Below are 123252 nucleotides of genomic sequence, written 5' to 3'. Positions count from 1 at the left end.
TCTGACATTTGCTCAGAGCCCAACACAGGTTGCACATCGTCACCCCTGCTGTAGCCTGTGGGGAAAACGTGTGGAAAGGAAGAGGGTGAGCATCTGCAGAAGGAGGAGGAAAAAGAAAGGGTTCCAAATGGGGATCCTCTTACAGGTTGCAATCTGTGACTCCTCTTTTCCTGCCTTGGCCCTGCCCTTACAAGAAGAGAGGGTGAAGCTTTACCCAAGATTAGGGAACAGCTGCTGAGTGAAGTAGCCTAAGGGGTGTGAATAAAAATTCCCTAAGGCTTTGTGTCCAGCATGACTTTAGGTCTGACCACACAGCCCATATCTGTACTATCGGGACTTCAGATTAGCAAGCTCTTTATACGTGCTGTTATTCTGGTGCCTTCAGAGGGAAACTACTGGAAGATGAAGCTAGGAATGTATTTCTAGGCCTGTATCTACAGACACCTACGTAACCGATGTTGTGAGATAGATTAAGTCAATATAAAGAGCCCTACCCAACAAGGCTTTCTTTTGTTTTCATCTGGAGATATTTGTTAGAGATGATCAGGGTGCAAACACCACATACACAATAGGACTTTTAACTTGTGAGTTTTTAGGCACAATGGTGATTTATGGCAGAAAAAAGGGGGCATTTTGAGTATTACTTATTGACAGAGGAGATAAGTATTTGACCTGGTGCTCTAAGCTCATTTAGTAAGCATTGTATATCATGGCATTTTAAGAGCACAGCTTAAGCAGGAGACTTGTCTGTTTCCCTTGGCTTGCTTGTTTCTCTCTGGGTCAAACAGTCCCCTTGGAAAGAGAGAGATTGTCTGCTCCTAGAAGAGTAAGCATCATACTTAGCTCTAGCTGTAGAGTGAGGTGGGAGGAAAGGATGGCTGCAGGAAGAGACAAGCCTGCTGCACAGTTCCAAGCTACTATGTGCACCTGAATAGACATTTGGACAGTCATTCTTTACTAACAGAATGGGGCTTGCATGTAGACTGGAAAAATAAAACTATCCAGGTTAATGGCAACACTGGAAGAGGTTGAGAACCAGAGCCAAAGTGTTCACAGGAACGTGGCTCTCACTGGAAAGAAACTTGTGTAGTGCATTTGAGGCAGTGGGGAAGAGGCAAGGGATCTAAATCCAGTTTGACATAGCACGTTTTTTTATTCTTTGCAATAAAAACACTTCTAATGGCCCTGTTTTTCCATATCACGCCAATATTACACCAGTTTCTGGTTGACTAAAGCCCAGTCTTACTCTTTGCAACACAGAAACTGGGAAATTGTCATAAATTTGCTGGCCTACGTGTTCATTCTGCTGCAATGATGTTTTCAGCATGAAATAAGCTCACTATTATTATTAAAGACCACATTTATCATGATTCAGTGGGGCTATTTCAGTATTAGCTACAGCAAAGACAAAGACAAGTGTAACTGAACAGCACTGGACAGCTGCTGAAACAGATACCTCCATCTATCATGTCTTTACATGATACCCTCTTAATTTTGCAAATTAGAATATAATGGAGCAAGTTTATTAACAATACTCTCCAACATGTGCAGGGTCTATATGGAGAAGGTGGAACGTTCATGTGAAGTACCACCAGCCCTCTATACCATTCTTACCCCCCTCCCTACAGCTGCTGTGACTCGCACGACTGTGAGTCATGGCTGGAAAACAAATGTTGCTACCATTGGTGACCTTGTTAATCTAATCCTCACTCTGCCTTCCATTCTGTTTTTTTTTCTCCTAACCTATCCTCTGGTTGGGAAGCTGCAGGTGAGTGGGAGATCCAGTGCACACTCTCTTAACTTGAATGGAGACCTGCTGTGAATACTGTCCCTCTCCCCCTTAGGATCCTGCTGCACAGCTCTTTTTAGATTTGTCTGAAGGTACCCCATACTTCATGCCTTTCTCTCTGTCCATTGAGGATAAAGTACACTGCATAGGACAGCGCTAACTGAGGAGGGACTAACAGAAGGAAAATGAGGAGAAAAAGTTATAGGAGACATTATGATGTTTCCAACCATTTTCTCTCTTGCTCTGCTTCTCAAGGGTCAGAGTGGGTTGGCTTCCTGCTGAGCAATGCGAAGGAGAAACTGGGCTAAGGTAAATGCACTCTCAGAAGGACACTGGTAGTTCTCTTCATTTAGACCAAATCAGAGCCTCACTCCTCTTCCCAGGCCTCTGCCACTAAGTCAGCACCCATCTCCCAATACCTTCCCTGCTAACCAGATGCCTTCACTTTCTCAGACAATTGGTATATAAATGAGGAGCCAAATTTTCTCTTCAGCAGTTCCCAGCCATTAGGCTCTCCACATTACTTACCTGTCTAATCATCCAGCCCTTCACCTCTGGGGAGTTTAAAATAATGCCCAAATAACAACTAATGAAAATTAGTTTCTTCCTAATTTCAAACCTTGCCAGCAATCCCTCACAACAGATGATGCTGCCCTTAGGATCCTGATGAGAGATAAAAGCAGGTCCTAACAACCTTATCTTCCTTCTCTTGGTCATCCCCACATCCAACTGAAAAGACAGAATGAAGGACTGTACAAAAGCACAGCTAAGGAGGGATAAAACTCCACACAAATGAAGCTTGTAAATGTTCTCCATGCTTTCGGTGTATGAGTTATTATGTAATGCAAAAATAAATAGTGCATATTGTGTGTATTGACCTTAATCCTAACCACATTTGTAAAACAATAGTAAGATCAGTGACAAAATATAAAGCCCATGATTACACCAAACCTCAAGCTTCTTTGTATGAGTTGCTGCATATCAACTTTGAGTATCCAGCCTGAAGAGAGGCAATGCCTGCTAGTAATAGGGAAAGCCCTACCAAATCCATTCCTATTTAAGCAACAAAATTAAGGCTGTTTAGCTACAAACCTACATTGAATTTACAAAATTCAAAGCTTAACTAAACAGAAAAATTACAGTTTATACAATATCAATGGAAAATTGTATTCTTAATTTAATTTTACTGACTGAGACCCAGTCTCAGCTGTATTTCCTGATAACTGGCCCAGCACATTATAACCTCTTTATTTCAATATTATAAAGTTTGCCAGATGATAAATGCTGTTTGCAACTGAGCAGAAAATTATATATACACGCTATCATTAGTGTTTTAATGCTCCAAAAGATTATGGAGCTATGGGGGTTGGGCTTCTCATTTGCTGTTCGAAACACGACAGGAGCAGTCACTTCCAGACTGTTGTCACAAGTTCATACTTGGGAATTGCAGCTCCTCTAGCTCAAGACTGAATTTTTTTCCCAGCTGCTCTCCACCCGCCTACTTCTGCAGGGTCCTGTTCACACAACAATTTTGCATGGAAGGACAGGAGGAACCAAGGTAAGGGAAAATGCCAGCAAAATATTATCTCCTTCTACATATACTAGTCCTTTCTGACTGGCAATAAGAAGCCCCATTATACCTTGCTTTTGTCTACTGTGTCATGCCTACTATTCCAATGCGATAAGAATCATAGAATCACAGAATAGTTAGGGTTGGAAAGGACCTTAAGATCATCCAGTTCCAACCCCCCTGCCATGGGCAGGGACACCTCACACTAAACCATGCCACCCAAGGCTTTGTCCAACCTGGCCTTGAACACTGCCAGGGATGGAGCATTCACAGCCTCCCTGGGCAACCCATTCCAGTGCCTCACCACCCTCACGGGAAAGAATTTCTTCCTTATATCCAAACTAAACTTCCCCTGTTTAAGTTTGAATCCATTACCCCTTGTCCTATCACTGCAGTCCCTAATGAATACTCCCTCCCCAGCATCCCTATAGGCCCCCTTGACACCTTTTCATAATTACAAAGTCTTTAAAGTCACTCCTTTCAGATAAACACAGGTAGACAACGGCTAGCATTCACTGAAATTGATGAATACTACATTGAATGCAAAATATATAGAGATCAACAAAGAGAGAAAACTGGTGTCTCACACTGAATCCATCACATTTCTTCAGGGCTTTTGTGTGGCTTTCAGTCTTCCTCACTGAATATACATAACTTTTCAAAGACCTTTTCAAACAGCTGCCAAAGAGGTAATTTGGAAAAAGAAAAGCCGAACAAAATGTTTCATTCTAGTGTTAAATGTATTCCCCCCTGCCCCTAGCACTCACCCTTTTCTTTAAATACATCATCTTTTGCAGAATCTCTGTTTTCATTTGAACTGCCACATTTCGCTTGGTTGGAGTCAAAACTGATTATTGAGGTTGCTAGCCACACCTGAAAACATGGGATGGGGGAAACATCCTACACCTGTTAAGGTTTTGTCTCACTGGGTTTGACAGGAAAGCTCCCTGTAGTCACTATTATTTTTTTCCTTACCCCAGACCAGAGCTTTCATTGCATCCATAACTTCCCTTATCAACACATCTGTATCCAGCCACGCTAACAATTCACTCACCTTCAACTTTTTTTTGTTTGTTTTAGGAACATTTCTTTGTGGCTCTAAACAACATAAATTTAGTTTCCTCATCAAGAAGCTCATTTAGCTGCAGCTTGATTGCAAGTAATTTGCCCTAACTGTCTCCGCCTTTTAATTGTTTGTGTCTTTTTTCTAATCTATAAACTGTAACTTCAGGCAGGTCATTTTTGTCTTACCATTTCCTCTTTGGAAAGGCATATCTAATAACCCACCTCATATCCTGTGGCTTTAGGCATCTGAAATCATATGAACAGAAGGGACAGACCATTGATTCAACTCCAAGTTCATTTGAAAAAAAGCCTCCATAAAATCTCCTTTTTTAAGAAATAGGAAAATAAAACTTCATCCATGAAATTCAGTGTGGTGTAAAATAAATAATGCGTCATCATTGGTACAGAAGTGACTCCCTGCTCTCTTTCTACAGCACTTCCTTATGGCCCCTGAGAGATGTGAAATTCTAAGTGCCAATTTGGGTACTGCTACAATCCTTGAGTTAATCACAGTCCAATGAATTTCATTCCCACAGTTAGGAACTGGCACCATCCACCCTACTGGAGACAGAATACATGATCTCATTAGAGTCTCTGGACTTAGTGAAGCCTACGCATAAGGCAGCCTTTCTTTTTTTAAGTAATCTCATTAGATGTTCTACCAAATATGGTATCCATTTCAAATCTCTTTAATTCCTCCCACCTAATCCCCTTTACCCCCAAAGTGTAACATAAATGTATTAGTCAGATTAGCAGCACATTCAAGAGTAATCCCTTCCAAAACAAGAGAACTATAAGTATTTTTCCTGATCCCCAAATTTTGTTTGTGTTAGTTATTCTAAAGCTGTCAGTGTGAATAATACCCTGCCCCCCCTCCAGTCTGAAGAGCAATTAAGGAATTTGCATTTGCTGCTTCTTTTTCTTACAAAATACTTTCTCTGTATTTTCTGTTTTGAGCAAGTGCCTGCTCTGACTCCTGCTGGAGCCTGTGGCCATGCTTCCAAATTAATGGTTTTAGCTGTGTCTTACTTTAGAGCACTTGCATAAAGCACAAAACACACACAGAAGTACAGCAGCCTTAGGATGGGGAAAGAATGCCAAGCACAGTTGGGTTTTTTCCTCTTAAGTTCCTTAGACAGGGTTCTTCTCGTATGATCTCAAGAAGATGGTTAGCTATTGTACTTGCCTGGTGGGGACCAGGGATTCCACACAGAAGGGTGGTCTTAGCAAAAAGAATGAGAAGTATTTTCTGGCTGTGATGATAAACATTTAGAAAGCTCTATCACCACCTTCAGAATGCTTAAAACCACTGAAAATATGAAGACAACTTCCATTATGAAATGAAGACCACATTCATGCAGGCAAACATCAAACAAATGCCAACAAAAAGCTTTTAACCAATATGTGGCATCTTTCTGTGAGGGAATCAGCAGATGCTTGCACATACTCTCAGTGAAAAGTGCACAGGGCACATGCATGCATGTATTGTCCCTTCAGAGCTCTCGTGTCTATGTAACACATTTTCTTGATAGATAAATAAAAGGAAGCAATTTGACTAGACAGCCTGCAGTTTATTGACATTGCCAATACTCAGCTATTCTGAGAAGACAACACACTGGCAGAGAAGCTCTATTTTGTAAGTTAAGTGGCTGATGGCTTCTTGTATGATCCTGCAATTGACTGAAGTGGTCCTGAAGCTTTTACAGTTTTCTTCAAAACCTTTTCAAATCATACTGGAAGCCTCATGAGTTGATTATACTGCAATACCTCACATGTAAACTACGGGAAGACTTCCATCTGGCAAAGCCAAACTGGCAGGAAAGAATGCCAACACCCTTCAAAACCAGCATAATCAAGTACTTCATTATACCATTAAAAAGGAGGTAAGAAATACTTTTAATTTTGAGAAAGAGGTTAATTTTGTGTGAAAGCGCTGACATCCCCTCCCACACACACATGCACACACACCTGAAACAAGGAAGCAATTTTCACTCGCCTGATTCCAGTTAGGAACAGAAATTCCAGCTGGCTTATGGACAGAAACTGCTTTTCCCTAAAAGACTCAGAATTCCAAGTCCCATTCTCAAATGTGATTAAGTTCTTGGGAGCATAAAGGCCATAGGAGTTAAGAGGACTGAACTGCTAAAAGATTTCTAAATAACTACCATTAGCATAGTAGGATTTCTGAAAGTCCTTTGGGGACAAAGCAGTGCAAGTGCCTTTTGGAGATTTTACAGCAGGCTCCCAGATCTCATTTGCAGAGGGACCTATGCTCTGTCATCCAGTGAAAGTTCTGTATCACTTACAAAAAAGTCCTTCAGGTTCCTTTACCCCCTATTCCCACCACAGCTGTTAATTCTATGAGTAAAGTATTGGGTCTTTCGATTAATGAAGCAGATATGGTTAATAACAAGAAAGACACCAACAGAATGCCACTAGCATGCTGAGTGGGAATAATATAATACACCATGACCATATGGACTCAAGAGAGTAATTACATATGAGTAACTCATCTGATCTTTCATGTTGCCAGGCTTTTATCACAGATAGTCATTTTTCTCTGCTATTACCAGCTTTTTGTTCTAATGAAGAACATCCTTCTCTTTCACGATCCTTATTATGTCCAAGTAATCATTATACATGGATACAGAAGTGGGTGAATTCTTCAAGGTAGATGCATGCCAAGAAACAGTAAGACTTCCTTTCTGCAGGGACAGAATGAGGTATAAAGGCTCATTTGGTACCAGTAGAAATAATTCAGATCTGTCTGTGGTTAGTAGGCACTTCCACAATTTTAACATAATTCACATACTGGAGAGAGTGAAGCACTGTATAACAAAAAGAAGTTTTTCTTTCTTTTAGAATGACATATTTCAAGAAAAAATACAGAAAGAAAGAAAGAAAGAGACATTTGATCATTACTTTGATAGACTCTGGTCAATTCAAGTGAAGGAAAAGCATATTGGACAAAATAGGAACCTCCCTTCTGGAAACACAGAGTATATCCCATAGTGGAGTAATAATATCACACGACTCTCGTCAAGCATGAATTTCCCTCCTGTATTTATACCTACATTAAAACCCAAAGAAACAGCTTTCAGTGTGAAATGAATGCTTAGCCCTTAAACACATAATACACAAAAGGCAGATGCAAGAACAGAATGGTAGAGCTAGGATCTGAAAGGCATAACTGGGACTGAAGATAAGAAGGTAGGCTGTGTTTTCTAGGAGAAAATGGCAGAATTCTACTTTTCCTAGCTTTGTGGAACTTCATAAATTGCCCATATAGAAATACTAGCTAACATTGGCTTCAGGCATTCCTACATTGTTCACTTTGCTTTAAGAAGAGGCAAAGGAGATAGGACCAGGTCAATGCAGAGGGACATTTAAACAAGTGAGCAGATGCACTTGTTCATCTCAAGTGTGGACAAACCTGGAATAATCCCAGTTACATCTGAGTCAGAGGAAATTTCTTTGCTATGGAAATGAGATTAAAACCAGGCATTACTACAGTCAGTAATAGCTTCCTTGTAGCTCCTCTTTTAATGTTCAGGGGAGCTATTCAGACCCCTTTTTTAGTGGGTGCTGTAGAAACATAACAGATTGCGGTTTCATACCACATGCAATATCAAACCATAGCCTCCTGGGAGACTTTACAACCTGTAAGAAAGTGAAGTTGTGTGCAACAAAGAATCTGACACACTTCAGAGTAGCATTTGCTTCTGTCATTTTCTGGTTGTAGGTGTAGAATATAAGAGCTTGTAGGAGTGTCTTTTGTGACTATAAACTGATGATGCCATGCTGGCACCAATATGCTTACAACAATTTCCTTGATTCCTGTAGCGCAATGATTTTACTCACCCATGTTGAACGTTTTCCTAACCTGTACACAGGAACCATTTGGACACAGCAAGTCTGATGGAAAGATGTTCCTAAATACTGGCTAGGGAGTTCAAGCCACACCGGCAGATCTCTGACAAGCTCCCCTCTCTGGCTCTGAGAAGAGCTGCTGCTTACACTGAAGGCAAAGACAAGCAAAACTCCACTCTATGGCCCAAAGCATAAATTTTTTCCCAAATTTGTAAGAGACAAAAGTGATTTTAGGGAAACAAAAATGCTGAACATTTGACTAAAAAATGAGCAGTTTGCAGCAACCACTCATTGTTTGCCTTTTCTGTGCACAGAAAAATTCGCCTCCTCTATACAGAACTAAAGGCATTAAGAAAGTGCATTCTTATTTTCTCCAGAGGTGTGAGCTCTCCACTGAAGACAGCTCTTCCCACATAGCTGTAAGTTTTTGAAAGCTCAGAACCAGATCTTTTTCTCAGTTGGTAGCTCATAGTCACATTAACTCCATTAAAATCTCTTGTTCTGCTCCAGATTGACACTGCATATCTCTGTCAAAGACTAGTGCCTGCACTCGAGGTTTAGTTTTGTTTACCCTCTGCATCAACAAAAGCTCCTATTTTCTTGTGAAGGTTTGAGACAGTCTTCTGACGTGCTATGAAGTTATTAATGTTGCTTCATATTTGCTTTGACAGCTGCTCTGTACCCTCTTTAGTTATCTTCATTGTGGTTCACAGCTCTTTTTTCCCTTCATTTCACTTTCGCTTATGTTTTTGTGGGAGAATGATGCAACACGAGTTGATAAATCTTTCAGCCCTTCGTGTATTTCCCTCTTTTATCTTCACTTCCAAAGTTCCACTGTTTGGCCTTTTTTTTTCCCTACTGTTCAGTAAGAGGACAGAGAAATGCTCCAGATGCAAATGCCACTGGAGTATATTATTCTTAAAATATCCTGACTCTCATAGGAGAAAATTAATTTGCAGCCCATATCCATTAGAAAGGCTCCTTAAATAATTGAGAAAACTAAAAAAAAAATAAATTGTATTATTAACATTTGCTGCCTGTCTTTACTGTATTTGGTAAATTTTTTAGGCCTTTCCTTTGAAGTTATTGCTACCACTTAGAGAAGCAACCTCTGCTACAAGAGATTCCTCCTCTCATGACACTTTTGGAAAGATATCATACTTTTTCACTAGCATCCCATTTCCCAGGAAAATCTGTTTCCTTTGAAGCTGTAGCTGTGCATGCTGTCAGTCAGGCTCCCATTTCTGTCTGACAGGCTGCAATGCAAGGAAACAGGCTCTCTAAGCAATGGCACCGTCATCCACACCTCTCCCAACAGCCTTGCTCCCTCAGTTCCTGCCAGAGCAAGGTTTGGAGCCCCATGCTCTGGGCTTAAGATTTCAGGTCCGATGAGCTCCGCAGGCAGAACTGGCAGACTTTAGGCTGTGGGCTTGCTTCCTCCAATATGACCTAGAGGTCAGCAGTCAGCAGTCAGAGATGCCAGAGCACTGCAGTCCTGCACTGAAGAAGGTGTGATCTTCAACTAAGTGGAGCAATTGCAAAGCTTCCCGAAGGGCCAGGATGCCGTCCATCTTTTCAATCTGCCTGGAACTGGCAGCATTAGAGACAGCCAAGAACATCCATTACCCAAGGCTTTCTTTCAGGCCTGATAACCTATTTCTCACATCATGGGACAGTGTTCACATCCCATGAGGGTCTCTGTCAAGTGCCTACATTTACACATCCTTTCACAATTGTACAGACAGGGATTTGCAAAAACCTTACAATACTCTCTCTGGTCTGTATGACTGAGAAGGCTGATGAACAGCCAAGCTTCCACCTCCTTCGCAACAGTGCAGTTCCAAGGTCAAGGAAGCCTGCATCAGTCTGGGGGATTCGCTAAAAAAAAAAAACCCCAGGCCTAAACCCAAACCAATCAATCAACCAAAACTGGAAAACATGTGGATGCTTTCCAACCATCTGTCAGGCATGTGGAAAATACTGTTGTACTTCGAGTTTTACAAACAAGAGCCCTGACTTCAAATCCTTGGGATCAAAATCCTGTTTCTCCCAATCACATTAACTGCATTCTTTTCATGTCAGTAGATTGCATACATCACAGAAAAGAAATGGCTCTTGATATCTTTCTGTTTGAAAGTCAGATGATTATGATCAAAGTTTGGCATCTCAGTGCCTTACAGGGAAAATCCATTTAGAAATATGATGGGGGAAGCAAAAGCAGAGCTACACCACTTTGATTTCCAGCCAGGGTGTATCTGGAACTGAAAATACATGGGTCTGATCTTTTCCTTACTCGTCATGCACTGTAGTATTCATGAGAGAGTCACAGGGTGGCTGCTTTCCCCACATACACCCCTTTTGCATCTCAGCTCACAGAGAAACAACATGTAGCAGGGTGGAAATGCAGAGCTGTTGTAAGGTGACTTTCCATTTCAGTAGGACCTTTCTGTCCAGCTATACCCTGCCACACATGACAACAGCCTCTAACTCAGCTGCTGCAACATCGAAACTCACACGAGACACTGCAGTCTCCCAAACACTGCTCTGTATCACAGCATCTGACTCCCCCTAATTAATTTCCTTTGTTGTACAGAGAGCATCGAGGAGCTAATTGTTCTGATGAGAGAGATAAAACATCAAAGGAGGTTTTAAGATGTGTTTAAAAACGCGGCACGTTGACAGCGCTGCAGTCTGAAGCCCACCAGAATTCAATCAGCCTGTGCCAGGGAACGCTGGTCCTTGGGGCCCTGCTTCGGCAGCCTGCCTTTGCAGGGGTGTAAGTGTACAGCTCAGCCTCTGCCGTTGGCTTCCTTAGCTGAGGTTGTTGACATGGATGCAAGCTCTCTCAGTTGGAGGGGAAAGTGTTGTATGTGAAGTGGTAGGAGATGACCCCCTACTCCTTCACCTCCCCCCCTCTAAATCCCCTCACTCACTCCCAGTAATTTCAAGTAGCTCCTAAGTGGCCATCAGGCAGTAATGAGTTTTTGCAATTGGCAAGCTGGATGGATTTGAACTCCTGACCCAAGAATTAAAATGCTTCATTTGTAGTTATGTGTGCGTTCAGAGTTTGTCTGAATCTTGCTAAGAGCGCAGCAGATAGCTTTGATTTCTGATCAGATACTTCTCACAGAAATGACAGCCAGAAACAGGATGAACTCAAGCCCCCAGTACCTGATGTTCAAGTTTTCTTTCTACTCTAACAACAAAAAGGCAATGTAAAAATCTGTCAGCCCAATTGTAGCCACTGGAAATAAGAAGTTTTTCCCTTAAAAAGATTGTTCTCATGATGAACAGCAAGAAACATGGAAAGAAGAAAACCCAAGGAGAGCGAGAGATTAAGACCCTGGTACACTACACAGGCACAGGGCTTATGGGAGTTACACAGATGCACAAGCACTGTCACGAACAGGATTGCCTCTCTGAAATGGGTCTTGGGAAAGAGGAAAGTGGAGAGAGAACAAAGAGAACATGGGAGCCTTTTAAACTGTCTGAAAAGGAATCAGAGGCAAAGAAGAAAAATGCCAGAAAGAAACAAAGGAAACAGGGAACAAATGAACTGTGCTCGAGATGTTACAGAAGAAAAAAGCAAGGTCATGGAAGCATGGGGAGAGACGCAAGGAGAACACTGAGATAAATGGGGGAGCTGCTGGAAACCACAACACAGACAAGAGAGAGCAGCCTAGAAGAAAACAGGAGCATTCACACTGCAAAACAGCATATTCCCTGTGCTCCCAGCACTGAGGGACCAGCCCCAATTCCCAACAGGTCTGCAGAAAAGAGGGGCAGAAAACTTCCATGCAAAATGCCTTGGGACCTGCAGAATTAACAGCAAGTACCAGGACAGAATCCTCTCCCGACCCTGGACTGTCAGCATTTTTGGGGGATGGAGGTTGGTGGTACTGTTTTGATAACAAAGCTTGTTGATACAGGTACAGAGGAGGCTCTTGGAGGTCAAACACCACCTTTGGAAATGGAGCGACAAGTCTAGCAGACTCGCTATGTTGTTTTTGGTGTTTGACCTTAAACAATACATGAAGCTTGCAGGATAAAAGAAAAACAGAGTTATAAACATGATCTGAAACAAGTTTTTCAGAGTCCTATTTAAAACACAAATGTAAGAAGGAAACAGAGAAGATAATCACATATGAACAGGAACAAACCCCACCAAACCCAAAAAGCTGTTATTAGAGCTACAAGGAGGGAAGTATATTGCTTGTCACTTAGCTTTTCTTATGATTCAGGCTGAGAACTGAAAGGACCAGCCAGCCCCATCTCACTAGAAAGGCTATTTCCCTCTGTCAGATTTCAGATTATGTCTTAGGTTATACTCTGCACTGTTGATGGAATGAGATGAAGAGATTAATTCTCACCTACACTGCACTAAAGACACGTGGATAGAATTTATCTCCAGATCCAAGCTCAGGCCCATGCCTGGAGCTATGGTGGCACTGGGCACAGCGACTGTGGTGGCCGCTATTCCAAGTGCTGGCAGCACACTCAGCACCTCTCAGCATTTGGCCTTAGGCAAGGTGGTTTGAAAATAACATTTGGCTGGATGGTTCTCTCGCAAGGAGAGATGGAGTTCCACTGAAAACGCTGTCACACGCTGTGTGACATCACATTCGCAACACGTTCTGTTATCCAGGACTTTTAGACTTCCTTACAGTGAGACCAACACCACATCCCTAAAGTACAAATACCTAAGGGAAAGAGAGAGAACCAATACGGAAGGAAATCAGTATGTGCGATGAGTGTTTGAAGACAGGATTTTCTGGCCTGCTATCAGATCCCAGTTTTTCTCTTTAAAACAAGGACAAAATGTGAGCATTTTCCTCTTTTTTTTTTTTTCCTTTCAACAGCAATTGTGAAAATTTTCAATCCAGTGTTGACTCAATAGAGTCATTTTTGACATACATTTTCAAAGCACATTTCAGAAAAGGGAAAGCCATTGCAAAGTAAAACTTCAAGTTTCTCATTTGTAAAAACATCTTCAAAACATCTTCTCAGAAACAATGACATTTCAGCACAATTGACAGAGCACTAAATTTAGAGCAGTCACAACGGAAAGCTGCTCCCAAAGAAAGTGTTGCAGTTGGCTGTAACACTCTCTGTATATCTGCCATAACAAGAAACACACATCTCCTGGCTACGCAACCTCCTTAGACCAGGCTAACAGCATGGGGTATTCAGCAAGATTTCCTGCTAAAAGTCTCCATATTTCCTGCTAAAAGCTCCATATCTCACTGTGAGATGAGGGGGCATGCCCCAGGACATGGAGGAAGTTGGAGCTGAAGGTGAGCTAGACCTCTGCTGTTGGTGACTGCTAATTTTGCATTCAGACTATGATTTCCCTTCATGGGAAGCAGTGGAGAAGAGAAAGAACCAGCAGTCCATTCAGTTTAAAAGGAACCTGAAAGTCATGATGATGACAGCAGTTCCTTGGGTGAATATTGCATGGAACTGGCAAAACACCCTCACACAATGGGGATGATAACCCAGACTTTCGCAGGTGGCAATTCAGACACACTAAATGGAGGAATTTGCCTCAGGACCGTGGAGCTGAGGGGACAGAAGGGCTGGTGGGAATAATTGCTGACCTGGCTTTAGTTGTTTTGTCATTGTTGACACAGATTTACTTACATATCACCATCCTATTGGTTAAAAAGGCTGTAAGTGCTGTTTGGCTCTGCCCTCCAATCCCCTTTTCAAACCTGGAAATGTATTTCACAGCTATGTCCACCCAGCACTATTCTGTGGCCTTCTGTTTGTATGATAACGGTGAAATATATTTTTTTTTTCCTTTTTTTTTCCACAAGCTAGAAGCCAGATTTCTTTTCCATTCATCTATTACCAAGTAAGAACAAGAAAATGAATGCTCTTATACCCATTAGATATATCAAGAGACTGAATCTCTTTTTATTCCAAGAGCTAGAGATGACTGCATAGCTCATGAATTACAAAGCAATTTTGAGACACGATAGCAGCAGAAACAGTAGTGATTGGCACAATGTACCACACACATGCAGTATCCAGAGACTGAAAAGTAAAGGGAATTTCTATCTATTTATCCATCTATCTCCTGACAGTGTGGCTTTTACTTCCAATGTGGTAAAATCTGCTTTTACGTGCTATTTTTTCCATGCATGCTCGACTAAAACACTGTTGATTTATGAAGTCTGTATCAGTGGCATAAAATATAACTATGTCACAGAACCTGGAGAGGTATGTTCAGACAAATAGGCTAGAATACCTGAATCTGTGAATTAAGATGCATAGTATAAAAATAATAAATATATTGTTACCATAAATTAAAGCTGTAAAGGCTTTTTGTTCTTATTTGTTGGCAAAGGGAGCCATCTCTCCAGTGTCAGGATTGAACTGCAGGGCACTAATAAAACATGACACAAATAACAAACAAATTTCCTCTGTATTGAATGGTTTGAGATTTACTGAAGCCTCTTATACCAAGTTCTATCGGGAGTTGTATAATCTAACACATAAAATTTATAGCTAGGAGATAAAATGGGGTAAAATAACCATTACCTTACAATATTATTTCAACTCTTGCATCTAATTTGCATACTGTTTAATACAACACATGCGGCTTTAGTGGAGAAAGGCATTTACACTGAGTGAAAGTCATGAGAGTACTTTGAAACTGAATTACAAGATGAAGAGTTTTCTTGACATTTTATGAATCCGTTTGTATTTACATATAAACTAGCGATCAACTCCCTTTAAACTACATGGGGGTTCAGACATTTGTACACATGTATTTTTTCCCAGTTCTCAGCAGATTTCTGCCCATTTTAGCAAACAGCTTTGGAATCCTGTCTTGCCTAATTTAAACTGGATGGAGCAGACCCTCAGCTGGAGACAGCACTGATTTATGCCATCTTCAAATCTGGCCAGGTTCAGCTCTGAAAATAAGTCCCAGGTAACCTGACTGCGTGGGTACCAGTGTGGGTACAGACTGTAGCTGTGATTCTGTTTTCATTCATGGTAGTGTCAGCTCAGAGATAAAGCAATGACTTCCGTGTCGGCTTGAATATAAGCCAGCAGGAGAAAAAACAATTTGTTCTTTGGACCTGATTTTACCTCTGCTTGATTCTGTGCTGATGAAACTGCACGGACGTAAAAGCGTGATCACTCCCTATTTATATAAGTATGCCTAGAAACAGAAATGACTACACATTTTATTCTACTTCTCTTCCATTTTTCAGAACTTGCCAGGGCAGATACCACATTTCTCAAAACTTTGCTGTCCTTTGATGCTGTCAGTTTAAGTAAAAAATAAATAACCCTTGTTCAATACACAGACCTTAATTTTGCAATAAACTTCCCATATGGAATATTTGGATACCGAAGATTGCTACCAGCAAACCTGAGCCTTTTACTATGAAAGTCATCTGGGAAAGCCTGAGACAGAAAAGATCCTTCTTCCCTGCAAATTTAAAGCAGGTCTCCTTATTTTCTGATTTTTAACTACTACCCTCATTTAAAAAGAACCTGAAAAACAATGTCACCCACCCAGGAGTCAAATCTGTTTTCCTCTGCAACACTGGAAAAGAATTCCAAATGAAGGTGCATTGCCCTGGAAACCCAAGTCTTCCCTGGAAGCCCAAAGAGATTGGATATTTGCAGTGATGGGATAACCTCCCTCCATGCTGTATTAGATGACCATTCAATCACACTCTTCAAGGCTGATATCAAGAAGGTGAGAAGCAAACAGGAAATGGCTTCAAGTTGCACCAGAAGAGATTTTGACTGGAAATTAGGAAAAAAAATTCTTCACTGAAAGGGTTATCAAGCACTGGAATAATCTTCCCAGGGAAGGGGCTGAGCCACCATCCCTTGCGGGTATTTCAGCCTACATGTGGCACTTAAGGACATGGTTTAGCGGGGGTCTTGGAAGTGGACTGGAAGTGGTTTATAGTTGGACTGGATGATCCAGCCTAAATGATTCTGTGATTCTGTTCTGCCCAGATGGGATAACAACACAAAATAGCTGTTTACCTAGATGTTTGTTTAACAGAAAGTTGACACCTACTAAAGAACTACCAGCAGCTGTCAGAGGTAATGGTGTGTTTAGTGTTTACCTTGAAGCCAGATGCAATCACTGACCTTGAGGTGAAAGGCTCAGTAACTCCTTCCCAGTGCTCTGAGCCCTTTCAGTTACAGTTTAGGTAAGGAGCATCTTGCTGTGCTTCTATACAGAAATTGCTCAAAAGATTTAACTCCTAATGCTTCCTCTGACTGCTTCTACCACTCTAAGCCTTCTCCTCTGATGGGTTAGGGAGCCTGCTTTTCTGAGTGCTGTAAATTAGAATAAAATCTCCCTTCTGCTCTTATGTTCAGGCACTTATTTTTAACTTGTGAATGTGTGTTGCTCAGCAAAGACATGATCCTATACCCTTTGAAACAATGGCATGAGGTGTTCCTCTCGTTTTTCTCCCCTAAAAGCATGCATGGAATGCAGGCTGTTCTAGCCCAGCCATGCACAACAAACCATGCCCAAAGTCATATGCTCTGGTGAGGTCAGGGGTACACAGAGCTTTTGGCCCCAGAGTTGCCCTTTAGCACTCTGGTAATGATCTAGTGTAATACTGTAGCGTTCATCTTTCTGCCAAAGATAGCTATTTACCTTACAACTGTTTGGTGCCTGCTTTTATCCGTTCCATATTTGACTGCCCCATGTGCAGAACAGGGCAAGGACAATTTGACAAATTACCAACCCCAAAGCCAACCCTCCACTTTTGGATGAAATTATTTGCCTGCAGCATTCCCTGTGGGAGGACCTAAACAGTGTCCATTACATGTCAGGAATAAGCTTTTGTACCTCAAGGGAAATAATATGGGCTGGGACACAGGACAGACTATAATGCCTAATGAACATTAATGCTTTGGGCAACTCAGGTGCCTCTTGTCATTCTAATATTGCATTTTGCTATCTCTGTTTGGTTTTACCTTTCAATTTATCTGTGTGTAAAGCGGGTTTGGTTTATACTTACCTGTCCATAAGGCGTGCTGTCTAGGCCTAATGAATACAGGCTTTTTGAACTCCCCTGATGAAAGAAACTATGTAAGCAGAAATTATCCTCTTGTCTATCCTCTCTGAAGTCTAACCTACTTAGAAGTGATTGTGATTTCTGTCACTTGTAGTCTGTATTACAGGAGGGATTCCCAAAGCAATGGATTCAAGTAAAGCTTTGAGTAACATGAAGTAACTCATGGATGCGTAAGTTCAAACGGCGGATGGAGATTATTATTTTAGGCATTGTTCCAGGATTTAGTTAAAGTATTTTAAGTTTTAAATTACTTGATCTCCATTTTCAGATACAAGCCAGTTTTCACATCCTCCTTGACACATTAGAGGCCAGACCCTCAGGCTGGTATAAATCATCCGTATTTTACTGATACCAATAGAGCCATCCTGATTTGTACTTGGCTGAGCACTTAGTCCAGTGAGGTATATGCACAAAACGTAGCCAGGGGCAGTACCTCATTGAGATGGTCAGTAAAAGTGATGTGAATAAAAGCAATGTGGATAAAAGCTGCCAAATACAAAAGCTGAAATTCTCAAATTTTATAGTCTTACTTATAAAGTAACTGCACAGGTTAAGTAAACCACCTCTAGGTACGTGCCACCACTCACTTCTGACCTTTGCACCAAGAATGCTTTAAGGAACTGTTAGCTCCTCACAAATACATTGCTATAAATCTTGGTATGTCTGTTGTTCTGATGCAAGCCCAAGATGGCCAGTGAATTAATGCAGAATTTGAGAAGCAATTCCTATTGTTTTACCTCTGCAGGTGACTCAATTTGAATCAGTCATGAAAGCAGGTGAGCAGGTTTGTTCACACTGAGTTATCTGGATTCCCTGGCTGTGTCTCTATTCAGTTAGCATTGGAACACCATATTGCTATGGGCTCCTCTCTGCAGGGATAATATTGATTTCTATTGAAGGCTTTCTTTTAGAAGAAAACAAAAAAGAAAAGCTTCCTTTTTTCTAGTCCTACAATGAAAGGTTAGAGAGGAACTGAGTTTACAACAGAGGAAAAGGAAGGAAAAAAGAGGGAGGAAAGGACGAGGGGGGTAAAAATGGATAAAATTTAAAGGATGCAAGGGGAGAACGATGGACATCAGAAGGATCTATGTCAGAAAGGTAGTTTTTCAGTTCTATCTCTCCTTAAAAGTTCACAGGCTTGAAAGAACTGAGGTCTCAGCAAATTACTACACAGGCAATGTGCAGGTTTTTGTTTTGGTTTGTTTGTTTGCTTGAAACCTCCAAAACCTTGGTTCAATCTCCCCTAAACTCCTTGATGAGTACCTGGTATTCCTACAGTCAATAGGCTAAATGCACCTTCCTGCAAGGTTGGTACTGCATAGGTGAATGCAGGAAGCAAGAGGAGAAGAATAGAAGCTGGAACTAGAAGACCAAATCCAAGTCACCAACTGAGCTGGGCACCGCTTCTCACCCCAGGTTTCCAGGCAGTAGCTGATTCCTGCAATAATTCTGCCCAGTGCTCGATCTTTTTTTGCAATTATTTTTCAAATAAGGGTTATTGGAGAACCTTCCCTTGATGGAAATCATGAACAGGAAAAATACGCTGACAGATTCACGCATTTGCCCTATTTGCTGCTCTTGAATTTCACCTATACTCTTTCCACCTTAATTTTAAACAAGAGGGACTTGCACTTCATCCCTCTAAACTCTATAGCAATACCATAAATGGTTTCAATGGAAAAACAATTTCAAATCACATCAGAATACTGATGATACTCGCTATTTGATTAAACTACTGTATTTTTCCACCCCACAAAGCATTTTCTCCCTCCCCTTCTTTTGCACTGAATGGCTAATCTGTTTAATCTGTAATTAAACACAGTCTTAAACACATAAATTCTTTCCCTTGATGATATTCCTACTTTTGAGACTGATTTTCTTCCCTGCCAAAGCGTTTTTATGTCAATGATTATTTTATTTTTTTTTGCATTATCATTACATTTAGCCTTAGCTTGTACGAAAAGCACAGCAGCATCTCCTTCCAAAATCTGCTTCTAAGGAGAGTAAGATGGAGCCAATAATAAGAAAAGAAGTTCACAAGGGGAGTAGAGGGGTAATTTTCCAACATGCTCTCAATTCTGATTACCATAAGAGGCATTTGAAGTGTTCAGCCCTTCGGTTTCAATGCCTGCTCTAATGACTGCACTTTGGTGCAGGCTCTGAAATAAAAAGTTTCTGGGGAAAAAAAAAAAAAGAAGAAAAAAGAGAAAAAAGAAAAAAAGAAGGAATGAAGAAAAAAAGAAAAAAAAAGAAAAAATAAAAAGAAAAAGAGAAAAAAGAAGAAAGAAAAAAAGGGGAAAAAAAAAGAAAGAAAAAAAAAAAGAAAGAAAAAAAAAAAGAAAAAAGAAGTTTCTTTGTATGGAAGCAATTCAGATTAGAAATCAAGGAGTATGAGGCCTAGCCATCACTTGTTCCACCTTCACTGACACCCGTTCCCTGGATGTATAAGCAGAGGCTGGTTGGACTGCAGTAGGTAACAGACAGAAGGCTGTTCTGCATGAAGCATCATTTTGTGTTTTATTAATATACTCTTCTATTCATGGACGCTTTTTAGTAACAGGATCCAGCTAGGCTATCAGGACTTTAAATCTAATTTGTGGATTCTTAAGAGCTATTCCACCACAAGAAATAGCATCACTACAAATAGCTTCAAATAGTGCCCTTTGTGCAGGGAACTAGGAGCATTTTTGGTACTTCTGAAAACCAGAGCACTTGTTCAGATAGCGATGAAGACCAAAGAAGTTAAAGTCTGATCATGTAAGACCCTGTCTGTGCTGCACTGCTCCATTATCTTTTGCAATGCCATTACAGGGATGCAGTTGAAGCCCCAAAGTCCTTTTTTTTTTATAAAAAACATGACTGTACTTGATAGGCCTAATCCCCCTCTATCTGAAATGGTATCGCAGGCTTCATTAGACAGTGGGATTAGGCTTGTGCTGCTCTGCATGGGCAGATTTTGAATCTCTGCTAGCTAGCAGTGTTCTCAAACAAGCAATTAATAGTGCTAAGCATTCCAGTTAATATCAGGGCAAAGAGACACTCCTTCTGATATGCCATTTAGGTTAAATACATTCTCCTTCTGTTCAACTTGTCTGACACTGTAACGTTAAGCCAAGAATTTATCTAAGTAGAAAGATTAAACATATCTCTGCGGAATGCACAACATCATTACAGTTGACTCACGAGGTTAAAGTGTTGCACTGAGGTTGCAAAATATCAGCTAGAGAAGAGATTGAAAGGATAAGTCCTTCCCCATTTAGCATAGTTGCCCTATTCCACCTGCTAATGAAATGGGTATGTAAAGTGCAGTGGGAAGGGGCTCTGCAGTTAGCTGTTGCAATACAAGCAACATTGCTTTCTGCTATGGAAAGTGATGGCTTATTGTAATAATTCTTTAAGCTTGTTTTTCACTTGGGATCAGAGGAATGTAATTCAAACATAAAGAGAGTTGGCAATAATTCATTCTTAAAGAGTCCCATAAAGATATGTGGCCAATACTGTGGCCTCTTTCAGGAAAAATAATGGTCAGACCTTCTGCATGAAATTATCATTTCATTAATGTACTGATCGTTCCAAATGCTTTCAGACTTAAGTACAAATTAAACAGTATCATATTCATCTTAAAGCTGTAGGTACAAACCTCATCACCTGCCATAGCATTACATTTTATTTGCCTCTGGAAACAGACTCATGTTTATATATTTCAGCATTGAAGGCCCAATGAAGAAAAGCACTCCATCACATGCTTAAGCAATTTAGTGGAGCAGGGTCTAGGGTGGAAGCTAACCCTCTTCACCAGTGAGCATTTCAAAAGCAAGCAGACCAATATTAAAACAATTAAGAAGACACCGTAAAGTGAGACTGCGTCAAGGAGTAATTAGACTGCACTGTTACAGGATAATAGTAGGGACACAGGGGTATTTTCCAGCCTTTCCAGCAAGTTTGCATGCATAAGCTACATATTGCATTAAGGCAATGCATTCTGACATGTCCTTAAAATTCAGGATGGTATTTTTTAGTCAGTTGGAAATAGGACATCCCTGCCTCATTATGCATTATGCAAGTGGCATATGACAATACTTAAGCTGCCAAAGACATCCAAAGGTGGGGTTTTAAGCAACAGTCAGACTAAGGGTGTACTGGAGAGAGATCACCAAAATAATCTTTTTCAGGCATTAAGTACATGCCTTAACTGCTATCCAAATGAAACTACTATGATGTTATGGCTATGGCCTTTGATTCTTTTAGAAGGGGATGAAGATTTCAGTGAGAGTTGATAGCTATTTCAGAAAACTCTCTGTTGCTCCATGTAAAAACTCTGTTCTCTATGGTGGCTGAGGTTCTGATCTCATTGTGCAGCTCTCCTGAGTCTGTGGTTTCCAGGCATATCTGCCTTAACCAGGCTCTAAGCACAGCCAAGGGGGCAGGAGCCTAAATTCTACACCCACTTCTGTCACCAGTTAGTCCTTGTTGCGCTAATCCCTGAAAAACAAGCAGTTCCCTAGACAGGAAGACTAATGAGCTTCATTTCCTGCAATTTATGGCTTGTGGCTAATTGGATTTGGCTGTTGAGAAGATGAAAAAGGCACCTGAAGTTTTCCTTGCAGCTATAGATTCTCTATGGGCTTTGCCCTCAGTGAGTGAGTGAATTCTTGGATGTCTAATAAGGATTCAACTCTTCCTGCTTCCTCTTCCTCATTTGTCAAAGGCACTTTTTTTTTTTGCTGTGCTCACACACTGTTCTCATACACTTTTTTTAGGAGTGCCATTCCTATAATTCTACTTACATCAAACCTGATTGGAACTGGACAGTAGGTCAGACTATCCTAGTATGAATACAGATGATGCAAGAGCAGGAGCCTTGCTTTCATTAAAAAACCAGCTTTTGGAGGGCAGCCTAGGTCTACAGTGCAAATTCATCTTCCTGCTCTGGAAACAAGGAGTCATGAGCTCAGAAGAAAAGTAAGTGAAGGTTGGGCAGGCACCACAGCAAGAGCTATGAACTGAGACCCAAATTTGCAGCATGGAGATGACCTGAAGAGGCTGGGGCAGGGATTCTGCATGAAAATTTGATAATTTATCAACAACCATAACCAGTAGTCTTCAAAAATACCTGGGTTGAGGTGCTGTCTTATCATGTTGTTTATTCTATAGGGAACATATTTCATTCAGTAGAAATAGCCATTACTGCCTGGAATCTAGAAGAGTGGCAAGAGATCATTGCCTTCACTGCAGACTACTCGGGAGCCATCAGATAGCTGCTGACATGACCTTCCACAAGGGTACACAGAAGGCAATGGAAAGGAAGGTCTTTCGTTTCTCTCCTTCTATAGCCCTCCAAAATTTATGCTTCTCAAATCACCTCCTGAGCCACCTCCTCCTCCCTCTTCCAGTGACTTATTTACGCTTCCCATGTCTCAGATTCCTCTTCTGGACAATGAAGTCAGTGTTAGGCTAACACAACAACACCTGCAGCTATCCTGATGGGCACTAGAAAACTCCAGGGTGTGTTATTAGCTGTATTTTATATGTGGGAAAATTAAGATTGAGAGAATTTAAGTGACTTGCTCTGACAGGAATCACGGTCCAGTGACTTCATATGAGCCTTACATGACAGCACACATCGAAATACAAGGGTTTCATGACTGGGTTACAGAAAAGCAACAGCGACTTCTGTTGGTAGGTCTGTCACTCGCTTAACAGGTTATTCTAATTCTGACCCAACCTTCCTGTTTAAATTTCTTCAGCAACGTCTATTTACTGTGATCTAGGAAGTCCGACACAACTTACTAATAGCTGCAGAATGCACTGGGAGTGTGCCTTTAGCTTGGAGGTTGCTGATTCTAAGGGCCTTTATGTCTGTTGATGGTTGAGGCAAGAGGCAGCAGAGAGAAACAGAAGGGAGGGGAAGGACGTAAAACCTTTCAAGAAATGTCTTTGACTGAAGAATCCAGAGTACAGGGAGAGGGAAAAGGTTTGGCGATTTCTTGATTTTTTCCCCTCAGAAAGTTAGAGGTGAATCAAGCAAGTGTCTTCAGTCACTTTTAAGGATGAAAACTGCTACCTAAAAATATCCATGAGAAGGAACAAATTATTAACACAAGCAAAAAAATCCTAATCCGGCAAACTCCTGAAGCATCACTTTAATATGCTCCACATGTGAAGTATTTAGATGCATTCAGCATGAGATGAAATGTCACAGTAGCTGTCTTATGCAACCACAAGGTTGCATTAGCAAGTCTGAAGGTGACAAAAACATGAATGAATGTGCTAAGCTCTTTATACACGAAAGAAACAAGGCCAACAAAGACCTAAAACCCTCCCCAACTTTAGTTTATTTTGACTTTTCAGGCACCCAAGACAATAGACTACCTAGCTATTATTTTTTTTGCAGTGCTGGGGCTTTTCATCACTGAAAACCTCTACAGCCTTGTATTAAATTCTCAAAGTGAGTCAGGGATTTGCCTCCCGGCTTTTTGTAGCCATAATTCAAGAAGCAGAGAAAGAATTATTTAACAGAGAAAACGAAAATATTATTTTATTCCCACTATAGCCACAAGCAAACGTGGGAAACAAAGCAATTGAAGGAGGAAATATGGATAGTTTCGTAGAAAACAGAACTCATCAAGCATGATAAAAGCCACTGCAGCTTAATGTGGACCAGCCTAGCTGCTTAATAACTTAAATATGTCCACATATAAGCATATACACAAACAGGACAGATGCAAGTGTATATAAACACACTGATTTAGAGACCTGTGCAGAGTTCTTATGGTGTTGTTATGGGGGGTTTTGAGAGAATTGTGCACAACATGCCCTCCTGTTTCTGCTCTTTACAATGATATGAAATGGAGCCAAAGCTGAAGTGAATCCAATAATTTTTCTCATGGCAATTACAGTTACTAAGCATTTGATAAACAGGCCTAGAGAACCCGCTGACTATTCCTGAGGCCAGCCTTCCCTCCACTGCAATCAGCCAGGTCACATAATCCCATTCATGACACTTGCTGAGATCTCCCATATGTGCATTTACAATCCTGGACTTCCAGTACGCTATTTCTAACACTGAATGGAAACCTGATTCTAAGCATAAACCGTTGCTCACAGCTAAATTATACCACTTAATCTTTTATCTATACTGACTTTCTGGTTTCATGGCTTGAACATTCCTTCAAGATTATAAAGGGCAACCAAATCCTTTAGTTGCTAGGCTAAGCCAACCAAGCCTTTTCATCCTTCTTGTAAGACAACTATTCAGTCTGCCAGTGATCTGAATACTTTTCTTTCTCTGTTTTGTATGTCCCACTTCAGTTCACCTGCTCGAATAAGACACTTAACTACATAAGAGGCATTGCTCAGTCAGTGACATGTACCTTTAACAATGGCTCTGAGACATTCCCTGCCACCACTGCAAACACCCTCCCAGCACATCTCTGCATCAAACCTGCCTTCCTCAGGGTTGGAAAGCGCTAGTTCTCATCTTCATCTGCGGATTAATTACTGCATGTGGGCCTTCCCCTTGTTTCCAAGGGCCAATACCAGGATGACAACAGGTACAACCCAAACACAACCATAATATTACTTACTACAAAATGTTATCTCAGACTGTGATACTCAGACACAGTGAAAAATAGGGAAAATTAATCTCTATTATTCAGACCTATAATATGAAATACTCAGCCCATAAGACCCATGTGTTACTAAAGGGAGTGCTATTGGGCAGCTTCAGATATTAAATTGCTCTCCAATTAGCATTTTCTCTCTATTTTTTTCACATCAGGGACAAGCAGGGAACCAATGAATGGCAGCTAAGCAATGAGAGAAATAAAAGCACTTGAAAGCTAAAAAAAACAAGTCAATAATAGTGCAGTTCCTACTATTGAGGGAAAATATAAGTATTGTACAAATGAGCCTTATGGTTTTGTATGCCGGTCCATAAATACATTGTTGTGCAGACAGCAATCAGAACTAAGTGATTCACTTCCACAGTATAATTAGAGAATAACTCCGCAAATACTTTCTGCCTCCCTCCTTGGCAAAACTTTTATGTTTTTGCATTCATACCTGATTCTTGCCACACCGGAGAGCTTTAAGTGGAGCCAATATGAATCCTTAGAGTTACAACAATGAAATATGCAAAGGAGAAGAGAATGGAAGACAACTTTGCAATGTTGATCATACTAATTCATTCTGTAGCTAACAGTTGGAGTGGGAATAATTCAAGGTGTAATTGTCAAGTTAGAAACAGATGAACACCACATAGGAGCTTCGAAAAAGAGGGAACAGAAACCAAAGGATCCCCAAGACATAACCTAATATGTAAGAATGTTATACATTTAAATAGGAAAATGGATCAGCTTCCTTTCATGCAGAATTGGAAAATGTCTCCTGAATATATCTTTAAAACAGAAATTCCCCCCCCCAGCAGAACACTAACAGTCACTAATGAACATTGGAAGTTAAGGAACAAAATAATACCTAATGCACGCAAACAATCTAAGACACACATATACCTTGCTCTAAAGCCCACTGAACCTGCTATGGGGACACTCTGTATCAACTTGGGAAGACTTTGGGTTAGTCCCAGTTTGTACAAAAACAAAGTCAGACTCACAGAAAATATCAAGAGTTCAAGTGTCCGTGTCTTTCCAATAATGTTAGCTAAGAAGGGGATTCAGATGCCAAAGGTGCAGGAAATCCCATCCTGCAGTCATCCTTTTCCAAAAGCACTTAAGACCTTTATCCCTTAATTCTGGTAAGAGTTTGAAAATATGTTCTGTTTTCTAGCCGCAACAAAATGATCAGCATCCCTACCAGCCAAAGGCATGACTGGGGTTCTGGAGAAGTACTTGTTCTTTCTTCCCCTGCTGATGTTCATCAGATAGGTAACTCTCACGACTACAAGTCAGAGCCACAGGATGTCCTCTAAATGCAGAAAGACATGATGAAAGCTCCACAACAGGTACAAAGGTTAGTGGCCTCCTCACATATTTTGGGCTATTCAGTGGACTGCCACTGAGTCCCTGCTACCTCAAAAGAGCTCACCAGCTTCCAGTTCTTATGTTGTTCTTATTCTCCATTCCTCCATTTCAAGTAAAAAGTCTCTATAGCAACTGGTTTGCATCCTGATGTGACTGAAGGATGGGGACAAAAGAGATACAGTTTATTTCAAGGGATACTTTCCTTTGCAAAACTGAACTTCCTAAACAGCATGTGTGAAATGTACATATATAACTTGCACATACTAAAAAGTCCAGAATTCACCTGGATTCCTGTACCTCCCACAGAATGTTATGACTAAGTGCCTTATATGAGATTCCTGACAGGACCTGGCTCAGCAAGTGCTGTGCTCTCACCCTCTGGAAAGCTGAACCACAAAATTTCAGCCCCCAAATAATCCAAATGAATATGGACATTCATCCTTCAAACTGCACTTTACCCAGGAGCATGCTGAAAGCATGCACGAGGTTTCAGCCCAAGGTTTCTCAGAGGTAAAGTATTAACTCCTTTTCCATGTGATGGCATTGCACTGAAGTCTTCACCATTCATTGCCCACAATGAGAAACAAAGATAGTGAACAACTGTGAGTGAATGCACTCAGTTCTTTAAAGTACTTAATTCAAAAGTATTTTGTGTCTCGTTTATAATGAAAAAATCTTGAGACAAAAGATTTCTTCCTTACAAAACACTGCTCCCAAAAAGCCTTCACCTTGGCAATGTTTACTGTTCAGCTGCAGCTCTGAAAATTAGCGAGTGCATGCCTTTTGCCTTTTAGTTTAATTTAATTAAAAGTGATACTAGATTGCATTATACCTCCTTAAAATACTGTTGTAAGAAACAGCCTGGGGATCCACTCCCCAGCTGCTTTAGAACAATGCATAATTCTGTTTAACTTCCCAAGCAGTGAACAATGCTGGTTTATCATAACTACTTGGAAGGCTGCCATGCCACAACCTAACACTCCTTTTCTTTATTATTGTAATTTCTTACTTCTTAAACTCGGAGGATGGATACCCAGTGGACTGAGCACAATATTTTGTGTGATTCCGACACCTTTGAGCAAACCAAGCTTCACTGTTTGCTTGTCACTCATTGAACATGAAAAAGCTCAGGAAATACATACACACTCCAATAATTGTGCAGTGCCTTTGGAGGTAAGCGTCTGTGATAAATAGCTGTATAATGGTTGCTGGGAAGGTTCTTTGAGCAGTGAAAGTATGGCGTGTGCAGCTAAAACACCATGTGTTGTACGTCTGCAAGGGTATATGCTCCCTCTGAAAACACACATACCATTTTGTTGAGTTCAACATCTATTACCACATACATCAGAAGTAGTTCAGCTTGCAAATTAGGTGTAGATAAACTCTCATAACTAAAAATGAGCATAAACTTCAGGACTGATAGGTATAGGTCAATTTTTATATTAAGGCGTATTTCTAATACCTGAGATGTTTATTTGCATATCAAAGGTCACAGAAAAGACAAGCAGTTGCTCTAGCTGGAACTAGTGATAAACTACCTCATGATCTTAATTTCATGAATATACAGTCTGTGAGTCATAACATTCATGTAAGCTTGCTTTCATTCTTTTGAGCAGCACTGCAAGCATTTAATTCCTGATGGGAAAAACACCTAATTTCTTTGGAGATAGGGGATTGTAGGGAACATCTCAGCAATGTCAAGGACTGATTTCCACTACTAGACAGAAAAGCACCGGTACACAGGCTGGCCAGCATCACATTTGAGCCACAGGCTAAGAAGGTTTTATTTCACCACAAGCAGAAGAGAATGAGTTGACTAGGAACTCATGTGAGTACAGCTTCTTGCCTGGCTTAGGAAACTGTGGACCCCCAGACCAACCCAGGACAGGGTCTACTATGTTTTCAAGAACACTAGCAATGGGAATTCATGGCTAAGTTCAACCAGTTTGCGGATAATTTGTCCTCTCCATGATAAGGATCTTAATGCTGCAAGAGGTAATACTGAAATGGATGAAAAGAATTCTGTTTCTGGTGGAACGGAACATCTGGAGTTTAATGAATTTTCTTATTATGGGGGCCTGATTCATTCTAATATTTGAGTACCTTAAAGGTTTGGGTTTGGATTTTGTTTCTTTATTTTTTACTAGTTTTACAGTAATACCAACGATGACACAATATAATACTTCAGGTTTAGAGAAACGCAGATATGAGTTAGGTTCCTTATTCTTTTCTTTTTTCTCTTAGATATTAATTTATCTCTGTCAGTAACAAAATCGACAGGAGATTCAGACTCAGGTACTTCTATCAATTTCAACTAAATATAAAAACAAAGAAAAAGAAATAAAGAACCCAAAGGTGACGAGCATCATTGCTGCTGATGAAAAATCTTTTAACAAACAAAGCCCACAGAATCCTGTGATGCCCACTCATCTTTCCTCAGTCAAAATTCCTATTAAAGGTAATAGGAATTTTGCCTAATAAAAGTGTCTCTTTCCTCAAAACAACAGTATTTTACAAAATTGCTTCAAAACCTGCTGTTGTAATAGCATCTAGAAACAGTTCTGGAACGGTTATACTTGTTTTCCATAGTAGTACTGCAGCCAACATTAGTTCAAATATAGGCATGAATCAGGTTACCCTCAAGGTAACTTTACAATTCTGGAATCAATATTTAGGTCAGTAATTAATTAAGCCAAATTACTTAAATAAACTAAATGGATTTAGCTTAAACCTTAGAAGAACCAAAAGAAGGGCATCTTCAACAGGTGGGACTTGTCTTCTCTTCAGATTTTCTATTGTCTTTTTAAATTACTACATAGCTTGTCATGCCTGAATCTCCCAGTCTGCCTGTATTGCAAATAGGATATGCTTAGTAGCTATAGAAAGGGTTCAAAAACAAGATTGGGTTTTTTTCCACCTCAGTGATTCCTTACCTGACGACCCCCAGTAAATTACTTAATCTCAGCCTATGCACTCATTTAAAAAGGAAGACTTACAACACCAACGATAATCCAACCTTGCAAACGGTGCTGCAAAATGTAGTTAACATTTTAACATGCTCAGTGATCCTTAGGTGGCAGAGTCTAAGTGAAGCCTGGCTGTTGCACCTTGGAGTGCTGCACAACCACAAAAACTCCCCGTGTCGTACAGCCGATAAATTAGCCTGAGGAAAATGGAGACGTAGCTCAGATGCCACCCAGCTTCTGTAGCAGGGCTATTAAAGGCCTTCGTATGTGTGTGTACACACTCAAACAGCAAGCTGCATATGCTGCTGTTATTCTAACTACCCCCATGCATTTTTCTTTGAGCGAGCAGGTTCCAGTGATTAGATGGATTAATGACATGTTGCTTCATAACAAGTCAAGTGTTCCTCCTCATGAAAAGATAAAATAAAACGCTTCAACTAACAAGATTCATTAAAAGGAAAGCAGCCCGATTCAAACCCAGCCTAGCGCACCTGCTGCACAGCCTGCCTACCAGCTCCAGCTGTGGGTGGTGAGGAGAGGTAAAGAGCTGGAAGCAATCCAGCGGTGCTTGCCTGCACACAGTATGTTGTCCTTTGGAGAACATGCTAGGATGAAGAACAAATCCCCACAAAAGATTTCGTGCCATTTCCATGTAAACTTTTGTTTCCTAAATCACAAAAGAAGGCCTTGTTTTCCAGAAAAAGCAAAATTAACTAAGGCTTTTTTCAAACCTTCCAGTGTTGCTATGTCTCACCTCCTCTCTTATCCCCCAACACAAACTGCTAGAAACAGTAAAAGCACACACTGCAGAAACACCAAGGTAAAGATCTGAGCCTGAGAAGTGATAAGAATGCTTAGGTCAAGTTGGTGAACCCTGGGGATGCTCATGTCTCAGTTCAAACCTTCAGCAGCTCCTAGACACAACCTCCAAAACACCATCAATTACAAGACTTTTTTAGCCAATCTACCATGGCATATCTTAGTGTCTGAAGGGCATTGCCATTGCATCTTTTAAACCCACCCATACCTTTACCGTGGTTATCATAAGTGACACAAAAAAAAAAGATGGGAAATGACTTCAGAAAACTGGTAGATGCAAACAAGTGGCACAGCTATTTTATTTATTTATTTCTAGAGCAACACATACATATCCACTGCAGCACTTACTGTTTGTGTTTCCATTCTGTTTGTTTTGTAATGTGGCTATTTGTACTGTTTCTGTCATAGGTTGCAATACAGGCAATTGAATGTCAGGCTTCTACTGAAAAGGCAGCAGCTTTGATTCTCTGAGCCTGGATTTATGTACCGTGCCTCCTCTTTGAATTTTCTTAGCCTACTGATTTGAGCTCTGAGCTCATGCCTCTCTCGATGTCATGGCAAGCTTTGTAGTGCCAATGTTGTGAATAAAGAAGTACCTGACAGCAGGTGGGGTAACTAACATGCATCCAACACCACAAGTATCAGTTATCTTTCTATACTCAGTTTCTCACGAGAGATCGCTATGATGGTTCTTAGCAAGCATCAGTGCTGGGATGCAAGACTAAAGAGTCTTTAGTCTTGGAAATGACAAATCAAGAAGTCCTAAAATAAAAAGGTTGGAAGAGACATAAAATGATCTTTCTAAGCCCGACAGACTGCTAGAGCTAACTAACACTAACTCATCGGCCTCGGAGCACTTCAGGAGGTAGAAGTCTGGACTTTTTTTAATGTGAGGCTTTTGAGTCATAGAATCAGTGAGGTTGGAAAGGACCTATAAGATCAACAAGTCCAACCTTTGCCCTAGGACTGCCAAGTTGTTATCCTATAGGACACAGCCACTGCTATTTTATGTGTTAGAGGCAGATTCTAGGCTTTTTAATTACAAATTAAATAAGTAGTCCTCTTAAATCAGGTGCTGAGTAAGAGCAAACATTTTGTGAATGTCCTGTGTAGTAAGGTATAAAGACCTTTTTGTAGGGCAAGATGAAGAAATGAAAGCTTCTCTATCTAACAAACTTACATGGAAAGTGCCAGGTATCATTGCCAGACAGACAAGCATGGTGCTAGTAACGGTCAAGCTGAATGCTGTGCTGAGTAGCCACATCTTCAGACATTTGTGAGGAGAAAAGGAATTTGGCATGTAGGAAGGGAGAAGCTGTTCCAGCTATGAGGGGCAGTGTAGAAGACTGGATGAGGAGACAAAGAAAGCAGTCAGATAGGAAGTGAAGCCAAACTGGTGTGAAAGGGAGGAGGGCAGAACTGGAGAAGAGAGGATAGAGTGAGCTCTAGCTGCAATCTGCTCTACTGACCAGTCCGTGGGAGTGTGTTACCGAGCAAACTGATGAGGAATGAGTGAGAAAAGTCTCCACTGCACAGTCAATCTGCACACGGTTAGAACCTGGGACCAGCTTCATTTCAACTACTATTTTTCCTTCAGCCCACACATTTGTGTTCTATTGATGAAGATTTCTCTATTAAGTCATAGCAGGCCTCAGCCTAAATAATACCAGCACTGAACCCGTGACCTTTTAAGCCATGCTGTCAGGCAGGGGGGCTGCAGTAATGTGAAACAGAGCTAACATCGAACTGGCAGGACACAATGGCTCCTTTATTATGTTTGCTTGCACTTGTCCGACACTGGGTAAAATCCCCTGACTGATGTCAAGACCTCTTAAATGTCAAGTCTTCCTGGGCCTGGGCACTTGTGCCTGAAAGCTCCTAAAAGAACAGCACGGTCTGGTTTGCAAAGAGTGATTGCAGGCTGTTTACAGAGGAAAATGAGCAGGGGCAAACGAAAAGAAGAAAAATGTGCCTGGGAAAAGATATTTTCGCAGCAGTCTGTAAGATTTTGCCTGGTAATTAACTTAGGAATCATGCAGTTGTTGCAAACAGTTAACCTGAGGCTGCCCTCTGGGTTGACAGCTGAGTTTTGTACTTACTAGCTACCTTGGGAGAGGTGGAGCAGATTGAAAGTAGTGGTGTTGAGGATTATTTATTAACAAATCACCTTTAAAGTGGAGGGCAAATGGCCAATGAAATCTGGCTTGTGAATTTAATATGGTTTTGTCAGCATATGGTACCACTCGGGAGATGAGGGAGGCACTTTTGTTACATATGTACATGTGACTGGCAAGCAAGCTGTAATGAGAAGACTGAAGCAAAAATAGATGTCTCTTGTAAATACATTTGAGCAGAGGAAATGAAGCAACTCTGAAACTCTTCAAACGTCCATTACTGATAATACTGCTTGTGAATTTTGAGCTCCAGAGTGAATGTTCTGAACTCCCTGTAGCAGAAATGGGAACACACAAACAAACAAACAAAAGCATGAATAGAACTTGTTTCGTTCAAGTCACTTGTGCAAAATATTATTAATTCCAAGTAAAGGCTTTGGAAAAAATAATCCACAATAAAGGGATTTAATAGGGATGGATGAATCTCGTGTCCACGCTCCAAAACTCCCAAAGACTTCACAGGGTGCTCACCCCCAATTTGTTGCATCTTTTTTGTTCTTTAATCCGAGCCCACTATTTTAGCAACTTAACTGAGAGTCACAGAAAACTCATGAACTGCAGAGAAGAAAGAGGAAAAAAGATGTCCCACGTGAGCTTGGAAATGTTCCTAGCATTCCCATTCTACCCTTGGAAAGATTTCAATGGACTTTGGCTCAGGTCTGTGAACATGGGGAAGGTATTAGGAACAATAGGAATTTTCAACAAATAAGTTCTTTTGCACTAATTCCCGGGGAGAATATAACACTTCAAGAGTGCTAGAAGATACTTGTGCTAGGTGCTTTTACTTTGTGTAACTGCAATTACTTCCTTGCGTACAAGTCTTTAATCCTTCATTTACTACCCACCACATGTGCAGACACACTCATTTGGCAAAGTATAAGACTGTTTTAACTGCAGCACACAGCCCAGATGAGTTAGATATTTGCAAAAGTAGTGCAAAGATCAGGAATCATCCCGCATCTCCTGATATATCTTGCACTGCTGGATGAACAGCCCAAAAATGTCACATCTAAATCCATGGCACGTACAGGTAAAATGATACAACTGTGTTCTGCAGTCACATTTTTCTTTGCTCCTTATATCTGTCATGAACTCATATGGAACCAGAAAAAACTCAGATTTTTCTTTTTTTTTTTTTTTTTTTGGTTAAATAAGGAATAGAACTCATACCATACTTGAGAGGAAAATTACAAAAATATGAAGTTGAAAATGACACCATTCCTTCACAGCCTGATACTTTACAGTCTTGAATCAAAGACAGAAAGGTAAAGGAAGAAAAGCTAGGACCAGTGATTCTTCCATGTGTGAAGCAAGCTCTGCTACCTGATTTGATAGCCATCTGCCTCCCAGTAGCAGCCACGATGTGTGACCAGAAATTCAGGTGACAGACTATTACAGCACCGCAAAACAAGCCCCATCAATTATTGTTTAGGAAATACTTCCATTATAGGCATGTTTTCAAGTGCTCAGGACATTCTTAAAAACTAAGGGGAGAAAGGAAAGAAGAAAAAAAAAAAACCCAACCAAAATCCACAAGCTCTCCTTGGGCAGAGTATCTTTAAATAGTCCTCTGCCCAACAGAGACTACTTAAGAACTCTATTTAGCTCTTCCAGGTAAGTCTTACAAGTTCATTTGTACAGCCTTATTTATGTATTTTTGTTCTCTTGAATAAGACTCAGAGGTCAATCAAGACTTTGATATGACTACTGGTGGCCTTCAGCTCATGGCCCCTTCCCTTTGTTCTTACATTTGGTCTTTTCATTTATCAAATGCTGTTCCATTTGATAATCAAATGTTTGAGTAGGACGACTATTCATTATTTTACACATTTGTGCCTGACATTCACTTAAAAAACTGCAGGGTGGAAGACATAAAGGTGATCTTTTCTGCAGAGCTCCTGGCAAAGAGGCATTAATCTACTTTGAAGATCTCATTATTTAAGTCAAGATCTACTTTTAGTTCTAGGCACATGCACGCAAAATGTTCTCAAAAACATGTCTGATGATTCTTGTAGGACGCCCATGAAGAGGCCACAAGTCTCCTAAAAAAGTATTCATTATTCACAAGTATTCACTGAGATTTATCACCTGTCTGCTGCATTGCCTGCACACAGTTCACTGTGCAGAGCTAAGATCTGAATTTCCAATTGCTTTTACTAAACACAACTCATAGCATCCATTTCAGTTCCCTGGTTGGCCAAGAATAGCCTGTGAAAGCACCACTTTGAGCAAACCCTAATTACTGAACATAAACAAAAAAAAGCACCTTCCAGTTATCATTCTGCAGTACAGATTTGATATTCACTATTGTGAAGAATATACCCTTTCTGGAAGACAGAATGCATACCACACAAAAAAAAACAGCCCTCAATACAGTAAAAAAGAATTTGCTTAAAAATCACGGTAAACAGTAACAGACTTGTGGGTTTTGTGTGTAATGGCCAAGCTGTTATTATTGCCATGGCTGCAAATGCTGCTTGCCTGCTGTGCTCCAGAATGATGCTGTACCGGTTGGACATCAAGAGTCTGATACTGCAGCTAATTGGCATAGCTGGGAGTGTGCTGCATGCAGCAGAGTGTGGCTCCCCCACCCAGCTGGGCTCTAGCTGGCCCCAGGGCAGAGCAGCAGAAGGAAGAGAGGCATCTTTCTTCAGGAAGGCACATCTACTGTGAGGGTTTGAGGCCTGCCCAAATCGTGCCATAGAGATCACCACAAATCCACAGCTGAAAACGCCGTGTGAGCAGCGAGAGCAACTGTGGGAAGGGGAAGCAGAGGGCCCAGGGTCCCGCTGCTCCACTGCTCACAGGTCTCATTCCCCAAGGATATCAGCAGCCTGCGTGGGAGTTTTAGAGGTTTGCAACTGCAACTCTAGTGCAGCCTGTGCTGTAGTATGAAACACAGCTGTGCCTAAGGGTTTCGGGATAAACAACGCTAACTTCTTCATCTTCTCCTTTCCTCTTTCTTCTTTTTCTCATTCAGTAGGAGAATTAAAAGGTAAATGCCATTCAATATGACTGTGATTGGCATTTAGCTTTTAATGCAACTGAAACTTGTAGCTAGGGTGTGGCAGATGCTATTTTGTCCATAATTCCACTGTCCACTGAATACAGACTTAAATTTTAAACAAATCTTAAAACAACTCCAGTCTTCATGGACATTCAGAAAGAAAACTTTTGTAAACTTAAAGGGAAGGGGGAAAAGACAGCCTGGGAAGAGAGAGTGAACAAAAATGCCACAGTGAAAATACTCTACAAACAAGGGCAACATCGGCAACTGCACTTCCATGCCAGCCACTTACACACTTACAGCTCTAAACAAAACATCTACTGAGTTTGCAGTCATTTAAAGAATTAGCATCTGCTACATTTGTAATGCTCAGCCAGAGCTACCCTCAGAAGCAGTGGGCCAGGTCTCTACTGCTTTTGACCTTTCCTGGCCAAAATAATGCTCTTAGAAAGCAACTTTAAAGTTGTGAACGTTAAATACCTGCTGACAGGATATATTAAATTCCCATGGGCAACTGTGCGAGCCATAAGTGCTTGCTTGTCCATCCAATTAGTGGGAGGAGAAAAGAAAATAAAAGTGAAAGAAAGTGTGATATTTGAGCTCTCCAAAGAATCGCAACTTAACAACCCAGCTCGATGCTACAGTGTTTGTAATCAGTCCATACAGTGAAAACAAAAGGTATTTTTTCTTGAACACTTTTGAATAATGTATAAATTTAAGGAAATTGTAATCTGGTTTGCTGAGAAGAAAAGCAGGCTAAATTAATTGAATAAATTATTCATAGTAAATTATGGGCTCAAGTCTGCTACTGTGTCTTTGTACGTACACATCCCTTTTCTGGCATCTCTGCTGAGCTTGCTAACAAGGATACCAATTAGTAACAATGGTACTGGTGGTTTTACTTTAGCTTTACTTGTCTCTGCATTCCCTGGCTTTGTCTGGTACCAAAAGCTGATGTACTAAAAGGACACAGATTCCTTCATTTCAAACGAAATCAGAAAATACTGGAAGTATAAGAAAATAATGGCAAATAGAAAAGTTGTCTGAGCTTTATAGCTTGATCTTTCAGTCAGCAATTTGAATTTCAGCATTTCAGCAAGAGCCCAGACTTCGGTATAGGTATTCGGAATAAACCTTCCAGAGTTCACAGTTGTTGCTTATCTCTGGTTATGAAACAGCAAAATAGATATCTGAACCCAGTAACGGAAAGACCTCCAACTTTAAAGTATGTAAACTACAGCATATTCTATAGCAAATTCTTGTGCTCCTGTGGTGATTTGGAAGGACACATGCTGCACATCTGACTTGGGTAAATCAAAGTAAAGTCAGTAAGAGAAAAGAACACCTGAGGCTTCACAAGACACTCAGAGGCACAGAGACTTGAGCTGCTTCACGGACAGACAGTACAACATGAAGGGCTCAGCAAAGACCTTAGTTTTTTTAATTAAATTCAAGTCTTTCAAAGGTGAACTAATGAACTCTAGGGTGGAATAATTTAATCTGATTTTATATGTCTACAATATAGGTATCTGTCAGAGACTGACCTCCATGGCTGCTTTTATAGCAGTGCTCTTACTGCAGTTCCACCCACTTCAGGTGTCTGCTTAGGCTGAGGTGAACTACTGGGCCAGCCACTTTTTCTCTGTGAAGTGCAAAATAAAGTAGGAGGGTGACTATCTAAGATCGAATCAACCACTGATGTCTGGCTGACCACAGCCCCTTGTGCCTCAGAACCAAACCAGAGATGGAGGAGGAACTGCACATGTTTATCCCTGTGAACAGGTGCTGACCAATAAAATGTGTGGTCCATTCATGAAAAACGCTGTACCCAGTATTCAGAAAAACAATGATCAAATGCACAAAGAATGAGCAAGAGAGCTAAAGGCTAAGTATCTGCTGCTTTCCTCTAAAACTACTTTATACTCTCCCAGTTCCAAAAATGAACACTAACCATTTCTTTGGAAAACACAAACAAATATATCTTACATCATGTGCCATGAAAAAAGCCAGTGGAAAAGCTGTGGTTTGACAGCCTCTCTTCCAAAGCTCCCTTCTCGACTCTTTCATTGAACTGATTTGAAAAATACTCATTGAAATGTCAACCTGCATTTACCATTTCCATGGCATTTTTATTTGGTTTTTAAATGAGCTGTTAAATGCTATATGGCTGTTCTCTGTGGGGTCTTCTGAGTTCTATTCATATCTGTATCTCACCCTCAGTGTGTAACTGATCTCACACGGGGCAGTCATGGACAGGCAGCCAGCTGCAGCAAAGCGACTGATATGTTTTCTGATGCTAAGACTACAGACACAAAAAGATGGGGATTTTGCCATGTGATGCAAGGTCTTGAGATAATCAAATTCAACACAAACCGGCAGGATATAGCACTGCAGATATCAGCCACAAATTGCTCAGGCTAAAAGTTACAGAGAATCCAGGTAGCACATTGAGTATGAATATATGGCTGCCTTTGCCACCTTTCATAAACCCTCCCATCCTTGCTATATGTACCTTCGCAGTCAGCTGGAGCAACATCTCTGGAAAACTCAGCACTTCTGAAGGATGATGAAACTGTTTTATTAAGGATTACTCTAGCAATGAAGCAACTCTATAAAACTACATCAAAACTTCCTCACAAATGAAAACGTTGATTGTCAAAACAGCAGCCTATGCCAGGGATTTGTTATCGTTTGGCTCCTAGCCCTCTGACTTTCATAAGGTTGGATATGATAGTCTGAAAATCCCTCACTGACTGTCTCTTTAGAAAGAGGAACTCAATGATGTGGTAGCAGTGTGTATTCTGTTCACCCTCAAGGAGGAGTAAGCATGAAGGTTCACCTGCTGATGGGTTTTGAGAGAAAAACCCTAACATCATACTGTAGAGTAAGGCTGAGGACTTGGATGTGGGCAATGCTGACACTGCCATCCTCTTGTGAAGGTCACTGATGTGACCACCTGGGCTCAGTATTCTCCAGGGACTGCCTATCAATCTATGCTGTCTATCAAAGTTCCTCTGGGATTAATTGCTGTACTTTTCTGCACACCCACTGACAGAGGATTTTTTTTGTTTGTTTACAAGGGGAATGGCAGGGAAAATGATCCTGGAATTCCTTTCAGTCAACTGCTCTGCATGGGTGAATGCACTCATTAGAGGTGTTGACCAGGGAGGCTGAGTGGGGTGTGCTCAACAGGCCATCCCAAAGATCTACAGAGGTAAAAGGAGATAGCTTTATTTTCTATACTGCATAACCTGTGATTTGCTGGATCATTATTCAGCTTGGTTTCTGTTGCTATGTAAAAATAACAGAGACCCAGTACTCCTTGGTAAAGGGTGAATGCCAGGTTGTCCTTGTTTCCTGCATACAGAGTCTCTTAGCTCCTTGCTAGATGCCCCGCCGTGGCAGCAGACTTGACATTGACACAGATTACATCACACAGACTAACCATTAAGAGCCAAGAGAAAATGATTCTTTCCTACATTAATGCTTATTTTCTGTATAATTAATATCTGCAGTCTAAGGAGCATGGGACCAGATACTGTCCCTTCGTTTTAAGCTTACCAGCTACCCTTGCTGAAAAAGTATAGTCTTATTTTAGTTGTCTTTAATGTTGCAATCCACTAAATTGTGAAGATGTTATTCTGCATACACCATGGGTCATCACTCATCCCAATAAATCTTGTTCTAAGGAATAGTAAACACCACAATAATAACAAATAACACAAACCCAGAGGATTACCATTCTGCAGATTACTTGGTGAAAAAGAAATGATTTCAAACTCACTTTATCCACTTTTAACTATTCTTTCAGGTATTTAAAACCTGCTCACCTCTTTGCCCAGCTGCCTCATATATGCTGAACTTATCAGCAAGTAACTAGCATGAACTAATGAAGTAATACTTATATATTTCCTAATTGTAAATACAAGAGAGGGAGAGAACAGCTAATTAAATGACAATCAGATCTTTGAAAGACTTTAAGAACAATGAAAAGGGACAACACTTACAAATCAATGCATAAAATGTAACCCTGCATTTACAAAATGTTCTCCTTTCCATAATCACAAAGCACCGCAGCTCTTTTTTTCCCTGCTGAAAAAGGAAAGTGGCAGGCCCCTAATTCTGAGAGGCTTAGTGGGAAAATGCTTTTCTAAAAGCATTAATTTAACCCATAAGTATGAAAAGTGCCAAACACCGCTTTTTATTGAATTCAAGCTGAAAGATGATTTTTCAAAATGTAATTTCATATCAAGTTGCCAATCTAACTTCAACAAAGGCTTTCAACTAGCTCAGGCTTTAACCTGAACTAGCCTTCAAAGAAACATGCTTAATGCCCAGGCAATAAGAAGCAATCAGTTACAGCAGGGGAGAATTTATCCTATAGACTACACAGTTGTTGGATCAGTTCAAAGTCATGTATGATGCAGGTGGCCTAGAGAAGAAAGTAAGTGATACGTCCAACTTGAGCTGTTAAAGGCAGTCTCCTAAATCCACCCAGCCATTAAGAACCTGAAATAATGTGCCCTGTTATATACCAGGGAAGGACAAACTGAACTTTTGCCAGCAGGAGGCACTTGGCATCTTTGGGAAAACAATTTAATTCACAGTATCATGGCCACTGCATTCTCTCAATGCTGTATGTGCAGTGACCTTAGTACTATTTTTTGAGATCCATGACCACAGCCTTGATCCAACTGCTGTCATCTTCAAACTGCTCACAAAAACACTTTCCCTCTTTTGGGAAAAACAAAACAGGTAATCAGAAGTGCAGGCAACTTAGACCAAAGTTGAGATCTGGGTGAGAAACAGGACCTAAGGCCAAAACTTCAACAGGCACACTCACGGCTTTCATTTTTATCTATCTCAGTGTTATTATACAAATGCCAAAAAAGAGACAAAGCAAAGACCTTAGTTAGAAGCAAGGGCAACACAGAAGGCCAAGGAAGATTGGCATTCTGGTTTTCCATGCCCACTGGTGCCTCTCTTGAACAGATGCATGTTGTGTTGGAAAGCACGACCATTCCAATTAATATATTCAGGTTCACAAAAGACAAAAGATAGAAATTTCCCATAAGCAGTCCAGAAAGGGCACAGCACTAATCATCACAATGTGGCAGTTTCTGGTTGCTATGCTATATGCTTGGATATTTTCTGAAGTGTGTGTGACAGCTCGCTATTCAGAAATTCTGGGTTCACAATGGGATTCTTTCTCTTGGGAAAGACACACATTAGAAAGCTTCCTGAGGCCATGGAGATAGAGATTTTTTCTCCAACCATGTTACGGACTCTATCTTCACTATCTGAGTAGAGGTTCTGGTTTCTGCTATTTATAAGCCTGGTTGCTCCTAGCACGGCTTTAACACAAGTTACCTTAACAAATGCAGAGTGGGAATTATTCTGAGAAGGTGTTCACAGAACCATCCAAGTGTGGCAAATACATTAAACGAAAGCTATATTGAAATAAATGTATGAAATGAAAAGCTACAATATCACCCACCCCAGTGATAGGTTAGTGTCCTAGCTCAGTGTTTAAAGGCAGAAAAACAAGAGTGGGTGAGAACAGCTGGTGGGTTGTGAGAAGCCACACTTGAACATTTCTGTATGCTGGACTCAAGTAACTCCTGTTTTCAGGCCATACAAAGTGGTGCATTGCCTTTTGGAGAAACTTATCTTTCCACTTCTACCACAGGCAGCCCAGGAGCTCAAACCTCTTATCTTAGGCACATATATTTTGAGGCATATCTATAGCCTTCCAGCTTTATAGGTCTCAGCACTAGCACCAAGCCATGCCCTGAATTTACCCTACTTAAGTTGGGTCCCCACTGATCCAGATGCTTCCTACACCACTGCTTGCAACTGCATCCATGGATGGGTCTCCACAGCGCTGGTGCTGGAAGAAAAAAACTTTCACTTGCTTTGTGCAGCTTTTGTGCCAATGTGCATCTTGGCTTAAGATAAAGGCAAGGAAGCTGAGACTGGGAGACTGGAATGTAAGGGGCAGATTGGTCTGGCCACCAACAAGGAACAGTTCTGGCAATAACCTTCTAAGAGTATTCCAGATTCTAAACTTTGTTGATGCTCTTACTCATTTCAGGGCAAGAACTGATGTAAGTACAAACCATGCTATAAAAGGAGTGAGTGATGAAACTAAGATTTCGCCTCATTTTTCTTCCCTTTTCTCTTTTTAGGAAATAAAAACAGTTAATACTATCATTCATAGCACACAAAGGGCTCTGGAGGAAACTCAGTTTCAAATCCTTAATCTACTGAGTTGTTGTGTACAAGCATGGCTGAAAACACATCTACTCACCTCGAAGCAGTCAGTACACTAGGGAAGCAGTAAGGATACAAGAATAATACAGAACAAGCCTTTCAAACAGAGTTCCCCACTCTGCAGATCCCAGCTCTAATTTGAATTATTTTCTTTTCAGGCATCTAAAAGTTTTAGGAAGAGGAAGGCAGTTTCCTGTCCACAGTAGCTAAAAGCTGACACAGCTTATGGGCTTAGAACATCTATTTGCAGGGGGACATAAGAAACTGGAAGACTTCTACTAGCAATGCTCTTCGCAGATGTGCAGGTCAATATAGTTCTTTACTATGATCTCTGATGGGCTTTTTTTCTTCCCCAAACCAAGAGCTATAAAGTAATTTGTCATTTGGTTGAGAGCCTCAGGATCTAATGCTTCCCAAATAGCAGGGGGCAAAATTCATAGTCTGCATGAAACATGTGAGGGAGGTTGAAATTTGGTGAGAAAGACAGCATAGTTTCGTGTAAATATTGGCATTAATATCAGTAACTTCATGGAAAAAGCCCACAAACAACCCCAAAACTTCAGGAAACTTGGGAAAAAATATAAGACTTTATAGCGACAGTGATGGCATTGATTCTGTAAAATTAAGTCACTATTAGAGCAGAGGAAAACTGAATGCTAACAGAGACAGACAGACTGTAACGGGAACCAAAAGGAGTGGCTGAGCTGGGAATTTCATCACTGAACTTCCCCAAGAACAACAGCAGAAAAAAATAATGCAGGTTTCCAGAGCACCAACCACGTTGCTAATTAGCAGTATAATTTGCGCTGCCTCTAATGATGGCTTATTCTGCTCTGGCTGTCAGGAGAAGAAAACAGGAAGGGCATTTGGAAACGTTATGAAAAATAACCACAGTTTTAGGGCATTTGGGCTTGAAAAATGTACAGCTGCTGATGGATTAAAATGCACACACACTCCCTCTCATAAACATTCAAAGAATAATAGATGGAAGGAAAATAGGTAATAAGAGAGTGAAAGATTTTGTTTATAGACTTGACTGGTTGACTAGGGTATAATTATGGGACCTGCTTCCAATCCATCCTATGTAAAATAATTGGTGTGTACAGGAGATGGATTTGCTTATAATAAATGGATCTCCTAGCGATGGAGCAGAATGATATCTGTGTGAATACACTAGAATGACAGCATAATTTAACAGGAGTGATGCTGGAGGGTGGACGTTATTAGCTTCAGCATTTCTGAAGTCATGTTATACTTGCGGGCACATCTTACTTTCACACAGAAGGTGCACAAGGTAAAAGAAGTGACAGTCTTATACATCAGAAGTTTTAAAGGACTTAATTACATTGCAGTAATCTTTCAGCTGTACTGCTGCCAAGCTGTGCTAGGTGCTGCAGAAAGAAATGTGGCCAGCCTTGGTTCAGACAAAATTGTTCATGTCTGCTTGGAGAATGCACTTACTGCTCTCCCAGAGCTGAGCCAACCAAGGCAGGTGAAAATAACAGAGTGCAAACACCCACCGTGTTGTTCTGCTCCCACTGCCCCCTTCCCTCCCACCCCTAAACCTCAGGGTTGTTCTATCCAAGAACAGTCTGCTCACTGCCAGACTCAGGGAGCTACTTTGCTCCTTTCTAAAACACTTCAGGTTACTGCTGAGCAGTGAGGAGCTCTCCTGACTACAGGAGAGGCACAAAGTTGATCACAGACCTTGAGTAAAAGGAATTTTATCCATAGCCCTAGCAGAGTTTTAAAATCCACTCTGAAGCACTGAGATGTGTTCAATGCACAGGCTGATGTCTGCATCTACCTTCCGTTTATGAATCGTTCCTGATGAATTTGGCATTCTAATCAGAATTAGAGCAGTTCACAGGCACTCCAAGTTAGCAGCAACCAAGCATTTACCATGATATGTTGAAAATGTTCTCACAGACATGTTTCTTGAAAAGCTATTCCCACCGACCCTACCAAAACCCCTACTAATTGCTCTTGGGGACTCAGGATCTGGAGATGGTCCTTCCATCTGAGAAGAGCGTTATACTGGCAGCTCATCATTCCAAAAGAAATAGATACTTCCATTACTATATTCACTGATTCATGAGTGACACAGGCACTAAAAGAAATCCAGAATTTAACTGTTCTGCAGTATGCAGTAAATAGTACTACTATTAATTTACTGCTAGTGACAATTAGTTGCTGAGAAGAGAGTTTCAACGAGTTACTTCAGAGTAATATACTGTCACCTATGCCTATATTCATTGGAAACAAATAACAGGGTATCTCTGTGGAAAAGCCATTTAAAAATATATATTGTACAGGAAACTGTGGTGAATGATTTATGTCACACACTAAAGATATCAAAATGCTTAGGCATCATTTATTTACTCTTGTTAAATACCTGTTAATTTAATTTTGGAGGTCTTCATCCCCTGCTTGCAATGCAAGGTTGGTATAGAGCAAAGCTATAACTTACATTTTAGTTACCTGCACTCCAAGATACTTGCTCCAATTTGAATTTATTAAGAATAAATTAAAGTGTATGTCAGAAGGGAAAGGTGCAAACTGCACCACAGTTAAGTCACAAGCCTTGCCAAAAGTTAGATAAAAACATTCCCTTCGACCAGCTTTCCAAGGAAGAGGAGCCAAATCTCTCTCTGGAGCAAGTCCACTGAAGTCAGTAGGGTGGCACAGGGAATACATTTGGCCAACACTACTTGGCGTATGGCCTGCTAGGAGGCATTGTGATTTATTAACAGGTTGGTGACATTACTGTCTTCAGCCTCTCAAGTGCATCATAGCTATTCTACAGGATACATTTCTTCACTGTAGTATCCCTACACTAGTAGAAAACCAGGAAGGAATGACTAACCACAAAGCACAACAGTAGGTACTGTGAATAAGTTTTTAGCCAGATGATTTGCTCTTTTCCCTGCATCCCACTGGTTTTATTTCCTTGTCTGTAAAAAGCCAACATTTACATTGACATGGCTGATAGTTCAAGGTAAATTCTGGGCTCTGGTCAATAAGCAGGAACAGGTACACAGGCTGGCATGCCATATAACAGCCCAATCTTTCCTGCACAGATGCCAGAACTGCTTATGTTATAGCTCCTGAATCGCAGTAGCTTACAGTGTGCCATAGTAAGACAACACAAAATCAGTGGTTGTTCACTGTACTGATAATTGATAGTGACGGCTGAAGTAGCATACAATTGCTCGTGTAACAATGGAGATTTCCAAGCCAGCACTTCTTTTTCCAGAACAGTTTTTGCTGCATTGTTAACCTAAAGCATCACCTCCTCCCTCAAGGGGAGCACACAGATAATTTCCTTCCTATTTATTTGTCTTGTCTTATAATGGATACTGCATGGTGACCTGCTGGAAAGGGTCCATGCCACCAGAAGGCTTTCCAACTTAGCCCACTTACACACAGCAGCTGTGGGCAGCCAAGATGCAAAAGCTTTAGTAGCCATGAGGAGCAGGCAGGCCTAACCTCAAGGAGAGTCTCAGTCCTACTCATAACATGCTGTCTATCCACAAAAATCATTCTGAAGATTCCTCTCTTTTTAGACACTTTGTAGGAACAAAAAACTTTAGGAAGAGCCAGTGAACACAGGGCTGCAGCCTCTGGAGTTACATGGGTTTCTTCTCCCTACGTTACGCTGCTGGACCAGAGCCTTATCCCAGAAACTGGTGTGTGGTCAAAGATCAAAACAATAAAGTAAACCTACAGCTCAGAAAAGCCACTTCTTTGTAATAACAGCCTTAAAAAATGGCCCCAGGGACAGAGTTCTAAAGAACCCATTTAGAAACAATCTGATGCTGAAATTAAATCTAAACAGTAATTAAAAAAAAACAACAAAAAAACTACGCAACAACGCTAAGGAGACAAACAGCCTAACACAGAGGAGAAAAGAGCTTAGAGCTCCTCAGAAAAAATAACAAACAGCACCAAAGCAAAACCCTGAACCCAAACCAAAGCATAACTGTTTTTTTCCTCCTGCTGTTGACACATAAACACCATAAGAAACAGAATTAGCAAAGCATTCTGCAAACTCAGATCAACACAAGGCTCCAGAAGTAGGTTTGCAGGTGGGATAAGATGGATTTTACCCGGCAGATGCATATGCACGTTATGGCCTACTTATATTTCAGCAAGAAACAAAAGTGTTAGTTAAACAGTGTTCTTCTCTCCACTGCAGGCTAGACTTTCAAAGCAGATAAACACCCATAATATATGAGTAAACTCTTAGATACTTGAAAATGTGCTTCGCCGTCACTGAGTCACATGAATGTGGGTGTGAGAGAAAAGGGCATGTGTTCTAAAACCCTCAACAAGAATTAAACTTGAAATCAAAAGCCTACATATTAGCCTTTAGAGAGGAAAAGAATATCAAGTTCAATCTAATGGAAGTTGGGTAGGCACCTGAAAACTAAGCCTGTAGTAAGTTGAAACTGCAAAAGTCACATATAGAACTACTCTTCTACAAGTTTTTCTCTTCCTCCCCTCAATATCCTCTGTAGCCAACCTTGGAGTAGTCTGTAACACTGCTAAAATGCTTTGTAAATGCTGTTTATGGTGATGATGCCTCCAGATTCCTCCTGAAGGCTGTGTACATGGATGTTGTCATTGATACCTGCTCTCATTCCTTACCACCCCCCCATCTAATCCCAGGAATAAAACTGAAAGAATAGTGGAAAAGAATGAGAAACCTAGATCAACACATAAATACAACAGGAAATGCAAAAAGAGAGAGCAGCTGACTCTCTGCTGTTTCAAAATCTATATAGTAATTTAGATCTATGCAGAACGATCTGAAAATCCAGCTGTGCTCTTTCAATTAGACTGTCATCAATAATATAAATACTGCATTCAGAATTTATGTCACAGTTCTGGTGCCTGTACATGAAACAGCAGCGTACAGCTTGTTTTCCCTTTCATACAGAATATGCAAAATTTGAAGTGCAGGCTCAAAGAAGGAAGATTTGTCAAATAAAAAGAGAGTTTTCAAACGAAATTTTTTAACCGAAACTTGTTTGGTTTTTGTCCTTCTTGTGTTTTGCTTGTTGAGATGAGCTAAAAAGACAAAGGGCTATAACAACCATTGTAATTATTACTGGTAAAGAAAGCCCATGAGTACATCCTGCATACAAAACCAACCATGACAGTGGGAGGTACGGTTACTGTTCATACAATTTTCTGATTAACAGCGAGGCAGATTTCCTAAATACAGATTATCAGAGATCTGCAGAACAAATGTACAAACAGCAGAGCTCAAACAAAGGGCTAACAACAATGCACCAGCAGGAGGGAATATGGGAAGAGACGACTGACTGTAAATATGCCAAGGTACAGGGAATGACTTGGGAAAGAAATGAACCTGCAGCATGACTCAGATGAGACTGGCTGAGTATAACAGAAGCAGCCTAGGAAAGAAACATCTAGAAGTTACAAAGAGCTGTGTTATTAGCTCAGTCAACTAAAGAGGTTAAGCAAATTCCAGCTGTGTCAAGTGCTATGGAGCTAAGACCCAAAAGATGATGGCAGGATCAACTTCTGCTGATAAAGGGCAGAAGGTTGGGGGCTGAGGCAGAGAACCAAAAGCGGATGTGAATCAGCTACACTGACCTACCCTTGGTGTATCTCCACGACCTAGAGTCACAGGTTTTGACTGCAGTATGAGCATTGAAGGACAGTGTGAATCCAGCATTAAGCAGGGAGAGCTGATCACATTCACCCTCAGTCCCTTTGTTCAGGCTACACCAGGCGAGGTACCACCCTAGCAAATTACATGCTGGGAAAGAAGAGGGGGCTTCACTGTGTAATATGGGACATGGGTGGTCCACAAGACTCTGCAACCTCGTTGTTTCTCTCTAGCTTTGGTTTGAGTAAGCAGTATCCTCCAGATGTAAATGTCTGTCATAGTTAAAGGAATTGCCTCATTAACGTACCAACTTAATTTGGCTAAGACGGTTCTCATAACACTTTGTTGGTCGTCAACTACCATGTTGGACAGATCCCAGCTCAGTGAAGTACTTTTTGACCCTATAAATTCACCCTGCAGATGCAGATATATGCTGCAACTCTAAACTTTCAGCTGCATGCCACCTGCATGCAGTTGCTATGCTCTATGCTAATATTCTTTCATTGGTAGGTAGAATGACCTCTAAGAGCCAGTTATTACTAATCAAAACTGTTATTAGGCATCCCTCAACAAAGACTGTGACAATAAACCACCAAATAATCATAAAGGGCTTAAGAGAGATTTGCAGGGAGAGATGCAATACATATGCAAAGTATTGAACTGAGAAGGAAAAGCTGAAATAATCATATTTGTTTTGAAGGGAAACACCATTTCAAGTACAGTGATTGAACAGTGAATTTCAAGAGAATTGAACTCCTGCATGCTAGTCAGCCTGATTGAATCATCCTGTAATATTCCATTTAGCTTATAATATTCAATGTTATAAGAGCATCTGGAAATTTTCAATCAAGAACGTTGTTTGGAAGCCCACATACTAACTAAAATACTGAGTATAAATATATTATAAGCCAATGAATTGTAACATACTTGAAAATCCATTTACTAGCTCTTTTTTTGAGCACTATAAATATCCCGTGGTTCTCGGTTGGGGGTTTGAAAAACAGCTGGTCCATGATTTCCAGCATTGTACCTTCAGTTTCTCACAAGCAAACTTCATTGCTTACCAGAGGCAGAAATTCATTTGATGTTTCCTTTCAAAATAAACCTGCCTGACAGCAGAAGCTAACAGGGTGGGAACCTTGTAAACAGACACCTTAAAGGAATTTACTGAAATTCCCAAATTCCATGTGTTTCAAGGTTAAGTACAGAACTATCTCCGTTTGAGGTAACAATGGACCTAAACCAGAAGATACAGAAAAGGGAGATGATGCCTTTAAAAATATCAGGGCTTTATCAGTCTCCCTCTTCTATGAAAATTCAGGAAATTGTCAGGGCACCCATGAAAGGGATATGCTAAAACCCGGCTTTCTCTCTCGTGCTATTTCTGAGATACTTCAGAAAGGAAGTTTCCGCAGTAAAGCTTAATAACTAGAGAACAAAGTAGTACAGAAAGTTCCGGATGATTCTGGAATTATAGATCATGCAGACAAGGCAGAATGCTCTTTGGGGAGCTTATTCTTTTAGATTTAGAAATGCAACTTGCAGACAAGTTTTAAAACTGTAGTAAGCAAAATAAGCATCTCAGACATCTTACAAGAACACGAGCCCTGATATCCTTCTCTGAAACCATTACTTAAAGGGAAAAAAGGCCCAGGATGCTTCTTCTTAGTGGACATGTCCATTTATCTTGTGCAGTTTTCACAACTGTTTCTTCAGGCATTCACACCTATAGCTTCCCATCCCTGTTGGGTCTCATCAGGTAACTTGTATGAAAATACTTAGTCTGAATCCTGGGACTGGAATACAGTCACACACAGAGCAGACAAACAGCAGCAGTTTCCTACTCCTCCTCCTCCCCAAATCCAGGGGATCCTTCACAGTGCAGAGCAGCCAGCATTGCATTAAGATGGAGAAAAATGTTTTTCTCTGCATCCCTGTTTTTCATTACTCATGCACGGCACAGCTCTCAGGCTGCATCATGAAGTCTGGTACACAGCTGGGCAGCATGGAAATGGAAACCTAGGTGTTCTCATCTCACCTGTACCGCTGGGTTGTTGTATCACCTGGGGCAAGTCAGCTCAGCTCTCTGCATGTATAAAATGATGCAGATGATAATACATATCATCTCACAGAGCTGCTGCAAAGGCCAAATAATCAACAAGCACTTGTAAAGCATTTTGGGAAGCTTGAATATAACCTGCTCTGTAAAGGTGACTTCTGAGGGTTTATTTTGCTTTCCAGACTATTTCAGTTTCCATTTCATTTTCCTTCACCATTACATGGAGTCATACCCAAAACACAGGCACTGAGATAGCGGAGAGTCAGTTTGGCAGCCCTTTCTATAGAATTCATAATGTGACATGACTTCTTTTTGCTCGAGAAGTAGATTGTACAGCTTATGCTTAGTATATTGCACACTCATGCTTTTGTTGTTGTTGGTTGGTTGGGTTTTGCTTAATATACTGAAGCTTTATGAAGGTGGAAAAACAAAGTTGACTTTAGAAAATATTTATAAAACTTACAGTCAAGAAAGCACTTAAAGTGTCCTAGGCAAACTACACTGGTACAGCTAAGGAAATTCAGGTGTACCTACAAAGGTGGCATTAAAATAAGAGGCTTCAAAACCCTTCAATCTCTATCACTCTCACAGGATAGCCTACTGCACAATCTTTACAACTCCCTCTTGCACACGTAAGAAAAGAGACCTTTGAGTGAGACACACTGGACACACAATCAGTAAAAGTTATTTAGCACAGATGTTGCTTTAATTGTGAGATACTGGGAAAATCAATGTTTAATGGCAGACTCCCAACTCCACCCTGGCAATGCTCTTGAGTTAACATCACCAGGCTAGAATCTGAAACATGTAGAACAACACTGGCTGAAATAAGTCCTCTGAAGCTTCTATCATCACAAACGATATCTCACAATTTTTTCTGATCCCTGAGTCACCCACAGATAAATACATTGTGATTTATATCCATGTACTTCTAACCTTTGCTACCCACCGCCAGCTTAGGGATGATGTTTTTGGGAAGTGTTGTGCATATATATAACATTATTTGCATAGGAACCATTCTTTCTGTTGTGCTCAAACTGTATGTATCATAGTGTGTGGTGTTTCAATATGAGGAATTAGCCTAAATGCTGAGAATCTCAGTCAGACATTATTAATGAAACACAATCATAATGCTTCAGTGAAAGGTGAGCATGGAAGCGAACGTAGAGATATAAGTGATATAAAATTTGGTACAACACTGGCAGTGTAGCATTCTACTCATACCAGTTCAGCATGAAGGACAAAGATGTTGATGACACAGGTGACATCATTCACTATTTCATTTAAGAACATCCCAAATGCAATCCAATGGAATTTGTTCCATCCCTCACTGTCATATGTAGCCTTGCTCTTTTTCTCTGCTAAACTGTATATTTGTAGAAGAGATATAGAGAGGAAATAGAATTTTATCAGCTTACTGGCATTCCTACATGGCATACAGGAATCTTACCAACAATTCACAGATGTACACACCACACAGAGGGGTAAAATGTAATTGTAGGGATGACTGACTGATCTGTATCCATCTGTACATTCATCCCAGGATAGGCATTCCATCTGCTGCAGATGCTAGCTACAGGGGTTTTGTAATATTGACTTTCAAGGCAGGGAGGCATCTACAGTATACCTAAAAGGCCAGCTAACAGAGAGAGTTACAAGGGCAGTCGAGTTGCACAGAAGGGCTTTAAGTGGGTCAGCCATCCAGCTGCAGAACTGCATGACGTATTCCATCCGAATTAACAACACTTAAAACGTGCATAATCAGTAAGAGCACTGAGAGGAAACATCCTCTGCAGAGGTTTACTTTTCTTTGGTGTTCACATTCATAAGCAATTCTGCTTATGACAGAGGAACTAGGACCCTGATCTCTTTATGTTTTATCCCCTTGCTTCTCCTGCATGGCAGTGTTTATGTATGTACCCAGCCTGTCTGACCTTAATTCTACTCAATTTTACTGAATTCCTCTCTTCTTTTCTCCGTGTGCCCAGTGAATTAAAGAGCTTGATGGCTAAAATGGCAACATTATTGACCAGGATTCCTCTCTGCTGCCTTGAAGGCTTGTAGCTTGCCTATTGCAACGAAGGTGGTCTCTCCTGTCACACATGAGTTTACTCAGAGCAATAAGGAGAAAAAAGACCTGCAATAGTGCCTCAGCTGTCAAAACAGCAGTTGCAGTACTGAACCACACAGGACCCCAGCCGATGGAGCACAGCACAACGTCTCTGCATCCTAGAACTTGAGTACCTTCCAATGCACTCCAACAAAAGTGACTAATGTCTGCCGCATGGTTTGCATTTTCTCTCTCACACCCGCACCCACGCACACACGTACGAGCTGGGTGACTTAGTCAAAAAACAAACCTGTCAATGCAATATGTTTGAAAGCTGAGGGACCAGAAAAGAATTTGGGCACATCTTGATCGATGACCAGATTTTATGCAGTAACAAAAAAGCCACTGTGACTACATAGCCACACAACAGGTTTTGCACACTTCTTTTGGGGGCGTAAGTCGTTTCTAAAGGTAAGGTAAAACTCCAGGCTGTTTCTGCCATGGGAGGAATTACATTCTTCAGCAGATAATGGTCACTGGTATAAAAAGCAATAAAAAGACATTTAAGGAAAAGATGCCTGTAATACAGTGCTTTGCGTGTGGAACCTATTTCCACAATTATTATCTTACTCCAAAAGGTATCTCACTGACTTCCAGGGAGTATTCGAGAACTAAGACGTATTTCAGTGGGCACAGTTTTGTTACAATCTAGCTGTCACAGAAATATGTACGCAGAGCAGGGCAGTAGGGTGCTTAGGAAATTGCTAGCTGCTGACCTCTTCCCTTACAGAACTATTCATACACAGAGGTATAACTTTCGAATTCCATTTTAGGAAAAACTGATTAACCAGTGACACCGTATCTCTGGTACGATTTCAAAAATCCATCCAACCTTGCCAGAATTTCCCCTCTAACAAATAAACTGCTCACAATCATCAAAAGCTCTGACAGAAAAGGTACTTTTTTTGCCCATCAATTTTCCTTCATCACAACCAGACCTCAGCGGCAGTGGTTCACAGAAAGTTCTTCAAATGTTTTGGGGTACCTGTGTTCAGTACGATTTAAAAGAAAGGGATAAAATTACTTCCAAATCAGTGAAAAGAAGAAATACTCCTGGTCTTTTAGCTGCTCTCACATACTGAGCAGTACCTTACCAGCTGCAAGGATCAAACTGCAGCAGGAGTTCCTAAGAGGGGCAAGCGACTTCATAGCATGATTGCTGATTACACCTTGCCCAGACAGCCTGTAAATGGGAACATTATTAAAACAGGATTATATAAGGCTGTGTTCTCGTTGTCTCCATTGGGCTGAGCTCTCGCAGTAAAAGCTGTAGTTAACAGCATAAGTACACCACAGGCTAAGTTATGTCCAGTGTAGCCTTCATTCCTACCTTTGCTCAGAAAACTTGCAGCCGGAACATTTAGTTTGGAGATATGGCTGCCTACTACAGGATACCCACTGGTACAGTTTACTCATTCTGCATTGACTCCTCTAATCTGGACTCATGCTGCTCAGCAAGCATATCCATCACAGTGGCCAAACCAATGTGTCTGTGAGGATCAGCATCGCTCCCACTGGTGGCCTTGTTGAAGTCAAACGAAGGCATAGTGAGGCCTGCGGTAAGCAGGAATGCCACAGCCTAAGCAAGTGAAGAGACCTGATACAGCTCTGTCCTGGCTGAAATACCCCGAGCACATTTTGCCTGCCCAAAATAATTTAGGCTTCCACTTCTGCTGCCAATGAATGCCTCAGTAAAACTCTTCTTGCTTTCAGGATAAAGCTGAATCCTCGGCAGTGGGAGAGTTTTAAGTGGTTTCTTGTTTCTCAAAGAAATTCCTGGAGTTAAAATGTGTCCTTTAAAAAAAAAAAAAAACAAAACAAAAAAAAACCCCAGAAACGCATTCTTCCTTCTTGGACCTACAAATGTGAGACACAACCTTTGCAAGGAAAAGAGAAATAAAATTGGAATTTCCCTACCTCTATTTTACCCAGGTATATTACAAGGAACAACAAGCTTTTACAAAGTTTTCTTGTTTCCCTTCTCCTCCAAATGAAATTAAAAGACTGAGGGAAAGAAAGTCGAAGAGAGAAAAAGTGCTTACTTTTACCCCTACATTCAGGAAGAGATCTCTGGGAGGGAAAAAATCCCCAAACCCAACATGCCAAATCCCATCAAACAAGATGAGACTGTTATCTTACATAAGATGTGGGTAGAATTGTGAGGATGCTTCTGTCCAGTACTATTAAACAGTACTTTTGGAAGCTGCTTCTAACCTACTGCTTCTGAGAAAGAAGCTCCACCTCCCACAGGACACCAAATTCTGTTAAAGCTCTCCCATCTGAGTCCAAGTTCTAGCAAGGTCCAAATGCACCTTCAGTACCTGACAGGAATACATCCCAAGATGTTCATGCATAGACTGTGTGATTCTGTGAAAGACCTCGTGCATTTTCTTTTACTGCAGAAGCATACTGTATGTTCAGTACTTCTCTTCAAGTCTTGCTTTAAATATTTCAAGTGATGAAGTTCACACCACATCCCTTGGGTCATTATCAGACTCATAAATCTCGATGTCAGGAAGTTTTTCCAAGATATACCACCTAAACTAAACATTTGAGTTCACTCCATCCATCCCTTGAGAAGAAACTTCTTCTCAGTGAGGGTGATGGAACACTGGAACAGGCTGCCCAGGGACGTTGTGGAGTCTCCTTCTCTGGAGACATTCAAAACCCGCCTGGACACGTTCCTGTGTAACCTTATCTAGGTGTTCCTGCTCCGGCAGGGGGATTGGACTAGATGAGCTTTTGAGGTCCCTTCCAATCTCTAACATACTGTGATACTGTGATCCCTCCCCTTACTATGCCAAGTAATCCTCTGCTCCACGAGTACACTCTTCTAGTGTCTGTAGACTCCCCTATCTGCAAACCTGCCATTGATTAAGCAAGCTGCAGCAACTTACCTTCATTTTCCATTGTAAAGCAAACCCTCCTGTCCCCTCAACCTTTTGTTTTTTAGTAGTTTACTGATACTAGTGTGCAGCGAGGTTATAAAACATCCTTCAGTTTGTGGTCCTTTAGAACAGAACACCGATCTGTACACAATCTCTAAATCCAGGATTTCAGACTTTAACTCTTCTCCAAAAATAAACAAAGCAGACATATCTTTCCCCTTCTGTGTCTATTTCAGAGTTATAATTAGATTTATTAGCACTTGCAACTGCTAGTGAGAAGACAGATCAACTGCTTCTCTTTTTTCATTATCATTATTCCTGCACTGCCCATTTGACAGCACAAATTATTTCAGTAACTTCTGTGCTGTGAGATACAGACCTCCTCAGCGCTGAGGTGGGCAAGCTCAGACCGAGAGGTTCAAAAAGTCATTTCTATCACCGCAGCCTTCTCTGATGTTCCCTGCACTGAGGGCAAAGCAACCGTTGCTATTTCACGCCTGCTCTGTGCACACTTCCGATAGGAGCAAACCGTGCTTCTTGACCCATAACTGAAGTAATCTCAAAACCACATACCAGGCATGCACACAGATACATTCACTTTGGTGTTTGATCCTAAAGCAGAACAAGTGAATCTGAACTGAGAGATTGCTTTGCCCAAAACCCATGAACTTTCTATTTTACATTTCTGAAACAATGCTAGAAATGTTCTCCCACTGTTAATGCACAGCAACACAGTTCAGTACGCCGCGTGAGAGTGCAGGTAGTGAAAAGCCTTGGCAAGCTCAAATACATACAAAAGCCAGAATGAAGTTTAGTGCATGAAGACACTCCAGTAAAAAGCTGACTGTGTACCTGAGCTGCGGTACTTCTAATTGAGTAAACCACAAAGCCTTTGATAATTTTCAACTATTGTAACAATCCTGTGAGGAAAATGGAAGCACCTGATTTAGTACAACTACGCCAGTTAAATGTTGAGGTGGGGAGAAGGGTGGAAGTAGAACTTCCTAGAATCTTGAAACTGCAAGGAAAGAATAGAAAGTTTATTCAACTATTCATGTTATTCGAAGACTGGTATAGAAACCAGTTGCAGGTTCCCACATGAATATTCCTATAAAATACAACCCTACTAATTTGCTTTGCTTTTCTCCACCGGAAAAGCCTCACTATCAGACTACCTCTTCTCAATCCAGTCACAATTAAAGACATAATTTCACAATAAGAGGCATTTTCCGCTTTCCCAGAGGCCATCATGATATTGTGGCAATATTGCTGAGAAAGGATAGCCTGAGAAGTAAAGGATATAATGAATAACCACGTATGCTGTAAACAGGCACAGGAGAAAAAGCTTCTTACAGGAAAAATAGAAATCAAAACCATCTTGCCTGAATTTTAGCAGGACATCCCATCCTGTTCATTGGTCAAGTGCAATAAAGCTATCCTTAAAACCCCGTGTCATACATCACTAATAATTAGTTGCTTATCAATTGTTCCTTTTATTTGAAATTACCCTGCACACACCTAAGTTCACATTCAGCCACAGATTCAGACAAGCTTTGGAACAGAAACAGTTTTAGTCAAACCCCAGAAATATATCTGAACACCCTACCCCCATACATCTGCTGTGTCCAGCTTTCTGGTACTGAAGTAAAAATTGACACAGTTAGGATTTCAGAAGATATAAGCTGAAGTTAATTCAAACTTTAACCATATATATCTGAGTTCTCCTCCAGGCACATACTTGGATACTGCTTTCATATCAAATCTAAGCACCTCCCTGGAATGTTTACTTAATGACCTTAGTGTTAGCATCAAGAGTTTAATCAGTCAACTATAAATAACTCCAGACTGTCCCTGAGATTTTAAATGTTGGCAGAGAAAGGAACTACAATGAACAATAGAGAACTGTTTGGGTTTTATTCTGAGGGCCCTGGAATGAAATAAAACAATAACATATTTGGGGGGGGGGGGTTGGGGGGGGAGCTAATCCCAAATGTAACCAACTACGTTCATTTTGTCACTTTCAGCACCTCACTTAACTTATACAACTAATAGACTGATGTCACTCATTGTTTCCTGTCTTCTCAAATACCAAGATGGCTAATTCTCTTTAGAGGAGCCTTTATTTATGACTCTTTCCCACTGTGCTTTAATTCAAGGGGCTGGGGCCAGTAATACATTTCTTTATAGCTTTCTTTCAATGGACTATAGGATGTTGTTGTAAGGTCACTGACCACAGTGACAGGAGACAGAGGACTATGAATCTGTATTATTTTCAGGTCACTGAGTGATCAGGAGAGAATGGACTGTGACTGGGAAGAGCCAGCTTTCATTACTCTGCGTAAGTCTGAGTGACCTTTCATTTCTACCACCCTTCCCTACCTTCTGCTGTAAAAGCCTCCTCCATTTCCAGTTTTTCTCTGGTATCTGTTTTCAGCTGTACACTCCCCATTCCAATGGGGAACACTGTCAGGAGGCTGAAGCAGTTTGGTTCAGGTTGAGTTTGTCCCAGGCCTCTCCCCAGTTTGGTTCCCAAACCCTTCTCTTTAGCTGTCATGCATAACTTATACAGCAGGGCTGTAACAGACTGCAGTTTCAGCCTGTGGCAAGCATCCATATGGCTCAAGCTAACCCTGGGTGAACAACTACTGCTCAGGCAGTTGCCTCAATGCGCTGTGTTCCCTCACACGTAAAAGTACAACCTATTTTTCAAATGACATGATGCTCAGCTGTTGTGAAGTTTGTTATGCCTATGACTGCTCTGCCTAAAACAGAGAATAATTGAGCAATAACAACACAAAACACAGTGGTCTGGGCTAGGCGACAGGGACATGTAAGAGATGATGTTCTGCCTCTGGGCTTACAGAAAACACTCCTCCTACTTTTTATCCATCACTACAACTCTGCTGAGCACCTGCCTTGTATGTAGTACTGCTGGGCTCCAGTCTGCACAGTGCAGGTGTTGTAAAGCATGTAACTACAAAATCATTTGATAAATAGCTGAGACAGGAAAATTAGGCAAGTTAAGACAATGAAATAATAGAATAAAGGGGAAGACGATGGCATCTGAAGCAGAAGAGAAGAGGATGGCAGGAGAGGCAGCTGGGAAACTGAAAGGAGGGGAGGAAATGAGTGCTGCTTCAAAATGCTCCTGGAAAAATATTTCAGTCGTTACTCTTCATTTATTAAAAGCTCCCTCCTTCAACTCCACTAGAGTGATTCTTCCTTCCAAACCAGTTACATCAGAAAACAATGTAATAAGGTTTCTAATTCTTCACACAAAGATATCTGAAACTTTATAAAGGAAGAAGGCATTAACTGACATTTGGAGAAGGGGGGAAGGCTATGAAAGCGAATATAAGTAAGATGCACAACCAAACAGAGACATTTTGTATCCTCCCTATGAGACACTGGACACTGTCAGAGGAAAGATAATAGATAAGGTGAATCACAGGTCTTAGACTGTTTGGTTTGTACTGTTTTGGGTTTTTAACAATAAACAACTCCAATGACACAGACTGAGAACTGCTGGCTGGAAAAATCAAGATCAAGGCTCTCAAACTGTTCTCAAGCCAGAGACTGTTCTCAGCCATCAGCATTTCCTGCAGTTTACAATCCACCCTGTCATCAGTCCTTTCAAATACAAAAATGATGCTGCTCTATGCAATATTTAGCAAGTTCCCGAAAATCTGGAAAACTGTGCTTTTGGAAACATGGAAACTCTTCCTGCTAACTTGTACTTAGAGAGGAAGAAGGACATTTGGTCTATTTAGGTGAGACATAGAATTATTGCTTTTCCAAAGTATGAGATGCTTAGGACAGCTGAGTAAGACCAAGTGCCAACTATAAACAGTCTGGCAAGCGCAGGGCTTGGCCTACAGCAGCAGAAGAAAGATCAACAGGCCCAAAGATTTTGAGTGAGAGGTAAGACAGGGTAATTATTTGGTGGGGGAATCAATAGAGAATATAAAGACTCACATCACAAATTTTTATTGTTACAAATCACTGATTGCTTACACACGATGCTATTTACTTTAACTCCACCTGTGCATCACTGCATCTGTTATTGGTCAATCGGTTCATGTTTTCAAGATGCTCACATATTACATTATAGCCAGTCTATTTCACACTAACAGCAATACTACAGAGTCCATCACTGTCACTTCAGTCAGTGTTCTGTAGCTGCCTTGACCTGTAAAAATAGAGGCAATAAAGATGTAGAGCAGTGTGGCTCTGAAATCTAGTGTGTTGAGCCCTGTGGCAAGATGCTTTCAGTGCTGAATTTCTCCAGCAAACTTCATCCAGCTCAAGACAATCCTTCAATGAAAGGCAGAGGAAAAGGAGAAGTTTCTTTTCCTGTTGCCAACTATTAAAATCACCAGTCTGCTAGGGACTGGTGCACAGATGGGAGGAAATTCCTATGCAGAGGGTCCATAGTTTTGAAGGATTTTAAGAAATCCTGCATAGATCAGAGACGTGTGACCTGCACCCACCACGCAGCGTCTGGTTTAATGGAAGCACGTATTTGTCTATGAAAACTGAAATGAGACAAGACTGAATGCTCGGGGTCTGACAGACTGCAAGGCACCCACATTTTCAAGAGCAGCTACTGGGATCCAAACCACTGCAACATCAACACAGTCACCGCAGCAGTTCAGTGTCCTGCAGCCGTGTTTTATTTCTACACCTGTATAAAGTCAGTCAGACTTTGCATGGATCAGTGTATCCTCATGAAAAGAAAACGGGAGAAAGAAACTCTATGCAAGAAAATACCATTGTGCTTTAAACAGCAATACCCAGCATAAAGTGAATTCTCAAGTATGTGAGAGAGACGGCTCAAGTACTCAGGCCTATTTCCTTATTACTGTGCTCTTTTACGAGACTGCTCGTTTCTTTCAGAAATAAGAATGTAACTATCTCAAAGCTCAACTCAGCCACAAAGAGAGCTCACCAGAATACATTACAGATGCTTTCTGGTCTTTTGCATGACAGTTGCTATTAATATTGAAGCAATGAGGACCCAGTGATGTGGAAAAAGCACAGACATAAGAGAGCCTAACATAAACTCACCTGCATTTAGGCAAACCACATTAACCTACACAATGGCCATTAAGGTTTTTACGTATAAATGCAAGACTGAAGGCAAACCTTTTTGCCTTTGACCACATCTATTAAAAAAAACCCAAAACAAACCAAACCACCTAAAGGAAAAAAAAGAAACCAAACCTAAACATCTGATGAATATGGTTATAAGTGTCCCGGCAAGCCAGTAATATGACACACGGAGAAAAGCAAAATAATTCACTGTTGGAAGACACAAAGTAAAGAAGCAAGAGCTAGAATAAAGTCTCCTGCTATGGTATAACCCTTCTGTCCTGGATGTTGGACTGAAAAGCTAACAAGTTCAGACCAGGAAATGAAAACTTGGTCAGGAAAGGCTGAGGTTAGCGGACCTACTCAGACAGGATTTGCTCTCATAGTGTTATCCAAAAAGGAGCATCAATGTCTCCTGGAATGAAACATCTGCTCAGGAACAGCAACTTGAGAATGCTTCCCCGATGCAGGTGATTAATGCAGATTGCCTGGAGGTCAACACTGCAGCAGGGCAGAGTCCAGTAATTTTCAAGCAAGCTTGAATGACTTAACGGTAAGTAGCAAAAACGGGTCTGAATTACCCCTGCCTTAACTGCAGATTTTTTTGCAGTATTTAGTCAGTTACAGAATCAGGGCTGCAGATAGAAAAGCAAGGTTTCCATGGGAAGAGAAATATTATGATCCCTCACTCCTGTCAATTAAATACTCCCAAAATCACATCAACTGCCAGGTCCTAAGCCTTAAAAACCATTCCATCCCCTTGGGTGATATTCAACATGTCAATTCCTCATACTGGAAAGCTAATTTAGTTCCGTTCATGACTATTCCAAAACTGCATGCCTGACAAAGATATCACCCAGACTAAGTGAACAGGGAAATAATTGTCCAGTCCTGACTTTCCATTTGTATTCCCATTTAATCTCCAAAACACAATCTTTTAATGCTTTCCACCAAAACCTTTGTCCATGCATTCATTTCTACTCAGAATGCATAAGAATAATAATTAGCAGTGAAAAATAAGGGGAAGAATGGTACAGCTAATCACTTTCCAGTATTAAAAAAGGCAAATCAAATAAACAACATCCAGATGCTTTCCCCTGCTAAAATTACCTACGAAGTCCTTACTTTTGATTACAAAAATAAACCCCCAAACTATTATTATGGAATTAAAGCTTACAATTTCTGAACTACTTAGAAACATGATTTGAGAATATAAAAGCTAATGGGTGCTTACATTACCTACCATCATTAAACAGTTTAACCTTTTATAGTAGTTCAGCTCATTAAAAAAAAATAGAAGGATTATTAGGGAGAATAAGCAAGTTGCTCTACAATGGTGTCATCTCCCTCCTAGCCACCTGGCAGAGAGCAGTACACCTACTAATGAAGGCATTGTGCCTTCAAGCTGGAATTAATAGACCTTCTCAGAGCCCTACAACCTACCCATGCTGAAGCCTTGGTTCTTCTCTAGTTATAGAAGTCTTGCCTGGGGAGAGGCTGTGGAGAAAGATGAGCAAGAGATTTGACTCTGTATGGTCTTTGAGGACAACAACAGTAAGTACACCTCTAAAATGGAATAAAGGTATTTCAGGGTTGGTGAGGCCAAGAGCTGAGTCCTCTGTAGATGGCTCTGAATCTTTCTGTGGCCTGAGTCACCACGTTTTCTGCTTAGGTGGAACAATAGCTCACTGAGGAGATTCTGTCCATCATTGCTGAACAGAAGATGAAGTAAGAAAACCATTCCATGGTTGCTTTCTCATGTTTTTTTTTCTTTGGTAATGACCAAACTAGACACAACTGGAAAAAAGGAAGGGGAAAAAGCAGAACTACAAAAAAGTAATATAAGGCAGTGAGCGCCCTTTCACAGTGATTCTCTTCTGCCTTCTCCTCTAGATCCCTTCTTTTATGAGTGCAAACAGTGATGGTTATGTAGCCATAGGTTTAGCTTGCAGAAAAAGTTACAGCCCAGGACCCTAAGTTTGAATTTCCCAGTACAACATACAAGTCAGAGTGCTGAAAGAAAGCTGCCTCCAACATCAAACTAAAAAGGAAACAGGAGTCTGATCAAATAAAGGCTGAGTATAAACACAGTCCCAAGTGGTACCTTAGAAAAACTTTAAAAGTTCTTCAGTAAAAAGATGCAGTAAAGAAAATAAAAGTTTTCTTTTGCTCCCCTTCCCTCCCTCCAAAGTTTGTTTTCCCTTGCATAAAAATAACCTCATTGGAGAAAAGTGAATTGTGGGCAAAGTTCTCTAATAGCAAAAGCAGTTTATTCAATTTTATTTCTGATGCTCAAATTCTATGCTTTCTCTGGTCCTCGCATCCAGTCACCATGGCAACAAAAGTGCTGTAAAATCCTCTGCCCAGTCGATAATCATTTAATCATTTAACAACAAAACAGACTGGGAATGGGAGAGTGGATTAGTGGAAAACACCAAAAAGAAAATAAACTGGTATAAGTAAAAAAAGCAACAAACCAAAATCCAAAAAACAAACCCCCAAACAATTCCTCCCCTCCTAAAAAAAACCCCACGGGGAGCAGAAGTAAAGACAAATGGCTTGCAGGATCCCTGTGTCCACACTGGGAGTAGGTTTGATCCTCTCATTATGCTCCTTCAGACACAATGGTGCCTTTTCCCCCACAGAAACCTGCATGCTGTCCTTTGAATAACTGAAAAATCCAGAGAGAAATCCAGAAGATCTGCGCTAAGAGCCCTGAAAATGAGCAAAGAGCAAAGGATGCTCCTAACCAATAAAAGCCACATCCTAGAGTTTGTCTTATTTCTTCCTTCTTGTCAAAAAAGGAGGTCTGGGCCTACAAGGTATTTCAATAGGAAATCTCTGAAATGCTGAAAGTAACCTACTGGGATGCTGCCCTGAAGCAGAAGTCCCTGTCACCTTTAAGCAGCAGGGCTTATGCTCCCCTGATGATAACAGGAGTATTGTTGAGCAGCTGTTAGCCTGGATCAGGATGCACTCCCTCCCCTAGAAGAATAACACCATTAGAGGCAATTTTCCATCAAGGTGGAAACTCTCCTACCAGACAGATATAAACATTTCTTGCAGCATGCTCTTGCTCCTGACACCCACAGAAGGTGAAGGCATGTTCAGCTCTGAATACTGTGGCAGTTATGTCTTTGTCCACACTAAATCTGTGACTGGGGTGGAGCTACAGGATGCATGAGACATGAAAGTGGGGGCATCAAAGGGGGTTGTATGCAACTAGACAGATATAGTGCACTGGCAGTGCTGCATAGGCAGGCTGCTACAGCAGGAAGCCACAGGACCTCATCTCCTGCACAAGCCCTCAATATTCACAGCACATGCTGCTCCTGCTGCTAGCAATACCCCAGATGTAAAATAAAGAAAACCTCCTCAAAAGAAAAAAACAAAATTAACAAAACAAGCCCCAAAACACTGAGAAAAAAAAAAACAACCCAAAAAAAACCCCAAACAGCAAACATACATAAGGGACAGTATATTTATCAGAACATCCAGGTCAGCTCACCATCACCAGGTCAGTCTACCCATCAATCTAGATACGGACATGGAAGCTATCAAGGTAGCCAGTGATTTAACTTAACTTACACTTTCCCCTTATGCTGAGAACTGCATCTATATAACAACATTTCACTAAACAATGGTTTTATCTGTTCACATTAACTCAGTGGGAATGGAAATCATTTTTGAACCTTTATGCTAGAAGTCAACAGCCCCTGTGTCACTGGTAGCCCATTTGATACGGGAAACTGTAAATTATCAAATGTTCTTGATGTACCCTTGGCAAAATGTTGCATCCCAGAGAAGGTGGTGAGGAGAGGGAAGAAATTTGTGTGACAATCTTGGCTACTCATGCCTGCCAGAGGAGAGCAGCTTTGCTCTTTAATGGATATTATTGCAAATACCTCATGAAAAATACCTTCCAAGTATGCCTATAGCAGGGAAAGGCACAGAATTTTTACATGGCACTGAACTGATAAGGCCTAATATTTTTAAAATAATTGCTATTTCTCAGGTAGAAATAATGTATCTTCAGGCTTTTCAAATTATTTGTAATGATTTCTCCAGGGTGCCACATCATCGTCATCTCGGTATTCAGTGCAATTACCCAAACATACCTCTTAGATAGGAAAAGCTGCATTATTCCCACCGCAAAGAAAGTGAATTGCACACTACAAATTTCTCCTTCAAACCCAACATACACAAAGGTCACTTGTACTACTGGGAATAGAGGCTTGAGTTTTGCTTACATTTTGCAGTGCTTTCATCACAAACCTTCCCTTTGCAGCATAATGGAGGGAAGGTTAGCATTCATCCGCCTCCGAGCTTATCCCAAAAGGGTCTTCTTCATATATGCTTGCTTTATAATTCAGGACAGTTTGAATGTGGATCTATATTCATTGATAATCCATTGCCCAACAAAATAAATGCCAAATAGGACAACTCCAGAACTAGGGATCTTCGGATTTAGCTCCCAGCCTCAAGTAAACAACCAGATAAGATTTCTATTTCTGTAGCCTCTAGATTTGCCTTGCTTCACTCGTAACTTTTTTCTGTAAGCCAAGGACATGTCAAATCTAAATTCTTGTCACAGATGTTGAGGTGAAAACAATGGCAGGTACAGATCCGTGGGAATCTTCAATGTGATCTGCAGTCTTTGCTCACATATATTTATGTAAAATTGGTGTGCATAAGGGCTTCTAACATGGCTTTCTTTAGTACCTACCCCTGACCTGAAGTGCACAACTATATCACAAGCTTAGACAGATGTGCCATACTGTACCTGAAATGCAAGTAACCATTCAAGCAGCTTTCCCCTGCAAGCCCCCAAGTGTTTCACACTTGCAAACCTCATCAAAGAATTTCAGCAAAAGTTGTCTCAATTCTTCCAAAGCCACCCAAACAATAACATTCAGCTCCATGCCAAGCCCAACCAAGACCTAGTTGATAACTTTCCAAAGCAGGCAAACCACAGTGCAATCTGGGGTCTGTAAATTCTGATTAATGTCTGATGCCGCGTACCCCGCAGTGGCAGCAGGCTCAACAACTGTTCGGACAAAAGAGGTGGGAGGGACTGGGTTGGGCACGGTCATTTCCATGCAACCCTTGCAGTGTGGCAATTCAGGCTGGGGCCACCACAACCAGCAAGAGAACACATGCATGAAATGAGCTGTAATCTGTACAAGTAAAAGCCTCATAACCAATCACAACCTTATAGCATACAGATGCCTGTGCTGCAGAGCAGTGCAGAAATGCACCATTCAGCCTTAGCTAACACATTTAACTTTTTGGGAGGGTAAATTATCAGTGCTGAGCTCCATGCTGCAGAGTCTGAAGTGTTACTGTAACCTGAACTAAATTCTTTAAAGTGCTTTCCCATCTTTCTGCACTGGATTACATTGTGATACACAGACATCCCTTGTCTTACCTTGCACACATGCAGGTATCTCTTTAGCAATTAAAATCACTGCTCTAAATATTTTACTTTCACTTTTTACCTTTCATTCTTCATTTTGGATTTTCTAAAAGTTGTTCCCACTACCTTTTACCATTTTTCCCCTAGTTACTCTCTTCTTACTTATATATGTGGGAGGGGAGAGGCAGCTTCCAAAAAAGGAAAATATACTGCTCTAAAAATAAAAAAATAATTAAAAAAAATAAATCAGTCTGTCCCCAAATTTGTAAGGTGAGTAAAAAAAAAAAAGAAAGATAAATCTTGCCTCTTTTACTTGCCTTTTGAGCTTCACACCTTAAAAATACACTTAGGTTAGAATTCAGAGATTTCCCCCCACACACAATCCCTGGACAAAGAAAATTACTAAAAAGTAGTTTTTACCAAAATATAGATTTCCTTACCTAGTCATTTGAGTCCAGAAACCCAAGCTTTCAGCAAAACAGCAGGTCATGCAGCAGTTCGGCTAAAGTCACAAGAAAATGGCAAGAGTACTAATATTCTACACCTGATTTATAGCTCTGGAGGAAGAGGGCAACAAGAAGGTAAGGAGAGAATATCAAGCACGTGGTTAAAATCAACCACTTATTCCTTTCACCTGCTTCTATTTCTTTCTTTCAGCTGTGTTATGGAGCAGACAACAAGAAAATCAAGGATAAGCAAAAGGGCACCAACCTGTAGTCAAAGACACCAATATAACTTCTCATAAACTCTATCTTTTTGTACTACAAGTATTTTTTAATGACCACTGTCAGGCACAGGATATTGGGCTATTCAGACCTTCGACCTAACCCAATCTACATTGGGTCACCAATATACTGTCATCATATTACAGTCTTATAAAGCCAATGTGGACTCTAGATTATTATTACTGTGATTTTACTGTGTGTCTGTCACGACCAGATTGACTGGGTACTACACAGAAACAGAAAGAGAAAAATTATTTCTGCTTCAAAGTATTATACTCTCTAGTTAGCATCTGGCTCTTTTTTTTTTTGTGTGACTTAAGGAAAAGTTGGAGAGGAAAAAGCTTCCCTGTATTCTCATTGGCAAATGTCATCTTCAATGTACTGAAAGGGAAATTCCACAGATTAAGTGTAGGCAGAAGTGGGTAGTAACCTCCCTCCATACACATAAATCACAGCTTGTCTTTTGCTCTCCAAAGGCAGGATTCACCACTAAATCCCACTGGGAGAGGGCGTGCCATCATTTCTTATGCAGGTGGACTTTGCTAGATGCAGCAAAGGCTAAAAAAAGTTTGGCTTGATGTCCAACTAGCCTGTGCTTCTGTAAGAAGTTAATTGGTCCCAGTATCACGCTTACATGACTGTCTCCTGTTTTCTCAGACAGCCTGACTTAAGTCCCCACAAACCAAGGAATTTAACAGTTAGCACACTGAAGCATCTTCATAATTGGAGAGGAGCTGGCTGTATTGTAACGCAGCTGCTTACCGCTCCAGTGGGATAAAACAAAATAATTAAGAGCAAAGATACCTGATATTTAACTAGTGCTGTATTTAAATAACTCACTAGTGCTATCTTATAGTAAGACAATTGTCTACTAAAATATAAGCAGTCATTTCACATAAATAGAATTATTCCTACCTATAATTAAAAATTACTCCTCGACATTTAAACATTTCAGAAAATTACTTCATTGCAGAACACTTCCATTTAACTTTACCCACTCAGAAGTGCAGCCACTTCTACAAGAGGTTCACTCCATAATGGCTCAGCCTATGGAACAGGCAGCCAGAGAAACAGCACAAGAAGTGCATTCCTTTGAAACTACAAGAGGAGTTTTGCTGGGGCAAAAGCTCATTCTCTAAGCTGGAGTGTCCAAGACACTGGACTTAAAACCCTAAATCAAGTGAATACCTGTAACATTTCACTTTGTTAATAGCCATGTAATTAATCATTTGCCTTTTTTACAGCATTACACAAATCGCACATCAAGTTGGCTCAGACAGGTGGGGAACAGAGCTCTATTAATATTGATGTAATTTTTCAGAGGAAATTTTATTTAAACCCAATTACAACAAAATTCGCAGTATTTGATCTCTTACTACATAAAGAAATCCAACACCTGTATATGTTAGTATGTCAGAGACATTTAGAAATAAAAGATAAAGGTGAAAAATGCGCTTTGTTCTCATTCCTTTTCAGTTAGGTAGGTTTTCAGCATAGAGAAGTTTCCCGGTTTTATGGATCATGGCTGTAACAGATGAAATCCCTGTGCAGAACTGAATTTATTTTTCTTGCAGAAATAACATTTTACCAGTTGTGCCAGGAGATGGCAAGTTTTATGTGCTTATTTCAACTGAAAACATCTGCACTAGATAATATAAGCTGCTGGGTCACATGTTAAATAACACTATTATATGTGACTGCATATAACAGCTGTTTTGCATCTTCTTTATTATGGTTTGTAACTAAGCAGAATTGGATCATTAATTGAAGCTGCTGTAACATTAAGCCTTAATGCATTTATACTTCTTACTTTTTCAATTAAGGTCTGATTCAGTTAAGTACTTGAATATGAGCCATTGCCAGAAATATAACTCGGGTACCTACACTGCAACTCAAGTACGAAAGGTATTGTCAAAGCACCTGTTTGCCTCCTAAAATCTCAGATGCCCACAGATTTTTTACATGAAAACTTCAAAACCATCCAGTTTTCTTTTAGTGAATACATCAGTGCTAAAGGGCTCCTTGCCAAAAACTATGTGCATCTTCTTTGAACTGATAATTTCTGGAGGATTGTCTAAACAGAGTTTGCAAAGCTGTGTTGCCAAAGCAGCCTAGATGCTGGGTGAAGTCTGCAAGGGTGGCAAAACATTCCTACAACACAGGCCAACTCCCAACACCATCGGTGTCACCATTTGCATCTTCCCAGCTAGGCACATACTTGGGCACCACGCTGGAATCTAGGTAACTGTGGTTACCCAGCCAGGTTTTTCAATGAGTGGCTTAAAATCCAACATGCCTGAAAATGCCAGCATTTGGTCTTGAGCAGATGCTAGAATTCTAATGAAAAATTAGCATACGCCCCACCACATTAAGACTACTTATATTTGAGTAAATTATAGAGAAAACAAGTGTGGAATGGAAGAAGATGCTTCGTGTCTCATTTGTCCTAGGACTTCTAAAACAGTTAACAACTACATTCCAGTTACACCAATTAGTGAATTGTTCAGAACTGAATCTTTCTGGCTTCCTGATTCTCACTCACTTACAAAGTAAATCTGGAAATGTTTTTCTAGATAAGAGTTACATCAATGTAAGAATGGTGCGTTTGGCCCTCTTCCCAAATATTTATTAACACTGGATTCAAACACATCCCATTGCATGATAACAGATTAATGGGTTGAGAAAAAATGAAAACATCTCAGAAAGCAATGTGCCTTCTATAAACACTTGGCTACAACCTATGGGAACAGGTTTCAAAAACATGGATACAATCTTATTCAACACAACATGTTAACCAGGAATCTTCTCATCATAGTATATATATAGATGGTTTTCTTCTGCTAAATGAAGGCATCAATGATGTAGCTCATAGTGATTTACTTTTCTGGAAGTCTATATTGATATAGATAAGCTCATGATTTGAAGTTACTAAAGATATCCCCACCCAACTTCTCTGCCAGGCTGCTAGGAGCAGAGATAATAGATTGTCTTCTGCTTCATCAATCTAGATTGGTTCTATTCTAACAATTACAGAAATAAAAGGTGCAGAACAATGAAACAAGGCATATTATTGTACCAGATGGTCCATTTTAGAACAATTCACACACAGGTCTAGAATAAGCTGTGGCTCTGATACCCACTAAATGCATTTGCAGACTGTTCTAATAGTTTCAGTCCAGTTTACTTACTTTGATTAGGACTGAAGAACCGACACATTTTTATGTGTTGGTTGCTCTCAGCATTTAATCCCGTTTGTTTAGCAGCATTATAACTTGCACTGGCAAGAGTTTATTCATTCATTTTAACATTCATATGGGTGACCACTGTAATTGTTTCACTATCTCCATATCCATCATAATGGGATCTCAGCAGGATTTTCTCTTAGTAATCTCACTTTATAATTAGGAGTATCATATCCAGTCTTCTAAACAAACTGGCAGATTTGCAACCAGTATAGCGGTTGCATGTAAATCATTTTAAGTTCATTCCCAAGTTAGCAACCTGTGAAGCCCAGATCCAACAAGTGCTCAAATGTATTCATGGTATCTATTTAACATGCACCAAAACGAAGTCTTCCCCACTTCTGAATAACAAAAGAGGTTTTGTTTAGGACTCACAACATGGTTCTTCATTTCCTCTACTCCTCCCAAGTCACTCTGCATTAAATAATATTGGCTTGATATTCAATGTGGTACTACGTCACTCAATGAACCACCACATAACCCAACCTGTCATCGTCTAATACACTGGGAGAGAAAATACTGGAAAGCATTTTCATAAAGTTGTTTTCTTTCAGGTTGGGTACTTGCTGCTATTGAGCTGGATTTTAATTCCAAGTTAAATTTGGGCAGCACATAGATATGTCTGGCTTCATTGGGATTGCCCTTCCCAAAACAGATAGCTCACTGTCATATCCCCATACTATTTCTGAGCCATCTGTTGCTAGGATTTTTTGCTTAATGCATTCTTTATGGTGAAAGAATGTGCATGCATTATGTTTTCTTTCTTACATTCTCTTACTTCTTATCAGTTCATTCAATAAGAAATATGAGAGTCCTGTAAAAAGGGCAGTAAAACAATGTTCTGTATTAATGCTACTCAGGAATGAGATTTCCTCTAACATTTGCACTCTCCCTGAAATTAACTAAATATGCAGAGGATTGCAGGCCAAACCCAGAGACAGCTAAATGATCCTGATTTAACAAGTACTATTAAAAAGAGGGAGAGGACTCACTGGTAATGGAATGGAGAGGTTCTGCATCTCTTTAACACAGCTGCCGAGTACATTCTGAAATGCCATAGAATAACTGTGGATGAGGAAAAGGTTGATATCTGTCTCTGGGAGGGACAAACAAGCTGCCATAACAAAGCATGAAGTCAGCAAAGATGTCTAAACTATCATGGGCTACACCATGACAAAGAAAGGACAGCACAATTTATTGGGAATCAAATGCCGTTCTACTAACAAAATTTTGGCACCGAGTATGCTCCTTTTACCATGTCACACTGATTTAAGGGGAATAAATTGCACCACCTAATTAAAAAGAGCACAGATAATACTAAAAGAGGCAGGGGTAAAGCTGACACTGAGGAGCTGTAATTTGCAACAAAAAAAAACCCTGGAAATCAAAAGCCTGCTGGCAAGGCATCCACTGAAGTGAACGAGGTGACACATACATGTACTGTCAAGAGGGCGCCAATGCATCAGCTAGTGTTACAGTCTACTATTTTACTCAAACAAGATTCCAGGGCTAGGAAGAAAGTCAGAGAGTTCAACAATGAAACTTTTCTGTTGGCTCATCAGAAATTAAACGCTCTGCAGGCAAAGGATTCAGTTTCTGCAAGGATCCATACTTAAAAGAGTTAGTTGTTTTCTTGTCTATTATTATTATTTTTACCGTTGAAGGTATTCTGGTTCAAAAGGGCTGCTCTGACACACTGCAACACTGGGAAACACAGTTGGGAAAGGACGCTGCGCTCTGAGTTGCTAGGAAATTAATGACAAAATTCTGCTGACCCAATCCTTTCCTTTCCAGCCTAAGTTATTAATTTATAAACATTTTTGAGCCCTTCAGCGCTACATCCCTGTTTAGAATAGCAGCAAGTCTGAAACCATTCGAGATAGGAAGCCCAACTTTTGTTTTACAAACGATCTTCCACTGTTGCCAGAGAGTCTGTTGTTACCCACGGTTGTTTTCCTTCACTGTCTGCAAGTGAGAAGTTTGCTCATACTGAACATCGACAGGAGGCAGCTCTGTCAGAACGTGTTTTGAAACAAGACCATCTGAACAGAGATGCTGCTATCATTTCAGAGCAGTAGAGAAATTTGTTTTCTCATCCAGATTTACAGGTTCTCTCTCTTTTTTTGGTATTTTTTCAGTACAAAGCCAAGTTTAAGCAGAATAAGGATACAGCCAGGGCCGTTCAAAATATCCCATCAGAAAATGAAGCAGAGAAAATGTTCTTGCTCCTCTCTGCTGTGTTGAATCCTTTTTCCAATATTTAGGCTCTAGCCAACAAAACCTGTAGAAGGCTTTTCTAGAGTCACCATGCAACCAGTGTCACAGGGCTGGGAAGCACCTGAAAAGGTTAACTCTACCTGCACAGTCCTGCTGGCAGCTGCTCCCAACCCACAGAGACTAAACACCCCATTTCCTTTGGTATGTCCCAATCAATGTTTTCCTTAACTTTCCTTCAGATGCTCTTCTCCTGATCCAAGTTCCTGCTGATTCACAGTGCCCAGAATCAGACTGGACATTTTAGCCATTGCTTCACTACTTCTGATGAGAATGAGAGAAATGCACCAGGTACCTTACAAATACAGCTCTTTCTTATATCTCCAGTACAGTGCTCATTTCTTCACAACCCTCCTTCCCAAAATCATGCGATAGCTGTCATTGCACGCACTGTTCCATTAACTACAGCCCTGTATCTCTTTTCCCTAACAGGACAGGAATAGCAGGTGCCATTATGAAACAGAATTTGACCCTCCAAAACATTTATTGATAGCACTTGTGAGGAATAAAAAGGTGAGAAGAAAGGATTAATTCCAATGTCTCTGATAGAAGAGCAAGGTGCTCTTCCCATGAGAGGGAACAAGTGAGCTACAAAGTCACTGAGTTGCATTAAAATGGAAAACCCCAAGACACCGTTTTTTGTAAAGCACTTTCCAGAAAATAACAGTGAAGTAAAAAAACACATAGGTCTAGCAATTTAGCTCTGATGGTGTAATTGCAATTGCCATTGCTATTCTAATTCCTAGAGGGTCTGATTTTACAGAGGTGCTGAGCAGCTGCTGTTTCCATTGATTTCTGGTGGAACTGTAAATGATCAGGACCTCTGAAAAATCCATATCCACTGTGATCTACCCTTTTCCATATTGCTTGAAACTTGTTTATTTCCCTCAGTAGGTACTTCTGATACAATTCTCCAATAAATAATAAATCACACACAGAACATCCCTCAAAATACCTGACACCTAGCAAATGCTTTGCATGTCTAGAAGAGCCAAAGGCTTTTTAGTATTTTGGAGAGTTGTTTTTTAGTGCCAACTAGTCAAAAATCTGTTCTTGGACACAAGATCTCTCTGTGTATGTGTCTTGGCAAAGCTTGGGAGATAACAGCATGCAGTCTGAACCTGCTGTAGCACCTGGGATGTATAAAAATCACTGGGTCACAGCTCAGCAGGCTGTGCAGTACCCTGAAGCAGGCACCATGTGTAAGATGTTTGGACACTAGAGCTGTTTATGAAGTTGTAAGTTCTAAGGCCTTTTTTTCAATAGTTTCAGCATTGGAAATGAGCTACCATGAAATAATCCCAACCTTTTCTCTGCTGGGCAGATTGATTTCAAAGTCACATTACTTGCATTTTAGAAATAAAACTTTGGGTCTAAGCAGCTGCTGATTTTGTTCTGCATTTGAAGGGGTGGGATGAGGACAGGGGAGCGGAATTCTGATGTAGGAGAATTAAACATGCCGAACTTCTTCATTGGCAAAACTGTCATGGTGCTATTAACTGTAAAGGAAGAAAGCACAAATGAAAGCAATAGGCTATCATTTGAATAATGCACATCTTGAATGAGTAATTAGGTACCAAACAACAGGAGAAAGCAAATGTAAACACGAAAGGGGACCTCAGTGGAGTACTAAATCAACATTACCATATAAAAGAAGGTGAATAAATACAATTATAAATGTATATTTACATATTTTACATGCTTCCATTAAAGAAAATCTACCCTAATACCTGATCTATAATAATTTATTTGACAAATAAGATGAGATTTTGTTTGTGAGAAAGTTACCAAATCCTCAAGGAAAATGTTCTAAGGCCAGATACATGCTCTGCTACCCATTCTGTGAATAAATATATTGGACTGCAGCATTTTACCTGATTCATTTTGTTTTGCTGTTTATGGTTTGGTTTTTTTGGTGTATTTTTGTTCCGTTTTGTTTTTTTTAACTTCCAATAATTAAAATACGTTGGTCATCCAGACAAGTTGCTTAACTTATGTGTCTAATAGTTCAACATAAATAATGAATAATCTCAAGGCAAACAGTGCTCAAAAACCCCTTAAGCTTTAAGTTATTCATTGGAAATATTCAGAGACTACTGACAAATAAAAATGGCATGCACAGAGATCAGGACTAATTCATGAATGATTCACAAACAGAAGAAACAGCTGAATTCATAATTAATCTTCTTTACTTCAGTAGTTCAACCACAAAAAACAACCCTATTTGAATGAAAAGGAGTGACCTGAGTTGCTTACCAAGTAACCACAGGACACTGCATAATAGTCCACAGTATCTGGAAAAATAAGACTATTTGACCAGACATACTGTGAATAGTAATCTGTCTACCGAGTAAGTTGATTGATACGCTGTTTCACTGTACAAAATTGTTCTACATTTACTTTCTGTGCATTGTTTGCTGATGAAACCTCAGAAACATCCTTTCTTAAAGAAGCTGTGGAAAGAAATTAGGTAAGACTGTATAGATTACTGGGAATATAAAGGAACTCCTTTTGAATAACTTGTTCAAACTGTTTCAGAATGTAATATATCACTGATTTTTCCTAAAACTGAAAACCTGTGGGGGTTACATTCATTTTACATATAAATTATTCATGATAAGGAAGATAATTTTAAGTCCAAAAAATCTTCAGAACATTTTCCTTCATAAAACATTCCAACATCCTGGCACTTTGATCAGGCTTAAAAAAAGACCTGAAAGCTTACAATTTCATTTACATTAGAACTGTTCTCAGCAAATCCACTTCTAAGTACAAACCAGTCCATGACAATGTCACACAATTTGTCTTGCAGATAAAACTGGGATTTTGAAATTCTTTTTGCATTTTTAATTCAGTTGAAATGGTCAACCGAAAAGAAATAGCCGGGCATTGCTTTCACAAAACGTTTCACAACAGAAAAGAAACCCCCTAGAGTGTCCCCATTCTAATGAATACTTGAATAATTTAAAAAAAGGTTAGCATCATAAATTATCTTCCCATGTTTTCTTGATAACAAAAACCACCCAGATTCTTACTTCACTAAATTTATCTCTTTATCTTTAGCCGAAGAAGGAGGGATAAACAAAATGAGAAGATGGAATGTTTTCCTCCAGGAAACAAATACTGAAGATGTTCATTTATTTTAAAAGCAAGTTCAAAACTCACAGTTCTTTCTTAACTAATTCTAGTAAGACTCTTTCTTACGCCATGTCCACCACCATGGTCACTCTCTGGTGTCATCTGATACCATGGTTATCCTACATTTCGATTCTTCCCTGCTTCGTTCCAGTATCCACCACCACAATCTCTACACTCCAAACATTTAGTACCATCTTTACTTCCACAAGTGCCCTGTGAAAGGCAAACAACTCAAAACTCAATAAACTCTACATTAATTCCTGGAGAGACTGCCAAACTTGCCTGGGCCTACAACAGTATTTTCGAGGGCAGAGAGAAGGCAGCATTTTAAAGGAGGGTTGGGAAGAGTCTGAATTCTTATTTTGAGAATAGTTAATACTGAAAGCTGGGTGTTCCCTTCCAGGGGAAATACTGGAGGGCAGATGACACAGGAACGCCCAAATTTTCATTTTTATGTGAACTGCCTGTGACAACTCGACCTTCCACGTTTCCACCTATGTCTTCAGCTTTTATATGTCTTAATATAGCATCTGTATCCTTTCCATCCATAACAAAGCAAAAGCATAAGCATAGTAGACCTGGTATTGCATAAGCATAGAAGACCTTCAGTCTTCTATGATCAAGTTTAAAAACCTGAAATCTGAATCTGAAAACAGGAACTGAGTAAAATTCACAGTCAAATCTTCTGCACTTCTTGGTTTCACCCTGAAGCAGAATAGAAACACTGAACAAATTCCAAGGAGCAAAATGCAGTCAGAAATGTCAAAATGTCCCATTTTGGCATATTCAGTTAAAACATCTGATTTTCTCAGAAAAAAAGTGGTTTGGTTACTCAGCTGTATTTCAGCCTTAAACTTTATCTTCTTACTCTCTCAATCCAGTGTGCCTCCCATTTCCATAGCAGGCAGACAGGCAGGACAAAAATAAAGCTGTCAACAGCACACATTAATTAGCTCAGGTGAGTCTTATGACTCCTGAAAATGCATTAGAGAAACATGTTCGACCAAACACCCAGCTTATGAAAGAAAATAAGTTCTATAAAGGTAAAATTTATCTATGGCAAAATGCTACTTAATATTATATTTATTTAATATTGATCTGAAGCAAAATAATTTAGATCAGTGTCAAAACAAAAACAATGCTCTTACTCAGGTCAACTAACATGAAATAAAATAGCAATTTTTGATTTTAATTTTTCATCAGAAAAGATATGACGCTTAAAAAAATGCCATCATGCTTTTTTCCCTCTTGGAAATTACACTTCACAGTGGAACAGCATCTCAGTGAAAAATTCCCAACTACCTCTAGCCAAAATCCATGTTCAAGTATTTAAATACGTTTCCTGATTTTGCAGAGGCAGAATGCTCTGTGCTTCCACCAGAACAGATTTGTACATAATATAGCCAAAAGGGACATTCCTATTCATTAGCCTGACGTCCTGTATAGCACAGTCAATAGCAATTCCCTGAATTATGTTGGAAATAAGTAAAAAAAATCTTGCAGGGATGAAAAATCCACCCACATCTTGGCAAGTTTAAGTTCTTCCAAAGGTTAAATGACCCCACTGCTAAATATTTGCACCTGATTTCTAGTCTAAATTTATCCTGTTTCCATTTTCAGATATTGGCTCTTCTTATACATTCATCTGCTAGAATGATGAGATGTTTATTATGGCATTGCCATTCCTCATGTAGTTACTTGTAACCTGTGATTAATTCCCCCCTTAGCCTTGTCTTTGTTAGGATAAACAGATTGTGCCCACTGGAGTCTTTGACCATAACTCTTGTTTTTGAGCACTTTAGTCATTCTTGTGGCTATTCTTTGTTGAGAGCATATTGCTGTTAACAGAGTGAATGCACTGGCTCCATAATTTGGTCACAATTTTGAACACAAGGCCTGCTACAGTGCCCCTGGAGCTTAATGGGAAACTGCCACTTGGATGCAAGGAGTTTCAATCTATAGTGAAGCATACATGCTCTTTTGTGAGAGCAGGGTACCAGCCAGGATGCTGCCTGCGCATCTGCCTGTCTTCTACTTGGTTTCTCTCCAGCTCTCACCTAAGAGATTCTCTGCATCCATTCAGATAGCTTGCATCCCATTGAGACTCTGGCCTTTACAGCATGCCCATTAAGTCAAAATGAAAGCAATACAAAGTGTATAAACTAAGCCATCTCCAATGTGCAGCTTGCAAATGCTTTTTTTATTGCTGTGATTTAAGTGGAAGGATTTTGAAAAAGAACTGAGAATCTCTCTTCCTCTCTATTCCTTTATGGGGGAATCAATTGGTGTTCATTATCTAAGTGCTTATGACAATCAGAGGCTAAACATTACTTTGCTGGTGGAACAAAAGCATTCAACAGTTACTTAAAAGCTTTTAACACAGGTATGCAGTTTCTGAGACAGATAGCAAAAGGTTCACTTACAAAAAGTAAGTCTTAGACTTCTGGCACAAACATTTTGTCTCAAAGTGATTTCAGCAGTTTCAGTGACTGGTTCCTTGAAATACAGGAAGGGTTCATTCACACAGTTTTCATTCAAGATGCTGACAGCTGTACTGCTGTTTTCTTTCTGGATTTCATAGTGCTTTCTCTGAGAAAGACTTTAAAGAAATGAAATAGGCTGCTTGTCACTGACAAGGTTTGATTTGCTACCAGTCAAGAGATACCCTAAGTGTCCAAATGGGAACAGCCTGAGACAGTTTCTCAGCCAAATGTCATCAAGTCAGGGAATGACCCATTGCACAGAGAGGAACATTTCATACACTTCTTAGTTGGTGGGACAGCCGTCTTCCTGAACAAACATAATTACATACAGTTTCAGGTCAAAACATGACATTTTGAAACAGAAACTGGATGTTTCATCTCATCACACAGAAAAATACTCTTTGAAGTTTTACAATTTTGTCTTTACAAAAAAATTGATGCAGTTTTCATGCCCAGCATCATGGGGCATACATATGCAGATCTGCCTAGAATCAACAAGCTGCCCGAGTAAACTGATTCTCTTGGGCCCCTCTCCATGTAGGAAACTTTGTCCAATTCCATGTCTTTTCCACAAGTCACAGTTTTTCTTTCAGCATGTTTATCTGCTGGTTGCTGAAACACACATTTTGAATTGTAGAATCATAGAATGGTTTGGATTTGAAAGGACCTTAAGATCATTTAGTTCCAACGCCCCTGCCATGGGCAGGGACACCTTCCACTAGACCAAGTTGCTCAAAGCCCCATCTAACCTTGCCTTGAACACTTCAAGGGATCCACAGCTTCTCTGTGGACAACCTGTTTCAATGCCTCACCACCCTCACATTAAAGAATTTCTTCATAAAACCTAACCTAAGTCTCCCCTCTTTCCATTTAAAGCCATTCCCCCTTGTCCTATCACTACATGTCCTTGTATGAAGTCCCTCTCCAGCTTTCTTGTAGGGTCATTTAGTTACTGGAAAGGCTGCTATAAGGTCTCCCAGACAACTCAAAGTAAAAGGAGTCTTTATTTAAATCCCTTGCTGTTGTCTGATAGCTCTGCGGTAGCTTAGCTGTTCATCATGAAGCAATATGAGGTCATTTCACCCCTATTTGTAGTCCAGTATGTTAACACGATCTGTTCAGCTCTTAAGTGGTATGAGTAACTGCCAGTCAAACAGCTGATTGAGCCTAATGATCTCACAGGCTTTAAGAGATTTTATTAGGTTAAGCCTGAAGGTTTTCATTTTACATTCATTACTCAATGTATCAAACTAAAAATTGCTTTATCACAAAGCAATACATTCTCACCACTTCATTGTTAGATATTCTTATTGATTGTGCCTTTGTTTCAAATAAACAGCACCATCCAATCTGTTTCAAGTACTCTTTGTGGAGGGGTTGCCTTGGCAATAGAGCTAAATGGAAAAAGGAAATCCTCTCCTTCTGAAAATTCTCATATGTTGGAATCTGGCTACCCTCAGAAGCAAGCTCCATCTGCAAAAAGAGATGGGGCCCTGACTCCAAATCAGCAAGTGAAATAACCTATCGGTTTTTCGACAGCCCTGAGGTTGCCGATGCAACAGCAGTTTTTTTAGCAGACTGCTGAGGAGGAAGACAGAGAAACTGACAGGAAACTACTCTTTGCTGCAAGGAAACCTTATCTGTGATAGATTTTAGCTTCAGAGAGTGAGAAAATCTAGACATAAGTTATTTAGTTGTAATTTTGCCAGCTAGCTCCATTTGGCAACGCATCAAGTTGAAAGGGCACTGTAATGAATACTTTGATGGTTTTAATTTTCTCTGTGGCATTTTAGATTTTAGTCAGCATCTTTACTTCCCATGCTATACAACAAATAACACAAGTATAAAACAATATCTGGAAGAACCACATTAATATTAAGAGCTACTATGTACAATGTATAGCAGGAAGGAAAAAGTCAGATAAGGAAATTAATTTCTAAGCTTGAAATCTCTCCAAACTTGATGCTTAGCCTAAGCACCCACAAATGCTCAGGTTATTTTGTGAAACTGCAGAAGTGACACTTGTCTTTCCTAAGCATTCAAAATTCAGTTCTTTGGCTAAAGTCTGCCATTCAAAACTCCACTTAGGCATGTTGGCACAGTCTCTGAAAGATTTAACATGTTCTCCCTGGTTCTGTCCTATCTGTGTTGTATGGTTTGGACACAGCTTACTGACAGAAGTGATCTTCTGCTGATCTAGCTGGGTTATTCAGGGGAATGGTTCAGCTACCCAGTCAGATGCAGCTACTCAGTCAATATATTGCCTTACATGAGAAGACTTCTACTATACAGACAGTGACAGAAGAGGCTTTTGTAATAAAGCAAGAAAGGACTAAGTTATATTACAGTTATGCATATGTACGTGTAAATATCAATATCAATAAATTCTATTAACTACTCTGGCACACAAAAAGAATTAAAATTAAAAGCCACTTAAAAATCTTCATATCTGGGAAGACAGAGAAGGATTTATAGTCACTTCACATGAAAATGCCTTTCAACACACACATGACAATGCAGATCACAAATAAGTATCCTACATAAAACCTCTTATTTCGCCCTCTTGCATGTGTGGCCAAGAAAAGGAACTGCATCTCATCTGAGCCAGGGTGTACATAGAACCGTCAAACACCAGGGGCTGGGTACAGAAAAGTTATGAGAAAACACCTCTCTGTCCGTGTTGCAGACCAGACACATACCGAGCATGTGCACTACTCCAAACAGTGAGGAGTGACACCAGAAAGGAAATCAATCAATACATGCTTTTAATTTCATTTTCTTGGTAGTCAAGACATGCAGACACAGCATGAAGATGAGTGCTGCAGACCTGTGTTACTTCTCAGATCAGCAGCACTGCTCAGAGAGGAAAAGAGGATGTCTAAACCAAAAATACTCTCTTCCTCCTTTAAAAGTGCACTGGGTTTAGATTGGTGGGGTTACTATGGTTGAGCAAACTGAGTTTCTCACAGTCTAGTGAACTGAGCCATTTTGGTGTGAGGGTAAAAATCAGCGTTCTGCTGATTTTTATTTCTGGTTTTGAAGAAGGGGCTTCCTGTGGTCAAGGAGTGTGCATAACAAACACATCATGTTAGGGTGTCAGTAAATGTTAAAGCAATATAAGCAACACAAAACCCTTAAAGTCACACAGAAAATCTGAGGCACAGCTGAGAAATAAGAGCAAGCCTATTGATCCTAGCTTACTCACTAATACATCTTTCCTTAAGAAAATAGTATACCCTGTGTTAGCCATCTACCTAAATACTTTCTTTTTCACCCAGATATACTCTGGATGCATTTTGGTGCCAAACTGACTAACGTCAGTTTTGTTATTCAGACAATGAATTGCCTTTGCTAGTTCATGAAGATGAGGTGAAACTGGCACATTCCCATTAGATGCTGCATCTAATGGGACCACATTCACTAAGACTTGTTAAATCCTATAGCTTGAAGAGTGTACCTCCTGAAAAAAGTAAACATATTCATGAAATAAATAATTATGTAATTAAACCAAAGCCATACATAATAGGATAATGTCTGATTAAAGTTTAAGACATTTTAGCATTATTATGTGAGTCAGTCAAGGGCTTGATGTTATTACTACCTGCACAGTCAGCACATTTTCCTAATTTATTCATTGCATTTTACGACCATTCAAACAGCTCGCAACAGAGATTATTCTAGAAAGCTCATAGAAGCTGCACATACAGTGCCCAAGCACGATGTGTAGGCAAGGTAGAAGCCTGTCATAGTTGTACTATATGAATAACTCACAGCCTGTAATGTATTCACCAGGGGATCATTACAACCATATTATAGACAGGAAACTAAAGCCACAGAGAACATGAAGAAAGCTCTTACAGCAACTAGCTTCAAGGTATCTTGGTATTGGCTGGCTGGCTAATTTAGATTCCTTACATTCCCTCTTTACAGTCAATGTAGAAAACTGAAGACTTCTCCTAAGCAGTAGCATAGCAAAAATACATAGAAAGTCGGCAGCAGAGGCAGGCATTAAATCCAAGTCCTTAAGAACTAAATTGACATTGTACTTATGCCAGGTTTAAGCTCTCAACCAGGACAAACATCTACTTAAAGATGCAGCTAATGTCTCATTGTATGTACGTGCTGGAAGACTGGATGTAAAAATTAAAACAGGTAGACAAACCAGTTGCATTTACACCATAACCTAAAGCACATGTACTGCTCAAGAGCTCCCTTCCCCACTTTCTCCTTCTCCTTCTTCTCACAAGCCCACTTCTGTATTAATATAAACTAGAAACGGGACTAGATCCAAAATATTCTCATTCCCAGGGATATTTTGTAATCATTAGGCAAGGAGAGTTGATGCTGATTCTCACGTTAGTCCAGCAAACTAGCAGTTGTATCAAGCTACATGAAACAGCTCCAGAAAGAAAATTTGAGGGCCCCTCCACTTCACAATGCATTTGTAAGATGAGTTAGGGTGGTCTCCAACTAGCAATGAAATATGTTCTTGAACACTGGGTCAGGAAATGAAGGAACAATACAGGCATGGAGCCACAGGGCTATTGGATGACTGAAACAATTGCAGAGGAAGAACACAGTTCTTTCCCATCTTTGGGGAAAAAAGTCTAAATCCTCCTCAGATTTCAGCCTGGCATATGTTATCCCTGTGGAAATGATCTTGTGCAGCCACATGGTGTCCTTGCTTGCTCATTTACCTCTTTACATGAGGTTTGAACATGCCCAATTTCTGCAAAATTTTACACTGTGGCAGTGGTCTCAGAGACATTGAGTTCCTGCAGGTTTCATTCCAGATAAGCAGCAGCACATTTACCCTTCTCACTGAGAGAGGCACAGCAGCTTGAGCCTGCTCTTGTACACCAGACCACCCATGCAAAGGGAGGGAGGCTACCAAAAACCCCAGTGTAAGAAAAGCAGCAAAGGAGCTTGCTTATTAGTTAACATCAGATTTTCTGGCCGGGAGACCCCGAGCTGGTGGGAAGCGAACTGCTGGCGCTGTGCCTTCTGAAACTGCATGTTTCATGAAAGTCTTCGATGCTCTCAAGGAGCATCTTGGTCTCAGAGCTGGGAGCTCACGATGGAGGCAGGCACCTGCCCGCAGGCAGAGCAAGGCCCCTCAGTCTCGGAGAAGAGCTGGGTTTGACACACAGCTTTCAGTGTGTTATTACTTTTGCTTTAGAGACAGGTAGCAATAATGCAAAGGCAAAAGGAAAGAGAGAAGGTAAGCAAATTAGCAGCAAAGCAGTGATGTAATCCCCACTGGGCAGACTATCATAATATGTCATTAAAAACCACTGGGATGTTTAAGGGAATTAATTAGTTTACAATTTCTATAAATATATTCCTGAGTGGCAGGTGTTCTGGCATCCATATGCAAAGCTGACTGCCCAAATACAATTGCAAAACCACCCGCCAGGAAAAAAATCATGTTTATCTGCTGAGAAAATAGAGATGTTGTGCCAAGCTGTTCTTCTCAGAGTAGCATGCACGGCAAACCTCTTAACTCTTTCGTGTCCGTGCAATCATGAAGTGAAGCGTGGAAGTCAGAAGAGCTAACATCCCTGCACAGAGGCTGAGAACACTTTCTTCTTCTTTTTTTTCACTGATATTCTTGGTATTGAATATTTCTTCCTCCAAAAAAGTGACAAATAACTTACTTGCTTATTGTAAGACACTGAGGAGCAGAAGCCACCCTTTATATTTCAGTTTTTCACTGATGAGTGAGAAATGATTCAGCTCCCCATTCAAATGACTGCAAGCCCTTCTCCCAAGTGAAGTCTACAGTTCTTTATACTTGTATATTCATTTTAAACAGATTCAATATTCTGAATTTAAATTAACATAGAGTTAAAAATTCTAGCCGTTAGCATTTAAGCCTGCAAATAACAATTAATATGCAATGCAAAAGCCTGTATTCCTTTATACTATGGGATGCTATGTTTACTTGATTACAGAATCACAGAACAGTTGATGTTGGACGATGCGTTTGGAGATCATCCCATAGAGCTCACCCTGCTCGAGCAAGGTCAGCCAGAGCTGGCTGCTCAGGGCTGGATTTTGAACATCTCCAAGGATGCTCACAACCTCTCTGGGCACTGGTTCCAGTGATCCGTGGAAATATTTTGATTAAGTTATTCTTTGTTTTCCACTTGGAGTAAAAAAGAATCATTTGTTTGCTATAAAACTATAAATTATCAGCAACAAGAACTACAGACTAATCACTATTAACTGTATCTGAAGCATGCTCGACTGGATAGCTGAAATCACAGACTGACTGCACTGTTTTCCACCTGAAAACCAATTTGTTAATAATCCATTAGCATCTTTTGGAAATTACAAGGATACCTGTACATATTTGTCACACAAGCGGTAACAAGAACTTTCTGACCATCTGACAGCACAATAAACTGCGGGAAGTACCAAGTGTTTCCAGAGTGGTGACCTGCACCAAAGTCAGCAGCTTCTGGTTTTTATCACTTGTCTTAATCACTGATTCAACACTGTCTTCTGCCAGCTTGACTTTATGTATGTATGTGAATGCAGACAGTGGGCAGCACAAGGGAGTTGGACGAGTACAGAACTGGAGTAATGCTTGTAGTAAACAAAACCTAACATTTTTATTTAAAGGGAAAATAATCTACCATGCAAAATAAAATAGCAAGACAACAACAGGGATGTCACCGTGTCTGGTTTCAGGAAGTGTGCCTTCCTTCCCATATGGCTTGGTTTTCACAAGCTTCCTCAGGATAGGGCTTCAGAGGTGAGTTAAACCACCACAGAAATCCAGCCTTGTAGCCACAACCTTTGATTAATGGAAATCCAACAAGCTCTGCCAAAACATCTCCCTGTGCTACTCCTATGAGAACCTGCTCTCTGTTTGCAAAGGAAAGGAACCCAGCTCAGACAAACACTATCCAAGAAATCAACTGTCTTAACATGCTGCCCTCTCTGTATCATGCTACCTTCTTTTAGATCCATAGAGGGCTACCTTGTTCTGAGCATGGTGCTCTGAGCTCATACCCCAGTGGAAACAGTTTGCTAGGAGACACTGTGCATTACAGGGCTTTCTTCATAACATGGGAGACCCATCTCTGCAGTGATGGCTGATGTGGCCTTTTGTGGGGTGGTATTAATTTATCACTCTATAGAAATCAAAAAGTGTATCTGACAAAAAAGTATTTGTCTTGATGCTCAGATCACAGAAAAACTGTGCTTGGAAATCTGTTGCTAACCCAGCTGTACCTCTACTCAGCTGAGTGCTAAGCTGTACTCACCTGTACCTATCATTTTATAGCTAGGAGGCAGCCTTGTTAAGGTTCACCACTTCCTCTGTCATTTATATAGAGTACTGCAGCTCCTACATAATTTATTTAGAATTAAAATAACTAAAAACACATACCTGCAATTCTAGGCTTTTATAGCACTTCAGAATACTGTGTTCAGTTTGGGGCTTCTCACTACAAGATAGACACTGAGGTCTGGGTAAGGGCAGCAAAGCTGGTGAACAGTCTAGAGCACAACTCTCATGAGGAACAGCTGAGGAACTGGGGTTGTTTAGCCTGAAGAAAAGGACGATGAGGGGAAACCTTATTGCTCTGCAACTACCTGTAAGGAGGTTGTAGCAAGGTGGGTGTTAGTCTCTTCTCCAAAGGAAAAGCAGTAGGACAAGAGGAAATGGACTCAAGTTGTGCCAGGGGATGTTCAGATTGGAGATTAGGAAAAATTTCTTCACTCAAACAATGGTCAAGCACTGGAAGAGGCTGCCCAGGGAAGTGGCTGAGTCACCATCCCTGGAGGTGTTTAAAAGATGTGTAAATGTGGCACTCTGGGACATGGCTTAGTGGTGGACTTGGCAGTGCTAGGTTAATGTTGGATTCTGATCTTAAAAATGTTTTCCAACTTAACCGATCCTATGATTTTATACGACACAGGGAAATCCAGCAGCATTAATCTAACCAGTTCAGTGTGAATGCAACAATGTACAGAAATTAATTCCTTTCCCTTGATCTCTGTGAGAGGTTTGCTCTCAGCTTTCTCCAACTGCTCTTCAAACAGCTGGCTTTTATAGTAGCTTGAAAAGCCACCAGAGAAAGGCAATTTCTGACCCCAGGAGAGGCAGCAATTTCAGTCTGCTCAGAGCCATCAGAGCTGCTCCCCTCTTCCATAATGAGAAAGCTCTAGTTTAAGGATTACATGCTTCTACAGCATGGCCCAGAGGAGAAATCTCCCCATGTATCAAGGCCCATGTCAGAGCCAGCAACTTCAATTTCAGCTCAAAGTGCCCACAGTTTCTAGAGCGTTGGGATCACATTTGCCCATCAGAATACTTCCTATAATAAATAGCTTCATTCCTCACTAGCTGTGATTTCCAAATGATTTAAAGTTACAGACCTTTTGTAAAGGGTGGTGCAAACATTTAATCTCACAATGACAGAAGCAGCAACAACTGCATCAAGGGCCAAATCCAAAAGGAAAGGTTGCACGCTTCTAGCCAGATGATGATGGTAAGGTGGCAGGCATAACATGAGAGTATAAATGGCAGCATGCACTGCGTGCACTACAGAAGCACTACTGTAAACCATTTTCATTAAATATAAGCAGTCAGCAGAAAACCACTCCTCTTTAAAATAAAGATCAGGTTAAAGGGTTGGAGGACAACTTTTCCTTCCTTCTGTTCAAAGAAGATTAACCTTTGCAAGGCCACCTTAGCCAAATATTATGCAAGGTCCCAAGCAGCATAAGCACTGTCATTTCCATCAGAATCCAGGCAATTTTTCATTCTCATTACTTCCAATACTTCCCTTGAGGAACTGCATTCAGAAGTCCAAAGATGGCTTTTAAAATCCATTGCTCAGGAATCTAAACTTTCAAAATATATGTTTTTACAGAACTCAGAAAGCCCAGAGTATCCTGAATATTTGCATGTAAAGAGCTCACCCATTCTCAGATGGGACAAAAACGGCATTTGAAGTCCTTTTATCCTACCAGCACACAAGCCAGACTGACAGTTGCTTTCTAAAGTATTATTAATCTGTATTTACTAACAGGGAGTTCAAAGATGTTAATATTTTGTAGCACAGAGGAAGAAACATCTTCTCTCATTACAGCCTGACCACACTGATGCTATCATGGTTATCACTCCTGATTTAAGAAAAACAGTGGAAAACCCCAGTACTACAACTGGGCTGTTCTGATGGTGTAGATTATTCCCACTGTTGCTGACAAAAGGACAGAGCCTTAGAGGACAGACTGAGCAAATTTGCTTATAGACTTTTCCTACATATCTTTTCACCTCCTCTCACACTCCCTTCTGTGTAGGCAATGGACAGACATGGGCCAAAGGATTCAAATAGTTTCATTCTGTCCTCAAGGTGTATCCTTTACACATTCCCCTCTTTTTTCCTTTACATTTGCCTCTTTCTTGCTCTTAATGTTCACCAGTAAGCATCTGTGGCAGGTAACTTCCCACATGGAAGTCCATCTGTTTACAGATAAAGCATTTCTAAGAGTCACCATATACATAGGAGACCTCCTTTGATTAACTGCAAGTTTCATGGCAAACAATGTATGATAGCTTCTGAAGGCCAAAGCAATTTGACTCTGTGGGAATGACAAAAGCAAGAGTGTCCGTTCTTCTCGTGTGTTGTCTGCTTATTCTCCTGATATTTTTCACTTAAGGTCAGCCATCACATCTGCACTGAAGTAATGAAAGCTTACTCCTTTCTTGTACCGTGATCTTAGGATGTTTTAGACAAATACATGTGGGAAAAAGACATACTTTTTATATTTATAGGAGGACCAAAGATCTTTTTGCTGCAAGTAGCAATTAGTAGTGCAAGCGGACAGTAAGCAATGCTTCCATACTGGAATAAAATTAAATCCTTAGTTAATTAAAAGATGAAAACACATAAAGAATATATGAACTCTGCCTACCGTTGTAATAACAGCAATAAAGGCCTTCAGCTCATTGTTAACTGAACAATTAGTACTGCTGAATTGTAACCCCGCAGGGGACAGAACAGCGGAGAACGTGTTCCTGCACGCTGCGTTACTCTGACAGCACCAAATAGCTGTAACCACAGGAAATCAAGTTGCTCTCCAGACTTTTTCAGCAGCACAAGTGGATCTCAGCCACTAGGGAGGGAAACTTAAGAGCATAACTGTTTGCATTTTGGGGAGACTGTTCTCAGCATACTTCTCCAGCAATCCACCAGCCCATGAAGCCTGACAGATAGGCAAAGAGATGAAGGAAAGACAGAATGGTCAAGGGGAGTAATGCAACATATCCAGACAAGTCAAGAATCAGAGCCATACTTAACCATGCTTCCCCTTCAGCTGGCAGAAAATAACAACATCCCTGAGGCTACTCCAGTTGTTGTACACTGATATGTACATCTATGGCTAGGTAGTGTAGAGACTTTAGCAACAGTTCTGAAATGTAAAACATCTGAACTTGCTGGTTCCCATAGAATGGAAAAGAATAAAAATGCATAAAGAAGAAGGAGCAGATTTAGAACAGGAGCTGACTGATGGCACACAAGAGGGGCTCCGCAGGGGAGAAGTTTCTATGGGGTTTCTATCAGCCTAGAATAATGCATGGGCTCGACTGGGTTGAAGAGACTCACCTATAAATAGGACTAGTCTTCTACACTGAGCAGCAGACATAGGCACAGCCAAGGAACTTAAGGTGGATGATGTATCTGGCAACAACCATAAGAAAACGTTGGGATTTTTTTTTTTGTCTAAAATAATACCCTGGAGAAATTGCTCAGGAACACGTAACTCATGGAAAAGTTTTATTGTTGAAATGTTCCATACATCAGTACCTGCACGGGCTTTTTAACCTGTCACTCACAGCTAATGCTGGGCACATAAATTAAAGTCATCCAGGAGCTAACTGAGCTAGCCTTCAGCTTCTCGTGGCAATTATCTGATGTTTTCACTTCATTCTGGCTGCTATGCACTGGGAATGCCAACATGACACCCCCAAAATATTCTGCTGTCCTGTCAGTAAAACATCACCACACTGAAGGAAACCCACGAATGAAGATGTGTTTCCTTCCCAACGTGAAGGCAAAAGGAGAAGGAAGACAATGAGGTTGCTACAGAGTTTCTCTTATCTTGTGACTGGACCTGAGGACTAGCTGTTACTCAGGGATGCTTCAGGGCCTTTAGTGATTTGGTGAAGCCACAGCTAAGTATCTCCACCTCAAACAAAATGTGATTTACACAAGAGGAAAGGTCTGGTAACCTCACACAAGTCTGCAATCCCTGTTTAACAGCACAACTGCATCTATGTTGAGAAACCAATGTTGCCTGAGCACTGGGCTCCTGAGAAGCATACTAAGGTACTCTTTTCAGTGTTGTGTATCTTTCATGCTGTGCAGGAGCACCATCACCCATTACTGTGACTAAACATAGCAAGGGCTCAACAAATGACACCCACAGATGAGGTCTGGAAATTAAAATTACACTGGGTCAGATTGGGTCTCTGTTACACCTATGAAACAACACAGTAGTTATTCTGGATTTAGACAAATTTAAAGAAGGGAGTCTTCAAATGCACTGCATGTGAAATGGCAAAAGGAACTCTAAGCAAGTGAACACAACTATCCGCATTACCATTTGCTCTGCACTGCTAATGCTTGGGTATGTCTGTTCTGGGAGTCCCTGTATCAAACTTCTCAACCACCTTAGAGAGGTAACTGAAGGCTAACTGGAAGTTGCACAGAAATAATTGCTACGGTGTAACACCAAGAATACTGACTGATTTTTTCAGTGGAAGCGTCTGTGAAATCCAGAGTTGCTAACTGTTATTTAATTCAGAGAAGCCAACCACAAGCAGTGTATGAACAGCACTATTTATCCATGGAGAATGCACGGCATTGTCCCAGGATATTGTGCTTTCTAAAATGTTCATGTGATTTCAAAAAAGCGTTTGGACACATTCATGGAATGAAAACTGTACAAGTGCCATCCAATACAGAAATAAATGCCTCTGCACAAGCATGTCTGACCTAGAGAAAGCCACAAACTGGGAACATATACCAAGGAGCCACTACAACATGTTTGCCTCAATCTTCTATTTTTCCCTAGGTATCCAGTTGATCACTGCCAGTGACAGGATCCTGGGCTGGACTGAGCTTTGGTCTGACTCAGAGGGATATTCTTCTGTTCTTTGAGGAGAATTCTGTATTTGCTCTTATTCCACATAGCACTTTTACTGTGTAAGACTGAGATGAGATATGCAAAATCCTGTAAAGCCAAGCACCTTTACTGAAAATACCCTAATCACTAAATCAATATTCACCCCTACAGTAGTTAAATTTGCCACTGTATTTTACGGAAAGGAGTCTTACAAGCCCAGTGCAGCAAGTGTTGTTTACTGTATTTTTAATGATGCATACGATATCACTACAGTTATTACTGCACTGCTGCAGCCTAACTGAACCCATACTTTAGAAAAGCTTCTGGATATTTCTTTCTTTTCCTCTCTCCTCTTATGCACTGAAAAAATCTAAAGCATTGTAAGAATTAAAACCATTGTCTTAACACAGAGATATTCCATGCTGTACTGAAGCTTCAGACTTTTTCTCTCCCTTCCTCTGACTATAAGGGGTCCAGAGCAATCAGCGTTTTGCTTCATGGCTACCTTTACTGTCAGTGAATGCTGAAAATTGCACACATCATCTACGTAATTGTTTGTTATTTTCAATACATCATACAAAGACTAACAGAATATGAATGCCTATGTAGATCTTTTTAGTTTATCAACCATTACTGTTGCATCTAGCTAGCATACTGAACAGCGTACAGACACAGTGGACAGCTGAGTAGTTCCGTGACCCTCTGTGAAGAAAACCTAAACCCTAATCTTACAGTTAAGCAAGCATGCATGTCTTTACTCACACACATGGCTGTGAAAATTATCTGCGTTAGCGTTAGACAATCTGGATTTAACTGTTTAGACAGTCAATGCTTAAATCTACAGTTACACAAAGCTGGCACGCAGCGTGTTTCATTTCCCATTCTCAGCAAATACTAGGAAAAAAAAGTACATGCACTAAAAAGTTATAGAGTTCTTGGAACACAGAAGAAAACTCACTCTAAGTAGAACAGTCTTTTATCTAGTCCGTAAAAAAATCAATCTTTATAACTTCTGAAAATTGATATGTATTAGTTATGAGTCTTATGTGATTTCTTCAATTGCTATCTGTAAAATTTGCCAAGTTCTTTTTTTATATAACTGAAGCTGTGTATTTTATGTTAAAATTAGAAACTCTTCCTTTGTGGCCTTTTCAACTTAATTATACCGCACAATTGTTCTTGATTTTAGAGCTATCACAGATTTAACCTCAAATCTCTTTTTATTACTAGCTAACTCTTTACTATGTAGCCTAATAATGAAAATACTAGACAAAGAAACAGCAGAGACAACTCCAAAGTTTCAGCCCCCAAAGCATTAAAGTAGCTCTTCTCTTCTTAAAATATGTTGCTAGATCTAGCAGTGTGCATAGGTTTTATTTGAAGACTAGGATTTCAGCATAGCAACGTCCTCTGAGTGAGACTTGGACATTTAATTAATCAGACACCCTTGGCTGCATCTAATCCTGGTTTTACCTCCATTTATGTAAACCTGGAGTAAATCCTGTAAATTTAAAGTGGTTATCTAGAATAAATCCAGCGCAAGATAGAAACAGTTCCTTCTCGGCCCTCCCCACTTGTGCTATGCCTTTTAAGATTTACTTAGCCCTTTCCCCACTTACATGGCCACCCACCATGCAATCATCAACTATGCTGGTGTGTCTTGCTCATGTTGATCTTATACATCTTTACCATGAAGATCGTGGCTACTGCTGAGAGTCAAACATCTGAGGTCTAAATTTCAATAAGGTAAATAACTGGTAAATGGGATGTTTATCAGCTAAATCATTTTTTATACAGTCCAGATACATCCATTATAGCTGCCAGAGAAACAATACCTTTGGCAGAATTTTCCCTCAGATGATTAAAGCTGATGGGGAGACAATGGGGGTGCATAACCCTTTATATTGGACGACAGAGGAAAAGCATTTTGTCACTGGGAAGTGTTGAGTGTGCCTACAGAAGAAGCCAGAAATACAGGGCCCAGAGTTCTTCCACAGTGCCAGAAACACTCTTTGTCATGTGTAAATTGCAAGCTCTCTCCTTCTGCCTGCTGTGTTTGTCACCTAGTATTAGAGTTCTCTCCTGGCAGGCAGCAGACGATTCTGAACCACTGTAGCCTGGTAGACCTGGTGAGTTTTCTGCCTGCCACTCAGTTACACAAAAGGCAGGGATACGTGGTGGTTTGCCTTAATGTATTTGATGGCTTTTTGTTCTTAATGACTTGTTTTAGGAAAGCGGGCATTTGCTGCACTTCCATTTCCATGACTAATCCTGTGGCGTGTCTCCAAAGAAGCCAGGCATCTCCAGGGTGCCTCCCTGACTTCCCTCTCACCAGAAAGTTCTGCCACCCCTCTGTTGAGTCTTTCCTGCTGTCACCAGGCAGCTGCTCAGTGGACCTGCAGATAATTCATCTGACACATCAAGCTGCCATACGTAGCAAGGCACTAGACTTTGACCTGATCTACTCAGCTTAATCACCTAAACCCAGTATACCTGCTCCAGTTCTGCGGTGCCTTGAACACCGGAGATACTGATTTTGCCTGGGGCTGCAGAAGCTGATATAACACGAATAAGAAAGCTCTTCTGTAACCTGAGAGCAATCCTTGTAGCACTGCCTTGTCCCTTCTCAACCAGAAATTATTGCAGTTTTGTAGTGTAAAATCTCAACAGGATTATAACCCTTACAGAAACACTTTGCTCCAGCAAACCCATCAGGGACAATACACCTGAAGTCTCCTTCCTTTTTTGAGGTTTTGCTATTTTTATTTGCTTTCCTGTCCCCTCATAATAGTACCTGTGCTGCACTAAAAGGTAATACTTTTCCCCAAAAACTTAGCCTTAGAACTAAAGCCTGTAGGATGGTCTCTAGTGAAGGTAAGAAGTGATAAGCTGGACAGTTGGAATGGATTTTGACTCAAAATATGATTAATCTTACTGGGCTAAAACAATGAAGCGACATCTTTATTTCCTAATAAATAAATAAATAAATAAATCACATTATTAATGACAGCCTAACCCAGGTGAGGTTTAAAATCAGGTCATCCAAGGTGATGCAACAAGAATCTCCTTTTGAAAGTATTTACCCCTTACGCACACACTTACAGCTAAGGAACGGTCAGTGACTGATCACCATTCTCTACAAAGCCACTCTTCCCAGCAGGGTTTTTCATCCATTTTTTACAGGCAGCACTAATAAAATTGTGGAAAATCTGTTGGCTTAACATTCTGTAGCGCTTGGGGGGATTCCCTGTGGTTCCTTCAGTTCAGGAAGTCAGGGGCTGGATGTCCTGTTCTGAGAGAATCTTCTTGCTACTGCTTTTGCCAACATGTGTCTGAGTGCTCCACAGGAAAACCAGAGAAAGAAATGTTTTCCTTACTGACATGTATTTCTGTGAACAATCAACAAGCATTTTGTTCTGAGCCTTGGTGATGAATGGTCCCGAGGCACCCTTCATAACATCAGGGGTTTCCTCTAAATGTCCTTGGGCAAATGGTAGATCAAACGGCTTTTCACTAAGGGTGGTGACATTCAGAGTTGTTTGGTTGCTAACTGCTGCCTGAAAAACAGCTGCTTTTCACTTGTGGTAGGCATACAGAGATCCTGAGGAACATTGTCCTTTCGGATAGGAAAGCACCGCAGAAACATCAGATCAACCTTTTACAGAGGAACAGCTGAAGGAGCCTTGGATCACTGTCGTATTGTAGAGAGAGAAATACATGTCAGCTCATATTCTCCTGCTAGACCAATGTCGAACAAGTCAGGCCTGGCTTGAAACAAACACAGTGCCTGCTAAGATGTTCTGAAGAGCTGCTTGGCAATAGGGATGTCTATCAGGGAGCTCACACAAATGAGTCTCCCTCCCCCAGCAACTTGCCATTTATCCTCTCCCTTTGCTGTCACTGCAGGAGTTACTGCAGCAAAGCTATGATCTGAGCCTCTGTAGGGAGCCTCTCTGAGGCAGAGAGAAAAAAAACCCAAACCCCAAAACATTCCAGGCACCAAGCCAGGCAACTGATATCCAAGGGCAACTCCTCCAAGGACTTCCACAACCAGCTTTCAGAGATTTCAGTCCTTTTGGTTCCCCTGTGGTTTCTAAACCACCCTGCTTCTCCTAATCTCACACTATTTTATTTCCAGGGAAGCAGGACTCTACTGTCACCTGCCTTGAACAAGTGGGAATTGAGGAGATAAGCAACTTGCTCAAAATCAAACATCAGCCTTGAGCTGGAGGAAGGAACTGAACTCAGTTCCAGAATCACAACTTTTCATCCCTACCCCTAGACCATCCTTCCTCTATTAACCATTAAGGATTCAAGGTAAATGTTACGGGTACTTACTCCGGGAACAGGGTGAAACCATGGGGCAGTACAAACTCCTCCCCTCCTGCAGCCTCCCCAAGCTTGCCAGTAGCAACAGGATTCAGTATCAAGCCGGAAACTTTTGCAAATATGGGTCCCTGTGTGGACTTTGTGTCCTTCTCAGCGTTAACACCGTATGTCCCAGCTACACTGACGCACAGAGCACAATACATCGCACCTCCATTAGCTGGAGGAGGTTCTGCGCTGAGGAGGAGTGCATCAAAACCAGTTTGGCCCCAAGGAGCTAGTTAATCCTAACTTCCTGAAACCTCCTTCTTTTCTTTCTATGCTTATTTAGGTAATCACACTTTCAGGCTTAGATTTGGAGCGCGCAGTTCAAGCTGTGTTACGTCATATTATGATGCAATATAATACAGGGTAAATGCTCGCTTCCTCTGGCATGCTGCATTTTGAGGCACAGTACTGCCAATGCGTAAGTTTCTGAAATACAAGTAATGACAAAATTGTAAAATCAGGAAGTACTGATTTTAACTTAATTTTTAAAAGGTTAAAAAAAAAAGGGAAAAAAGAGTGAAGGACAGGGCAGAAGTTACAAAGACTGCTGACAGGTTTAAATACAAAGCTTTTTGACTGGCATTTCTTGAACTTCCTTTCAATTTTAATACAGTCAATTCTAAAGATAATATACAGACTCTTTTCACTGCCTAGCCTGCTATTTCTGTGTACTATCCACTTTCAGTATCTCTGACAAAGGCATAATCAGACTCATCATTACAGATGTGGGACATCTACTCCCACCACATTTCAAGTTGAAGCTTTAAGACCCACTTTTCACAGACTACTGCAGCTACTTTTATTCTGTATATACCTTTTTCCTTTGTTCAAAATCTCCATTTGTTTATGTTTAACTGTAAGACGATACTAAAAAGATGAATATTAGGGTCTACAAAAATGAAAGTTACAGATAAAAAAGAGCTACAAAAAATCTAAGATAATAATAATATTAATAATAATAACAAAACCCCCCAACAATCTGCACTCCCAGATGGCTATTGACAATTAAACCACTTTAAAATAGGTCTCACTATACAGAGATTCCTGTTGGGCCTTTTATAACCTTTCTTCCTACGGATTAATCAGTGGACAGAATCTCTGCTGAGATGGGTGGCATGTGTTCCCCAATACCCATGTAGCCCAGCATACAGTAGGTAATTGGCTTCTGTAACATTACTACACTTTAGCTCCAAACCCCCATGTTATCCTAATGGGAATAAATGAATGGCTGCTACTGAGAATAAACACTGCCGCTTGCGAAGAAAATTGCTGAAAATTGGAGCAGCCTGAATCAACAAATCTGGGGAGACACTGAGCTTCAGTTTCACTAATTTCCTTGTATGGCTTAATAGAAGGCTGTCTCACCCACAGTATATTAAAAACATGGTTCCCACGGCTCTCACACAGGAAATTCTGGAATGGCTTGTGTCTCAACCAGAGCCCTGTCAATCTCCCAGCATCCCACTGAAGACTCAGAGAATACAAATAGAGAGGGAAGGTAGGCATTCAGTAGCAAAAGCAGGTGGCTGTTAAGAATAGCCTCAGTATGCTCACCAAGCCCTCTATTCTTACCTTTGCCAGCATGTATCTGCTGATGGGCTGGCTGCGTTGCTGCTACCGCATTGATACATCACCCTGTGGAAATGAACTGATTTCTTAACCTGCCACAGGTCATATATTCAACAAAATAAAATGCAACAGAATAGTTCTGGACCAGTCTGGTTCCTACTGTGTGCAGTCCTGAAGGAGTGATTTTCAGGTTATTGTTGCAAGCCTCAGCTATACTGTCTGGATCAACAAGTTGACATCACATGGTGCAGAGAAATTATATACCCAGAAAGCAATCAGAGGTTGAGGGCACGCAAATGTCTTCCACATTATTCTCCTGCTGTTGATTGGGAGCAAAGAGATGTGTCCTGTTTCTGTCTATGGCATCTGGCTTGTTTGGCAATCTGACTCAAATGCTTTGAATTTCTGAGTCATCAGCTATTAAAACAAGCAAACATGGGATTTCAGTGAGACTGAAATACACAGAACGAGGAAGTGCTAAACTGTACTTTTGTTCCCCAGAGGATCCCAGGGGAGTAGCAACAGAAACACAGGGGTAAGGTAAAAAACTGCAGCGACCTAACATCAAGCAATCCAACATGAAATAAACAGACTCCCATCAAACAAAACCTGTACGAGGTGCATCTCTCTGCTGACACTATGTCAAAACGGCTGCTTTTTCCACCCTAAAAGTCAGACCAGTGACTGATTCGGGAAGGGAAATCCTGTGTTTTGCCAACTGTCTAGGCTACTGAGAACTAGAGGCTGCAGATTCTTGGCCAAAGGATGGTTTTTATTTATGATGTCAGCATTTCTAAACATCATAATGTCTGTCATAAACCCAACTGGACCAGAATGGCCAAGATACCTCTACGTGAATGTAACTTCTGTCATAAAACATTTACCTCCTAACAGCACAGTACAGTAGAGCCTCGTTGTGTAAAATTAACAGATATGAAAATATCTCTATTCATATGAAATTAATAAATATATGAATAGATAGATAACTTTATTTTCTCTCCCCATGAGAACAGGCAGTACCAGCCATTTAAGAAAGGTCAAACATTATGTTCCTTTTCTAGCAAATGAATCCAAAAGACTCCAAGGTTTTGACCTATTTGCTTAATTGCTTTGCTTTATTTTTTCCATCTGTTGATAGGGAATAATTAAATACTTACTCTCATAAAGGTATTTTAAAAATTCAGCATTATATTCAATTCCTGACATATCTATGCCATAAACTAGCACAAACTAGTGTCTGCTATCCTTTCCACTACTTTGTCTCTTAAACATTGCCATTTTAGATAAGGATGCTCATTTCAATTTGCTGGTTGTTTACCATTCACATAGATGAATTCACACATAGATCATATATATATATATATGACTCCTGTATTTTGATCCCAAATGATTCATCATCTCAAAAATTCAAGCGAAGTGATCACAAACACAAGATTAGAGAAAGCTACTGATTCCAGTGAAGTACACCAAAGTCCTTTAGGTGCCTTGCATCATTTGTGTTTTGCATATGTACTCTTCTGGGGGAATTTTACAGAACTAAATATGTTAGGTAAGAGATCATACAACACGATCAGTCACTGGCAATCCTGGAGATACCAGACTGGAGGGAGTTACTACCAGAATGAGCAGAATTTGGTTCAGTATTTCTAGAGGATCTGAAAACTAAAATATGCTGAATGAGCACTTAATATTACCCATGGCTATAAGAAAGCTTGGCAGCTCCAACCTGGCATGCCACTTAAGCAAGTGCTTCAAATCCAGGCATGTTCTTTGGGTGTGTTGGTGATTATAGGTCCCTAACAGCTGTGCAGTGCTGTGTATGCATGGAGGGAAAATATCCTTCCTGACCCCCTGTGGGCAATCATCTCGCCTCCTGAAGCATGAAATTAGAGTGGCCTTATCTTTGCTTGCATACTGTAACTACAAATGTTATTAGCAATCATAAATTTAACAAGCCCTATTTTAAAATCCATCCACAGCATTATTGCGTAACATCTGAAGACAGTCCTTTTTGAGAACTTACAACTTTTTTCCTTCCATCTTTTAATTTCATTTGCGTGAACTGGGGGAGGAAGGTCACCGTCAAACCTGCTGAAAGGCAAATATTAACAGTAGTGCTCAGCTCCATTTAGCTACCTTAGAGCAAACAGACACTTCCTGACTGGTAGAAATAGCATTAAAATAAATACCACTCTGTCCTTCCCCAAAATCTATGGAAACCTTTATACCCTGGGCAAAGGAAAACTCAAGTCCCAAATTATGAAAAGTTCTGGTTTAATTGAAGTTGCCACCTGGCCAGCTCTATACCGCTTGAACCTATAACCACAATTTGCTTGTCTATTTGTTTCTTCCTTTAATGGAAAAGCCCACTGCAGCTCAGCAGAAATGATTAATCACCAGCACAGAGAAATCACCGATACAAAGATAACTGGCTGTATTTGGAAGACAGCAGGAAGAGCAAAAGACCTATCAATGCCTAACATATAACAACATAACCTTTCTGTTCAGAGATGGATTCATTGCTAATATCAATCCTATCTTGAAGGAGAGAAAAGGTGAATGGCAGTGGAGCCTCCCACACACAGAATACCCATCTCTCATGCACAATGAACATGTGTTTTTCAGTCCAGTTGACTTTTATATTTTAGTTTGAGGAAAACCAACAAAGACACAGTGAAAATAAACCCTCCATGACCTGTGCTGGGGCAGAGTATCCTTCTCACTTGACCTTACTTGAAACCCTTCCCCCCAGCAGATGAATTCCCACTGGGGCTTAAACCATGAACAGCAGATAAACAGATGTTAATAGCGTCTTTGCTGGAATACTGTGCTAGTCCAGAACTCCCGCTGAAAATGCTACTGGGCTTTATACTCCCTCCCATAGGCAGCTGTGCTAATGGAGGCATTCTGAAAGGATTACAATTTTTCTGCAGGCTCATGAAATAGAAAAAGCAGAGTTATGAGGCAGAAAGCCCTTTACTGAACATCTTTTCAATTCAGCTTACTTAACAGTCAGATGGGGGAAAAGACTGATGTCTCCTCTTTCTTGCTTCCAAGCCTTTTCTGGGATGAATACCCTGTGATTTACATAGCATTTGAGCCTTCTGCATGGAGTCCACTGTTTGCCCTCTTGGCAAACCCTTCCTTCCATCCTGCTCCTGATCCCTGTGTCTTTGATAACACTGACTTAAGTAAAAACATCACTTCAGAAACCTACCGAGGCAGCTGGTAGGGACCATATCGTACTTTAAATATTTGCAACAGCAAAAATAATCCTTGGTGCTAAGTACCTGCAAGCAACAGAAATAAAACTTAAAATTAAACAAAAGGGTTCCTCACATGTCCTCCTCACAGGAACCTCCTGGAGCAGCTTCCACCTTTGCCAAGGAATGAAGCAGGAACTTACACACAGAGGATGCTTAAACTAATGGGGGCTATAAAAGGTTAATTTTGTCTGCAGAATAGGCACAGAGGAACTTACATCAACATTTCACCATTATTCAGCCAAAATTTACATTTGTACTTTTGTTTTGAAGGACCACTCTGAAGCATCAAAGGGAGCTGAATAGTATGTACACCCAGCAGGTGGAACTGTTTCGGTTTTAAGATTTCTGCTCTGGTACCTGAGTTTTGGGGTCAAAGAAAAGCATCACAAGCTGGTTTTTTGGTTTAGCTGGATGCTATTTGCATGTATCCATGAATACAGTGGAGACTTGAAAGATGCTTTCTAGAAAATTAGAAGCATACACCTTCCTATACAGCTCATAGTATTGTGAAGTAAAAGGACTTTATGGGGTTTCTGTGGTCTGAAAAGCAGACTTGGGTGTAAAAAAAATATAAAGTGTTGGTGGAAGAAAACATCAGTGAAAATAACAAAAAAGGGCACCTGGAAAGCTTTTCCAATGTCTATGAGGTTTCTAATTCCTGTGGATTAGAGAGGGTGAGGAGTGGAAGAAATTGAGGATGTGGACAAAAATAAACAAACAAAAAATCATACTAAACTGTAATAGCAGAGAAAGCAGATGAAGGATACAAGCAGATACAGAAGCTCACCACAGTATTACTGGATCCGCTTCCAGCTGAAGCGACATGGAGCAGCCATGAATACATCCAGATTTGGATGTATGCGCCTTGGACTGGGAGCAGAATATGTTCTCCTTTTCAAAAAATAATATGGGCACAATTTTTTCCCTTTGAGAGAGAATGAGCTCCTAATGTGGAGGAAATGCAGGTACGAAAATGGTTCCTAAATGTGCTAAAATGAGGTCTCCGGTTGGTAAATGGGCAACAGTTTCTCTTCTCTTCTTTTTTTCCCCTTTGCTGGAGCTTCTGAACATTATTCAAAAATAAATGCATTTCAAGTGTATGGATGCACTTACGTGCAAAGTGCTATTGCATCTCCTTCCTTTTTTCTTTTCTTTTGCCCTTCCCTGCTCCTAATATTACCAAATGATTTACCAAATGATTTTGAGCTGCGAGGCTTTTACATTAATGGAAGCTCCCATCCAGCTGAATTCAAAATCTGCCTTTCTATGAATACTGAGGGACAACACAAGCAACATTAAAACTACTTAGATGGGTTATTTTATTCAGGCATTGGTTACATTAATGTGTAGGAAATTACATGTGTTTAAATGCTTAAGAGAAGAAAGAGGGCTGGGGTTGGAGGGAAGAGGGATCTGCTGACTGGAAAATAAAACTGGAGGATGCCCACTGCTTCGTGAGAAGCGTGATGGCAAAAGAACAGACAACAGGCTGGAAAATCTAAAAAGCTATACACCCTTTGTAGTGGCTTCTGAGCTTCGCATAACACCTCTCTGCAAGCTTTCAATCCATATGAAGGGCTTTTTTGACGCTTTAGTAGATTTGCATCACACTCCAATATTGCCTGTGTTGTTATGGCATTGTTATTGTAACTACTTTTAATACTACTAGTGCAATTCATCATCCTAAGTGAGCACAGGGGTCACAAGAGGAGAAATCTCCTCAAAGCCAAACAATTGCACCTCGTGGCATGCAGAAAGTATCGAAACCATGCTGTACCCTGTGCTGTTTTGCCCCACTGGAGTCCATTTAACTGGATATTGGGACTGACAACATCAGTGCACAGCCTAACAGACAGTGATAGAGGCCCATCTGCAGCTGTCAAGCTGGACTGATCAGATCAGGATGGCTCCTGGCCTGATCTCTGGCAGATGTTCAATGCCTGAATTAGATCTTGAGGCAACACTTCTATCCTTGTATGATAAAGTGGGGAAGTGAATATGCTTTTACTTTGAAGATGAGGCAACCAGGCTATGAAACTTACATCTGGGTTTTATTCAAGTATTCATACCCTTTTTTGCACAGGAGTTGATAGAAAATCACCTTCAAAACTTGAGTAAGCCCAGAAGTCCCATTTTTCTCGTTGCAGCTTAAGCCAACTGTGTATCACTGAACAGTGCAAAAATAACACTCCAACAAAACAAAAATGTCAAAAAAAGAGCAGAGCGGAGAATTACACCCATAATATGTGCAACTCTAACTCAACAAAAATACCATCTTGCAAGCAAGCACTTTCAAGTAACATAAACAGACCAGTTTATGTTACTGATACTCCTACACAGAGTTCTTTTGAGGTTGCTTTGCCCAGTCTTCAAGCCTACTTTCACCCAGGAGTCACACCATCTGGCTTTCCAGGTGCTTGTCCTCTCTTCTGGTGCAGACTATCCGACCACCTTTCAAAGGTGGACTCAGGAAGACACAGCATGTGGGAAGGAAGGAGGAGGGGATTGGTCTCTGAGCATTCCCATGACTACACCTCCACTTGCTCCTTTTCAAAGGCTTTCTGGTTGAATGCAACAAATTCCCCCATATATGCTTGCAGAGCCACCTTGTTTCAGCTTTTATTTAATGTGTTTGTTCCTTCAAAAAGATCAACAATATTATGGGAGTCAACATGAAGAGAACAGGAGAAAGTTAAACAGCATTCTGCTCTGAAACACTCTGGTTAAGGCAGAGAGCATCTGTGCTACTGTATTTTAAATAGGCATTTGGAAGAGAAGTAGTTTTGAGAAGACGATAATTTAGTTCTTTTGACTCCACTGCATGAAAGCAAATCTATCAGGAAATTCTCAAGGGAAACAAAGTTTTGCTGAAAAATGTCAGATTCTTGACCCTGACCTATTTTGTTTGCAACAACAGGAGTGATACTTCTGCCAGAGCAAAGCAGTGTTTCTAGGATCCCAGATATATACATCCATGCTTCTGAGTCACTGGGAACCCTGCCTGGCAATTTCTGTCATCAGCTGCAGAATAAGGGCCTCCTCAGTTTGCCTTGTTTTTAATTGGCCTTCGCCTGGCAAGAACTGTCAGAAAGAAGGAGAAAAAAAAAATCTCTCTCCTAAAAGCAACCAAACAACCCCCTCGCAAATATGTGGCGAATGGAAAATCTTCTTTTGTGAGATGACCCTGATTTCTTTCTCTCTCAGTAAACATGACTCCACTGTCAATACTGGATGTTACTCATCTGAGATGACTTGGGCTTTGTCTGCATGGGGGGTTTATACACATTTTCCCAGTGAGCAGAAAACATCAGAGTTAACAATACAGGCTGCATTGAGTTCTGGAGGCAGGACCTGTATTTTATTTGCCTCTTCAAATGACTTATCAGCTTATCAGCTGTTAGAATATTTTTCTCAGGAAAGAGAATGGAGGACAAAGCACTGATACTGTTACCTCCATTAAATCCAGGCCAATCTCTCACTTGGGATAAATTGGTGGAAACCCACTGGAAGCAACAAATTAATGTTTATTCATCACCAACCTGATGATGTGTATTTTCTTATGTGAACACAAACCCATAGAGAGAGTAGAACCAGGCAAGAACTGACACTAGATTGATTTTCTCATTTTCTGAGTTTGGCAGTATGTTACACATCCCAGGAGCAGATTTGCCACTGGGCTGATATTTCCCTACATCTATAATATTTCAGAGGATGCTGCTGAAGTCTTTGCCTTTACTAATTTAAATATTTGCCCATTTCACAAATCTCAGCTCAGTTTCTCCTGCTTCATTTCCTCACCACTCTAAGGCACACAGTGGCTTACTGCAAATGAGAAATACCAACCCTGCAAACTGGCAGATGCAGAAAAGAGCTATGTTACATTATTTTTCTTAAAACTGAGTTAATACAGCCATTCACGTTCATTGGCTCAAAGTTTCACAGCCCTTGCAATGGCATCCATCCTCCCTGGAAACAGTAGCTGTTTCTCTGCAGAGATATCTACCTGAATGTGGATGTGTTTCTTCTCTGATAGTACTTGCGTTATTCTGATTATTTCTGGCTCTATACACCACACTGTTACAAGGCACTGCAAAAGTACCAGTGAAAGTAGCAGACACATCCTACGGCATCTGAAATCTGCCTCTCGTGAGTTGCCCAAGGGGAAAACTTTAACTTTCTATGTGCAAATAGCATGAATGAAAAAAGAAACAAATCTGGTGCCTGATTAACAAAGTACACGCAGCTTCAGCGTGACTGAAGGCTAATAATTCAATTTAAAGGTATACATTAGAAGCACATGCTACAGCTGGCTCTGTGCACTTTTAATTGGCTTAAGTACCAGGTTCACAGAGAGGAGGTGGAACTCTTGCTGAGGTGTTCACTCAGTACAGAATGACACACCATGACAGGCTGTCAGTTACCGAGAATAAATCAGAGTTGAGTAGTGCCCTTCTTTCCCAGTGTTGTTTTCTAATCCAAAACATTCCCCTTGTTCCCATATTAATCCCTCCAAGTACTAATGGAAGCAAACTCACACCAGGGGATTTCACAATGTGCCACAGAAACTTACAGACGAATAAAGCACAAAACATTGCTCATTTCTGGCATTTACCAGAACTTTTATTCTAAAACTGCACTATATCTGCACTTTTGAGGAAAAAAAACCCAAATCAATATTTATATCTGTCATAATTCAGTCATCAATAACAACAAAACAGTTTTTCTTGTTATCTCATTAATCTGCTGTTACCCACCCTCCTCCTCAGAACACATGTGAGTGTTATAACCTTGCTGTTCTTTTGACTGTTAAACATCATGGTGATTGGAGCTCGCTGATCATTTTTGATCTCTAACAGACTGCTTCACACCTTGTCTCACTTCAGGATTCCTCATTCTCCTCTGGCTGGCAACCCCCACTGTTGCAGCTGCATTTCTATCAGGGTCACACACGCAGTTGGGGTAGAGACACCTTACAGGAGGAACAGTGCTGATGGGGCCAGACCATTAAACCCTCCTTTTTCCCCTCACATTCCTTGTCTATCCAGGAAATTCCAAATAGCAGAATAAGATGGGAGCTCTGCATTTTAAGTGCCTTGCAAGATGTATCTATTTTTATCTCACAGTAAGAGGCCTCCAGCCGAGACTTCAGGATCAACTGGAAGCACAAGTGGGAAAATGCAGCATCTTGCATTATCTCCTCAGGATTGCAGATAAGGTAATCTAATAGGTCTTATCTATCTTCCTAAATCTGGAAACACCAAGTAAATCATGGTTTCAGGCTTTCTGTGCATCAAACTCAATATACTTGATGTCTAAGGGAAAAAATAACACAAAAAGCCTCAACCCGTTTCTACATTGAACTTAAACTAATAGCAGAGCTCATTTAATCTCTAAATGTTACACCTGGAAGCAACACATACGGAGTTTCTCAAAATCCACCATACTAGACTCTGCGGAAGTCTATTCAAAGTCTGTGAAAGGGTATTTCCTCTGAACTCAGTGTGCCTTTATGGTGTGACCTGCAAACCCCATGGTGTGTAGAGAGCCTGAATTGCAGTTAATAAGACAGTATTTTAACAGGCAGTGTAAATTATTCTGAAATGTTCCAGGAGTTTTTGCAAAAGTAAATCAGAGTTTTCATTTTTCTCTGAATATAATGGCTTACATGAAAATATGTACCTGGCTTTGGACTGTCTATCAAAGAATCCTGAAATATATAATTATGCTCCTGCAAACAAGGCTTACTGGTGGATGCAGCAAAGGGATGCTGTCTGAGATATGGATGCAAGCCAGTTCCCCAGACCTGAATATCGAAAGTTAAGGGAACTCTGTAACCTCAGTATAAACACATATCTGGATACATGTAACAGACACTACGGTGGAGCTCATCAAAATAACAGGAGAAACACTCTTTTGAATCATAAGAAATCCAAAATCAAGTCCAAACTTTCTAACATATCCTGTAAGTCAGCAGTTATTTCAAAGGAAGTTGAAGGTGTCCAATAACCCTGAAAAATCACAGCCCAAATTGTGCATAGCACATAGTACTACAGGGGCTGGTATTATTACTGTCTGCCTTGGGAGCTTTGAAAGGGACAATCCCCAGCATGGGCTGTTTCAAATTCCAGCCAATATTTCAGGTTCCAGCCGGTACAATCACATTAGTTATGTAAGCCACTTTCCCAAAATGCATTACCAGTCAATCATTTTGTACTTAAAGAGATACATGTCTTCTACTGTTTTAAAGTATTTTTAGTGGAATTGAGGGAGCTTCAAGGAGGAAACATAGCTTCCAGTGCTTTACCATAAAAAATACTCAGTAAAATGGAGAAACATTAAAGTTTAATGCTGCACTTTCAATGTTGTATTTTTCACGATTTAACCTCAGCCTTTGCAATTCATTTGTTCCCATCAGTTAAAAACTAACCTGAATACTTCTTCCAACCAAAGAATGGACCTGCAGAGCTCTCTAATTTTCTGGCAAAACTCGAAGGTTGTTACTATTGTCATCTGAATGACTACAATTATTTGTAATGCCATTTCCTTTTTTAATAGTCCTCTGTGAGATGACAGAAACAATTCCTAAACCTTTACTGCCATTAGAAGGGATGATTATCAAGGACACAGAGCTGCTCAAAGCAGAAAAAGGAAGGGAAGCAAAGAGAACAGCCTCCACTAAAAGATTCCCCCCAAAGGAACGTGAAACCAGAAAATTCAGGCTTCTTATCGGAACGATCCTTTGGCTTCCCTGAACCTTTGAATAAGCCAAGCTTTTGCTAATGAGCAAATGGAAAATAAGGGGATAGCAGCCTCATAACTCAGGTGTGCTTCAAAGTGCTTACATTCAAGGACAATAAATACACACCTATCAACTGGCCAAAAGAGGTGGCAGAAGGTAACCAGGCCCAGGGTTGGTTTTAATTCCCTCTTGTCTTCCCTACCAGATACATCATTATAATTTACCTGACTATCTGCATTTTACCTTTTCTTGCCCAGGGATCAAACTGCAGCAGCCTGTGAGGTTATGTGTTACGAAGCGATACAAAGGGTGGGAGATTTTACCCAAAACAGTATTTTCACACATATGTTCACAGATTTACCTGTGAAGACTTGCAGTCACAGATCCTAGCTCAGTTTCAGACATCTAGGCTTCTTATTCAGACCTCTAATTATATTACTGGTTTGCTTCATATCATTTCACCAGTGTCTCTCATGTTAGCTCATTCTCCCCATCACTGTCTGAAGTTAGCTAATTCAATTATTTTCATTCATTGTCACCTACTCTCCAGAGTGCATGGGCCCTACTGATCTCCCTTCCTAAGTATCTCAGGCTATAAGCACATCAGCTGCTGAGGTCTCCTTTCCTGCATGAAAATATTGGGATGAATGTTATTTGCTCCATGTGTCAGCTAGACCTGTATTTGCATTTCTTTGCATAAGTGGTCATAGGAAAAAAGATGAGCAGATGACTGTCAAATTGTCTTTGCTTGAGAATTTGACAGTTATCCATCTCCCCAGTGTTGTGCCTGTAGATGTGCATGCCAAATTGTGTATTTAATTTAGCACACTCTTTCCTACAGTTCCACTACTTCAGTCTGCATGTGGGCTCTCAGTCATGCTGATACTTTCCATGCATCACCTTTCAGTGACATGTTCAAATCAAGTGAAATTTCCAGAAATGCAGGAGCTTGAGCTGCCATATATGAAACAGGGTTAGGGTCTAAATGGAAATAACTTTGCAGCCTTAATTTCATGGCATAACTATTAACGAAGAATGCTTCCTTAGTTACCCATAGAAATTGTTGTTCAAGCAAGTGATTTCCGCTACCTCCAAACAAGCTTTTAAAAATCAAATCCATCTTACCTGTTATTTTGTAACTCAGAAATTAACAGACTAGGCTATCATATGTTTACCTGATGAGGATTTTTATCCTTTGCAAAGCACACTATTACAAACAGTTCAACATATCATCATTCTATGCAAGTTAAAACTAAACTGTTAAGCCATATTATTACTCCTATATAACATGAATGCTGTAACTCAAAGCTACAGGTTTTGTTCTTGCTCATTTTGAATCAGAAAATGTATATTTATAGGTATTTCTAACCATCATGATATGCTGAATAGACTACAAAATACACTAAATAGTATAGCATGGTAAATGATGCTTAATTGAATGCATGGCCTTTTCGTGCACGGATCTTGACCAGCTGTTTGTTTTGCATATGGACACTACCCATCTTTCTGCATGATGAGATCCAAGCACTCATCTTGAGGTGAAAAAGTGGAAATATACCAATATTGCTATGCAACTTGAAAGACGCATTTCATTATGCAGATGCACATTTCCTTACAGGTTTTAAAGCTACAACAAGGTTTTCAGAGATCTTTAAATACGTAAGTCCCTCATTCAGCTTTTTAAATTCCCTGACTCAGGGATAGGCCACAGTAATTCAGGTACAAATGAAACTGCAAACAGGTTGCTGCACTCATTATACTAAGCCAAATACACATTCTGACTCCATCTTTTTACAGTTACGATTTTGGTTTCATAACATCAATAAGGCATTTCAGATGTAACAGTCCGTAATAGGGATTATTACTGAACTTCCTGTGTGGTTATAGCTACCCAGCCTCTGGCTCTGCGACTTCACACAGACTAAGCACTGTTCTGTAGTGTTCTTAGTATGTATTCATTTACAGGCACCACACCACACACCGCTGGGTAAGGCAGACCGTTCACAAAGCATGTTTCCTCTTTGTCTCCTGTCACAGGAGGAGCTTTGGTGAGTGCGTCTTGCCTTACACCCCCATGAAACCTGTTGATATTCAGCCTCTTCCCATCTCCCTAGGCCATCAGGGGAGGAATCAATCCATAAACTGCTGAAATCAATCTCAAAGGTGCTTTTAGGGTTTTGGCTTGCACATAAAGGTAGTCCTGGAGTGAAAGGAAGACGGTGTCTGACTGCTTCTCTAAGATTTGTCTGAATGGAGGTGTTTCAAAAAATGACACCAGATAAATTTGTTGCGTGGCTAGAGCTTAGGTGTCTAACACTTTAAACAGATGGAAAGGTTGCTGAAGAAATGTAAAGCAGCTTCCCTTTGTTTTGGACAGTGATAACCGGATCACTCCAAATTATACAATGCTAAATCAGAATTGCTGAATGGCAAATGGCAAAGTCCTCCTTCCTCTGAGAAGGAAAGTGCTCAGAAATCTTCCATTTTTCCATTATGCCTCTATTCAAACCTACTTCAAGGTGAAAGACAGCCTAAATGAAGTCTGATCCATACTCAACACAAAATGGAGATTCTGTTTTTTTCATTATCCTGTGCGTATTTTATAAGGCCATTTACATGACTCCTCTTGACTGAAATGTGTTTCAAAAGTCTCCTGGATTTAAGTATCAATGATTGTTTACTAGAAGGGTTCTTCAGTTGGTTCCTCAGTATCAGTGCCTTTTTAGTCACTTTGCTCACATGTGTGCAAAGTAAATGCACGTTACCAAAAACTGAGTTAACCATTTTAGTCAGGTCTCTTCCAGTCAACAGAAAAATCCTAAATGGGCATTTATGAATCACTGAGAATGGCCCAAGCTTTTATAAAGTGATTATAAGCTCTGACTCATATCAGCTGCAGACAAGACGGCTTAATTTTCTCACTTTCTCAGCTGGATTCTGCCCATGAGAAAGAATCTCTATCTTGCATTCTCTTATCTTCAGCTAAATAAAATAAGGTATTTCTCAGGCAGAACAATTAGGAATTAGAGCTCTCTGCAAGATGACATGCTGCTGCAGCCAGGTTGAGCCCGTGCCCTTTCAAAAATTCCTCATGAAAATTCCCTGTTTACTTCAGAGACTCTTTCCAATCTCTGTGCTTTATTTGTCTACAGTCTTCTGGGATGTTTTTGTTGGTGTATCCCGCTTAAGAAAGCGGGATAATTTAAGTGCGCATATCATGAGCACATGTTCCTTCCCCTCCCCCAGAACTGTTGCTGTATGTTTCTGAGACTCCAAATATAGCCTAAATTAACTTGCTTGTGGCAAAACACACAAGCAACACTGAGCAATGCATGTCATCACAAATAACTTCCCAGGAAACCAGACAAATCACATTACACCTGATTCAGAATACTAATTTCTTACTGCTGATGCCTCTGTTTTGAGAAAGGCAACAGCCGGGACTCACACCACCATGTAAACTCTAGGGGCCCACTTGTTCTGGGTTCTTTCTCCAACTGTTGGAGATGGACACCCCACTTCAGAGACTGAATTAGCTCAGGTGAGCTAAGGACCACACCTGGAAGAAATGCCCTCCAGTTAGATGTTTAGACAGATCGAATGATATCACATCAAAATGCCACTGTACTCTAATCCTCAACACAGATATGTGACAGGGCTTTTCTGTGAGCAGGTGTGGGTTTGCACACAGGCTGAGAAAATCTTTCTGAAGGTCTTTCCTGGAGAGGCCAGGATACACCAGCCCAAGTGGACAGAAGTATGAAAGGGGGTATTGATGCGCACACTACAGATCTTGCTGGTCTTGAAACAGATGCTGACATTCCAAAATACCATTCAGAGAAGTTTGTTCAGCTGCCTTCGTGCAACTGAAATGGCCTCCACAGCAACAAACGGCTCTAAGACAAGTCAAGAATTGTCTTCGCTCAGGATCAAGGCATGAGGCTGGGGATCTGCAATCACTCAAACCTAACAGCCCCAAGTTACATGACAAAGCCAGTGTGCTGAGGAAAGACTGCAAAGCAACCCAGGCTCTGGCCCTACACTTGGGCCATTATAAGTTTTGCTTTTGCCCCCTTTCCTTTTCCTCACACACACTAGATACCTCTAGACTTCCTTTCACTCCAGATTCATACTTCACAGCAATCAGCAGTAGAATGTTGATTATCACATTTTAAACAAGTTTATCTTTAAGAAAAGGGGATTTTTAAAGTTAAACAGCTTTGGGGACTCTTCTGGCACTACTGGTTCAGATTCCTTTAGTAAAGAACATTGATTCAGCAAAGGAAAAAGAAAAAGGCATTTATCAGAGTAACAGAGTGGAGGGTGTTGCAACTGGAAGGACTACAGAAACTCTATTTTATTTCTATGGTATACAAATGAATTGGGCAATGGGAACAATGAGACTTTGGCACAGCAGGATTCCCATCCGAAAAGTGTTAAAGACGGACAAAAAAATCAATGAATTTTATACTGGCCCATCCATGTGTTGGATAAGCGTGCAGGACAACATAAGCTTCATATTCTAATTTGACATGAGCATATCTGACTGGGCAGATTATACCAAGGGAATGAAAAAAGAACAGACATCATCCTCCCCATTCCAAATGTGTATTTGTGCTATAACTTGCCTTCCACTGAGCTTAAATCAAATCTACAAATGTTCAGGACACGTAAAAGGATATAAATTAAACTGGGACCGAGAAAACAATAGCACTGCAGTAATACTACCCAGCTATCTTAATTTTCTCTAGCTTTAGCTCCTATCACAGCCTCCTTAGGTGCTCTACTGTGCTCATTTTTGTTAAGAACATGTTTCAGAGTTGGGATTGCAGAAAATGAGAAAGTCTGTTTTTCAATAAGTCTCACAACACTGCTGGGAGGAAGCTCTGAACACAAATGCCTCTGTCCATGAAGTACCCAATTCCAATCAGACAGGGATCCAAGGCAGTAAAAGACCTAACAGAATAAGGACACACCATAGTTGTGCAAGAGGGCTTTGTTTCTGGAAAGGTAAAGCTGCAGTGATGCCCAGATTGCTTTAGGACTACAGCCAGAGCTTGTGCCAGTGGGAACACCTGCAGGTCCCATATACTGATATGAGAGTATTGAAATAGCAGTGGGACGGGAAATGAAAGATGTGGATGTGGCTGGGGCTCTCTCTCCTGCCTGGCATCTCTCTCAAACTCAGGAGATGGTTTTCAGACATAGGTGCTTCAGGGCAATCTGCAGTGATTAGTAAGCAAGTGGCAATGAAGAGATGAGGGTGCTGGGAAGAGGCAATCAGATCCCCAAAACCAGCAGGAGCAGCTGCTGGAGCTGTAGTGACATTTAAGAATTTCATCACTTTGTCACTTATCATCTGCCATCATGATCGCCTGCTTGCTGCAATCCCCCCACCAAGCCACCTCTTTTTCCCTAGCCATGACCTTATTCTCCTCTTTATCCTTTTGCTGTATTATCCCTGCCTTTTCATGCAAATGATCCCCTTTTGGTGAAGATTTACCTCAGCCGCTCCCTAAATCATTCCTCCCCTTCCCTCCCTATGAAGTCTTTGTAGGCTGCTCTGCAAGTCAAGCACTGTCCTCTTCCCTGAGTTGCTTCTAGTTAACTTTAAGCTGCTTTGAGGCAAAGCCCTTTTTCCAGGTTTCTACAGGACCAGCTGCCTGAGGTGAATGATGGCCCCATGAAATCCCACTGACCTCCTGGTTTCAGGGCACTTATGTACTTGGTGGTGTTACAGTACTTCTGTTTTAGTACTGTAAACTATTAAACTGCTGCCACAACCACTGACCAGCCCCTGGGTACACAACTGACAGGGTGCACGTAAATTACACTAATAAGACTTTGTGAGTTGAATGTAGGGGGAAACACTCTTCTGGCTCTTTGATAAAGCAAGCAAAACCCCATTTTCTTTTTCACATGCATACAGTGATTCACCTGCCCATGTGCTAAAGAACTTGCTTACAGTAATTTCACACACTATTTTTAAATGTTATAAATAGTTCTCTTAGAACACCAAGTGATGCAACCAAGTGGGATGTCCTTCCATCACCGAAGTGTGCTATGGCTACACTCACTGCTCCACGTTACTCCTTCCTGTATAACCTTTGCCACAAACAACTCTGTTTACTCTTGGCTAAAAAGTGTTGTCTCTGTTCAGCTGCAGGCTGCCTTGGCTTCTCAATGACATCGGGAGTTTCATGCTCTCTCCAAATGCTTTTTCATCATCAACACACAAGGCTTTCCCTCTTATGCTCCTCCTCACACACTGTTAGTAACAAATTCACTCCTAGGAACATGGAGACCTGAAATCTGGGTTAGCACCAGACTAAAATTCTAAGTTCCCCAACCTGCTACACATTCCTTTTTAATTTGTATTAATAAACCCCTATCCATTCAGATAGCCAAAACATTCTGCAAGTGAATGTGATTTCCTATGACAGTTCTGAAAGCTTTTCTTAGTGCCTTAGGTAGGCCAGATCATGGCTTATTTGCTCTATTTTGTAACACTTGTGAATCAGTATATTTTATTTTCTGAAGTCGTATCACAGACTGGTATCCAGGTGAATTTAATCTCTTTGGAGAATATTAGGCCTTTATATAAATGTTCAGATTATAAATGAAGCCTTATGAAGCAATTCATTTTGCATGTAAGTAATCTTTTCGCTTCACATTTACGCCGTGCAGTGGCTTTGCAATGAATGTCTAATTTTCCAGAGCACTGGCAAATGTTTTTGATTGCTTTTCCGTAGGTGTTTCAGCTTGGTTTTGATAGTTCTCTGTATCTATCCTATTTATTAGTACTTTTGGTTTGCCCAGAGGCGTCTATTTGAAACAATAAAAAGTTAGGACAAAGGATCCAGGCACATACTAGTGTGTGAATGATTCTTTTTCCTTGAGCTGGAAATGTTTTGAATTCAGTGAAATTTCTAATCATCAGCTGGAACAAGAAGCAGCAGTCAACACAATCTAATTATGTACTGAGAATTGTTTGCAGGCAAGCTACAAATACTAATAAAGATTAAGCTTGCCCATAAAGATTATATTACATTAAAGGAAATCATGGCTTGCTGCCTTTAAGAGCTCATGTAGTATTTTTGTCCAAAATAAACATAAATGCCATCAAAAACATTCTGCAAATATTAGTAAGAAACACATAAACCAATCATGAAAAGACGAGACTAAACTAAGAACTCTCATAGGAGGGGGTCTGGATGCTCCAAGGGCATCTTCAATGGATTTCAAACACTTACAGTACTGATTACTAATTTAAATCCTGTCCACACCATGAGCCACTGAACTGAGAGAATTATCTACTGCAATGAATTAACACCAATATTTTTCTGCTTATGAACTCTCTAGAAATCACTATTTACAGTATATGAATAATCATTTAATCATCTAGAAGTACATATTTTATGCACTGCATCAGTGTATGGAATGCTTGTGAAATATTTTCTATTCATAATTTGTTGTCTGCACTGCAGCTTTCATCACAGTCAAATATTACAGAATACAATACTCTCCTCACAAGTTTTGTGATCCGTTCTGTATGATTTACAATAAAATTAGGTAACTTCTACATGCAAGTTAAAAAAACCCAAAACATGCTGAAAGTTGATTGCAGTTGCTGTCAGAATACTACTTAATCCAAAGACAAGCACACGCCTGGATAGAGATGATTCATGTATTAAGTATCCAACTTTCAGGCTACTTGGAAAGAACACCTATGTCTATCCTTGCACCAAGGTAGTAGGATAACTATAGTTCAACTCCACACACCATATAACTGAATATCAGTAAAAACCTAAACTTATTTACAGGTATTTTCCTAGAGAAATAGGCACTAAAGATTGAAATTTGCACACTGTGGGCTTAAAAACAGAACAGTCATGAGGAAACCACTGTGATGCACAAGACACGGCTTCTTGAGTTCAGAAAGCGTTGGAGAAAGAGAATTACAGATCTCTGGATGAAAGAACAGCCCCTGGCTGTTGCCACTGAGTTCAGGAGAACCTGTGTATTTGTAAGTAATTGGACTACTCCCTGCACATGTCCTTTGCCCAGACACTACCTGAAGTGCCCAATACACGTCTACAGATAAGACAGTCCCTGGAGTTCTGATCGTATCATCTGTCCTACACTGAATCCAACGTTCCCATAACAAGCTGGTCACCAAACTCATGGAAGGAAACCCACGCTAGGAGAAAGGGTAGCCACAAAGACTGTGAACTTGCTTGAAGACTACCCTCAACACTAAATGGTTGACTCTCTGCAGAAGTTTTATAGCTCTACTCCTAGATAGGTTTTTTCTTTAATTTTGATATTTTTTTCCCAGTAACCCTAAAGTATAAAAAAAAAAAAAAAGGAAAAAATAAATAGAGAAGTAGCTGGGATTCAACACGAATATTCATGGACAAATACCTTCATACAAATGTATGCGAGGCATCCTCTACCTGTGAACATGGCGCTAAATCATTTATGTGAAGGTGCGATCATAAAAAGTCAAAGAGATAGCAGGGACCTTCAAAGAGAATTTCAAGACTCTTACTGGCCCACTCGCTGGATATATTTTCCCACTAGCTCCCTGCTTACCATTGTTGTGGCTCAGCCTGAGCCAGGAACTGGGCCCCACACATCCGCTCGCTCACTCCCCTCAGATGGCATGGGGGAGAGAACTGGAAAGGCAAAAGTGAAAAAACTCCTGGGTTGAGATCAAGAGTCTAACAGGTAAAGCAAAAGCTGCACGCACAAGCAAGAGGGAATCAATGCCCCACTTCCCACTGGCAGCAGGAGATTCAGCCATCTGCAGGAAAGCAGGGCTCCATCACGTGTAACTGTGACTTGGAAAGACAAACACCATCACTCAGTGTGTGTCCCCCCCCTTCCTTCTTCCTCCCCCAGTTTTAAACACCAAGCATGATGCCATACTGTGTGGAATATCCCTGTGGTCAATTGGGGTCAGCGGTCCTGGCTGTGTCCCCTTCCTAGCTTCTTGTGCACCCCCAGCCACTTGTTGGTGGGATGAGAGGCAGAAAAGGCCTTGGGTCTGTGTAAGCACTGATGAGCAGTAACTAAAAACATTGGTGTGTTGTCAGCACTGCTCCCAGCACAAATCCAAAACACAGCCCATAGCAGCTACTATGAAGAAAATTTACTCTACCTCAGCTAGAATCAGCATAACCATAGAAGAAGGTTTTCTCTTACTGAAATTAAATAATTAATAATTACTGATGTCAGAATTTCACATCAGTGATTTAAAAGTGTTTTCTGTCCTGGTCCCACTCCAAGAGTGTGGGTAAAAGTATTGTAAGAAAACAAAGCCAGCCTGAAATACAAGGTGCTTTGAATTTCACTGAACATTCACAAATCAGTGTAATTTCCCAGAGAAATGGGACAGATGTCAAGTAAAACCAGACTCCTTTGCTGAGAATACATGGCTTAACAATAAAAAACATAGCAATGAAACAGCAAAAAAAACCTCAAACCAAACCAACGGCCTGACCCCCTCCCCCCCTCAAAAAAAAAAGAAAAAAAAAAAAAAGAAAATTGTGCAAAGCATTGCATTGGATGAAACCGCAACAAAAAAAATGTTACCTATTCTAGCAATTTCCAGAGACTACTGGAAGAATTCTAGTTGATACAACTGGATTTTACATCAGGTTCCCAATAACTGTGGGATGTATTTTTGCACAAAGACAGCTCCCTGTGCTACAGTTGAGATGCATTATTTAGACAGTCTGTGCAAGGCTGAATACTTATTATTTGGGTGGCAATAATTCTATCTGCAAAAGCAAGTAATTTATTTTTTTAAGACAAAATGCCACCTTTGCTGGGCATTCAGCTCTTCTAAAAAGAACCTCTAGAACGATGCTTAAAAGGAAAAATGTAACAACTTTTACACACAGCTCCTTGAAATATACCTCAGTACACTATTCTTCATCATGCTAGGCTATTTTGGTAGGCGATTATAAGGGATAGGTATAATCTTAGAGCTATGCTTAGGAGTGAAAATGTGACTTGGCTGCCTGGAACATGAAAGAATGCTACAAATTAGATCTAGTCAAGTAGTACAAAAAGTCATTCATTACATATGCACAAAAAGAAAGTACCAAGTTAGCGCTATCATTATTCAAGGAGGTCAAAATTAGTCCTTCATGTACATTCAGTTCATCAGCAATTTGTTTGCAAGAAGTTTTTTAATCCTAAAAAATCCCCCGAATTTTAGCACCAGTAATTATCTTGAAAAACTTCATCAAATGTGCATTTTTATTCAATACTCAGCCTTTCTTATTTTAATTCTTCCAAGGAGGAAGTATTCTGTGCTAGCAACTGAACAATGCCACAAGGCCAGTGATGGCCAATGGCTAGTCAGCCACATAAAATAAAGCCCTAATTCTTACCCACTATATTTATCTTTGCCTCAGTGATCACTAGACATCATCCACAATGCAAACAGGTAATTTGGATATAATTTATGAAGGAGCAGTTATCTGAAGAAAATCCTTAAGACAGTAATTGTGTGACTGGGAGGTAAGAATTAGCACACTGGATTAAACTATTGATTTATCTTAACTGATATCCCAGTTTCACAAGGCATGAAAATGATTCTCAATAGTTACTACAGCTGAAGTTTTGCAGCTAACTGGACAGCTCGTGCCTCGGTGTGCAAGTGTTTTTCCACCTTGAGTTTATTTTGTTCTGCTTAATACAAACATGGAAGATGTCATGATCGATAATAAGTCTTTCATATTTAAAAAAAATCTATTAAATACAGGGAAATGGATTTTAAAAATAACATGGATAAAGCACAATCAATTTTTGAGCAACAAGTGAACACCAACGGATTGAAAAGGTAACTTAATGAGATAAACGTGGCTAAAATGAGAATGTTATTTACGTTGTATGAGTCTACTGAAATGACTGTGGGCTACTCATCAGCAAGGAATAACTTGTCTTAAAGCTGTTCTAAACCAAATTGAATTTGAATTAAAAAGGGAAAAGAAGGAAAGCAGTAGAGTAGGAAACAAAAAGGGTAGCTATGCATTCATGGCACGTGGTGTGAGTCAATATTGTTAATTTGCTTACTAACTGGGTAAGAGGAAAAACAGAATCCTCAGCCTATAATCTCCTTTTATAAAACATGATCAGTTTATTTCACAAGGAGGAAGGGGAGACTTCTATAGAGAAGACATGCAGTAAGAGTCAGTCCTACAAATATCTGGCTTGTGGTAAGCCTCCAGACCCAGGAAACGGAATATACAGAGCTGGATAGCTTTACTTCAGAGCTTAGTTGCCAGCTAAGCCACCAAAGCCTTCCATGCATGGATCATCCCCCTCTGCCTTTAGCAGGGGTGGATTAGATGGATCAAATAAATATTCATGGCCTACAAGCAAATAAGTAGTACAAAGATGCTCTAGTTTTCCTATGTTATCTTCATCTTTGTTAAAATGTACTCCTTTAAGACTTTGCTTACCTTAGGATAATAAGATCAGGATGTTCACAATACTGAAGAGTCATGTCAGCCAAGACTGATGCTAAAGATGATCTTGCAGTCAGCTTAGAGAAGGATAAGACATGCCAGCAAGTGTATGCATTAAAGGAGTTCCTCAAATTCCTATTTGAGGAGGTTATTTTCTGCAAAGGCAGAAATGCCTACGTCATGAGTGTAGGGCACAACTCACATCAGGGCAGCACTACACACAGTAGTATGGCCAGCCCGGATGAGACTCAGAGATCTCCAGATCTAGATAAGTACATCAGCTTTGTAAGGAAACTGAGGAACCTTGGAGCTCACTATGCAAACGACATACTCATGGGAAAAATAAGGACATCCCTTCATCTTCTGAAAATTAAGACAGCTGAAAACCCTGTGCCAGAGGACCACTGAAGGAATAAAAACAATGAAAAAAGGGAAACCAAAACAAACAAGAACCCTCCCCAAACTCTATGAAGTTTCTTCAGTAGTTTTTCCTGCATGAGGAAATGATCAGATTGGCTATTAGCATGGGGCCCGCTTCACCCAGAACTTATTTGCTAGGATGGATACTGAGGCTGCATTATTCCACACGGGTATTTTTTTTGAGCTGTGGGTGTTCTGCATGATTAACAAATACAAACACCATCTTTTACCAAGGTTTAGTCCTATCTAGGCAATTGGATTTAGTCCATAACAGAGAAAATCAAATAGAGGATTAGGAAATGCCATTTCTTCTCAAATACAAGGTTGTCAACATATGGAATTTGTGTAGGAATATATTTAAATGGATATTTGTAGGGTGTTTGAACATGGACTGTTTTTTTTGCTGGGTTTTTTTAATTTTTCTTTCCAAATGTATTATTTCTCAGAGCAAGTAGCTAATAGAGTTGGCAGGACACATGGAGTGTGCAAGCAGTCATTGAACTGTGGAATAAAGACACCTTGGCTTCTCTACAGCTTTCGCAATGTTACTTTATCCATGGGTCTTTTAAAGGCACTCAGATTTGCACCTTTCAGGAGTTGGACTTGTAATGTTTCTGAGAGGTAGTGAAAGGGACAGGGTCTCTCAGATGACAGATACTTTCATACAACTGGCATTGCTCGTGGGTGAAGCAGTTGCTCACCAAAAGTGGAAATACATGCAGATTTGGAAAAGAACATCATAAGAATGTTAAGTACTGGTGTCTGTACCATGCTTACAGACAGACCATGTTTCTTACCAGGATATCACTGAACACTGGAAGCATTTAAAATGTTTAAGTATCCTCATTATATGTTAAAGTGCATTGGTTGCCTAAAACTCTGCTTCTGGGCATCCCCAGATCAACTATGACCTTTTGGCTTTCCTCACATACAGTCCTGATCAAGAGACAGGAATTAAGGTAGTGTTCTCTGCTTGCATCCCCCAGGCTTCCCAGAGTATTCACTGGAGTGACATCTGACAAAAGCAGATGTGCTAGTCATTTTTATATCCTACTGTTTGCCACGACATTACCATTAAGGGAGGATGTGGGATACATCCATTCCTCCCCTTCTGTATGAACCTATTACAACACATTAGCTAGTGCTAAAATCTTAACGCTGCCTGCTGTTAAGTGTAAACACTGTTTTGCTTCTTGTTGAAAAGGTTTATCTATGGGGCTGAATATGATTTTTTAGCTTCAAAGACAGAATCCTCTGCTACAGTCAACTAGTAAAGACTTTAACCACAACACAGTTCTGCACATAGTTTCTGCAGTCATTCAGAATTGTGTTCTGCTTGGTGGCACAGTTTTCATGCCAGCCAGGGATGGATTCTATCCTTCATCCAGGCCTTTGTAACACCTGGTGGGTCAGAGACTCTTCCAGAAGGAGGTGAGAGTTAAGTTTGAATTCGATCAAGAACAAGAGGCAGGGGTCCTGTGTAAGTTTGCTCACAAAAAGACTAAGGAATAAAAGGGACGGGAAAGAGGTGTGGGCAGCACCATCTGTTCCTGTTTGTTTTTAAAAAGAGAGATTCCAAGCTGTAGGCTTCAAGGACAGTATGCGAGGCTCTACTTGACAGAGGTGATTTCATTTTGTCACTTTTAAAGGAGAAAAGGATCCCATTTGACCCTGCACAATTCAAATCCCAGCCCTATCTCAGAATTTCCCAGCAGTTCAGCCTAAGTAACTCCCTGGCTGAGCATGCTGAATTCAGCATGGTAGTTTTGGGGTCCCACCATGAGACACGTACCTCACCCAACACAAAGGAAAAACCCTGCACCATGGGAAGAGCTGCGGTGCCTCACACAGTTCTGCCCTGTTCAGCACTGTGATTGCAGTGCTGAGCACAGCCATGCCCTCTGCACCTATGGGATGCCACTCAAAATACCTGCTTTTGGTGAGCCACTGACTCAGGTCACTCCCACTGAGAAACCTGCTGCATGGCATGCAATTAGCAGCCAGCTAACAACACTGACTTGTAATTATACACAGCCCCTGCCGGAGCTCTGTTGGAAGCCTGTCTCCCCATCACAGGAGGAGGGAGGACTTGCTCTTCTCAATGAAGTGCCACTATTAGATGTGCCCATCCAGACCACTGGTTGCAGGAGCAAGTTCTTGATTAGGCAGTTAGGAAAGCTGTGATTTGTTTTTCAGACATTCCCCTGTTGACGTAAACATCTGCTATCCTCAGTTATGACAGCAGAAAAGTGGCTGTTACAAACCCAAACACGTAAATTGTCAACAGTTAAGCTATCTGTGCCTCTAACCAGTTGCAACATCACAGCGAGAGCTGCAGCACATTTCTTACTATCAGATGCCAACTACTGCTCAGCTGTACAGTTCCCATGTTTCCCTCTGCCCACTTCAAGAGGATGAAGCGATAAACAGAGAAGTCTGCCCCCAACAACAGCAGTGATAACACTCATACCCACAATGCCAAAAAATGAAGGTTTCCATAGGGAGCTGCTGCATGCCACATACATCAGTTGCTCACTAGTCACCAGTCCTGTTAGTTAACAAATGCTCAGTGTTTCATTAGTTCCCCTGGCAGCTGCTCCAGGGAAAAAACGTCCTTTGAGGGTGACACAATGAGGCTGGAATTTCGGCCCATTCTGCTATTTGCTACCAAAGGGCTTAAAACCCCCCAAACTCCTGCCAAAATAAGTCTGAAATCCCTGGCTTTTGTCTGAAGAGAGTGAAATACTCCACAGAGGAGGTCAGGAATTGTTAACCTCCGTCGTTAGCATTCCTTAGGTATCAGCAGCGAGCATGTTCCCCAGAGTCAGAGCACATTTTGCTGTATATCAAGGCATCCTTGTGCATTGCATTTAAGTTTCAGCTAATAAAAGAAACAAACACAGCTTCCACGAGGGAGGAGGGGGAGCTCAGCTTTCACACATGACACTACACTCCGTTTGTCAAAACAAGACAATCTGCTCCCTCTCCTGATAGCTAACTTGCAGCACAAAAGCATAAAACAGGGGCTTGTCCAAGCTGCTTGCATAAACTGATGTTACCTAGTACATTTTCATGTTTGAGGTACAAGAGGTTCTCTTACAAATCCATTATTTTTCATTACGCTTTCCTTTTTGTATCTTTAGGACTTGAAGGATCAGATAAATTATTTTCTTACGTGCTTCACTGCATATTCCCCTTCAATAGCATTCTTTTAATCCCTTTATGGTTCCTTGATAAGCAAAAGAATCTCTGATTTCATTAAAAACTTAAAAGTTAGGCATTTTTACAGTAATGCTTCCCTTTATTTAGCTGAAACAACATTCTATCTTCAGTCAAATGTCATTATTAGGAACGTAGTTACGATGCACATGATGTTTTCTGGGCTGAACTAACAATGAGAAACTTCCTACATATATACCTTTAACCTGCTGGTATTTGGGTCAGCAGTCCTTCAATTTACTGACCTCGGAAGTAAACAGAATGATGGAAGTAGACTTAGAAAATACATTCATTTTTATATTCAAGGCAATATTCTACCAGTAGTGCGGGCTTTCCCTTTAATGTTAAGATCACAGTATTCTTTTTTTAAACTACCATCTTCTCTATCTGACTTCCGTAAAGGATATAGAAAGAGGGAGAAAAGGTATGTATTTGCTAAGATTTGTACCTATGCTGTATAATCTTACCTATAGGCCTGACATAAGTGTTTCTGGAGCCAGTATGAGATTTTCAGGTGACTTGACGGCAGCTGCATTAATGGTAACCCCAAAATCCCAGCCTTTAATAACCACTTATGTCACTACCAGGGCTGAAGCTGTATGTATTTGTTTTTATTTTATAAGATGATAAATATTTCAACTGGTTTATTTTCTATGTAACAAGTTGTGACTGATTCAGCTTAAAAAGTTCTTGTACCAGCTGCATGACAGCAACTGCGTATGCTCAGTTGTGTGGCAGTCATGAGATCGATCTGACTTAGCTAAATTTTTCCGAAGCTCAAGTTAAAACCAGAGCTGTTACACTATTAGATGAAATCACAGTCACATATCATATTATGTGAGAGCAACATCATCAGCTTTATATTGGTTTTTTCCCATCCTTTTGCATGAACATGACCAAAGGGAATGCAAACGAGCGGGGAAAGCACAAGCAGACTGTTCACTGAATTAAACCTGGGACCGTGCTAAAGATGGATCTTTGAATGCTTGCAGAGAAGAAGTTAAATTCACGCAGGCTTTATGCAGAGCTGGATTTTAAAGTTTTAGAGCACTATTTCTGGAGCTTCAGGTGACATTGTCCCCTTTGTAAAACTAATGGTTAACAAAAAGATGGGGAAAACTGACAACACTGTAGAGAGAAATTTCTCTTTCCTAATGCTGCACACTATGCCTATACAGCAAAATGGAGTTCTGATTGTAACACAGTGCAGCACTCTCACGTTAGCGCTATTTTTACTGTTAAAACATTATGAAAACAAGCAATCAACAACACATTACTTGAGGTCTTGTACCAAAAGCTTAGATGTCTGCTTCCCGTGTGAATGATACCTGCATTAGCTAAAGTAAAGCAATTCTGAATAGACATATCCTCTGAGTCTCAGCCAAATGGAAAGTCAAGGAGTGCCCACAGAAGGAGGATCCTCAAGGTTTGTACTCTATACCAATCATGCAGTTAACATATGCGAACTGGATATAATCCGAAAATCAGGCGACTCCTGCTGTTAATACGTCCTTGAACAATTGCAAAGCTTCTGTACAAACTTTCATAGAAGGTGTTACCTCCTGCAAAATCCTCTCCATCTTATTGTAAAGTCTGGTTTAATGCTTAGAGGAGACATTTTTGGTTCTGCAACACAACTGCTGTTTGTTCATGAAGAATTTAGTTCATCTGTGTCTGTGAAATGAGGAATGTGCCATTTATCTCATTCATACAGTAGACTGGAAAGGGTTATGAAATCTATCCACATTCCTAAGTAGCCTGAGATCATCAGATGGATGGTGAAACACACATGCAAGGTGTCATTGTTCTGCATGTAAAAGCATGTGGTTATTCTTGAAAGACAAATCTTTAATACGGACACAGCTATGAGAATGGTTTTCACACCAAAACAAATGAACTGTAGAACTTGCAATATTAACACAACACTGCGTGTTGGTTTCCTGTGCTTGAGACTTTGTTTTCATGAATATGTAGATTTCATTAACCACTATTCAGACCATAGCACTCGGGGGGGGGGGGGGAATGGTAAGGGAAAGGTAAGGGAAAGGAGGGAGGGTGAGACCATGTGTAAACCTTCCAGCTGCCCTGCAATGTGCACAGAGATGAGATGAGGTCACTGATTATTTACACAAGAAGAAAAAATAAAGGAAGTACTGCTTCGGCAGGTGATGAAGGGACACAAAGAGGATAACAGCCCTAGAACCACTGTACACGTGTCAACAGCAAACTGCGCCTGCAGAGAAAAAGCCAAAGCATTTATCCTGAATTAAACCCAACCAGAGTGAGGTTTACGTTAAACAGTGAGATCTGTTCTTTTCAAAGGAGATTTTAAACCAAAAACTTCACGTGCAAATCAAGACAGGGTCTCCTCCCTTGCCTGGTCAAGCTGTTACTGCAAAGCTGTTCTCCTGAGTTCAGAATTAAAATTCCTTTTCTCTTTCCCCTGCACTACACTGAACAGAATCAGACATTAAAAGTGACTCACTAACAACTAGGCTTCTGCTTCTGAGCAGAGAAATCTTTGACTGTGGATGCAGCAAGGAATGTTTTGGGGATGTTCTTTCTTGTGAGATGGAACTTTTAGAAAAGGAAAGTTTCTCCAACAGAAAACACAACAAAATCATTCAGGTGCTGGAGAAAGATGCTTAAACTTCAACCGCACAGAGGGAAGATGATGTTCTATACGGAATGGCAAAAGCAGCGTCCTTGCAGATTTAGACTGGAACAGTGAATTGTATGCAACCTAATTATATTAACAATGTTACAAAAATTCCAGAAGCATAACAGCTGTTTCATATGTGGGATGTGGTAAACAGAGCCTCAGTAACCGCTGCCTGAACCATTCAAGCACCAGGAAAAAAAAAAAATCAAAGCTGTTGCAGATGTTTATATGGTAAAAACACCAAGAAAGTAAAAAAACCGGATCCATTTGGCCACTCTTCTGTGCCTCATTAGATATACAGCAAAAAAGAAATGCTTATGCCCTTTCTCTGATGCTCCACTTCTCATAAACAAAAGCATCTCCACTTGCAGCCGGAGCGCTATGCTGATACCAGCAGCTGTGACAAATAGGGACTACTAGCAGCTAGACTGGGATTTACAGCAGCAGGGAGTACAGAGCCAGCCTAGGACAACATTTCTACCCCAAGCCCGAGCTGCCATCAGGGTTACCCAGTCATACTGAGAGAGCCATGGCACAGAAGCGCTTCTGAATATTTACCAAAAGTACTCAAGAGTTTACCATGCTCCCCAAATCTTCCATGGAACAAACATGAGCCCCCCCTCCTCCTCCAGCTTCCTTTTATATTTGGTTGAGTAAAAAAATCACAAAGGAATTATGTTTTGAAGTGTTTCAGCTCCCCAGATTTCCTAAGGGAAACACTCGA

At 40.5% G+C, this 123252-nt stretch overlaps 1 long non-coding RNA gene across 1 annotated transcript; it reads right to left on the bottom strand.

The window, feature by feature from the left end:
- Nucleotides 1-1742: 1742 nt before the first annotated feature.
- On the bottom strand, nt 1743-65502 carry LOC133210834 (uncharacterized). The gene is made up of 3 exons (XR_009725042.1): nt 65228-65502; nt 7334-7494; nt 1743-1960 (listed from the first exon to the last, which is right to left on the bottom strand). It is a non-coding gene; the product is annotated as an uncharacterized LOC133210834 (long non-coding RNA).
- Nucleotides 65503-123252: the final 57750 nt, after the last annotated feature.

Source organism: Neopsephotus bourkii, unplaced genomic scaffold (assembly GCF_033783945.1).
Source record: "Neopsephotus bourkii isolate Nb327-2 ecotype Australia unplaced genomic scaffold, CSIRO-AGI_Nbou_v1 NB_532, whole genome shotgun sequence".
Taxonomy (NCBI): Eukaryota; Metazoa; Chordata; class Aves; order Psittaciformes; family Psittacidae; genus Neopsephotus; species Neopsephotus bourkii.
This window is presented reverse-complemented; position numbering and strand designations above follow the sequence as displayed.